The sequence below is a fragment of the Tauraco erythrolophus genome, chromosome 7, assembly GCF_009769465.1.
Source record: "Tauraco erythrolophus isolate bTauEry1 chromosome 7, bTauEry1.pri, whole genome shotgun sequence".
NCBI lineage: Eukaryota > Metazoa > Chordata > Aves > Musophagiformes > Musophagidae > Tauraco > Tauraco erythrolophus.
Window position 1 is genome coordinate 64,080,926 of NC_141471.1, and position 126,102 is coordinate 64,207,027.

General features: G+C 45.6%; 2 protein-coding genes across 2 annotated transcripts; one reads left to right on the forward strand and one right to left on the reverse strand.

Moving 5' to 3' along the window:
- Nucleotides 1-17,767: 17,767 nt before the first annotated feature.
- SLC66A2 (solute carrier family 66 member 2) lies at nt 17,768-44,755 on the forward strand. Its single transcript, XM_086615181.1, has 4 exons — nt 17,768-17,836; nt 21,499-21,550; nt 25,676-25,892; nt 44,396-44,755. Exons 1-4 carry the CDS (start codon nt 17,768-17,770, stop codon nt 44,601-44,603), a joined length of 546 nt encoding a protein of 181 aa, XP_086471307.1. The 3' UTR covers nt 44,604-44,755.
- Nucleotides 44,756-52,017: 7,262 nt separating this feature from the next.
- Nucleotides 52,018-71,494, reverse strand: KCNG2 (potassium voltage-gated channel modifier subfamily G member 2). Its single transcript, XM_009992618.2, has 2 exons — nt 70,739-71,494; nt 52,018-52,830 (listed from the first exon to the last, which is right to left on the reverse strand). The coding sequence occupies exons 1-2, from the start codon at nt 71,492-71,494 to the stop codon at nt 52,018-52,020; spliced, it is 1,569 nt and encodes a 522-aa protein (XP_009990920.1).
- Between the last annotated feature and the right edge of the window lie 54,608 nt (nt 71,495-126,102).

Genomic DNA, 126,102 nt, shown 5'->3' on the forward strand with positions numbered 1-126,102 from the left:
ATAACCTGTCGCAAAAATATTTTAAACTACTTTTTTTTTTTTCTAGGGAGAAAAAAATGTTAAATGTCTGTGTGGTTAACTTCACAGAGTTAGTATCTGCGTAGTAATGAAGAGAAAATAGTAAATGTGAATTAAGCAGGAGCAGTCACCTGCTGCATGCTTTCCCCTGGCAGTGTGACAACCTGGTAAATAACTCACTCTTGCACCTCTTTCATCTGTACTCTTTACTTAACTGAGGGCTAGGAGTTGGCTTGTGATAAATTGAAGTGTTGGCATACTCCAGAACAGCACTAATACATCCCACGTGCCATGAAGGATGTCAGCTTTAGTTAGTTGGCTCTCTGGCTCACTCTGCTCCGAGCGTTGGAACTGTTTGGGCTCAGCAGAGGTGTCCACGCTGTGATTTCCTACGGGTGCTCAGGAAATAAAGTGCACGATGTGCTTCTCTGTCCAGTCCTCGACGTCCCGAGCGGAGCTGAAGACGGAGCAGAGACTCAGTTTCCCTTGGCTGGTTGCGGGCAGCACTTTGGTGTCGTTGGAAGTGTGTGACTTTTACACCGTGCTCTCTAGCAGTTGGATTCCCCGTGCAGCTGCTTCAGTTAAATACATAGGAAAGGCACAGTTGTTGCTGGGATGCAGCTGCCACCACCTCTGTCTGTGCAAAACTGCACACGGATGCAAAGGGATTTAAATCCTCCTTCTCTCCAGGGTTATATATATCCTCGTTAGATTCATTTCAAAGTGTTTTTGTTGATCTTTTGGGGAGAGTATCCAGGAGAGAGGGGCTTTAATGGTGTCTCCGTATGAAACCAGGATTCCAAAAAGATTTTTTTTGTTGGTGTTGTTTATTAGTGAAATTCTCATTATCATAGAATCATAGAATCATAGAATGGTTAGGGCTGGAAGGGACCTTCAAAGGTCATCTAGTCCAACCCCCCTGCAAGGAACAGGGATATCTCCAACTAGATCAGGTTGCTCAGGGCCTCGTCCAACCTGGCCTTGAACGTCTCCAGGGATGGAGCATCCACCACCTCTCTGGGCAACCTGTTCCAGTGTTCTACCACTGTCATGGTAAAAAATTTTTTCCTAATATCCAACTTGAATCTACCTCCCTCTATTTTAAAACCATTACCCCTTGTCCTATCACAACAGGCCCTCCTGAACAGCCTCTCCCCATCTTTCTTGTGGGCCCCCTTGAGGTACTGGAAGACCGCTATAAGGTCACCCCGGAGCCTCCTCTTCTCCAGGCTGAACAGCCCCAACTCTTTCAGCCTGTCCTCATAGGAAAGGTGCTCCAGCCCTCTTATCATCTTCGTGGCCCTCCTCTGGACCCTCTCCAACTGGTCCATGTCCTTCTTATGTTGGGGGCTCCAGAACTGGACGCAGTACTCCAGGTGAGGTCTCGAGGGCAGAGTAGAGGGGGAGAATCACCTCCCTCGACCTGCTGGCCATGCTCCTCTTGATGCAGCCCAGGACGCGGTTGGCCTTCTGGGCCGCAAGAGCACATTGCCGGCTCATATTGAGCTTCTCATCCACCAGCACTCCCAAGTCCTTCTCCTCAGGGCTGCTCTCGATCCATTCTCTGCCCAGTCTGTATTTGTGCCTGGTACATTACATTATATATATATATTACATTATAATGGTGCCTCCGTATGAAACCAGGATGCCAAAAGGATTTTTTTGTTGGTGTTGCTTATTAATGAAATTCTCGTTGTTGAGGAATTCGGGTCTACGTTGCCTGAGGAAATGGCACCTGGCTGCATCGGCACTGTGGTTGTAGTTCTGTGTTTGGAGGGAACAGTTATTTCTCCGTGTCTTTCTCTGCATCAGTGTTTAGACCTTTTCAGGAGACAAAAGAAAAATAAGAAATGGAGGTTCTAAGAATGAAGTGGCAATTTTCAACTTGTTATTGGTAAATACTTAAGTTGAAAACTGTGGAATCTTTGTTTTTTTTTTTTTATGTACACGTAGTTTTGGTTTCTTCTTAGTTGATGTTGCAGGTGAAACAAACAGAAGTCTGGAAAATAATTTGTCTATCCAGGTATGGTCTGTGCTGGAGCTCTGAGTTACTGTTCAGGCATTTCAGAATAATTTAGTCCCAAATAAAAGACTATTAATTCCTTTAAAGGAACTCGCAAATTCTTTTGCGTACTGAATGGATAACTTTTTTTAATTACAGATGCAAACAGAGAAGAGGGAATAGGTTTTCTTGGGGAACTGATGTTTCTTGAACCATTGCAAAACCAATACTAAAATAGTTTTCTTTCAGAAAACTGGAGAAAAAATGGATTTGAGTCACTCTGTTTTCTGGGCCAATGGTATGTTCCTTTAACGTGAGAAGACCCCGAACACAGACACGCACCTCCCACAGTGAGGTGGGGGGATGAGCCCAGTATTTTGCCTGAACGTGTTCCTGACCACAGGGTAATACTGGCTTTGGTTTATTCCACCCAATTTCCCATCCGCAGGCGAATGTTCAGCCAGCTCCAGGAAAGCAGCGCTCCATCATAACATTACTTTGGAAGAGAAACTCTGTCACTCCAGACATCCCCCCTTCTTCCTTCCACGCGTGCTGCTTACACTTTCTGAGATCACTTGAGGAACATCTCAATGGCATAAAGGCATTTGTCCAGACTGATTAAATACCAATGAGCAGTCATTTTTAGACATCCAGGAATTCTTACCTCAAATGGTTTGTCTTGAGTTTCCTCTTGGAGAAAGGTGAGGTGATGGAATTTGGTTTATATCCAAAAAAAGGCTGGTTCTTTCCAAGACCAAGAGATGCCAAGGACTCCTGTCTTAATCCTGCTTTCTGGTTTATTGGTACGTGTGTTCTATGCAGAGCCTGTTACTTCAATGCTAGCACGGGGGGTCCTGCTTTTCAAGTTGCAGCCTTAAATCGTTAGTAGCACAGTTCATGCTGACTTCTTACTGGTTCTGACTGGCATCCGAAAGTGGAGTGACATGTATCTGCCAGGTAAATAGCTCTTCTGACTGCTGACCTGCTGTTCTCTTTGCGTAGGTAACGTAATTCAGGGAGGAGAGAGGTCTTGTTTGGGGTGATAGCAATTAATCCAGATTTTGATTAGCACGATAATGGTTGAGAAGGCTCCTGCTGGTTTCAGGCTTTGGATTGGAATGTGCATATTTTATCCTCTTCTAAATGAGACTAAGGTTGGTAGGCAGAGAGGTAATGGTCCTTTAAACAGACCACTTGAGGGGGGCAAAGATGTTTTCAGCTGTGCAAGCTCTTGTGCAGGTCTGAAACAGAAAAAGTTCAGCTCCTTTCAGTTTGGAAGCTACTTTTCCTCCAAGTTTAAACCGGTTATTTTTAATCAATTAGACCAGTGAAGTGAGGAGAATAGCTGCCACCTCTCAGGTCGTTGTCCCCTCTGGGATAGAGAATGGGAATAAACACCCTCCATGGAATGTGGATTTCATGCATTTCAGGGAAAGATTTTTAGCATTCAATAAAGCCAACAGTTACAGAGGGTCTATAATTTTTGATAATCATGGATGAATTCTAGTTTCTAGGCTTGTCGTTTGGCAACCTGAGGCGTTTATCTTCCTTGAGGTTCCCTCTCAGAGATCAGAGATGGCATCTTTGAACAATGAAAACATTATCTGGCTGGTAATATTTCTCTCCTTTGAGTTTATATGTTGGAGTTGGTGTACAGTGATTGTTTTGTATTAGCCACAATGTTTTCCACCAGACATTCAATACACTGAATAAAATATTTTACATTCAGTGGATAAGTGTAAGTAGCATCCCTGGACTTTGAGGGCTGTATTGGAAGGTCACTGTAAAAGTTTTTTTTGTTTGTTTTTTTTTTGTTTGTTTGTTTTTTCAAAAGGCTTGAGAAAACCATTTCCTGCCACCCACAACTCTTTTGGTTCTTTAAGCTGAAACCTCCAAAGTCTTAAGGGCTGAAGGGATTATCCTTATCTCATGCATAATGTGGGCAATAACACTTTGCTTATGCGTTATTGTGGTGCACACAGTAACTTGTAGTCAAACTGGTTTATCATGAGAGCTTAAATATCTACCCGTTCTTGATCTGAAAGGTCCAAAGTACCACTTGGTAAAGTGAAATGCCCTCTGTTTTTAAATTTTAACAGGTTAGCTTTGAACAGGAGGCTGAAGTAGATGTCCTGCAGAGGGCTCTTCCAATCCAAGCTACTGTGGGATTGTAAATAAAAAATTCTGCCCATGGTTTACTATGGGAACCACCGCATAAAATTTGAAAATAAAGTCCTTTTGTTCCTTTACTCACTTCTCCATTTCAGAGTAGGAGATACGTTATATTAGCTAATGAGGAATACTTTTACAGTAATCAGAAATACACTATGTTCTCAATTTTGTCAGCTCTGTTAGCTTTGTAATGTTTTGCATCACACGTGTTAATTCATCTGGTTCTTATCACTGATGGGGATCAAACTATATCTATCTTCTCTATCCCTAAAACAGGGAGTTGAGACGAGGGTGTTACATGTGTTTGCTAGTGATCAGAGCAGGGAACTTGGAGGATGGTGTTAGTTTTTGGGGCTACCACCTTTTAAAATTATTGTTTAGCTCCCTTTTAAGTTTTCAGTTTACAGGCAGCAGGGAAAACTGCCAGCCAGAGACTTGTAAAATCTCTGCTGAGTCAGCACGGTTTCAGTAAGACGTTATTTGGTTCAGACCTGAGTTGGGGGCCTTTAACCTCTTTTTGCACCAGCCAGCCTTGCTTCTGCTTTTGAATGGCTTCAACATGAACATGGAAGCAGGCTGCTCTTTTTATTTACTTCCAATGCACTTTACAGCACCTGTATTTATGGTTTAAAATGCTCTGCCAGGTTGATTGTAGCACGTGAAGGGCGCATGACTATTCTGAAAGCCTACCTGCTGCAAGGAGGAGGAGCTGGAGAAAGGTGGTTTGATGGGGATGGACAGGCAAGGTGTGGATGTGGGTAAGGTGACCTCATTAATGGAGGACCTCATTAATGTTTATAAATATGGAAAGGGTGACTGTCATGGGGATGGAGCCAGGCTCTTCTCAGTGGCATCCAATGACAGGACAAGGGGAAATGGATGTAAGCTGGAACACAGGAGGTTCCGCTTAAACATGAGGAAGAACTTCTTCCCAGTAAGGGGAACAGAACACTGGAACAGGCTGCCCAGAGAGGGTGTGGAGTCTCCTTCTCTGGAGATGTTCCAAACCCGCCTGGACGCGTTCCTGTGTGATCTGATCTAGGTGGTCCTGCTCCGGCAGGGGGATTGAACTGGATGATCCTTTGAGGTCCCTTCCAATCCCTAACATTCTCTGAAGGTGGAGTGAGCAAGGGTTGTAGCGTGGGGAGACCTTTCCTTCGCCATGAAGCATGAAACGCACACGGCAGTGGTTGGGAGAGCTGGGAAGGAGGCGCGCAGCCATTCTCTCAACCTCTCTTTATTTAAAATTAAAAAAAAAAAGATGGGCAGGGAACAACAAAAAGAATCCTTATCTGCTACCGTGGCAGTCGCTGTGAGCCCTGGCACCCAGCTGCAGTCGTGTGGAAAGAAGACAAGTTCAGCAGGTTCTGTTGCAAGAACCGTGTGGCGGCAGAAATATTACTTCTGGCACAAGTGCTGCTTCTAGTCGGGTGGTGTGGTGGGGAGATAAACCTGTGAATAAAATGGGAATTTGCTTGTGCTGCATTGTGTTTTACCTGGAGGAAGGAGAGCTCATAGCAACATCTAACCACTTGAGGGTGCTCCAGGGTTTCCAGATCTTGCCTCCTGAGCCACTCGATTGGAACCTGGGAGGGGGGTCTGATCTGGCTTTTGAGGTTGTGCTAGTAATTGTAGAATAGAGATCTTGAAAAAAATCTTTTTCTTCATGGTGGGAGCCAGAATAATTAGTTGCTTTATAACATAAGTGGCAAAACATCTAAATGTTCAATACAGTTGATTTGTCTGCCCATCCCGCAAATCAGGGAACACTGTGGCAGCAAAGCTGCTGCTTTCAGTTTGGCAGAGGTGAGAAGCTCTTTCAGTTGCCCACTTCTGAGCGTGCCATGTGCTGTTGTGTACTTGGTCACCTCTAGATCCAGATGGTGAGATTTGTTCTTGAACGAGGTCGCAGAATAATTTGGCTCGGAAGGGGCCTCTGAGGTTATTTGGTCCATTTCCCTGCTTGAACCAGGTTCCACTTAGATGAGGTGCTCAGGATCATGTCCAAGTGAGTTGTGAGTGTCTCCAAAGATGGAGATTCCACAACCTTTCTGGCACCTGTGTCAGTGTCCCCACCACTTCATGGTGATAAAGATGTTCTTCTATCTAATTGGAAATTTCCCTTGTTGTAACTTATGTCTGTTTCCCCCTGTTCTGTTACCATGTGTGTCCAAGAAGACCTTGGGTCCATCTTCTCTATGCTCTCCCCTTAGATAGCTGTAGGCAACAAGAAGCCTTCACTTCTTAAAGCCCAACAAACTTGGTTCTCTTGGCGTCCTCATGTACACCATATACCTCAGCCCTTTAATCATCTCGGTGACCCCACCACTGGCTCATTCCAGTAGGTCAATGTCTGTCTTGTACTTTGGAGCCCAAAACTGAACACACAACTCCAGGTGCAGTCTTGTGGGTGTTGAACAGAGAGGAATAAACACTTCCCTCAATCTGCTGGCCACATGCTTGCTCAACTGTATAGCCTGGTAAGTGATTGGCAGTCTTTGCCATGAGGACACACTGCTGACTTGTGCTCAGATTGTCTGCTGGGCTGCTCTCCACTAGTCTACACAGCTGCTCTCGAGGGAGTCAGCCCCCTGCACCCCTCCTGCGGTGTGGGGTTACTCCTTCCCAGCTCTGTGATAACCCTGAACTTCATGGTATTCCTGCCAGCCCCTATATCCAGACCAAGATCCCTTTGAATAGCAGTGCTGTCCCTCAGTTTATCACACACTCACCCTAATTTGGTATCAGTCATGAACCTGGCCATCATCCAGGCTGTTAATAAAATATATTAAAGTGTTTGCCCTAGTATTGATCATCGTGGTTGCTTTGGAACTGGTCATAAATTGTGTGCTTTTCCTTTTGAGAGGAAAAATTCTTTGAGCCTGATGATCCAGCCAGCTACCCTTTTTATTATCCACTTACCAGTTGATATTTTGCTAATAAACATACTGTCAGAGACTGGCAACAGCCTTGCTAAAGGCACCCTAAACAGTTTCTGTAAGCAAAACAGGTGAGAAAAGAAACTGTGGTTTTCTAGACGATGGCCAAAGTGCCAGCTCAGTGCAAAAGGGATAAGTAATGAAACATTTAAAGGATATTCAACTCTCCATAGACTTCAGAATAAACTTTCAAGCTGAGGTGGTTTGAATTGTTAGTACAGATGCATTGATAGCTCACTTTTTTTTTCCTAAGTGGCTGGTAACACTGGATGACATGGTCTGTGCTTAGAGAAGTGCTGTTGCCCTGCTCAGCCATAACAGATTGCCTAGACAGCTTGCTAGGGAGAAAAATGATGGATGCAGCATGTTTTTAGGATCTCGTTATAGATCCTGGCGCATCCATGTTTTTTAGATTTCATGTATTTTTAAAGAACCTTTGCATTTAGGTAAGTGGTGTAGAATCAGCAGTTCAACTCATGAACACGTCAACGGAGTCGACGTATCCAGAGACGTGTCCTGCCCAGGAGGTGGGGGCACAGCTGGCATCATTTACTCGGGACTTGTGCTGTTCCCAGTTTGTCTTGGTCTGTTGGAAACGAGCCTGTGGAGAGAACCGTCCCCTCTGCAGGGTACGCAGGGGGAGGAATGGACAGTGAGGCCACCCAAAGTCTGACACTTTGAGTGGCAGCTCTCACTTGGTCCCAATTAAACTGGTGCTACCAGGGGCTGGTGTGACAGCGGGATGTCTGAGCAGACATCATATGCTCTGGGAACTATACGTGGAGGTGGTGCTCAAGGTACAGCCTCATTGTTGCACTCAGCCTGATTTATTTTCTCACTGTGTTTTGTGTTCTATATGTTTTATTAGCCTTCTTCTATTTAAAGTGCACTGGGAAATGAAGTTACTGCTTTCTACTAAGCTAGAAATAGGGAATATATTTAATAAGTATGTTTCTGAAGCTGTTATTTATAAATAATGACATGTTAACAAGACATTTCCCTGGGCTGGATAAAGGCATTTACGAAGCATCAGTGCTTTGCCATTTTCATTGCTATATCAAGGGAAAAACAAAATAAAACCTTTTCTATTTAGACACAAATGTCATGTTTTTAACCTGTAATGTACTACACCGACCATCCTGGACTGAAAACAATTCGAGATAGCTTTATTTTAATGAAAGATTCTTACCTTCTCCCCGTTCCCCACTCCCACTTTGCAAGCAGTGATGCAGCAAAGATACATTTATTTTATTTGAACTTGGGAGTGTATCGGGCTGGGCAAAGCGGCTCCGCTGGCCCCCCGGGATGCCAGGCAGTGGGCAGGAGCGAGCACAAGCACGCCAGCCCTGAGGCTGTTTAGGTACTCAGGTTCCCTGTCTTTGAACGTGCGTGTCTGAAAGTGTGATTTCCTCCTGACTTGGAGTGGAGAAACATCTGAAATCTCCGTGTTTCCCATAAAATGACCTCCTGTCTGGTTCTGCCCTCTGCTCCCCGAGGCATCCGCAGAAGCCGAAGGCAAGCGAAGGTGAAATGAATGCTGTCCCCTGAGATCAGCACTGCGTTGTGGAAAACTTCCATCTGCCTTACGAAGTTTTGCTTCCTAATTTTCTTTTGTGACAGTGACTTCACAGTTGCCTTTATTTCTGTTGATTGTTTTCGAGTCATTTTTACGCCCGAGGCACACCGAAGAACAAAAGCCAAACCGAACACCCCTCTGGTGTGAATGCCCGTCTGGTCTGATGTTTGGCACTTAACAGGTGCCCACAGAACGCCTTACAAGTGCCGAAGGGAAGAAATTTGTTTATGAATTATTCGCGGTTCTGTTCCTCTGTGCTGGGAAGATGGGCGTTGTGATGGAACACGGCGTGGGGTGCGAAGGCTGTGTGATGGGAATGCTGCAGTAGCACAGGCTTGGCCTGTGAGTAGAGGTTATCAGCTAAACACTCCTGCTGTTGTTCTTCTGACAGCCTAAGAAATTTGTTTCTTCTGAATTTCGTCTTTTAAGTATCTTTTTCCTGTGCCCATACTCTTATCTTCACCGAGACACGATAGTCAACGTTGGAAGACAGGCACCTTCTCCCTCCCCTCCCTGGCTGGGTACTTTTTGCTGTTGTCTGTAAAAACAACAGATTATTTCAGCAGAGGTGATCACATTAGGTACTGGGACAAATGGTTTAGCTGCTTAGTGGTGTGATGGCGCAGAGCGTTCCGCCGCGCTGGCTTACCGCCACGGCCCGAGGGAGACACAGGGTTAAGGTGGAAAGAGTTTATTTTTTTTGCAAGCCAGATGGGTTCCCAAATTCACTTCAGAGTCTTGTCCCTCAAACAGTTTTTCCTGCTTTAAGTCCCGAGCCATCTCCCTTGGACTTCCGAAGACTGGTTCATTGAAGCTGTGATGAGGAGGTCTTACTTCGTCAAAGTTTTTTTTTTTCCTTTTTCTTTGTGGGGGTGGTTGGGTTTGGAGCTGCCTTTGGAAATCATGATTTAAATTACGAAGAAAGAAATGTGAGAATAAAATAATTTTTTGTCTTTCGTTTACTGAAGAAAGCTTGATTCACACGGTGATGTGTATGGCAATATAGTTATTGTGCTGAAGTAATTTTTTTTGCTGAGGAAGGAAACGTAATACCTATACATTTTAGTATTGATACAGCATAATATGTGATCCCTTCAAATTTAATTTTTTTTATCATGTTAAAAATGCATTAAATGGTTACGTATTAGATTACTTTTACTTGTAACTTAAGCTGGTTTTGGTTGAAAATTGATTTCAAATAAAAATACGGAATAACTTAAATTTTAAAAAAGTAAATAAACTGCAGTGTTTATACTGCACTCCCGTTTTGCAAAAACAGGTTTTTTAAGTAAACCAAATAAAGCAGGTAATATTTTCAGATAGCTTTTTAGTAAAATTCATTTTCTCATTTTCTTTTTTCCTGGTCATCCCATCCTTTGATACTCTCAGTCATTCAAAGGCGTAGAACAAAGCAGGTGTTACTGAGCTCCCAGTCCGTTTCTTATTGTTTGAATAAATGAGATACTATTTCAGTTGAGCTTAATAAAAATAAAAAAATAAAAAGCATTCTAAGCTCTGGTTCCAGTGCATCAGCCAGTAATTCTTTAGATGTGATATTTGACTTGTTAAAGCTGTGCAGTAGATGCTCAGTGATTGAAATGATATTAATAGATTGGCAAACACAGACCTCACTGGAAACGTGCCTCCTCGCGTTTTAAAATTTTAACTTGTTTTTTCCGAGTAAATGTTTTTGACTTCAAAATTTTATTTTCTCTTGTTACTGAAATAATTATATGCAGTCTCTTGTCTACATGAGGAGAAGAGCTAATACTGAGCGAGGCTGGGGAAGAGAGGATGTCACTCAGCTGTTCAGGAGAAGGTGCTTTCTGTGTCCTCGTGAATCAACAGCAGAAAAGGTGTGATTTTTTTTTTTTTTTTTTGGGTGAATCATGAATTTGTGGTGAGGGTCAGGGTATTCGCAGTCTCCCTCTGGACACTCAGATTGCTGGTACAGAGCATTTCTCTCCTCGTAAAGGGAGCTGTACCACCAGTATTCCCGAAGTTAGGAACGTCTCTTTCCGTGTGCATTTATGATGTGCCCTACTTTCTCTTTGCTCTGTGATCAGTGTGCATTACATCTACTGCATCGGGATCCTGCCTTCCCTCTCATGGGGAGGGGAAAAAAATCCAAACCCCAGAATTCAGTTCTGGCTGATTTATTTTTACTGCATTGTACATTTAAAAAAACACGTCGTGTTCATCCTGGGTGGTTCCATGGAGACCTAGAAACTAGTAAAACGAAGACAGATCCTAAGTATTTCAGGGCAACATTTTTTATTTTTAATAGCTGCTTAAAGCTGTCTTTTTTACCGTTGCTCATTGCAACTCAAAAGCCCAATGAGAACTTGGGAGATGCAACATTTTAAATATTCAGAACATCGCTGTTTCTTTACTTAAGATATATTAATTTCCAGCGGTTTTTTCCTTACTAAAATCAGAACTAATACTGCTGTTTCTAAAATCCATAGACTGCTTTGGTTTTTATACACACTTCAGTAGCCTTTGAAGCTTGCTGCATTCTTTGTGTGTGCGTGTGTGCACAGTTAGTCTTTAAAATTTGAAGTCTATATTCGTGATAATAAAATTTTGCCATCTCTGCCTTACTTAATTGACTTTTTAGTAGGTTGCTTTGTAAATGTCACAGCTGTTGCTAGGTAATTTTTTTTTCCTCCCCTCCTTCTGTCCAGTTTGTCTAGCCTTTGAAAAGAAGTGGATGCTGGTCTTGAAATTCTCCGCTTCATCTCACTCCTGTTTTTCTGTCCATTTCTACAAACCACCAAAAACTTGGAATGACTCCTTGCTTACGTTAAGGTCTTTGCACCCCTTGATGTGAAAATCAGCAGCTATTTCAGAAAATGTCTTTTGCCTTTATAAATTTTTATTTACTCACTGTTTACTCCCTTGTGCCTTTTTCACCTTCTGTTGGGAGTAAGTTGGAGTAGAAGAACAAGTAACTGTGCACTCAGGGAATAGAGCAAACGTAATATCGAAATGGCTCGAGATAGTCTTACCCACAAGTTCCTCTTTAATGTTCTGTGTGCAGTAGATGTCAAAGAACTGCTCAGTCTTTGAAGAAATTTGCTATTTCTTCACAGGAGAACACAGAAATTTAATGAGGAATTTGTGGATATTGTTCAGGAGCTCGTTGATTATGGTCTGCCTGTACTCATTCTCCACATGCCCTGCACTCCTGAGTATGGGATGTGTAAGGAACAAGGGGAAAAAAGGACTGTAACCTGTGATGGCAAAGTCATCTCCCTGGTGAACACCGCCGGTGCACTGTCTTCTGCCTGTTTTGTTTAAAACTGGTTCTATTTATAAAGGGGTGTAACAGCCAAAGTCTTTTGCCTCCAGTGGCAGCTGGGTGCCAGGGTGTTTGGCAGCAATGCCAGCCTCAAATATTCCTGATCCTTTTTCTTTTTTTCCCTCTTTTCCCCTCACTTATTCTTGCCCCCTCAGTTTTACTGACAGAATGGCTTGTGGGTTTATGTTTTGAACCAAAGAAGGGAACAGATCTGGCTTAAAATGCAGGCTTGTTTTTTTTTATGCAAAATCATAAAAAAAAAAAAGATAACGCCACGTTTTGTGACTTCGATCTCTGCAGATTTGTAAATAGAATGAGTTTTGGTTTAAAGGTTGGGAGAGAACACTGCAGGCGTGTAGGTTCTGGAAAGCCTTCTGCTATCAGAAGTCTTTTTTTTTAATCCCTTTCCCTAGAAAGTCATATAGAGATTGAAATTATTCCCAGCTTCATCTGCCTACATTTTTTTTTTTTAAAAGTGGATGAATTTCCATAGTCAACTTTACAAATGTCCATATACTTAACTGATGTTTATGGTAGCAAATGAGAAATCAGAAGTTAATATTTTTATGCCACTGCTGGCCAGAAATTTGAGAGTTGACTGTGGGGGTTAAGTGTTGTCACTGGTGAGCGGTGACATCTTCACTGCCCCACACATAAGCTATTTCTATGAATTGGTTTGATCAAAATTGTTTGTCTGGAAAGGGCAGAATTTCTGCTGAGAGGAGGCACTTCCTGACCCGGGTGGGCAATAGCCCCGTGACTGGGTGCCCCCTTACGACGTGGAAGAACCCAGGTGGAAGGTCCTTATTTCAAATCAGAGACATTACAAGTTTGAACCTGTTTCCCAGACCCCATCTGTATGTTTGCCTCTCTCTTCATCCTCCCCCAGGTTTTCCAAAGTCTTGCTTTTGTTCCAGCACAGAACAAAAATCCAGAAATACCAATTTCTTTTTTTTTCAAAACTGGATTCTTGTTCACCAGCCTACCCTGTTATTATTAACTATGATAGATATTTGAAAGGAAGCCCTATGAAACGGAGTAAATTGTGCAGTTATTTTGAGATATTAGCATCTTTGTAATGCAGTTTGGGTAATTAAAGAAAATATGTTTGACATTCTCGTGTGTGTAGCAGGGACTGGGCAGAGGAGAGAGGCAAGTGGAAAAAAGAGCAGACTTCCTACAATTTCCTATATGTTCGGTATGATTTTGAAGCGTTAAACAATCGATACTAAAATGAATCATTCTCAGGTTAAATGAGGCAATTGCCCAGAGGTGTTGATCAGGCCACAAGACATTATTTTAGCAAAGGAGGCAGCTGCACAAGGCATTATTCTGTTTGGATGATAAATTAGTAGGGCCAGTTTAGGGGCTAGAATTTGACTGGTGGTGGTGGGGGGTTACCTAGGAAAAAAGGATTAAACTTTCCCCCCAAAAATCCTAAATGAGGAGAGGAGATTATATTTTTAGGAAAACTGTTTAGCTTTGTCTGTGTACATACTTACACATGCATATATGTGCCTGACTTCAGTATGTGAAAAAAAAAAAAAAAAAATCACATAAATACTTTCTTTTTGTGGTGTCCTCACAGTAGAGGAGATAGAGTCTCCAGTACATGAAGCTCAGAGAAGGCTGAAAAAGAAAGAGATTGTTTGTCTTTAGGCACATTACTGACTATTCAGTGTTTTCCCCAGAGATCTTCAGTTCAAAAGTGAAGTACTACTTGACAGTTACTTCCAGAGTTTTTGGGAGTAGCTTTCTGTGTTGTACGTGCAAGCTGGCGTTGCAGTCCCTGGCACGGTGGTATCCGAGGCAGCCTGCATCTGGGCTAAGGCACAGCTTGGTTTTGTGATGCTTAGAAGAACTTTAATTGCAGTCCTTGAACGAGGAGGAGTGGGATGGGTGCGTATTGTTTCTAATACTATAGTAGTCTTGGTGTCTTCTGAGACTTAAACTTCAAAGAATAAGTTTCAGTACTATTCAAAATAAATTAAACTGTTTTCATGGAGAGTTTCTAACTCCAGCTACATGAATCTGGAGCCAAGGCTGCCTGCCCTGCAGTGTTGAACTTCCTCCAGTGTCGTCCTTTGTCTGGAGACCTTTGTGTACTGCCTGGCAGGGCTGCGGGTGATGACAAACCATGCTGAGGATAGTGTAAAATATTGTTAAAACGGTTGTAAAAATAGTAACTTGGTACTACACGTTCCTCTCGCTGCGACATTCTCATCATCCCTGCTTTGCTTGCTTTCAGAAGAAGAAGGCTTTTTCTATGGTTAGCGTAGGAAGGCGTCTCTAGCCCAAAGAAGAGTGAGCTTGTCTCTAGCCTGCTGCCTCCATCGTTAGCACAGTTGGGAGCAAAGGCCTTCCTTCGGAGCTGTGCTTGCCGGTGAGACCTTGGGGATTGATTTCTTTAGTTCGACGTGCTTTGGGATTTTTGCCACTCTTGGCGTAGGAGGTGAGCAGAATCAGGAGTGTTTGTAGTGAACGCATTGGCTGCCAGAGTCACCAGAGCATTGCTGTGGTGATCCCTGGGCTTCCCGTTCCGCTCCCGTGCTGCGCCGCAGCAGGAGGACTTCTTCCTGCAGTCCGTGCTCTCCCTGTCTCCTGTGGGTTTGAAAGCTCTTTGTGCTGCTTTCACTCCACCTTTCAAATCCGTAGCTCGTTTTCTGTAGCACTAATTCCTTTGGGCCACAGCTCCCTCTTTCCAGTGGCTCTCCTAGCCCCATCATCTGCCTAGTCGTTAGGCTGTTCTCCATCAGTCATCCTGTAAGCCAGCTCATAGCTGCTTTTGCCAGCTGTTGGGACAACCTCATGGAGACAGTGACTAAGAAGAACGGCCAATACGTTGGAACAGAAAGAGAAGAGACTTCTGTAGTGAACAGGCAAAAAATTATCTACATTACAGTCGATAATTTCCGTAGCGATGTTACTGAGGAGGCCAGCCTGCACCGAGGAAATACGGTCCTGTGACTACATGGATTTAGATACATCTACATTGAAGTTAGGTTCCTCGCCCTAGTAGCAGCATTGGTCATACCATACTTGCTGAAACACACACACAAATTAAAATTTTAACGGGGCTGGTAACAAGTTAAAAGTTACTTTGACTTGTAAGTTAAGTAAGTGATGTAAACAATTCTGCATCCTTTCGTAAGACAATGGAAAATGTCAACGATGAGTTAAAGGTCAGCCTAATTTTGTGGGTTTATATGACTGCATTTTTCTCTAAAATGTTTTTTTTTTGTTGTTTTTTTTTTTCTCTTTACTGTGAGACTCCCATAGACTGAAGCTGTGTACAAAGCAAATGACACGTCAGATAACACAGCAAAGGCTGGAGGTGCCCAGGGTACGAATATTTTGGTTTAGGTTTTCATTTTCACTCGTTCTGTGTGTTGGTAGCAGCAGGGGTAAAACTTTCAGACTGAGTGACTTTTTAATTGCTGTTCTTTAAGGTTCACAAAATGGTCAATAGAGCTGTTATTGCTCATTCTCTCTGATCAAGACCACTGTGCTACGCGGTATTCAAAGGTTTCCATGAAACCAAAGGCCCTAAAATGAGGAAAGTAGCAAATTAATGGGAAAGGCAGGGTGTTACGAAATACTGTGGATTATTTGACTTCCTTACATATACTGGTGCATTTGTGTGTGATCTTTTATTTTTTATTTTTTTTTTAAGTAGTTGTAACTAACATGTGTCTCTTAACCTTGCAATTACTAATTGCCTTTGGTGAGGAGGTAGAGTGGACCTCATAGGACCTGCAGGGGAAGGGCAGAGCAGTTGCTTGGGGGTGCGTTGTGCTGGGGGACAGTATGGAAGATGAGTGAGAAGCCCTGAGGGCGGGACAGTGCTGGAAAAAGTTTTGCTTACTTACGTATAACTTTTTTGAGAAGGAGGAAGAAGTGTGGGTGATAACCGTGATGGTGGGGAAAAACCATGAACTTGATGTGACAAAACAGAGACCCAGCATGAGAGATTTTAGAAGCTGGTGACCACCTAAAATGAGGCAAAGAAAACCAAGGCAAGTAGTTGCCTTCAAACTAGAGGAGATGACTGAGAGAGACAGGGATAATGTTGATGTAGAGGAGGTTTCATCAGACTTGAGCTCCTAATCTCAGGTGTTCAGCGGTCCTCTACTGAGTACCAAAACCTCCAGTGAGCTTTTAGAAACAAAGCTGCTTTGTATGACTCTTCGAGCTTTATTTGGGTCAGGCTTTCAGCCTTTTTCTCTGCAATTAAGTTTTGATATTTTTCCCTTCTCACATGAAAATCTGCTGATTACGTTTCATTAACTCAAGGACTTTGTGCTAGGGCTTTAAGAAGAGTCAAATACTAAGAGGACTGGCTCTACTGAAACTGTGACATCAGTCTGGATGTGGCCAAGGAAAGGCACTGTATGGGCCAAAGGATGTCAAAACCAGATTTCATGAAATAACAGTAACTTGTTTGGTGTAGGCTGGGGTGGTATTTTTGAGACGGTTCAAGACCCTCTGGAATATTTTTCTCCCATTTAGATGTGCTAGAGAGGAAGAAGTGACAGTGTCTGGGCCAGCTGACAATAGCTGTAGACAGAAACTTTGTAAAGGTGCGTGGAGGGATGCTCAGGTACCAGTGACAGGGTGGTGCAGATACTTAGAAGTACACAGAGATGCAGAAATTCCAAGGTCACAGGCCCGAAGGAATGGAGATGGAGAACGGTGATATTAGCATCTTTATAGAGACTGTGCAAGATGGTGGATTCCTTAATTTTTTTTTTTTTTTTTCTCAAAAGGAGAGCGGTTTGGATCAGAGCCAGAAGCTTTTGGTGCTAAGCTCTCATTCCTTCTCTTTTGTACCATGAGAGAAACGGAACAAGTCTCTTTTCAGTCCCAGTGAGTGTAAAAGAAATGCTGGCTTCAGACAGCCTTTTGCAGGTTTCTATCACTTCTTAAAAAAGGAAGAAAGAAAAATCTAAAAGTATCAGTTCTCGCTGTCTGTCTCTAATGCTGCTTCCTTCCTTCTTTCTGTAAGGAAAGAAGAAAGTGCCTAGCTGGATATGTAGTTGATGAGAGTGATAGGAGAAGTTCTGGATCGCCTGGTAACAGTCACGCAGAGCCTTCCTGCTCCTGTCACCCCAGTTATTTCCTGGGTGCCCTGGGGGGTACGCAGGAATTTTGGAACAGAGGGTCAGAGAAACCTGCCTGCTGGCTGGGAGCTGCTCTGAATAAGGAAGGGGGCGAGTGGTACCCGCGGGCTTCTCTGTAATCCTGCTGCTGGCTTGAGGTGAGGCATCGGAAATCAGGATTGCCAGGGAGACAGCTAACGCCCGAGGCAGATGCCGGAGGATTTTCGGCAGCTGGAGGACTGCAAGTGCAAAAGTCTCCTTTTCAGAATCTGCTGCCCGGGCCCCACCTGCAGCAGGTGCCACCTGAGTCCTTCTGGGAGAACGTGGCAAAATTGATTAATTTTCAGATGACACTGCTGAGCGTGGTGCCTGTGTGTAGCTTCGAGCACTCACTCGAGGTGGGAGAGGTTCGAGTTCGTTGCTCTTGTTGGCCTGGGGACACAAGTCTGCGTCTTCCAGCTGCCCAAAGCGATGCCCGTGTTGCCAGGCTGGGATGAGGATGCGTCTTCCAGCTTCCCAAAGAGGTGCCCGTGTTGCCAGGCTGGAATGAGGATGCGTCTTCCAGCTTCCCAAAGAGATGCCGTGTTGCCAGGCTGGGATGAGGATGCGTCTTCCAGCTTCCCAAAGAGGTGCCCGTGTTGCCAGGCTGGGATGAGGATGGGCATCGTGTTTGCCCACTGCTGGGAGCTGGATCCCTTTTCCAGCAGAGACAACGAGCTGCTTGAGGCAAGTGAAAGAGCTGGTGACGGGGAGCCTGCTGCACCGTCACCTGGTGGGTGAGACCCACAGGCAGGGCAGGGAGTTGGGGGTTCCAGCTCCAGCATCCTCGAACCACCTGTACGTTTGACAGTAAACAGACCATGGATAATAACCTGAAATAATTCCCAGCTGTGCCTGCATTTTGTAACTCTTCCAAGTTGGCTGAATTGCCGTTATCAGGCTCTTTCACAGCATCTAAGCCCTCGGTTTTGGATTCCAGTGTTGAGGGAGGCGTTGGACATCCAACTGCGCGGGCTGGATTCCTTTGGTGGTGTGCAGGAGTAGGCTGTGACGGGAACGGTCAGGTCGGGTGGGCTGGCACCATGGTCCAGAGTTAGATGGTGGAAATTGGACCTTCTTTGAACAGCAGTCTCCCAAAGCACAAGACTTAGCTGTAACCTGGGGGGAGGAGGATTAACTACCCAGACATCTGTTTAGAAAGGTGCTCAGGAGTAGAGACTGCCCAGTGTGCTCTTCCAATGTTTTTCCTAGAGGAGATCAAGAGTTTGATTATGGAAGGCAGTTTGGGTGAATGACTGTGAATTGATGATGTTTATTCTGCCCCTCTACTCAGCTCTCGTGAGACCCCACCTGGAATACTGTGTTCAGCTCTGGAGTCCCCAAAACAAGAAGGACATGGAGCTGCTGGAGTGAGTCCAGAGGAGGGTCACAAAGATGCTCCGAGGGCTGGAGCACCTCTGCTGTGAAGACAGGCTGAGAGAGTTGGGGCTGTTCAGCCTGGAGAAGAGAAGGCTCCGGGGTGATTTTATAGCAGCTTTCCAGTACCTAAAGGGGGCCTACAGGAAAGCTGGAGAGGGACTTTTTACAAGGGTGTGTAGTGATAGGACAAGGGGCAATGGATTTAAACTGAAAGAGGGCAGATTTAGGTTAGATATAAGGAAGAAATTTTTCACTCAGAGGGTGGTGAGGCACTGGAACAGGCTGCCCAGAGAAGCTGTAGATGCCCCATCCCTGGCAGTGTTCAAGGCCAGGTTGGATGAGGCTTTGGGCAACCTGGTGTAGTGGAGGGTGTCCCTGCTCATGGCACGGGGGTTGGAACTGGATGATCTTTGAGGTCCCTTCCAACCCAAACCATTCTATGATTCTATGATTTAAGGAGCGGGAGGGAACACAGTAAAATAAAACCACCAGCCTTCATAAGAAGGAAGGAGTTCATTTCCTTGGGGAAGCTCTACAAAGGGCTCACACAAACTCTCCCACCTCACAAAGATGAGAAATGTAAATTGCAAGCTCTTCCTTGACTTCAAACGCAAGAAGGAACCAAACAAAAGTGGGAACTGGGTCAAATGACTAAAGAGAAGTATAAGCGAATGTAGCGCAAGGGCGTAGGTACAGAATTAGAAAGGTCAAGGTGCAAAATGAGATGCAACCAGCAAGGGAAACTGAGAGCTGCAGTAAATAATTTTTAGGATGTCAAAGTCTTTGCTTCACTTTCCAGAAAGGAACTCACGTGGTGGCTGGCGAGGTATAGAATGCTCTTGACTAAAAATAATGTAACTGTTTGGACCTCTGTGTCATCCTTAAGTGAAAGTTGATACTGTGGACTCTTCTTCGTGTCACTTGGTATCTATCCCACAGCAGAATCCTGAATTTTCTACTTGTGTTTTGGCTCGGCTGATGCTGACCATGGTTATTTGCAACGCTGTCTCTGCCTGCTTTACATTTTTGCTCTCTGACGTGCGATGTGCTTCCCAGAGGAGGTCTTTTAATCTCATCTTTCTTCACCCTCAAGCTGTGTAGACTCTTCTCCAGTCAGTGCACAAAGAACCTACTGAGCCACTCCTTCCCCCAGTATCCATAGGATTTTCCTACGCAAATCTGTCATCTATCGATGGATTAACATGTTTAAAATGCGACTCGCCGAGTGGATTAAAGAGCTCAGGGGTGGGCAATAAGATATTGTACCTTTCACTGCCACGATGCCCGTTCACATCAAGCCAGGGACTTGTTAGTCCCAGTTAGCGACTGGGAGTTAGCCATGCTCAGCTGGTGCAGTTCAAACGGTAACACACTCGACATGGATTTCTCTCTGGGCAGGACGGGGAGCTGGTGAATGGAGTCGGTGTGCAAGCAGTGCCTCCCCATTTCAGGGCACGGAAAGATCCGGATTTCACGTGAACAGATTTTGAGATGTTTGATAGAAATAAGTTGTGGTGCAGTGGGATTTCTTGCTTCGTCTTTTTAAAGAAAAGGGGGATGCTTGCTGGAGAAAAGGGGGAAAAAATCATAGAATCATAGAATGGTTAGGGCTGGAAGGGACCTTCAAAGGTCATCTAGTCCAACCCCCCTGCAAGGAACAGGGATATCTCCAACTAGATCAGGTTGCTCAGGGCCTTGTCCAACCTGGCCTTGAACGTCTCCAGGGATGGAGCATCCACCACCTCTCTGGGCAACCTGTTCCAGTGTTCTACAACTCTCATGGTAAAAAATTTTTTCCTAATATCCCATCTGAATCTACCTCCCTCTATTTTAAAACCATTACCCCTTGTCCTATCACAACAGGCCCTCCTGAACAGCCTGTCCCCATCTTTCTTGTAGGCCCCCTTGAGGTACTGGAAGACCGCTATAAGGTCACCCCGGAGCCTCCTCTTCTCCAGGCTGAACAGCCCCAACTCTTTCAGCCTGTCCTCATAGGAAAGGTGCTCCAGCCCTCTTATCATCTTCGTGGCCCTCCTCTGGACCCTCTCCAACTGGTCCATGTCCTTCTTATGTTGGGGACTCCAGAACTGGATGCAATATCCAGTTGCAAATTGCAAATCCCAATATTGTCTTTATTAGTCATCATTTTCTTCACATTTCAATAACGTTTGCAGTAATATTTATAACTTTGTGCAGTTCTGCACCTCAGGTAACGTGGCCCAGGGCACGGATCGGTGTCCTCTGGCTGGCTGCTTGGGACAGTCATGGCTCCACCTGCCTCTGCCCTCTGCTGCGGATTGCTCTGTGTGGAGGGGGGCACGACTGGTCTGAACATGTGTGGATTTTGTTCTGGTTTTAAAACTTTTTTTTTTTTAAGGGACAGTTCCCTCTTGTTTTTAAGCATTTAAAAGCCTATTTTTTGCATATCCCTGTCACAGTACTCAGCACAACCAACACTAATCGTTCCTATTAGAGAACTAATTGTGTTTGAACCCCCTTGAGAAGGGATCCACTTGGAAAAATGAGTCACAGTTTATTTCCAAACCTTGAAGTGATAGAGATGTGATTTTTTTTTCCTCTTCTTTTTTTTCCTCTTCTTTTTTTTCCTCTTCTTTTTTTCTCTTCTTTTTTTCTCTTCTTTTTTTCTCTTCTTTTTTTCTCTTCTTTTTTTCTCTTCTTTTTTTCTCTTCTTTTTTTCTCTTCTTTTCTCTTTTTCCCTCTTCTTTTTTCTCTTCTTTTCTCTCTTTTTTTCTCTTCTTTTCTCTTCTTTTTTTTTTCTCCTCTTTGTTTTTTCTCCTCTTTGTTTTTTTCTCTTCTTTGTTTTTTTCTCTTCTTTGTTTTTTTCTCGTCTTTGTTTTTTTCTCTTCTTTCCGCCCCCCCCCCTCTGAATTTTTGAAACCATTTGTCAGAGAAGATAAGTTTCAGCCTTGGGTAAAAAAAAAAAAAAAAGCAATCATGTGGCAAAACAGTTTAGCAGTTGGAGTAAGAGCCAGAGAAACTACAACCTATATGAAGGGTCAGGTATGCCATTCTCTACCTTTTTTTTTTTTTTAAATTCAGTCACTCTTTTCCTTCTTCCAGGAAGTCGTTGGTAATGCAGAGTCTGGTGATATGTAATGTCCTAAAATAGAATTCTGCATTTTGAAACTACATCTCTTAAGTAGAGCAAATAGTGATTATGTATTGGGTTGGTTTTAAGATAACTCAGATGGTTTTGTGTAAGGCTACTACTAAGGATATTCATAGATTTCATAGATTTCTAGGTTGGAAAAGACCTTAGAGATCATCGAGTCCAACCATCCCTAATCCCCATTAAACCATATCCCCAAGTAGATCATCCACCCTATTCTTAAACACATCCAGGGATGGGGACTCAACCACCTCCCTGGGCAGCCTATTCCAGTGGCTGACAACCCTTTCAGAGAAGAAATACTTCCTAACATCCAACCTGAATCTCCCCTGACTAAGCTTATACCCATTTCCTCTTGTTCTATCACCCATCACTAATGTAAAGAGCCCTTCCCCCACCTCCCCACCATCCCTTCTCAAGTATTTGTAGGCTGTAATCAGGTCTCCCCTCAGCCTCCTCTTCTCCAGGCTAAACAGCCCCAACTCCCTCAGCCGCTCCCCATAAGTTTTATTTTCCAGCCCCTTGACCAGTTTAGTCGCCCTTCTTTGGACTCGCTCCAGGAGCTCAATATCTCTCTGAAAGCGAGGGGCCCAAAACTGGGCACAATATTCCAGGTGCGGCCTCACCAGTGCCGAGTACAGGGGCAGGATCACTTCCCTGTTCCTGCTGGTCACACTATTCTTTATACACGCCAGTATCCCATTGGCCTTTTTGGCCACCTGGGCACGCTGCTGGCTCATATCAAGCCGGTAGTCAACCAAGACCCCCAGGTGCTTCTCCGCCAGGCAGCTCTCCAGCCACTCTTCCCCGAGCCTGTAGCGATGCTTGGGGTTTTTATACCCCAAGTGAAGGACTCTGCCCTTGGCCTTATTAAAGCTCATGCCATTGGCCTCGGCCCAACGATCCAGTCTGTTCAAATCCCTCTGAAGGGCCTCCCTACCCTCGAGCAGATCGACACAGCCTCCCAGCTTGGTGTCGTCCGCAAACTTACTGAGGGTACATTCAATCCCCTCATCCAGGTCATCGATAAAGATGTTAAACAGAACTGGACCCAGCACTGAGCCCTGGGGAACCCCACTGGTGACCGGCCTCCAGCCGGATTTAGCCCCATTGACCACCACTCTTTGGGCCCGGCCATCCAGCCAGTTTTTAACCCAAAGGAGGGTGTGCCTATCCAGGCCAGCAGTTACCAGTTTCTCCACCAGAACACTATGAGAAACTGTACCAAAGGCTTTACTGAGGTCAAGGAAAACTACATCCACAGCCCTTCCCTCGTCAACCAGGCGGCTCACCCTGTCATAGAAGGTGATCAGGTTTGATTGGCAAGACCTGCCTTTCATAAACCCATGTTGACTGGGCCTGATCACCCGGTTAACCTGTATGTGCTCATTAATAGCACTCAAGATAACCTGTTCCATGACTTTGCCCGTCACCGAGGTCAGACTGACAGGCCTGTAGTTCCCCGGATCCTCCTTCCGCCCTTTTTTGTAAATGGGGGCAACGTCCGCCAGCCTCCAGTCCAGCGGAACTTCCCCAGTGAGCCAAGACTGCCCAAAGATAATGGACAGGGGTTTGGCAATGACATCCGCCAGCTCTCTCAGGACTCTCGGGTGGATACCATCAGGCCCCATAGACTTGTGGGCATCCAGCCGAAGGAGCAGATCCTTGACCCGTTCCTCTTGGATCACAGGAGCTTCGATCTGCTCTCCCTCCCTGCTCTCAGACACCATAGGCCAGCTCACCTGGGAACTACTGACCTTATTATTAAAGACTGAGGCAAAGAAGGCATTAAGGACCTCAGCCTTGTCCTCATCCCTAGTGACTAACGTACCCCCTGAGTCCAGTAGGGGCTGGAGGTGATCTTTAGCCCTCCTTTTGTTATTAATATAGTTATAGAAAGACTTTTTGTTGTCCCTTACAGAGCTGGCTAGTCTAAGTTCCAATTGGGCTTTTGCCCCCCTGATTATCTCCCTACATGCCCTAACTTCCTCCCTGTATTGATTCCTGGATGCCTGCCCATTCTTCCAAGACTTATAGACATCCCTTTTTCTTTTGAGATGTTCCCAAATCTCCTTTGTCATCCAAGCTGGTTTTCTACCCCGGCGGCTCGACTTCCGGCACACAGGGACAGCTCGCTCCTGTGCCTCCAGAATTTCCTTATATAATTGTTCTTATCTCATTTTGTCTGTCTGTCTTTCAGGAGGGCATTACCAAGCAAAGTTTATGGCAGCAACTAGAACTTACTCATAATCTAGAACAGGGAAATGGAGACTGTATAGTGTCACGATAGTTTGGAGCAAAAGAGAATCTCAGTGTCTTTCCTGTGCTGCTAATTAACTCTCCTGCTTCAGCTGAAGTCTTGTTTCACACGATAGTTTTCTCATCTGTGTATGTTATTATAATAAATATAATACTTAAGATCTTCAGACAAAGGATGATGAGTAAATTATCATCATTACCAGATTTCTTGGCTGCCTAACACTAGGTTCAGGGACTTACGTGAATGGAAATGGACTTCAGTGCAGCAGTACTCAAAAACCATCAGTCGCTCTCCTTTCCCAGAATGGAGGTTGTTTTTTTAACTGGCCTGTAACCCCACCAACTTTATCTTTCTTTTCATCCTCTTTTCTTCTGCTGTTCATTATTCTGTCCCACTTGTAAGCCCAAATGCCTCTGTCCCAGAGAGCATCTATTGCTCATGTAACCGTTACGTAGTGTCAGATTTGTTGTGTTGGGTCAGGTCACTTGCTTGCTGTTGCTCATGCAACTGCCACAATTAGTGTGAATTTACTCTGTTACACCTCTTGCTATTTTATGTTTCGCAGATGTGGGTCAGGCAAAGTAAAAGGAATGGGAGTTTTGGGTGTCTCTGATTCCTTCTGCCATGTCAGAGGTTCTCGTTGACTCTGCTCCTCTCCAGAAAACGCAGTAGAGAGAAATTAAAATGGATAATGTTTTTCCTGCAGTTGTGGTTGTCTTGTGCCTTCTTTTTTCTGCTCCGTTCTATTTTGTTCTTCCTTCATCTCCACAAAGGAAAGCCTTCACAAAGCTCCAGAAACGTGTGATGCTCACATGCTGTGTGGGCTGTGCCAGCACTGGGCCTACCTTTTGTCTTGTGTCTCTGAATTCTGAGGCTGAGGAGCCACTGCCATAAAATACTGAAGGTCAACATCGACAGTGGCTGTGCCACAGATGATTCAGTTCAGTTCTAGGTGATGGCTGACAATGCTACAGGTTGGACGTGACTCCTGGCCAGTTTCTCCTTCCTCTTTGTGTGGCAAAGTAAAATGATTCAACTGGATGCAGCCTGTGGTTGTCTTGAGGCATGAGTTTGCCAAGGATTAAAAAGGGGAGAGTAGTTAATAAAGAGTGAGGGCCAGACTGATAATGATGTGAAAGTGTGAAAAGATAAAGAAAATGAAAGTATTATTTGGAAGACATGAACAGCACCTGCTAAGGAACGGTTATTTCAGAGTTAATAATTATTAATTAATAATTATTCGAAATGACGTTGTTATTGCTGTCCAGTCATGGGTGATGGGGTTGTGTGTTTTATTATTCATCAGTAAGGCAGCTGCGTGTCTTCCAGCGGTGTGCTGCTGACGTGTCACTCAAACTGGTTTGTTCTTTCTCTCATCCTAAGAGGATGCTGGGTTTTGCCGTGAGGGATGTAGGAACGGGCATGCGCCCCGCGCTCAGCGGGGCCGGCAAAAGCCACAGCCAAGTTTTATGGTTTCCTTATTGAACACCCCCACCAAAAAAATGTTTTCCAAATCAAGACTCCTATTTTTTTGGGGGGGTTGTTTTGAGTTTGCTGGGGTTTTTTGTGTGGTTTTTTTTTTTCCAGTTTGTTGTTTGTTTTTTTTTTTCCTAATTGTTTCCCTTGTTTTTTACCTTCCCCTACCCCCAAAGACTGACAGCGACTCCCTCACGCTTCCCAGTTGTCAATCCCACCCTGCTTGAGTCCCGGTTGGGAAAACATATTTTATTCTTCTTCCATTCCTCTTCTGTTGCAGATTTCGACTTGAACTATTTTTGGCATTGGAGCAAGTTTACAGACTACGTGCAATGCGTCCTGACCTTCACTGGTGTAACTGGTTACATCACTTACCTCTGGCTTGACTCATCTCTCTTCGTGGAGACGCTGGGCTTCCTCGCGGTGTTCACCGAGGCCATGCTGGGCGTTCCCCAACTCTACCGTAACTACCAGAACAGGTCTACAGAAGGAATGAGGTATGGTGTTTGTCTTACATAAAGCAAGGAAGCGCGTGCGTCTGCGTGTAGGTAAATCTTTGTGTAGCGTGGGAATACTTTTTCAGGCAGGGAGATGTCATCTTTCTAAATTCTACTTGAAAACACAACAGCTGTCGGAGTAGATTCTCTGTCAGTAGGAGCTGTTGCAGTGCTGCTGAAGGCAGTGGGAGCTCAGTCGCTCCTCTGAGGTGTGACCCGTTGTCCAAGTCCAGCTGGCCAGTTCCAAGGTGAAAGACGTTTTAGTAAGAGAAACATGGAAAACTACAGCTGTTGCCATTAGCAACGTATTGTCGCTCAGCTCCAGCTGTGCTACACTGATAATTGGAAATGGGCTAAAGAGATCTTGCATATCAAAAGCAGAGGAAGAAAATATTTTGAGCCTGCAGCAAATAACTCTCTCAATCTAACTCACGTATTAGCTCATCACTTTGTCTCGCATAACTACTCATCACTTTTTCATAATACATTATTATGTATGTAGCACATGACATCACTATGTATTTATGTGTAAAAGCTCGTAACTGACATCTAAAAAATCTCAAACGACGTTTACAGTCATGATGTTCTGTGAACAAGCGTGGGACAGAAAACTTTAATCTCGTGCCCGCTGTTGGGGCATTAAACTGGATTATCTTTTCATACTGTTTACTGGGGATCTCGGTCATAACACGAAGATTTCCAAATTGCAAAGGCAACTTGTGAAACTTGTTAAGAAGGAAAATGTTCATCGTGGTGCATCAGCGCACGGGTCTGTAGAAACAGTACAGCAGCAAATTCAGTTCATGGAGTGCTGTGATCATTTGTGACGTCAACTTTAAGTTCTTTTCTAGCTTGAAATGTTGTGGAGGGGATCTTCAGAAATTTGCTTTGATACTTAAGGCGTTTTTTAACTGAGGTCCCCTTTGGTACAGAGTGAGTCAGGATTTACTTCCAAAACAATGGGGTATTTTTCATGCACTGCCTTGGAAAATTCTGTACCTGTGATATCCAGAAGGCAATTTACCTACTAGACCTTCTTCATGCTCTGATTTGACTTTTCCCTTTATGTTTTTTATCTGTAAATCATAACGCTGCATTATGATAGCTGCTGCCAGATTGTGTTTTGCTTTCCCTTAGCTCCTCTCTGGGGACCTGAGTTGCAGTTTTCCAATTTCCTGTATATGCTATTTAGCAAATGGAGAAAAATAAAACCCCTTTGTGCTTCACAACACTGCTTTCTTTGTAAAGCATTAAGCACAGAATTGCGGAATTCTCTTCTAAAGCTGCTTGGCAAGAGCTGCTGTGTTTAGTCAAGAGACAATAGCATAAAAGCTCTTGTTCCCTTGCCATCAAACAGAACCAGGTCCAGCAATAGCCACCCTCCTCATCAGCTGTGCCCATGGGTTCTCCTGAATGCATTCCCCTCTCTGGTTCAGCAGTACTTTGCATCGGGCGTTGGTGGGTCTAGGGACTGGTGGGACAACGTACAGCTGATGCTGCTTTACTGCAGTTGGAGCATGTTCATGCAAACGCACGTTCGTGCTCTTTCTTTTTTTCAGGCAAAGTAAAATCGATGAGTTTCAAGTGTCTTTGTGGCTTTCTCTTAACGGGGGAGAGCAACGAGAATTAAGCTGTTTGCTTAGTGACCTTCTGGACAATTATCACATCCTGGTGGGAGGTGGTAACTTCTTAAGCTTCAGTAGTTCTGGCACCTGTGGTGCATGGTTGGAGCCCATCGTGTCCCTGGTAAACATCACCACCGTTCCGACTGCCAGAGGAGGGGTTGTTTGGAAGTCCTCATGGCTTGGCCGAGGAAAGCAGCAACACGCATTTCTCTCTTGGGGCAGAATGGGATGCAGCAGCTGATACGTTAAGTCTGTTTCTGCTTTAGCAAACAATTCCTTTCCTAAATGTAAAAAACTAAACTGAGAAAATAGAAATGGAGAATAAGGTTACGGTATGTGGCTGCATCTGATCAGGGTATCCTGCCAGACTGCTCAAACGTTGTATTTTTTCTGATAAAAGGCAGCAAACAAATAACCTTACAGGCCACCCGCCGCCCGTCACCCTGTTCTTTTTGCACGAGAAGTCGAGGGTATGATTTTTATTGTAACAGGGCATGGCTGAAGTGAAAGAATCAGTTATGTGCCTTGTAGTACTCTTGAGAACGCATCTTCCAGTTCTTCGATACCTCTGTTCTGCTGGATAGAGCTCCTCATTGCTTCTTATTTTTATCTGTGTCTCCATGTCTCCCTACTTCTCTCATTTTCCTTCTTTTTGTAGCAATATCATTACTAGGTCCTGTAGTTTTCTCTGTTCTCTGAGAGAGCAGAGACCAAAGGAAAAGTTGGAAAGCAATGGAAATAAAAGCAGAAAGGAGATGCATGCTGAGTAATAGCTTTTGTGGAGGGCAGATTGTGTAGTATGCCCTGATGGGCTGGAAATCTTCCCGTGGTTAAGTAAACAGAACTAAGCTAGTCAAAGGAACAGAAATTTTCGTGTTGTTCTCTTTAACAATTCATCTCATTACTTTTGGAATTAGCACTTTATAGAAACTGAGAGCTTTGTTCAAGCATGTAAGTACTTTTGAATAGTTGCAAACCCAAATAGTGCAGTCATAATTCTATTCATTATGGTAATAACTTTGACAGAAGTGCTTTTGTGATGAACTGTGGTACGAGTTAATACTTATCAAGGAAATAATCACGTAATTTAATCTCTATTCGGTTGAAGAACTAAACTGGTTCTGGCCTGTCACCTAGTAAAAGAGTAGTTTAATGGCATTAATTGTTACCAGGATGGATTAGAGTCATAAGTATGGTTATGTTTGCATCGGGAACGTAAGGAGGAAGGCAACCTCAAAACTCAAGAGCTTCTGAATATAGGAGGCATCCTATGGAAAAAAAAACATTATGAGGTTTAAAGGTTGCTCGTCACTTGTAAATATTTTTTATATTATATGGTAAAATATTTCAAGATCTTGATATCAGAAACACCCCTCCCTCTCATGTTCCAGGAGGCAATGATGCTGCCTCTGCTACGTTTGGGATCTGATGCTCCTCGTACTACCAACTGCTTTTGCTTTGTGACAAAAGTCATACAGACAAGAACTTCCTCTATCATTTGCCTTTGTGTTCTCACTCCTTCGAAGATGCTTGCCTCCCAGTTGCTTTCCCCTTCTAATAAACTGCAGGTCATGAGAAGAGGTAGGGTTCCACGAGAGGCAGTGGAGATGGAGGGGAGGTGGGCTCTGGACCTGGCAGCAGCATTGCTGCACACAGAGGTGGGGACCTGCTGGTCAGCTGAATGGAGGAACCACATCCTGGTGGGGACAACAGCCTTTGTGGAGCTCCTGCAAGGGGGAAAGCGTGTGCTTTTGCACAGGGGTGGGGAGAACCTCGTCTCTGTGGGAGGCACGGGCTCATGCAGGCACTGGTGTTACTGGGCACCCTTCCTAACCCTATCCGACCTGCCTCCCCCAAAGGAGGAGGGTGGAGGGTGTTCCTCTGTATGTCTGTGACAAAGCTGTACGTGTGCTGTCCTACATGGGTCTGTGTCAACCCTGGGACTGCACAAGGGTGGGTTTGTTCCAGGGCAGTCTGTTTATTGCATTCCTGTCTGCTGCCCTGCTCTGGAAAAAATAACTACCCTTTGTTCAAAGTTTTTCACAAAAGCTCATCAAAATCACCTGGCAGCGACCCTTTTTGACTGTCAGCTGCTGCTCCAACTCCATGGAGCAGCAGTTTCTTTTCAGTCTGCTTGGAGTTCAGAGCTGCTGGATGGCAGAACCTCCCCGGGTGCAAGAAGGAGGTCTGGCAGTGGGACTGAACTGGGCTGTGTACCTTGAAGTCTCAGGAGCCACGCTCCAGGTGGTACTCAGATGTGGCCATCAGTGGTTAGCTTGGACACATGCGAGTCCAAAAAACAAGGTCCTCTTACAGCAGTCGGTGTGCTCCTGGTGTGCTCCTGGTGTGCTCCTGGTGTGCCTGGCTTAGGGCCACGTGCACAGCTGGAAGATCTGAGGAACAGAACCAGGGAAGGGCTGTGTCATCCCTCTGCGAGCTGTTTCCCAGGTCTCTTTGCTAGCCCGTGGCCAGTTTCCCGTCTGCTTGGAAGGAACCTTCATCCTGCAGCCTCTGTGGAGTTTGGCTGACTTTGGGTCAAAGGCTCAGGACTTTGCCACCCAGAGCCAGCTGGGACAAGCAGTTCCCCTGCTTTTGTCTTGGTGTGAGCCTGTCTGGAGAAATCTGGCCCGAAAAGGCTGAATGAGGAAAAATCTCAGTATTGCATTCAATGTGCGATGAAATAAGGAAAATATTAATTCCGTCCCTCCTGTGGCTGTGCCGGGTCGGTCACTGTCGTTATCCTGTTTTAAAAACCACAAGTCACTGGAGGGGGAGCAGTCAGCAGTTAGTCTCAGAAGCCAAGAGTTGCAAATTTTAAGAATGCTTTTCCATCCAGAAGTGTTTTACGAGGCGCGCGGCAGCTGCGAGCGCGTTACGAGCCCACCTTTATCCGAAGGGCATCCAGTGAAATGAGTGCAGTGGAAAGAGGTACGAAAGGAAGAAATGATTTTAAATGTGTATCCTGAGATGTTATTTCCTCTTTGTCCTATGGATAATATTAAAAACACTAGAAGACAGTATTTCTTAGGGAGATAAAATTTTGTTGTGGGATGCTTTTCTCTAGTACTGCTCTGCAGCCTTTTCCTTTATGACATTCAGCTCTTGATATAATTTTTTAAGAGAAGCTTTTGACTTCCGAGGACAGCGTTTGTCCTGGCTTTATTGCAAACTCCAGGAAGATTAATGCAAGCTGCTAGATTCTTCTGCCTGTATTGGATTATTCAGGTGCTGGGATGAACAGATCATAGAATCACAGAATGGTTTGGGTTGGAAGGGACCTCAAAGACCATCCAGTTCCAACCCCCCTGCCATGGGCAGGGACACCCTCCACTACACCAGGTTGCCCCAAGCCTCATCCAGCCTGGTCTTGAACACTTCCAGGGATGGGGCATCTACAACAGCAGTAGGCTTTACTCAGGACCAGCTAACCTGTGTCTGGCCACCAGTTCTCACCTCCACTAGTGAGAATTTAGATTTAAGAAGATTGGGCAAGTGCTCTAAAAATGCCACTGCTGTGGTTTCTTGGGATTTTTCTAGCCTGAGGAAGTTTTTGAACAAGTAGCAAGAGTTGTGGATGTTTCTGCTCAGGAACTAACTATGCATTAGCTTCTTGACTAAAGAATAAATTTAGTTCCATTAAAAAGAGATATTGGATGCAATTGACATTTGTTGGAGCAACTTTGTTACATAGCTCTGCTTCTTTGGGAGGTTCAGTAAAGGAGAAAGAGAAATTAATTGGAAAAGGACTTTAAAAATGCTAAAAAGAAGGAAAGTTAAAAGAGGATGATGCAGGCAGTGGCAGTGTTGATTTATTATCGTTTTTTTTTTTCCCAGCTCCTGTTTCTGACTTGCAGAAATTGCATGATGAGAAAGCAAAACCAAAGAAATAGGAGCAAGGATAAAGGATGCCTACATGAGAGATTTCCTTTTCTGAATATGCCATGTACTTAAAGCAGACATTGGCCAGTACAGTGGTGGTGTCAGTGGTGCCTGGTCTGGGACTAACACCAAGGAAGCTGTGGAATAGAGAGAACTGTTTCTCTTCAGAAATTCTTCTTTTGGAATTCTAGCCCCTAGATGCTGGTAGGACAGTGTCTACTCTTATTCTTAAAATAGTAGCTACTTTATGTATTAAACAGTGGAAATAGAGAAGGTGGAAAAGGGGTACGGGAAACAGGGGCCATTTAGTTAAAAAAGAAAATTTTAAAAAAAGGCAGAATGGCTTTGTGGGTTCAAATTATCTGACCCAACTGTGAAGCAGTTTTTCATTTCAGAAAGCATTGTATAGATGAGCATAAGGGACTAAATTATAAGAGAAAGTGGTTTTCAAGAGAATAATTGGGAACTAAAAGGTAAATCTGAGGCCCTGGCAAGTGGAGAAGTCAAGGGCTTAAATGTAAGCCAGAAATACATCAGGCAAATGCAGAATTATTAGCACTACTTAAGTGGTTTGTACTTAATTAATGTTGTATAGGCCATTCCTTAGTTTTCCTGCCTTTCCTATTGCACTAAGTTAATCAAAACTAGCTGTCAGTGTGCTTACAAATTGCCTATTTTAAACTATTCTTATCATTTACTGTGGTTCTGTGATGGTATTCGTCTTCCTAAATGCTCTTTCTTTATACTTGGGTCTTTATTTTTCTCTGTGTGTCTGCAGAAATCTTTGTCATTGCTTCTGAGGCTCCAGCCAGCATTCACACCATTTTCTGGAGAAGTTGGACTCGTTGCATTGTTTTGCTGTGGTGATGTTTCTTCTTCCACTGCTGTGGCACCGATCAGCTGGTTACTGTTGTCCTTCGTGGTGGTCTTTGTATAAAACAGTCTGGGGTTTCTCGTTTTTGGATTTTGCATGCACGTCCAGGTTTGCAGGAGTTTGGGGAGTAGTCAGTGAACAATTTTCATGACTGGATGGAGGAGATTTTGGTGCAACTGTAAAGCTTAACCAGTTACAGCTTCTCTTCTCTCTTCCCCTTTTCATTTGCCGTTCTAATAGATACCAGGAACATCTTGAATCTGGCTGGTTTCATGTTAAGAGGTTGAAGAAAGTGGTCTCTAGTCCTCAGAAGATTTCTGGTTTCTTCTCCCTTTGAAGAGTTACCACATCAGGAAAGTCAACAGGCTCGGTCTCTCTTCAGTGCACTCAGAATGAGGGCAGTGTCCCGTCAGCATGTGAACAGAGGGACTGAAATAATTTCGTTCTCATCCCAGGAGGCAAACAGATTCTGTCCTCCACACCCTCTTTTCAGTCACAGCAGCCCTGTGATCCCTCTGCCTTTAATCCCGTGTTCTTTCCCTTCCCTTTTCGGTGCTCCAGGTTCAAGGACCTGCACTCTGCCCAACTCCGTAGACACGTGGCCGGCGGGTCGTTCACCTCCGTCCTTGCCTGCTGTGTCTCCCTGGAGCTGTCCTCTCAAGGTCTGCAGCAGCACAGCACGAGGCTCCAAAGACAGTTCTTTGTGCCCCGTGCACTCAGCACATCTGAGAATTTCAGGAACTGAAGGAAGAGGCAAGTGGAAAAACCCAGGAGGGAGTGGGGCACCTTCCTTCCGAAGTGATACCCACTTCCCTGAAGCATCGTTCAGACTGGAGCCCAGTGTGGACTGCTAAAGCTCTTGCACACATCGAACCTCTTTCTCATTTCTCTTCCCTTGGCACCTCATCCCATCAGTTCAAAAAGTAAATTCAAAGCAGATGACTTCAAACCAAAAACATTCATCTTTTACAAATAGTTCAAGGCTTCTTTACAATAATAGGAGTAAAACACTGCTGGCATGTCTCTTCGGTTGGTGCTTTCCTCTGTGCCCTCAAAATTTGAAATACAAGAGAAAAGTCATTGTGCTTCTGCTACAAAAACATTCCGTGAAGTTTGAGCCCTCTTTTCTGCTGGCAAGGAAGTGTCGTGCAAGGTGCTTTGCATAGTTAAGGTCAGGTCTTGCTAAGTCATAAAAGGTCAGAGTTGAGCTTACCATGAAGGCACCTGAGAGATGGAAGTTTTCTAAAAACGTCTTTTTCCTCTGTTACCTAACAAATTTGGGAACAAAAGTGCCTCGATTCTTGAAATTCCAGCACCTGTGTTGTTTTGTCGGAGTTCACCGCAGCCAGTTGTGCAAGTGGGATAAGTTGCCTACGTACGTGGTTGCAGAACTGTCTCCCTCAGTGCAGTAGGGCTGAGCACTGAGTGGAATTAGAAGTAGGGGATGGAAATAAAATGAGATTTGGGTTTGGAGACGTGTAGACTGAGATGCAAGGATACAAATATCCATAATGGTAATACTGACTGTGATGAAGATGAGGGTGATGAGGCACTGGCACAGGTTGCCCAGAGAAGTTGTGGCTGCCCCATCCCTGGAAGTGTTCAAGGCCAGGTTGGATGGGGCTTCGAGCAACCTGGTGTAGTGGAGGGTGTCCCTGCCCATGGCAGGGGGGTTGGAACTAGATGATCTTGGAGGTTCCTTCCAACCCAAACCATTCCATGATTCTATGGCAGCAGGTCTCAAAGCTTCCAAATCCACCAGCAGCAGAAGCAGAGCCCATCTCACATACATGTTCGTACCACGTGTCTGAGCAGACCTGAGTTTCACAGTCTGGCCAGTATCCATTTGTGTCTCTGGGCAGGAAGGGCACTGGTGTGACCTGTGGTTGAAGTCTTTGCTCTGATCCACACCAGATGTATGTTCACACCTGCCGCCCAGACTTCGGGTGTTTGAGGTGGGTAAGACCTGCTGCCCTTCTTCCTGCAGCACAACTTGTAGGAATATTAGGAATATTTTGTAGCCGTTAAGGGTCACCAGTTTCTGGACCTTCACAGACTAAACTTTAGGCAGAGCTGCTTGAAATAGCCAGAGGCCATTCCCATACCAGTGATCCTGGACTGTCCACCACCCCCAGCCCCACGTTGTGTGTCTTGTAGTTTCCCCTCGACTCTCCTTTGGCAGACACGTTCTAACAAGGACTGGCTTTTGAGTGGGTGTTCTAAAGCGGAATCAAAGTGCCCGACACCTGCCAAAAATAATTGACAAACACCTGTTTCCCCTATTTTTCCATACAACTTTGTTATTTGTGAGCCTGCAGAGAATGTGCATTTCTTAGGGTACGCAGGTGGAGTTTCCAGGCTTTCAAACTTCAGGCACTTTGAATAGCTGATTAAATGTTTTCTTTTATTTTTTTTTTTTTTTCCTTTTAATAATTCTTGGCAGGCCAAACAATTTGGTTAGCATCAGGAAAACTCCTTATTTTGTTAAACCATCTGGCTTTTTGTTAGGAACAAATGCTCTATTTATTAAAAATTTTTCTTTGTTCTGTACAACGTTAAAAACACCACGGCCTTCGGGTTTCGTGTTTTCTGGTCTGCGTTTCAGCGTTGAAGGCAGGCCAGCCTCGGATTGAAGCACAGCATTCCAGAGGCTTGCTGCCTTCTCTAAGTAGACTATTTTGGAGCTGCAAATGGGAGCTGAAAGTTTTCCAGAGTCAGGATGTTATAACTGAATCTGCTTTCTCTTCCAGACATTCCCTTGCAAATGGCTTGTGGGAGGTAACAGCTGAAAAGGTTGCAGGAGAGATATCTTCTGCACCCTCTTCCTCGCTTCCCGAAACCAAAGGCGGTGTTGGAAATACTCATTGACAGGCAGCATCCCCGTGGATCTTAGTCCTGCAGGAAACAGTAGCTAGTCAGCTCTTAAATGATTCTGCTTTTATATTCCCAGTCATTTAAGGAACTGTCACCGTTTTTTTAACACATAGGAAAGTCTAGTGCTGATATTTGAATAAACACCTGAAACTGTGGCAATCTAAAAAGTCAGATTTGTGAATCTGGTGTCACCTGTGTCTTGGTCTAGCACTTGGCCCTGATTTGGGGAAGTTGTGGTCAGCTTCCACTGATTCTTGCACAAAAAGAGTCAGACCAATTCTCCTCTTTTTAGTTCCAGTTGCCTGGGGTAGAAAGGGGGAAAAAAAAGCAACTTTCCAAGTAGATAAAGGTCAATAAATTATACTCATTTTTCTGTTACTGAAAATAACTGTGGATTTTTGAGTTCATTGACTGTCCGAGCAGAGTTAGCACCAAGTTTGTGCCTGTAGCAGGATGTAATTCCATCAGGGCAACACGTACCTCCTGTTGCTATTTGTGCTGAAACGTCTGGTCAAACCACTACGGAATTTCTCAACGGAAGTCACCGTGTGGTGTCTGACTCTCTTTGTGTCTTCCAGCTCGCGGGGTATTTTTGGGTTTGTGTGTTAAGCTACAAACATGCAGAGTCATAACATTGATGTGAGAAAAATCTACAGTGCAAACGGGAAGCGAGTCCTGCCGTGTCTGTCGTCTTGGGTAGGTTTTGTGCCAAGTGCCGGCGCGCGTTCCGCAGGCGGCTGCTCCGCAGCCCTACTCACGTCCTACTCTTTGTCAGTTATTTTCATGGATGGTTGCAACTAGTCTTAAGACAGACTAGTTTACCAGGGAGGAGAAAGAAGGGGCTTCACGTCTCATGTTTTTTTTTACAAGATCCTTTTTTTGGTAGTTTTTCAGATGAAGGAGGAAGAAAGGTGCAGTGGCCAAGAAGTGACTAACGTTGAGCAGAGCATGGAAAGACTCCAGGGGGAAATCAGAGGCTTGGGACTATCACAGCCAGGTTTTGAGCAGAAGGAATGAAGAGGCTGGAAAGCTTTGATTTGAGTAGCACTAGTCCTGGGTAAGGGGAGTTGAGCCTAAATATCTGGCTAATCTCATTGATCTGTAAATTACCCAGCCTCTAGTACAGTTCCTCAAAGAGAAGAAACAAAGTTTTGGGGTGGTGTGTTGTTTTTCTTCTTTTGAATACACTTTACAAGCTCTTTCTGCATCTGAATAGTTTCAGGAGTATTCTGTAAAAATGATAGTTTGTTGGCTGACCGCAGGTACGGTGTACTAATAGATGTTGTTTACCTCTAATTGCTGTCACTTCAGAATTAATGCACAATATACAAGGAACCCGAATGAAGCGAGTTGTTCCTGGAGAAAAGGGAATGCTGTTTTCCAGCATGCTATTTATTTATTTAGCAAATGAAGGTTGGTACAGTGTCTTTAGGAAGTCTACTATCAGTGGTGGGGAACAGCAGCGCCGTAGGGCGTTTTTATATTACCATATTAAAACCCAGCATTTACCAGCCCACCCCTAGTCTAGTGTCTGATGGGAAGCGATGCTGTCTTTCTGAGAATTAATTCCAACAGCAGCGTAAATAAGTGCTCTTTCAGATTGAAAACCACCAGCTTTCCCTCTTTGTGGTCAACTGCAATTTACACAGCCTTGACACCGCCTGCTGCTACATTAGCAACTCCTTGTAACGAGCTCAACTGGAAGGAAAGCACTTGCTGGAAGTTTGTTGTCATTGGATACTGCAGTACTGATTTACATTACTGGGAAGTGCTATTTTTACTGCAAGTCTGCTTCAGCCTCTGGCAATACCAGCTATTCCAGCGCAGTTCCTGCCTCCTGCCCCTCCAGTTGGCATCTCTGTTGTCACACAACCAAATACTGCCGTTTATTTCTGCCTCCCCACATGGCTCTGTGGCACTGCTCACTCGTTTGTGCTGAGAAAAGTTGTGTTGTCCTACTAGACCATACCCTCCATATCAATAAGGTGAGCGTTTCACTGAATCCCAGCAGGTCAGGGATTGGAAGGGACCTCAAAGGATCTTCTAGTCCAGTCCCCCTGCCGGAGCAGAACCACCTAGATCAGATCACACAAGAACTCCTGCCTTCCACATCTGCCCAGCTTAGCTTTGGGCTGTTTCAGGAAAGTTTCCAGTTTATTGCTCCTGAATCCTGCTTTTCCAGTGCTGCGCAGAATGGCTTCGCTCACGTGGCTTTGTTAAAAACGAGCCGCACGCGTCTTACTGGAAGGGACTGGAGCTTCACTCAGCAAGTAGAGGTTCCAGCAGAGCAGGGGAAGAAGGGCTTGGGTGTGCTCTCCCCTTTTTCCTCTTCCTTCTCCACAACCAACTGAGCACTCTGTTTCTTTTGGGCAATAAACCCCTCCCTTTCTGCACAGACACTGCTCTGTCATCCTCTGGAGCAGGTAAGAGGCAGCTAGCTGCCCAAGATCGGTTGGTTTCTGTCTTTTCTACTCCAAAAATAAGAATAAATACAAGAATTGAAGAGTTCCTACAAGAAAGCTGGAGAGGGACTTTTGACAAGGGTGTGTAGTGACAGGTCACGGGGCAATGGCTTTAAACTGAAAGAGGGGAGATTTCCATTAGATCTAAGGAAGAAATGTTTTACACTGAGGGTGGTGAGGCACTGGCACAGGTTGCCCAGAGAAGCTGTGGCTGCCCCATCCCTGGAAGTGTTCAAGGCCAGGTTGGATGAGGCTTTGGGCAACCTGGTGTAGTGGAGAGTGTCCCTGCCCATGGCAGGAGTGTTGGAACTGGATGATCTTTGAGGTCCCTTCCAGCCCAGCCCATTCCGTGATTCTATGGTCAAGTGCACAGCCCAAATAAGGAGGGAGGACCATTACTATTGTACCCGAGCGTCTGGCAATTAGGACGTGGCAGAAGCCGTGGTGGTGGTGGTGGTGTAAACTTCATTCAGCCCTTTTCCAGCCTCCTGAAGCGTGGGCCTGGGATGTGGTAGTGGGGCAGGGGCAGCTCTATTCTCCTCTGAGATGCTACACCGATACTTAATGGGTTTCTCAGCAAGCTGAAACTTTCAGGCTCTGTGTGCCAGATGGGTGCTGGTTGGGATGGAGGAGAGCTGACAGCAGTTGTAGCTTTTCCCCTCCCTGGGGTGGGCACTGGAGGATTGAGACACCTCCTTAATTGGAGAGGGCATTGGGGGCAGGGAGGGATGCTTGCAGACATTGCGATGATGAGGTGGGGGTCCTGGGCCAGCACACACCTCTTCTGCTTGTTCCTTAGCTCTATCCTTGTGGTGGGTTGACCTTGGCTAGATGCCAGGTGTCCACTCAAGCCATTCTATCATTTCCCCTCCTCAACGGGACGGGGGGAGAGAAAAATATAACAAAAGGCTCATGGGTTGAGATAAGGAGAGGGAGATCACTGATCAGTTAGTGTGATGGGCAAAACAGACTCGACTCAGGGAAATTAATTTAATTTAGTGCCAATTAAAATCAGAGTAGGATAATGAGAAATAAAACCAAATCTTAAAACACCTTCCCCCTACCCCTCCCTTCATCCCAGGCTCAACTTCACTCCCAGTTTCTCTACCTCTTCCCCCCGAGCAGCACAGAGGGACAGGGAATGGGGATTGCAGTCAGTTCATCACACGTTGTCTCTGTTGCTCTTTCCTCCTCACACTCTTCCCCTGCTCCAGCATGGGCTCCCTCCCACAGGAGACAGTCCTTCATTAACTTCTCCAACGTGTGTCCTTCCCACGGGCTGCAGTTCTTCACAGACTGCTCCAGTGTGGGTCCTTTCCACAGAGTGCAGTCCTTCAGAAACGGAATGCTCCAGCGTGGGTCCCCCAGGCGGTCACAAGCCCTACCAGCAAACCTGCTCCAGCCTGGGCTCCTCACTCTCCAGGAGTTCACAGGTCCTGGCAGGAGCCTGCTCCAGTGCGGGGTCACAGCCTCCTTTGGGCACATCTGCTCTGGTGCGGGGTCCTCCACGGGCTGCAGGTGGATCTCTGCTCTACTGTGGCCCTCCATGGGCTGCTGGAGGACAACCTGCCTCACCATGGTCTTCACCAGGGGCTGCAGGGGAATCTCTGTGCCGGTGCCTGGAGCACCTTCTCCCCCTCCTTCTTCATGACCTTGGTGGCTGCAGGGTTGTCTCTCACATATTCTCACTCCTGTCTTCTCGCTGCTGTTGTGCAGCAGGTTTGTTCCCTTCTTAAATAAGTTGTCACAGAGGTGTCACCGCTGTTGCTGGCTGGCTCAGCTTTGGCCAGCGGTGGGGCTGTCTTGGAGCTGGATGGCATCGACTCCGTCAGACACGGGAAGCTTCTGTGAGCTTCTGGCAGAAGCCAGTCCTGTAGCCTCCCCTGCTACCATAACCTTCACAAACCCAGTGCAACCCTGAACACCCTTGTCCTAGGCTGTGCTCCTCTGTCTGTCCACCCCAAATTCAGGTCATTTCCAGGGAACTGGAAATGTGTCCTGAGTTCTCGGTCCTCTTCTGTTCCTGTCATTCCCTGGCCTGCTCCAGCAGCTTTTTCCTACCCTCTTCTCATCCAGCTGACCTCTCTGCTCCTCTGATGTCTCCTTGGCTTTCCTCTAGGGCTCTTGATTGCCTCTTCTCACTTCTTGCACGACACTGTCCCCGTGTATATTTTTGTAAATTTTTATTTTGCATTTTTCTAGTACCTTGGTGATTAGCAGGTTTTCTCTGCTGTTTCGTCCATGCTACTGGTCAGAGGAGGATGTACATTTTTTGATTCAGTGGCAGACTGGTGGTGTTCTTGAAACTGCCCATTGCATTTTGTTGTGGTTTAACCCCAGCTGGCAACTCCCCACACAGCCTCTCGCTCGCTCCCCGCAGTGGGAAGGGGAAGAGAATCAGAAGAGTAAAAGAGAAAACTCGTGACTTGAGATAAAGATGGTTTAATAAGTAAAGCAAAACCAGGACCCCACCCACCCCTTCCCATGGGCAGGCTGGTGTTCAGCCATCTCCAGGAGAGCAGGGCTCCGTCACACATAACGGTGACTTGGGAAGGCAAATGCCATCGCTCCGAACATCCTCCCCTTCCTCCTTCCTTCAGCTTTGCGTGCTGAGCGTGACGTCACACGGTGTGGAACAGCCCTGTGGCGAGTTGGGGTCAGCTGTCCCAGCTGTGCCCCCTCCCAGCTCCTCATGCCCCCCCAGCCTCCTGGCCGGTGGAGTGGGCTGAGAGGCAGAAAAGGCCCCGACTCTGTGTCAGCGCTGCTCAGCAGTCACGGAACCATCCCTGTGCTCCGACCCTGTTGGCAGCACAGATCCCAACCACAGCCCCACACCAGCTGCTGGGGAGAGAATGAACTCCATCCCAGCCAGAACCAGCACATTCTCCATCCCTTATTCTGTACCATTTACATCATGCTCAGGTCCCACACCATTCAATACATCATCATTAACCACCCCGCCTTCCCATCCTTTGATAGAATACAGAGATCATTCCCCGAGTCTATGGACCACCCCTGTGAAATGTTCACAAAACGTCCATTGGGTTTACTTAGTCCGTGACTTTGGGCTCTATCTCATGGTGGTCACTCAGGACAGGAGAGGTGGTGTGTGGTGTGGAGTTATTGGGCACCTAAACCCACTCAGGTTGGGGCACTGCTGCACTTGCACTGCTTCTTGTAAGCCTTGTCCTCCGTTGGTCCAGGTGGTTCCTGTAATATAAACTCAAATCATGGGTTACAACCATTTCAAGGTATTTCCATTACAATTTGCACCCCTGGTCCCTTTGGACAGGACCATCGGGTTTAACATTGCAATGAACTCATCCTCTTGCCCCTGCTCCAGCTTAGACTTACCCACAGACTGCAGTCCCTTAGGGGTGTACCTGCTCCAAGTGGAGCCTTCTCTACGAGCCACAGTCTCTTCAGGGGTGTACCTGCTCCAGCATAGACTTATCTACAGCCACAGTTGCCTTGAGGTGCACCTGTTCCAGCGTGGCCTTATCCATGGGCCACAGTGCCTTCAGAGATGTACTCCCTCCAGCGTGGCCTTATGCAGAGCCACAGTCCCTTCAGAAGTAAACCTGTTCCAACGTGGTCTTACCCATGGCTGCAATCTCCCCAGGGCTGTACCTGCTCTGTCGTGGACTTATCCTTGGCCTCATGCTTTGAGGCGCTCGCTCCAGCATGACCTCCTGCACAGGCACAGATGCTTCAAGGTGTACCTTCTCCAGCATGGACTTCTTCTCAGGCCACCATCCCTTCAGAGGTACACTTGCTGCAGCGCAGACGTCACCACGACCAGAGACACTTTGAGATGTACCTGCTCTGGCATGGCCTTACCCACATCCACAGACGCTTCAGGGTGTTCTGCTCCCACGTAGACTCATCCACAGGTCACAGTCCCTTCGACTGGAGATCACACCGGAGTTCCAGCCTGTCCAGTCTGGCAGCACAGAAGCAGCAGCGATGCCCTGGCCACCTGCCAGCCTGGGCACACAGCCACGGCTGGTATCAAAACGTTCCCAGGCACAGCACAGCACGCAGCAAAAGCAAAAAGCAGCCATGAACGAGCCCTGGACTCTAATATACAGTCAGGCCAGCGAGCCCGTGGCAGGAGCAGGAGCCTGACAGTTGGCTCAACGGCTATCAGTTCCATCTAGCACATTCCAATCAAATCTGTCTTTATCTCGAAGCCTTCAAGCTCCACGTTGGGTGCCAAAAAGGTCTGTTATGCTTTAACCCCAGCTGGCAACTAATCCCCACACAGCCTCTCGCTCCATCCCTCCGCGGTGGGATGGGGGAGAGAATCAGAAGAGTAAAAGTGGGAAAACTCATGGGTTGAGATAAAGACGGTTTAATAAGTAAAGCAAAAGCCGCACACGGGAGCAAAGCAAAACCAGGAACCCACCTACCCCTTCCCATGGGCAGGCTGGTGTTCAGCCATCTCCAGCAGAGCAGCACAGAACCAGCACACGTTTTTTAAAATAATTTTTGCAAGGATAAGTTAAGATTTTCCTGTGTGTAGAGCATTGCCATGTCCAAGTGAGACCCCCAGGCATGATGCCGCTGACAAGGGGGGCTCTGGAACACGCAGAGGCTGTTGGAGCTGCCTGGAGTTGCCCAGTCGGTGTTGCAGGCTGTTGAGTTCACATGTGGCTTCCCAGAAAAACCCAGAATTGCTTTGGCAAACTCAGCCCAGTGTGTGACATGGCTGGAGGTGGGCTTCCAGCGCTTGGCTTGCTGAACTCCATGTGTCCGTAAGGCTTCCCCCGGGGATTATTCTTTCTTTGGGGGAGTAACCTCTTTTGTAGGCTGTACATCTTCTGACTCCACGTCTTCACTGCACTGTGGGGTCGCTTTTAAAACCCAGCTAGCTTTCTCCATGGGGTATATATGACAAATATCATAGAATCATGGAATGGCATAGGCTGGAAGGGACCTCAGAGATCATCTAATCCAGCCTCCCTGTCATGGGCAGGGACGCCTCTCAACTAGACCAGGCTACTCAAGGCTCCATCCAACTTGGCCTTGAACACCTCCAGGGAGGGGGCATCCACAACTTCTCTGGGCAATTTATTCCAAAGTCTCACCACCCTTGTACTGAAGAATTTCTTCCTACGATCTAATCTAAATCTGTTCTCCTTCAACTCAAACTTTGCATCCTTTGCATGTGAAATTCCTCTTCAGGTATTTTGTGGCATCTCTGCATTGCCTTTCTGTCGACAGCGAGCAGGTGGTTTGACCTGCCAGGTTTAGCATCTGCTATTAGTGAGGGTCCCCCACCACGCCAGGACAGATTCACAATCAAATTGTGATCGGCTGCCCAGCAAACACTGATAAGCTTAAAACCAGAGGAGGAGGAATGTTGACTGCCTGCAAGCCAGATGCCAGTTTTATTACCCTCAAGAGTTTATCACCCTTCCTAATTAAAATCCCAAACAATCCCCACCACCGCCTGCGCCTGTAAGCCTCCAGTAGGTCTGATGTGAGTTGACTGGGTGCCGGGGAACGCGTAGGAGGCAGGTGGTGAGCACAGACAGCATCGTGGGCTCACCAGTTGTTTTCCTTCTCTGATTATTTATTTACATTTCTGGAATGACCTTGGGTGGGGAGTGACTGCTCACTCAACCTCATGGCCTTGCTTGCACCTCCACACTTTGGAAGGTCCATGGGATTGTAGATGTGTTTTATGCTCTCGGTGGCGTGACATGAGTTACAAAAAGGCTGGTGGTTCCGTAACGCGGTGGGGTGGTACAGACTGATCCTCTTGGCCGCCTTTCCCATACGGGGAGGGAGTGGACTACGGCATTTGGCGTGCGATAGCGTTGTGTGCTTGTGTCCAAAACACAGTTCCTGCCAGCTCCCTGCCCGAGTGCCTGGGAAATGAGCACCGAGTCCTCCCCCGCTGCACGGGTGATGAATTGGAGTCAGTGCTGGCCAAACATAACCGCTCGTAACGGTGACAAATCATGTGCACTGCTGCGAACTACAAAGCTGTTGTCCACTCCTGCTTATCCAGCTGCTGCAAAAAGCTTTCCTGTTAAAGTGCAGGAAGCTCGGAAGCAGCCTCCGAGATGCGGTTATTCACATTTTGTCGAGGGCACTGAAAAAAAAAAAAATCGGTCTGTTTGAAGAACTTGCTTCTCTTCTTCAGAGCTTCTCCTGCTGGGGGGGAGCAGGAGCTGGACTGCAGGACGGGGGCTGGCTCAGCAGAGCAGCAAGATGAAAGCAGGGATGGCTGTCAAAAGGAAGCCTGAGCCTTGCTCTTGATCCGTGCCCTTGGTAAAAATCCCTAGTGATGTTCATCCTTGCAGTAACAGCTGCGGGCGTGTCGTTTCCCCTCTTTCCATATCACTGGAAATCTGTCTTGAGTTTTTGGGTTTGTGTTTTCTGCAATAGGAAATGGTTTCTTGTGTCTGTCGGAAGCGTTTGCGATGCCAAAAAAGCGTTCACGCACGGGAGCAGCCTGCGCCTCACATCACCTCGCGTGAGCACAAAATCGCCCGTGCAAGAAGTAACCACTGGGATGACTGGGATGAAAATGGTGATGTTCTGGTTTATGGTCAGTGCTGTCAGCACGTGGCAGTCCTGCTTACAGAGCACCACTGAGTCAAATATCCTAGCTGGATATTTTAAGATGTTGGATATGTTCATAGCCACAGGCAGTGGGAGCCGTGATTGTTAAGAGTGCTGCAGTTTGTGGGGTGGAGAATTTGATCCTTCCTCCCTTCCTTCCTTCCCAAGCCAAGTTCTCCTCAAGAAATACTTCCCATCTTTTCTGTCTTTCAGTGTCAAGATGGTGCTGATGTGGACCAGCGGGGACACGTTCAAGACCGTTTACTTCATCGTGAATCAGGCCCCGTTCCAGTTCTCCATCTGCGGGCTCCTGCAGGTCTTTGTGGACATGGCTATCCTGTTGCAGGTTTACCTGTACAGCTACTACCCTCAGAAGCCCGCGTCCCACCCCGCGCACCCGGCCAGCGCCAAGGCCCTCTGAGGCACTCCGCCGGACTCAGCCATGGCAGCACCTCTGCTGCTTGTACATACTCCGGCGTCACCGAGTCGGAAGCAGGAATGAGAACAAGGATTGAAAACCTGGCTGCGTTTCCAGCTCGGGAGGTTTTCTTTTCAATAACTTGCTCTTGGCTGTACAGAACTGTTTCGGGGGGGGGGTGGGTGGGAAGGGGCACTTTATTTTTGCATATGTACCTACGAGCCTTATCAATTCACAAATGTTTGTACATTTAATCACAAGGGCTGGATGGTTTGTGGTTTTAATGCTATTTAAAAAAACGTTACACCACAGAGGTTAGAGGATATTTTGGCTGAAACTTTCACCTATTTATACAATATGCAGTCTGTATATTGGGAGGAAGTTTGTGGTATATGTTAGCATCCAGGATCTCCACAACGTAGGAAGAATTATTGAAGAGCAAACACAGGAGCTTTCTCTTTTGTGTCTGATGAGCAGAGAAGGTGATGGCAGGAGGCCCTGCGATGAGGTGAGCAGCCAGAAATGAAGGGCAGGTGCTCACCCCTGCGGGATCGGCGTGGCAGGCAGACACGTCGAGGCGATGATGAAGCGGGTCTGAGCGTGGATGATGCTGGAGCCACGTTTGGAGCGGGCACAGCCAGTCAAGGGGTTGGCCAAAAGCAGAGGCTAACAAGGCTGCAGGTCACTTGGGTGGTCGTGCTTTGAAACGAGGAGGTTTGGGAGCAGCTTGCCCTGCGCTTGGGGTGCCATGCTGCTCCCGCAGCGGTGCGCAGGACAGAGCTGGGCTGGAGGGTGTCTTTCACAACCAAGGCGCCAGCAGAGGTGTGTTGCCAGCATTGCCAGGCGAGTATTTCTGGATGGTGATTGAGCCGCAAAAGGAGGGGCAGCTCCATTTCCATTGCTTCAGAAGGGAAGTGAAAAAGTTTGAGGCAGAGAAAAAGCTGTGTCCTACAGGGTAGGACTAGTATGACAGCTTGACTCGTTGAGGCTGAGATTCACGTTTAATGCCAAACAAGAACCAGTTTATGTTTTGGGGTGTTCCTTGCATTGACACAACAAGGAAGCAGTCCACATTTTCCTTCTTCTGTTGCTTAAGACCTTCTAGGCTCTTGGAAAAATCAGCAGCCTGTGGTTAGAGGTGCTGAGAAAGCTGAAAGAGCGGAGAGTTGCTTTAGAAACGTGGCTGCTGTCTGTAGGGGCTGTTGGCCAGCACAGGTCTCCGTGCCCTTCGGGAGAGCCACGCGTGTCCAGCAGCTGCTGGCGGTGCGGACCCGCCGCGGGCGGCGAGCGAGCGGTACCCGCCCCAGTTGGTACAAGGTGGTGGTAGCACGATGCTCGGACCCAGGAACAGCTCTGCCTGCGCTGCCTTCTCCTCCATGAGACTCCCTGCTCCTGGGTGAGTCCCATCCGACCACAGGGGTTCGAGCTGGGACAGAGATTTGAGAAGCATTTTTTCTCCAAGATTAGCCCTTGTGTTTTCTTACGGATGACTGGAAGCCTGAGGTTGAACCTCATTGTTTGAGTCTGGACTGTCTCCGTCGGTGGCAAACTGTCCCCTGGAGGGGACACGCCAGCAGAGGCTGCGTGACGCTCGGTTGGGCATGTCTGCCAGAGGACAGGGAAGAGCTGTCCCTGTGCTGCTGCACAGACTCGTGCCCCTCTCGCTCCCCAGGCCGACATCGGGGCTCCGGCTGCACGTGCCGTTTGGTTTGGGAGCTGCCGTGCCGGTGGCGGAGGGCAGAATCCTGCCCTGGGACCGGGCTGCGCGGCCCTTTGGAGGGGGCATCCTTGGGACATCCCTCCTGCCCCAGCAGATCCAGTGGGATCTGCGCTGCGTAAAGCTGTTCCGCGCTCTCCGTTGGATCCCGCACTCTTCGAGGCCTGAAGTGACCTTACACAGAGGATGTCCCTGGCACGGCAGACTGTGAATGTTCCGTTCCTCTCCTTTCTCCAGAGTTCTGGTTGCGTTAGAGGAACATCTGGGCTCTTGTCTTTTTTAATTGAAAACTTAACAACTGGCTTCTCTGGTACGCTGCTTTAATGAGGATTGTATTTCTACTGTATGCAAACAAACACTTAATTGTGTGTTTTAATGGTCTGAAGTGGTTTTTTTTTTTAATAACTTGCAATGATAAGATTTTTGTATATGGTGGTCTTTTTCTAATATTCTATGAAACGGGGATCTAAGGAATAAATGGCTCTTAAGATATATACTTCTGTATGCTATAGCTTAACCGGGGAGTACACACTTTTGGCCGCCTCTTTGGCTTTGAACTGCAGGTATTACTGAGGGTAAAACTTGTTTTTTCCTTTTGGGACTCTTCTCTGGGCAGTTTCTCCACTCTGTCAGCAGTACGCACACCAGCGAGCTCTGCAGACCAGGCTCAGTCACACCAGAGCTGCAAACGCTGGGAGAGAAGCCAGTGACACCGTGTCTAAAGTCATCTTCTGTATGTGGCATTCTGCAAGGTAGGACTCTTGGCCAGGAACTCCTGAACTTCATCTTGCAAGATACTTTTAGGGACAAAATGTTGCAGAACTTTGGTTTTGTTCTTTAATTGTCAGGAAGTATCTGTATCAATGATCACCTCAGCGAATAAGAAATCAATTACTTCAAATACATCTCTGAATGTACGGCACGTTTCATGGAGTTTATTTTCTCTGTCAGTTGCAATGTTTTTTTAAATAAAAATTACCTATTATATAAAAATTGTGGTGTTGCTTTGGTTTATTCAGATATGAGGCGTGCTTCTTAACTCTTACTATAGCTTATCTTGTCTAGAGGATTGTCTAGAGGAATAATTCCTGCGCTTTGTCCTCCCGATGGGCGAGTAAGCACAAGGCATCAATTGTCCCGAGGTCACGACGCGTGCCAGGGAGTCTGGATTTCTGTCCTCTGCTCTCCCACCCACCCTGGGGTAAACTTACCCTCATGAGCATACCTGCAATTAAAAACATTTTAAGACAAAAAGGCAAAGCTCAATTTTGGCACTGGGTAGTAAAGCAGAAGTTGGCCCACAGGTGCCATCTGTCAAATTTGGTCGTGATCCTTTGTGCAGCATTGAGTGCCAGGACAGCTTTGAGGACATGACCGACAGCTTTGTCGGTGGCTTTCCGTAACGGAAAGAAGACGGGAATGTCTGAGTTGACCATAAGCCAGTAAATAAACACACTGGCTGGATACCTGTGCCAAGAGCAGTAAATACAGAGCCACGGACTAGAACAAACTGTGAGGTTCCCCTGGAGCAAGGGCAGCCCTTCCTGTAAATACCTCGTAAAGCAGCCAGGGCGGGAGCGGACATCAGCATCTGGAAATGCCCCGACAGCAAACACAGACTTAGGCCTTCCAGACCCCTGTCCTGCCCCTCCTGCGTTCCACTTTACGTGGATTTGGCTCTTCTAGGTGCTGGGTGACTGAGGGGCTTTGCTCAGCCTCAGATGGGCCAGCAGAACCATGATGGACTTCTCTGTCCACTAGCCCCTCCATCTGCCTCTTTCCTCTTCTGCCGCCCACGACTTCCTATGCTATCCACTGATATTTGCTCCCGTGAAGCACCTGCTGTGAGGCTGCCATAGACCATGCCTATTCTGGTCCCATCAGGGTGAGACACCGACCTCTGTCCATCTCACTGCCAAGGGACGATACCAGTGTCATGATTTTCTTACCATTAGCGCTTTTTCTTAAGTGAGGTTGCTATCAGGTGGGAGATGGTTGTGCCCACGTGCCACAGGAGCAGAAGGAGTTGTGTTTGTGCCATTCCCTCTAACTCTCTCCCTTTACCAGTTACCGCATTCCTCAGCTCTCAAACATAGTTATGGTTTTTTGGATAATTATTGTTGCCAGCTGCCAGAATTTGTAGGTCCAGGCCCACGGTGCTGCCACCGAGATGGCTGTGTAGAAGAGGTGGCTTTGACTCACACGCGTCGTGAGTCACTGTCCCATACCAGAGAGGAATTTCTTCTTCCTTGGCCCAAAACCAACGTGCTACAACCATGAAGCGCTAGATTATGGTTCAAAGAAACACAAATAACTACCTGCTGGCATCAGCATGCATGCCAGCGGTGTAGCATTTATTATTGTCAGAGAGAAATGGCCTTAAATCATGTGTGTACTGTGTCAAAGAAAAAAAAAACCACCATACCCAACAAACCCAACGCTTCTCCAGCAGCTGATCAAAAGAAATAAGCATCACTTGTAACAATGTTGGGTGAAACTCACTCTCCTCTGGGTGTCTCTTCCGTCTGGCAATGCGTGCAGCGCAGCTTTATACAGCTTCCAAAAATAATTTGTTGAAAAGGTTCCTGGTTTATATTTGTTTCCTCATCTGTCATCTCAATAGATAAAATGAAACTTTATTAAAAGCCAGGCCTTGACTAACAGGCATGATGAGTGGGTTTTGTCACTTTATTAAAACTCTGTGCCTGCTGGAATTAATTATGTGCCTTTTGAAAACACAAAGCCCTCGCTGTTGTAGGACAATAGAAACTTGATGGAGGACGGCAATAATTCGGTGTGTGTCATCAGCCCGTTTTTCCTGCACAGCTGCTGAGCCACAGTTGGGTGTCTTGGTGATGATGTTTTCATGCTGTGGGGCCAAAAGCGGCGTTTGTTCATGGTGACTTGCTAGCTCCATAGAATCACAGAATCATAGAATGGTTAGAGCTGGAAGGGACCTTCAAAGGTCATCTAGTCCAACCCCCCTGCAAGGAACAGGGATATCTCCAACTAGATCAGGTTGCTCAGGGCCTCGTCCAACCTGGCCTTGAACGTCTCCAGGGATGGAGCATCCACCACCCCTCTGGGCAACCTGTTCCAGTGTTCTACAACTCTCATGGTAAAAAATTTTTTCCTAATATCCAACCTGAATCTACCTCCCTCTATTTTAAAACCATTACCCCTTGTCCTATCACAACAGGCCCTCCTGAACAGCCTCTCCCCATCTTTCCTGTAGGCCCCCTTGAGGTACTGGAAGACCGCTATAATGTCACCCCGGAGCCTCCTCTTCTCCAGGCTGAACAGCCCCAACTCTTTCAGCCTGTCCTCATAGGAAAGGTGCTCCAGCCCTCTTACCATGAGCATGAAGCTCTTCATGCTGCAAGGATGGCTAGTCCAGCGTGGCTCTGCTAAGAATGAGCCAACGCTGATGCTCGGTTGTGGGCCTTACAGCCGGAGGTGATGTGTTCTGCACCCTCTGTGCCCACCAGCCACAACCACTGCGTTCACACCAGCTCTGAACAGCGTGAACCAAAGCACAGTGAAAGGTGGTGAATCTGGTGGGTCCCGAGAGAAGACTGAGAACTCCACCACCACCATAAAACGCACCGCAGCCCCGTGCCACGCTTTGCTGGTTTGCATTTAGCCGGCTGCAAAGCTGTTCCCTCTGATGCCAAACCTTAATAAACCTTAATGCAGGAAATGCTTGCCATCGGGATTAGAAAAAAAATAAATTAAAAATCCCTCATGAGTCACAGCAGCCCAGTACTGGAATTGCTTTGCCAGGAGCCTGAGTCAGCCCAGGCACCCTCTGCCTGGCACAGGGCACGGACGTGAAGGATGGTCCGTGGGGCTGCGTTCCTTTTGCTCGTCGTTCCATACAGCTGTGGGTCTGGACCATACAGCTGTGGGTCTGGACCATACAGCTGTGGGTCTGGAGCCCCAGTTCTGCTGCCCCCCTCGCTCGCAGCACTGTGTGTAACGCACGGGTTGCTCCGAGCTGAGCAACAAAACGTAGTACCCAGCCCCAGGACCCTGCTCGGGGCCAGCTGTCCTGGGCACGGCTGCGCAGGAGCAGCACCGGGGATGCTCCCGGCCAGGGAGGAGCGGTGGGATGGTACCCCTGGCTGCAGCATCAGCACACATGGCTTCACAGCCCGGCCAGACACTGCCTCCCCCCTTGCCCCCAAATCATCAGAGGCGAGCGTTCAGCAACAAAGCTTCTAATTTTTATTAAAATAAAGCGTAACTTTTATTTTCCCTTGCTGCGTTCCTATAAGGAATGGCGCGTTTGCTAATGTAGGGTTGGTGTTACGACGTGTGCTGAGGCGAAAAAAAACCCCAAACCCGACAAATCCCACCGTCAGTACATCAGCTTTCGTTCCCTTTGTGGCAGGAGGAGAACGTGCATGGCATTAGTAGCAAGGGGGTGTAGGTACAAGAGGCAGTTGCGCTCCGTTTCCCTCCACCCCGGGATCACATCCCACCCGCGGGAGCGGCACCAAAAGACCCCACACTTGGAGCAGCTACACGGCTGCTGCGGGGAGGGGGCTGTAATTGGGAAACAAACATGCCCACACCGCCACAGGGTTCATTTTCCCTTTAAATTGACTTAAATCTGAGCTGCCAGAGCCCACTGAAGGCACCTCATCGACCCCACGGGGTTCCCACCACTCCTGTCCGCACGCGACCGCAGCCACCGCCGCCGAGGAGGAGTACGCAGGGCTGGTTGAACATCACCCTCCTCTTCTTGAGCCGCGCGTAGTTCAGGTTTAGCCACCTGTTAAACACATTTTTTTGACGCGCGGGAGATGGAAAGAGTTAACGGAAAAACAGAGCAATGGCGTGAGCTGTAAAGGTACTCGTCGTATTCAACTGTTAGTAAAGGAGAAAAAAAAAACATGTTAACATTCAGTACCACAGTCAGGAAGATTGTCTACGTGTATTTCTGCCATGGGGCTAAGACACGAAGCTCAGGGTGGTCAATATAGAATCACAGAATCATGGAATGGTTTGGGTTGGAAGGGACCTCAAAGATCATCTCATTCCAACCCCCCTGCCACGGGCAGGGACACCCTCCACTGCACCAGGTTGCCCAAAGCCTCATCCAACCTGGCCTTGAACACCTAATATGTGTATTTACTACGTAATGCACACCGCGTGGGCACCCGCGCCAGAGTGGGCAGCTGGGGCTGGAAACCAGACACAACCCGGCCCCGGGGAAAGCTGAAAGGATGTTCCTGCCCTTTTCTTGTCCTCACCCCTTGGCTTGTCTCAGGTTTGTGTTCCTTGGTGGAGCTGCCAAAACAACCCCACTGTGCGTGGCGCAGCCCCCTCCTTCAGCCCCTGGCACATGGGGCGGCACCGAGCAGGGAGCTGGCACCCCAGCACTGGCCTTTGCGTTCTCCTGCCTGGCTACGTTCAACCACTGCTCCTTGCAGGTTGCCAAAAATACTCGTTCCATAGAAAAGAAAAGCCCTACAAAAAGCGATGGAGCAGAGCTGCGCTCGGTAGAGTTTCTAGGGGCACTTTTCAGAAGGCCCATAAGATCAAAAGTTGGTCATTAGGGACAACCTTGTGTGTGTGTCTGCCCCTCGTTTATGCGGTTCAGGAGGTTCTTCTTGCAGAACTGACCTCCTCTTGTCCACTTCTTGCGGGCTCCCCCTTCTTGGGCTGCCAACATATATCTTCAGCTGTTGAGTGTCAACAACTTCTCTTGGCTCCCCAGTCCACCGCAGGCTGACCCTCCTGCCCAGCAGCATCCAGTGGGAACATGACGCCAAGCCCCTGTGTGCTGTCACCACCTGGGGCTTTGGTGCTCTCTTCCAGCTGGCGCATCTGCCTGCTTGCCGCTCGTTGCTGCTGCTCCTTCAGCTCACTGTAGGAACGGGAAAAGGTATGGAAGATGGACGTGACTGGGAAAGCCATCAGCAAAATCCCACTCAAGATACTGCTCAGGGCTACCACCTGTCCGGGGATGCTACGAGGAACCATGTCCCCATAGCCAACAGTTGTCATGGAGATGACAGCCCACCAGTAACTGGTGGGGACGCTTGTGAATTCTTGCTTGGCTCCCAGCTCGCTCTCAGCCAAGTAGACCAGCGGCGAGAAGAGGGCCATGGCGACGCAAAGGAAGAGCAGGAGGAGCCCGAACTCCCGGGTGCACCGGCGCACGGTGAGCCCCAGCGTCTGCAGCCCCAACGAGTGCCGTGCCAACCTCATCACGTAGAGGATGCGCAGAGCCCGCAGGAAGCGCAGCACCAGGCCCACTCGTTCTAAGTACTTGTTCCCAGCTCCCCCTCCGGGCTTGCTGCTGTTTTTCGTGGAGACCACGTCCACGATGAGAGAGATGTAGAAAGGCAAGATGGCCAGGATGTCAATGATGTTGAGCGGGGTCTTCAGGAAAGCGCACTTGTTCTCCGCCTGGATGGACCGCAGCAGGAACTCAAAGGAAAACCAGGCCACGCACACAGTCTCCAGCACAAAGATGTCGTAGCACTTCCGTGAGCATTCTCCCTGCGGAGAAGAGGAGCGAGAAACACAGAAAAGGGGGAAGGAAAGGATTTAGCCAGGGGGCGAATGAAAGAAACAGTGGCAGTTCCTAAAACAAAGCACCCCGTGAAATCGTTACGGATTGTGAGGGACCAAAGCAAAATCATCGCTGCTAAGACCGGCTGGAACAGGTCACTAAACCCAGAGCTACCAGCTTGGCTGCAGGACAGGTCAACGATGCTCAAGAGTATGCTGAGGCTGCCAAGAATTTGATGTGATGGTACCAGCTGTTGACCAGGCAGCCCACTGCTCATTTCTAACCCAGCCTTTAGCACACTTTAGGGAGGATTAGTACAGGATTCATGGATTTTAATAAATGGGTGATCCCTCCCTCCCTTCTTGATCCATAATAAATTGCTTATAAATGGCCCATAAACACCTACAGCATTTTATGTTACCTGCTTGGAGTCATCTATGGTCTGGTATTCACAGAATACAGAATATTTCTGGTGTTCCAACTCATGACCACGATGCCCTCCCCAAGCTTCCTGAGGCCCTGGAAGAGGAGCTCTTCCCCGCAGGCTCGCTCAGCGGAAAATAAAGAGGACTTCTGGTTCACACCCCTGTGAATAACTCCAGCTGGATAATAATCAGCTTGCCTAAATAAACAGATTTTGATGTGGACAATTATAGGGCTAGTGCTGTTTCCTCTGTGAATGCCCACGTAAAAGCGCCGATGCTCCGGGGACTTCGAGCGGAATGCAAGTGCATATTTATTTACGGGAAGCATATATTTATTTGGTGAGCCAGTTTGACTCTGGACAGTGCAGGAAAACTCTTGTAAGCGTGTAGGAACCCACCCGTGGCAGTGGGGTGTGGATGCAACAGGTATTAGGGACCGACGTGACACCTCGTTGGGCTCGCCGACGCTAAATTACGGCAATAAAGCACCCCTGGAGGGTGGCGAGGCTGCGTTGAGCTGGTCCCCGCTCCATCCCTGCAGAAGCTGAGAACTTGGCACATCTCCAAACAGCTGTGCCCACCGCTCACAACAGCTGCCTTTTGCTGGCCGCGTCGTCACACCGAGCGTACAGCCTTGTGTCACCTCGATACGACAACCCAAAAGCTGAGGAACCCTCCCCATTTCGTGCTTACGAAGAGATTGAGACAATGACTACAGAGATGTCAACAGGAAAAAAAAAAAAAAAACATGAAAAGGAATCCTCAGAGCTGGCGTTTATGGCCCTTGGATTAAACACGATGAAAAGTTGTAGCGCCTGGTATGTCGAGATTTTTTTTTGCATTCCACTTCCAGTTGGTGTATGATGTACCTCCCACTGCTTCCCGGAGGGTCATGCTGTTATAGACAGAAAAATTACTCGTCCCACTGAAATTGCCGTCAAGATTTTAAACATATTGCAGAGAGGAAGGACAAATCTTGTTTTCCTCGTGCAGTAGCTCAGATAGTCTGTCTTTAACTACCTAATTTTGATAGGTGTGAAGACTAGAAGGACCTTAATTTATATCTGCCTCACCAAACTAATTTGGTCATAAATCAGTATTTTTGTCCCAACCATAGCACAAAGCATTTTATTTTTAGGGGCTTCGCTCCGCTCACAGCACAATTAAGCCGTCGGTCTCTCCCGTCAGAGGCAGAACCAAGAAGATACTTTCACACCACCACACAAATCTGGCTCTGTGAGCCAGAGCCAAAGCTCACAAAGTCCATGGAAGGACCCTGCCTGTGCCACTGCAACTTCTCCCCTTACCACCGAGAAACCAGCCATCGGGTCGATACTGCCCAGCATTCCCAGAGCCCTGCTGCCTGGGAATCTCTCATCAGGACCTGCTTGATCCCACCCCATGGGCAATGGTCATGGGTGATCCTCAGCTCCTGAGCCTGTCCGTGCACGTGCCCAGACGGCCCCGGCTCAGATGGGAGGAAGCCAACCCACCCAAGAACAGCTGTGGCTGGAGCAACACGGCGGCAACGGCAAGAAGTTTCCCCAACATGCAAATTTGCTTTCCCTGAAAGGTGCACGACTACTTGGAGCACCAGGTACGGAAGCTAAGCTGCAGCTCGCCTTAGGAGACCTCTCCGGCAGGAAGCGTTCCGGATTCTCATGTGCACGTATATAATTTTGTGCCTTTAAATGTTTAAGGAAAGTCAGTGAAGCCTATGGAGAACTGAGCCTTGGAATAGACCTACAAAGACATGACGGCGTTTAATAGCCAATTTGGCACCTGATTCCCCAGTGCTCTAGGAAAGGAAACTCTCCAAAGTCCTTCTGCGTATGAGTTTTGGTGCGGGAGCAAACAGGAGTGAAAATTGTCCCCCCTTAATGGACGACCCAGCGGAGATGACTTTTGGAAGACTCTATCTGCCCTCCCACGCTCTGACATATTTATCCTGTGTAGGTTCACAAACCTCCAGCTTTGCTATTTGTGTCTCCGATCCTCCTGCAGAAGCACATCATGAACATGAGCGCGGGAGCAGCCGGGAGACCTCAGCTCAGCCGAGCACAAGAGGCTTGGTGGGATCTGAAGGTATCTCCAGGCCATCCAACACAGCAGAACCACACTGCCACCCTTCCCATCGCTAACGGAACGCTGGACCGCGCTCCATCCAGAGCTGACCTTGGGCTCTGGCTTTTCTCCACTCTGCCCCCTGGCCACAGCTGACAGCTCATGTTTCCTTTCAGTAGAGGGAATGAAATTTTCCTTTCAGAGCTCATTTTAACGGGATGAAACGAGCCCCTCGTACAGCTAATGCATGATTATCTTCAGCAAAGCGCTGGTCTTTCTCCGGATCATCGTTAACCTATGGCAACCTGAACGAGCCAGGCTCTGTCCAAAGGCTGTCCTGAGAATCAGAGGGTATGAACGAGCTTTTAGGAAACAGACCTGTGCTTCAATTAACCTGCCAGAGGCCTTTTTTTTCAGTAATTAAATGTCTTCCTGTCCCCTGGACCATGGTTCAGTATCATCTAGGTATGACCTATTATCATCTTCGTGTGAAATTAGCAGCCTTCCAGTACCTAAAGGGGGCCTACAGGAAAGCTGGAGAGGGACTTTTTACAAGGGTGTGTAGTGATAGAACAAGGGGCAATGGCTTTAAACTGAAAGAGGGCAGATTTAGGTTAGATATAAGAAAGAAATTCTTTACATTGAGGGTGGTGAGGCACTGGAACAGGTTGCCCAGAGAAGCTGTGGATGCCCCATCCCTGGAAGTGTTCCACGCCAGGTTGGATGAGGCTTTGGGCAACCTGGTGTAGTGGAGGGTGTCCCTGCCCATGGCAGGGGGGTTGGAACGAGATGATCTTTGAGGTCCCTTCCAACCCAAACCATTCTATGATTCTATGAAATCAAAAACATGAACAGCAAAAATGTGTTTCATGCTCTTTGTGCTTTGCTTCTTTCCACTGCAGCTGCTTTTCCCTGCACTTTTTTTTCCCCTTGATTACAGCATTGTAAAAAAAAAAACCACAAACAAAACCAAACTAATTTCTCTCTTTCTAAAACTTTTAACTACAAATTCGAGTCCAACTGGATGCCGCAACTCTGTTTAGTGTTTTGAGGGTTTTTTCCATTTGGGAAAACAAACCAAAAACGTGCAGAAAGACACACAGGCAGATGGCAAAAAGCAATCAAGAACTAATCAGCCACTGGAATAAGAGAAAAACAAGTCCTAAGAGACCTGGAGAGCATCCTGCCCAAAACAGGTCTGTACCAGACCTGTATGTTCTCAAAAAAGATCGCACTATTCCCACTCATGGCCATGACCAGGAACATTAACGACTGCATACTGCTTTTTTACTTTTTGTAAGGAAAACCAGCTCGGTCTCACACTAACTAATCGGATTTCATCATCTTGTAATGAAAAACTTTTTTTTTTTTTTTTTTTTAGTTTTCACAACAATTTGATTTCTTTTTGGCTTTTAGAGGTCTAAACAAAAAAATAGCATGAATGGCAACCACCCCCATGGCACTCTTCTAGTATTAAAAGACTAACATTCTTTTTTTTTTTTTTTAATGTGCATATAACCGTGCCATTAAACAAACAATATCTTTGGCTTTTGATTACAAAAAACAGCGGTATAATAAAAATATGCGGAAACAGTTGTGCTTTACAAGATGTATATGTTTATTTACGTGTGTATATGTGTTCCTTTCAAACAGCAAGTAGATTTTTTTTTCCCCCCATGTAGAAATTACTTGAGTGGGGGAAAATACCTGCAGCAGCACAGGATTTTGGGGCCATATCCTACTGTCAACTCAGTGCACAAGGAAAGAAATGAAGGAAGGTCTCAGTGCATAATTCAATGCAGTCAAATTAAAGTGAGTCTCCTTCACTAGGATTTATAGGAATTTGCTGTCAAAAAGCCAACCGCAGTATCTTTCTTCTGGAGAAACGTTTCCTTTGCCAAAGGTTCTTCTGGCAAAAGGAAAATTACAAAAAGAAAAGCTGGTGCCACTGCAGTTCAGATCCAGCTGCACTCGTTGCTCGGTATGATCCGTCTAAAAATTGCGGGCATCTTTCAGAAAGGTTTTGCTCTGGCTCGTGGGGTCCCTTTCACTGCCACTTCCCTGTCCTGTGCCTCCACAAAATTCTCCGCTGTGTGACGAGTGACTTCATGACCCTGCCTTTGTCCTCCGGGCTGCCGAGAAGAAATTCCGACTCTCCGCTCGATTCTCGCAGGCTTTGACGCCGTCTCCCCCCTCCGGCATCAGATGATGTCAAAAGCCACATCACCTCTAACCGTCTCAGTTTTTGGATGTTTTTGTGTGGTCAGCAGCTCCATGGTACTCGCAAGGAAGATGTTTCAATGCTGCCCGGTACCCCCTATAGAGAAGATGTCCCTGTCAAACGTATATGTCAAGGAAAAAACCTGACCCAAAGACGGGAGGCATTGCGTACAAAACCGCTTACATAAACTTTAAAGCCGTGGCATTTCTGAAATGATAATTTTGCTCTTTTCCACTTGGCCCTCTTCACTCGAGCCCTTCGGGTCCTGCGTTTCAAGGGTTCCTCTGCGTGCGTCCGCTCAAACCCTTTGTTAACAACAACGCGGAACTCGAAATCCCGACGTAACCGAGGTCTTGGCACCGGAGACCAGCCTTAAGGCACCTGCAGGCAAAGTCCCTGAGGCTGCTGCACAAGGTCCGCCCGCAGCCCGGATGCGGTGCCGCAGGGATGGTCCCCAGCTGATGGTCCATGGCTCCCACGCAGCCGGCTGTACTGGGATCAGGCACGATCCGACCTCAGGGAACAGCTCATGGCAGAGGATTTGTTTGCCAGAGCCACAGAAAAACCAACGATGAGTTCACCAAGCAATGGTGTCCTCCAAAGAATAGCTTCACTTTAGAAGCACCGATGTTCCTAGTGCTTCTGAGTCAAAAACACCTTGGAATTTTCTATTTCCAGATTTGCAGAATGTTCTTCTTGGTTTTGGCTCACTTTTTCACTGAAATTGAAAGTAAAACAACCCCAAGAGAATACTTAAGCGCCAGAAGCCTCCTTGCTGACAAGTGTCCCCCTCTCCCCTGATTTCACATGAACTAGAAATCTTCGTCCCCAACCCACTCTCTTTTCCAGCTCTGATAGAGGCATCATATCCCCCGAGGCTTGGAAACTACAACGCTTTTTAAAAAAAACCATTCTCTGTAAATCTAAGCAAACGCTTGATCCTGAGCTTTCACGTGACGAAGCCCAGCTACCTTGCAAATCCACAAATCTCCTGCTTTCTGGAGAATCATGGAAGAATGGTTCGGGTTGGAAGGGACCTCAAAGATCATCCAGTTCCAACCCCCCCTGCCATGGGCAGGGACACACTCCACTACACCAGGTTGCCCAAAGCCTCATCCAACCTGGCCTTGAACACTTCCAGGGATGGGGCAGCCACAACTGAATGCCGACACCCAGACCCCAAAAATTCCTCTGAAAGGATCAGCCCAAGAGAGACAGGGCCATTACAAAGCAATGGCACTCCCACCACCTTCACACCTACCCAACACCCAGGACAAGCTGATGCTGTGGTGGCATCTGGGTGTGCTCACAGCTACGTGCAGATATACAGTGTCCATAACTGTGGTCCTCCTAAACCCAGCGCCCTCCTTTCTTCTTCTTCTTCTCTTCAAGCTTGACTCACACTAAAAAAAGAATCTCAGTCTTGTTCTCTCTCTCTCTCACTAACAGTATTAAAAAGAACAACTCAGCCTTAACAGCATTTTGAAGCGTATTTTCCCTCTTATTCCCCCCAGTTTTCCCCTCCTGCCAAGCCCTGTTTTAGAAGCTCTTCTCCTCCTCCTGCCTCCCACTCATCGCTGGTTCTACTTTACTGACCCACATTAGTTTTACTGGTTCCTGCAACCCTGCTATAAAAGTTAGGGGTATCTGGTTTTTCTGCTGGAGGAAAGGTGGACCTCTTGTCCTCTTAATTTTTTTTCCCAGTATTTTCCCTGGCTACGGAGGTGACTGGCTGCAGACTGGGAGAAATCATCCGCGTTTCTGCCCACGGACGCCCAGCTCGTGGACCTTTCTGGAGGGTGCTGCGATTTCCGTTCCGTCGTCGTCTCTACCCTGTGTGCCAAGTTTCCGACGTGGCTCAGGACATATGGGATGGCTGGGACCTTCACACTATTCTCTCTATTTCCTGTTTGTATCCGGGCTCAGAAAACGAGCTGGAGCAGAGGGAAATGGATTGTGTGTGTGTGAACAGCAGCTAATCCTGGGACTAAACCTCACCGGTACCGTGTCCCAGCCCCTGAGCACCCCCTGCACACACAGGCAGCCCTGGATAAGACACCTTGGTCAAAGTGATGCCTTCACGGGGCCATGTCACTCCAGTTCAGAAAGCTTCCAGGCTTCTGAGGCTTTCCAGCTGCCCTAGCATTTAATCACCGTTACGAACTGCTCATCTCATCTTACGGATGACTTTGCATCTGAACACACAGGAGGGCCAAGGAAGCCCCAGCCGTACGGCATCCTTGCTGGCACCTCCTGCATGAGCGAGTCGAGTCAGGGATGGGATGGGATGGGATGGGATGGGATGGGATGGGATGGGATGGGATGGGATGGGATGGGATGGGAATTTCTCACCGAGCTGCAAGGCCAGACAAGGCTCTTGAGTTGATCCTGCGCAGAGCCGAAGGATCTCACCGAGTGGCTCATGAATCACACGCACGGTTTCAACTGAGCTGAGACGCAGTGTTTAGAAGGACGGAGAGAGCAGATTTAAAAACGACACGAGACGTACTCAGGCATCTCTAGATGAACCGTTTCCATTGTTAATCACCCATGCTGTAATACGCTTTATTTAGAGCATGAGTTTGTCTAGCTGCAGGTTCCAGTTACATTCACATCCACAGACGTTCTCTTATTCTGCTGTTCACTGCATTAAAAGCTCTTCTAGTGTCTCACTATAAAGCAAAATTTTCAGATTTAAAAGAATTCTTTTAACTTTTTTCCCAACTCACCTGCTTAATGGATACCAATCTGGACACAGCATCTCAAGCCTCATGCTTTGCCTCTTAACTAGCACGTCAGATGGGAAATCGCGTACAGCCCGTAGCTCACCAGCACCTCTAAATCCCAAGACCCCACTTTCCAAAAGAACCTTTTGTCCTGGGCTCCCTACGCTCCCAGGTTGCACTCTCTGCTGATAAACACGCAGTTACGTCTCCGTGTTCAAATCAGCTCAGCTAACTGTGCCAGACCATTCCAGTCCCCAACCAGCACGTCGTTTCTGTGCTACCCGTAAATTTCATTTACAATTGTTTTATATTTTCTCCCAAATCACTGGTGAAAGACCTACGGAGCTCTGGGCATGCCTTTCTGCATACACTGTCACTGGATGATGATGTCTCATGTTAGTTTTTCTGCTACTTCGAGATTTAATCTAAATTTCTATTTTTTAAACATTTAATAAGGGAGGTAAGTTTTTTGAAGAATGTCGTTTTTATTATTTTTATTTTATTTGTGTGGCACTAATTCATATATCTTACAGAAGTATCTACATCACAAGTTACTTTTTACAGAAAACTTTATAACCTCACAAAAATTATACTAAGCATGACTAATGAGTACTGTTCTACATAGACTAGAATTAATTATGCTGTTGTCCTCAAAAACGTTGCTGATTTTACTCAGCACCGTCTTTTTCATGGTTTTACTTGGAACTAACACCATGCTTACCTTTAGAAAATCCAACAACCTGGTAGTTTTCTTCCGGTCCTTTAAGTCTTTGTTAAAAAACCTATTGCAAAAAATATTTTAATCTTTTTTTTTTTTTTAAATTCTATACCACTCTTCTAACTTGTCTCGAATCTAAATGTCTCCATAGACACTGCAAGAAGTCCCCAATTTCAAAAACGTCTACATTTCATCTATATTGCCGCATTTTAAGCAATGAAAACGTAGGCATTTATAATGTTAAATGATTTAATGCAATTTTTCTAAGTGCTGTACACATTAATCAGCTCATTACCTCAGCCTAGCTAGATGAGGTCTAGCCAAATGTAAATTTGGTTGCTTTCTTTCATTCCAAGCCTCCAGAATTGATAGTGACATATCCCGGAGCTCTGAGATGAAATTTCCAGATGATATTTCTATTACTAATAAATGAAAGATTTCTCTCTTTCAGAACACTGGGACAGTTACTCAATCAGCCCACAGAGTACAAGCTCTCTTGCAAAAGGCAGTGGAGCAATTTATGGAGCAAAGAAGCTACGCTGTACCCTCAGGATATTACAGAGCAGGCTACACCGAGTAGCTGTAGTAATTTTACAAAGAGGACTGGAAGCCAAGCAACTATGATCATGACGTTGCTTCAGAGACTCCCTGTCTGATTTACCTGGAAGTCAGGAGAATAAACCTACTGGTAGGTGTAGATAGTTATGGTGGTGGAACCAGAGAAATATTAAAAGAGAATATGGATTGAATATATATGGAAGAATGGATTGAGAGCAGCCCTGAAGAGAAGGACTTGGGAGTACTGGTGGACAAGAAGCTCAATATGAGCCGGCAATGTGCTCTTGCGGCCCAGAAGGCCAACCGCGTCCTGGGCTGCATCAAGAGGAGCGTGGCCAGCAGGTCGAGGGAGGTGATTCTCCCCCTCTACTCTGCCCTCATGAGACCTCACCTGGAGTACTGCGTCCAGTTCTGGAGCCCCCAACATAAGAAGGACATGGACCAGTTGGAGAGGGTCCAGAGGAGGGCCACAAAGATGATAAGAGGGCTGGAGCACCTTTCCTGTGAGAACAGGCTGAAAGAGTTGGGGCTGTTCAGCCTGGAGAAGAGGAGGCTCTGGGGTGACCTTATAGCGGTCTTCCAGTACCTCAAGGGGGCCTACAAGAAAGATGGGGAGAGGCTGTTCAGGAGGGCCTGTTGTGACAGGACAAGGGGTAATGGTTTTAAAATAGAGGGAGGTAGATTCAGACTGGATATTAGGAAAAAATTTTTTACCATGAGAGTTGTAGAACACTGGAACAGGTTGCCCAGAGAGGTGGTGGATGCTCCATCCCTGGAGACGTTCAAGGCCAGGTTGGACGAGGCCCTGAGCAACCTGATCTAGTTGGAGATATCCCTGTTCCTTGCAGGGGGGTTGGACTAGATGACCTTTGAAGGTCCCTTCCAGCCCTAACCATTCTATGATTCTATGAAAAGAAATTAAACACGGAGCCTGTTTTACTGGGTGAGCCACAATGCACCAAACATAAATCAGTTAACAGCGTGACAAAGTTACCAATGCTTTTACGGAAGAGTCTTGGCTGTTTAATTATTTATCCCTAATGTTATACTCCAGCATATTTATACAATATTTAAAAGAAGACCCGAGCCTGCTATTTATTCATGAGACAATCTCCTGTAGACTGAAAGAGTTCATTAGCACAGCATAAAGCCATTAACAAACCAACAGGAATTTTATCTTACTCAGCTCTAGCCTCATCCCCAAGCTATCAGTGCAGAGAAATACCCTCCAGTTTTTGACTTTTCAGCCTAGAACACTGTGGAGACTCTCAGGTGGTTCCCAAAGCCTATATTGTAACCTACCCTTCTCATAATCTTCCAGGGCAGCTCCTTGTCCCACACGGATTTCTCCCTTTACTTGGGAAAAGCAACTCAAGAAAAGACACCGTGGTGAGACCCAAAGTAGGTAAGAGACAGATACCGAGACCAAGACACACTCTAATGTTAACAGCTGGATCTGGACAACCAGCAAAGGAAAGATTTTGATTCAGCTCCACAAATTCATAGATTTCTAGGTTGGAAAAGACCTTAGAGATCATCGAGTCCAACCGTCCCTAATCCCCATTAAACCATATCCCTAAGTAGATCATCCACCCTATTCTTAAACACATCCAGGGATGGGGACTCAACCACCTCCCTGGGCAGCCTATTCCAGTGGCTGACAACCCTTTCAGAGAAGAAATACTTCCTAACATCCAACCTGAATCTCCCCTGACTAAGCTTATACCCATTTCCTCTTGTTCTATCACCCAACACTAATGTAAAGAGCCCTTCCCCTACCTCCCCACCATCCCTTCTCAAGTATTTGTAGGCTGTAATCAGGTCTCCCCTCAGCCTCCTCTTCTCCAGGCTAAAGGAAAGATTAATACGTGTGTTTCTCTTACATCAAGGACTGTTGTCATTCACATAGTTCACAGATAAGCAAGGTTCCCAGTAAAATGATCAAAGGACATGATGACCACACTTCTTGATATCTGCAAAGAACATTTTGCCATTAGTCTTGTATTTTCAAATTCCACAGGAGTCAGATGAAAGATGTGCATCATTTAAAAACACCACAACTCAACATTTAAGGTTTAGATGGAGCAGTGCAGAGGTTCTCGACTCCATGATTTTAAAGCTCTCTATGTGACTCACAGAAGCAACATCACTTTTATCTTTCAAACCTCATTACTTTCAACTGCTTTCAGACAAACCTGAGCTGTCTGAAAGGCAACACCCACAAGAAATCTCTCTGACCATCAGATAGGAGCTGGGAGACCACACTATGATAACACAGACTCGCACCACAGAACTTTGCAGCTACTCCTCAGTTCTGGACTCTACGGATATCATACAGTAATCTCATCTTCCATGAACTAAGTTGGTCTCAATTATGAAAAGAACAAAATGTCCTAGCTTAGAAACCTAGCTCCCGGCCTGAGGCATGAGGAACGTGCCCATGTACCTGAGGAGCAGCGTAGATGTAATTTTTATTTTTGTTATGATGATCACAGAATCATGGAATGATTTGGGTTGGAAGGGACCTCAAAGACCATCTAGTTCCAACCCCCCTGCCATGGGCAGGGACACCCTCCACTACACCAGGTTGCCCAAAGCCTCATCCAATCTGGCCTTGAACACTTCCAGGGATGGGGCAGCCACAGCTTCTCTGGGCAACCTGTGTCAATGCCTCACCATCAAAAAAATTTCTTCCTTATATCTAATGGAAATCTCCTCTCTTTCAGTGTCCTATCACTACATACCCTTGTCAAAAGCCCCTCTCCAGCTTTCTTGTAGCCCCTTCAGGCACTGGAAGGCTGCAGTAAGATCACCCCAGAGCCTTCTCTTCTCCAGGCTGAACAGCCCCAACTCTCTCAGTCTGCCGCCATAGCAGAGGTGCTCCAGCCCTCAGATCATCTTTGTGGCCTCCTCTGGACTCATTTCAACATTCCCATTCCCATTCTTCTTGTGTTGGGAACTCCAGAACTGAACGCAGCACTGCAGGGCGGGTCTGAGGAGAGCAGAGCAGAGGGGCAGAATCCCCTCCCTCAACCTGCTGCCCACGCTGCTGTGGATGTGGTGATGATCACCGACGTTGTGTTTCAGACATTCTGTCCCAAAGCATTCACAATCTACATGCAGGACTACACAGAACGGGTGATGAGACTACACGAGGTCGATCAAGCACATAAACAACACCAACTTTGGCTCATTACTGATGACTACAGCTGTGGGTAAGGGATGCTGCCAAAGCTCATGATTTGGGCTGTGCGTTATCATTTTGATGTAAGCACCATCGGAGCAGAAAATCTCCTTCAAGCTCATGAAAGAAAAAAAACAAGAAACACCTCACTTTTAGTTAAAACACAGCTCTGCAGGGCTTTGAGTCCTACATCCCGTAAGCAAGGGCACGCGAATGTGAGAGTGAACGCGAATCTCACGTGTCTACAGGAACGTCCTTGTGCCTGGCGTGGCAGAAAAGGCAGGTGCCAACTGTCACCGAGCCCTTGGTCTTTCCCCAGCCTCCAGCCAGCTGTGGCCCGAGGTGCCTGGAGCAAACACAAACTGCAAACCAGCAGCGTAGGGGACGAGGACATGGGCAGATAGGTTCAGATGCCATCGCTGGTGGTACTGTTAAAAGGTCATGGCTTTTGCGTTTAAACAGCAGAGCTGAGAGAACGGTGTAAAAGATTCTCAGCAGATCCCCAGGGAAATTAGTTAGTCCAATTCCCATGATTCTTTTTATAAAAAGTCACCCTTGGCGCCTATATACTATAAATAGTTATCTGTAATATCAGCAGGGAGGTTTTTTTTTTTAAATACACATTTTATGTTGACTGTGTTGTAATTTCTAGAAGAGTTCATTCCACAAAGAAAGGAAAAACAGAAGCTGCAATTCTACGAAGACTTTCATTCACGAAAACAAACCACCCATGCATCACAAACGTGGGGCTCTCAGTTAAAACCAAGAAGGTCTCTGCAGCACACGCAGAAAAACAGCTGAACAGTCACGAAAGAAAAGTGCTAAAAACGAGCTCTCCCGTAGTGGAAAGCTTAATTCCAGAGTCTCAAGCAGAGTGCCATCTCAGGATAGAAAGCACCAACAATAACTACCATTTTACTCCTTTACGTTACTTTTCACTGAAATAAGTACATGATTCAATGTAAAAATGACAGTTTTCCCTACCCAGAAGTACCTCGAACTGCAAGAGCTCTGAGACAAGATGATATCCTCCGTTCAACAAAACGTTTGGCATTTCTGAGACACTGAGGCCCTGAATGCCCGTATTTCCTCCCATTTAGCCACCTGTTTAGGTTACAAACCTCAACACATCCATAGTTACAACCACAGAATCACGGAATGGTTCAGGTTGGATGGGACCTCAGCAGGTGATCTAGTCCAGCCTCCTCCACCTGCTCAAACAGGGGCACCTAGTTGCCCAAGACTGTGTCCAGACAGCTTCTGAACATCTCCAAGGATGCAGACAGAACGACCACCCTGGGCAACCTGTGCTAGCGCTCAGTCACCCTCACAGCCAGAAAGTGTTTCCTGATGTCCAGAGGGAACCTCCTGTGTCCTGTCACTGGGCACCACTGGAATGAGCCTGGCTCTGTCCTCTTTCCACCCTCCCTTCAGACATTTATACACAATCTTTAGTCACGAGGATTGTTGAAAACGCACTTTCACAATTTATCTATTCCCCATCCTCACCAGTAGGACAGTTGAAGCGCAGTGTGTAAATTAGGCTTAGAAGGTTAAATAGTTTCAGGCTTCTTTATGAGCTATTATTAACTTCATTACTTATGAGTCTCTCTCTTTGCTGTAACGTTCTTCAGCTGAAGGTTATTGAACTGTAACTTCCTATCACAGCATCTTTAATTAGCCCAGCTTTTCCCAATACTTCAGAAAGCAGGGCGAAGAAGGAAGTACTCTCTGATATTCTTCTCCCATCTTACACTGTGGAACTACAAATGATTGAGCTCAGTGAGACTCAGGCCTATAAATGCTTTTGTGAATCAGGACAAAATGCTTGATGTTCATCTCTGAGTTCACCGCCTTTTTTCTGCGACGCAGAAGACTGTCTAACAAAAGAAAGAAGCTTTCTTCTTCAGATAGAAGTGGTCGACATTTCTGCTTTCACCAAGAAAAAAATGAAGAGTCTGGTACGATGACCATCTGGCTTTGAGTTGAATCTCTCCGTGTCTTTTGGTTGTTCAGCTCTGTGTCGTTAAAGCTTCTGCCGTAACGTATCCCCAACTGGTTTAAGACTCTTGTGATGTATTGGCTGCTTTCCTTGGGTCACTTGATGCCTCCCATTTGTTTAGAGAGTTGAGAAGCTCACCTAAAGGTATCATATGCCTCAAATACCTTAAGGATACTCTAAGCCTCTGGCTATTTTTATGTCTTGGAGATCATTTCTGAGGTCATCTTGAAAGAACTCAGTGCCTGAGGGCTCCTGCTCTGATTTTGTCTCAGCAGTATTTTTCCTTAAGAGGGGACTTTTCACCATTAAACCTAGATCTTGCATAGAAATCTCCCATTCTGAAAATTTTGAAATTAGAAATTAATTATTGCTTTGTAACTTTACATGAAAGAACCTGACTCTCTTCACAGTTTTTTTTTTTTTTCTTCGTACATTTGAAGTGTTCCTTTCCTGAAATTTCTGGAAGCAGCTATGATACACATTTCCAGACTGGTGGTTTTTATTTAATTCAATCAGTAAATAAAAGCCAAGTGAGAAAAAAAAAATAGACAAGACAAATACATGTCCTAGATTGGTAAGTAAGAAGCAGTTAAGGACCTGATTTTGTTAGCTTTATTGATAATTGTGCAGCATCTGAAATACAGATACCACTTCCAAAAAAGAGTAATGCTCGAGGTGAATCCGGGTGACCATTAGTAAGAACAAGACAGCTATGGGACACGGGAACGCCATCCTTCCCGCTCTTGCTGCACTGCTGGGGATTGACACCGTCATCTAGAACATCTGGAGCAGTTAATAAAGCCAACAAAATGTATGACACATATGACTGACTCATCTTCTGTATTTTAAAAGAGACAGGCAGGCACCTAAAGTCATTTCCTCACCCACTTGGTAACTACTTCCAACTTTTAAGGTCCCACGCTTACATCTGTGTGAGGTCACTAGCACTTCTGCAGGACATCACTGGGTGTAACAGCTGGTCCATTCAGATGACATTAAAGGACTGGGGTACGAAAAATGGCTCTCCAGCATCTATTTTTTCCTGACTGGCTCCTCTCTCTTCCCCTGAAGCAGTAATAGGAATGGCACAAAGCTTCTGTTTGCTGGAAAAGGCCAGCTCAAGGAAAAGACCACTGCTTGTTAGCCAAAGTAGCTCCGACAGCTCCGACACGGAACCCCAACAACAGCAACGCCGGCCAGAGAGCCTGGAAAATGTACGCACTGAGCACGGCGCGTCCTTGAATTAATATTTCTGTTTGCTTCTTCCTTAGCCAGGAGGGATGCACGTACGTTTTCTGCTTGTGAGGAGACTGCAGACCCAGACCAACGAGCTGTCCCTTGGCAGGAATTTCAAATGAGGTTCTAGGGCTACGGCTCGGGATGATTAACACGGCGTCGGATTCACGTGAGCTCTCTCCTCTCCACACCTGTTATTCGATATTTTCACCCATTTGGGCAGGAGCAAAATCACTCGCTGTGTATGACTCCTGGCACGACTAATTCCAACTCGAATACTGAGTGTTGACCTGCATGGATGCAGTAGCAGGCGAGGAACGGTGGGGATGAGCTAAGCTATGGAAGAAGTGATCCTCCACCTGTGCCCTTGTGCTAGAGAACCACCTTCGTCCCAAAAATCACCATTCCCGCCCCGTCCACAGACCTTCCCCGTGCACAGGGCAGAACGAAGCCTCTTTGCAGGAGCTCTGAGCCTTCAGAATTTAAGGGCACGGAAAAACATCGGATCATTTATTCTGATCTCCTCTGCACTGCGAGCATTTCACCTCTGTAACTCGAACTGAAATCAGCAATTTACTTCTGATTGAAGCGGAGCGTGTTTAGCTGAAGGCTGCCTTCCAGAAGGGCACTGAGCTTTGAACTGAAAACATCAAAAAATACAAACCCCACTCATTCTCTTCCTAGTCTGCCTCAGTAATTAGTCACTGTGGTATTAAATATTGGCACCTGGTTTCCCATATGAATTTATCACGATTCAGCTTTTAACCATGCATCCTCTCCCTGCTTAATTTCAAGGTCTTTTAGATGACACGGTTCTCCTCCCCCCATAAAACCCACTTATTTGCTTAATCCACCCACCCTCCTTTCGATAACCTACATAAACTGAAATGTTCCGAGTTTCGTATTGTATGGCATTTTCTCCAGGTGTCTAATATTTACAGGCTTTTTCACCCTCTCCAATTTTTCAAAACCCCATTTGAAAATATCGATGTGAGAACCAACTGCGGTATTCCAGTGCCAGTCTCACCAATGCCACACACAGGCACAAAATCATCTTCCAGCTTCCACCTGCTGCTCCCCAGCTTAGATATCCAAGGATCACATTAACCCTTCTGACTTTATGCTGCAATAGGACAAACCTACATTCAGTTGCTTGTGCCCTAAATCCTATTTAGAGTCTCGTTTCATGAATCGGACTCTCTGCTTTTGCAAGAGGAAGTCTGCATTCATCTTTATTGTACTATTTTCTGTTTGACTACGAAAACGTGCTCTTTTTAATGCCCCCACCTTAGCAAGAAATCCAGGCTTCTCCCATATGCTTGCTCTATCCTCATTATTACCCTGCTCCGCTCAACGAATATTATTAGCTTATTGTTATGAGTCCCTGTTTATGTTCAGATCATTAGTAAAAATATAAAGGGACTAAACTCTGGCAGCTCTGAGAGCAACCCAGGAACATCTAAACACTAAATACGTCTCGGTTTTCAACAGTAAAACATCCCTTGTGCTTAAAATTCCAGCATACTGGAGCACTGCTGGTTAATTAGAGTACGTGTTTTGGAAATGATCTTTCAAAAAAATTACTAGGACAACGTAGTTTTAAGTAGCAGCCAGTACTGCTACCCTCAAATTTTAGATCATGAAAAGCCTTTAAAAGAATGATCTTAAAATAAATCAGATATCTAACGACATACCAAAGGTTTATGTCTTTTTTGCTGGCTGCTGCTGGGTGAGTCTGGTCCCAAATCAAACCACTCAGCTGGTATCTAACCTGAGCACAGCCTCGCAAGGAAGGGTGAGTTTAGCCACACGTGAGGCACTCAGCCAAACCCTGGGGCCTCTCAGGAGCTGCTGGACCCATTTTCCATCAGGATGCTTTTTACTTCCAACGCTACAAAACACTAAATGCCTCCTGCCAGGGAACGACCGCTCTCTTCTTCCGCCAGCGGCAGCGAGCGACGAGCCGTTCGGCGCCCAGGTGATGGCACACACAAAGGGTTCTGCTTTCAGAAGACCTTCGCCTTCAGCTGAGAGGCAGAACTTGGCGGGGTGAAGGACCGTCTTAGTAGCTGAAGTTCACAATCCCATCCAGTGACCATGGGGCTCGAGAGTAAGCCCAAACGTTTAGTGTCAAGCTTGGATTTGAGCAAAACTAAAGAGGCCATGAACTCTTTGAAAAGCGTGTCGTCCCCCAACCTCTTAGATTGCATTTCAGCACATATTTAATGAAAACGTGACTGTCCTCCTCTATCGATCTTCTGATGAGTTCTCATTGCCCTACATACAGCTAATCCTAGGAAACTGAACTGCTTGCACAAAGGAGTAAACCCTTAGGAAATCTGTTGAACTACAGAATAAACAAAATATCCATACGACTCGATTTTCAAGGGCATGGAGCATCCACAGCTTACACTTGAGAATACTGAGCACGTCTGAAAATTGGGACATTTCCTTTGTTTCTGCTGTTGAATTGCTGCCTCAGCCTCCCTGCCCTTTACCTCAGCTATAGCATCCAAATATTTGAGATGTGTTTTTTTACAGCGGGGTACAGTGAGAGTTCATTCAAAGGGGTATTTCAAAGTACCTTTAAGGAGAACTGATCTGTTAGCTCTTAACTTGAATTCAAAACATTAAGCCGGCCCTTGGCGTCACAAATACCGAACGCAACACCTGCACGACTGCTGGAGTGACTTTGCCCATCACCTTCCCCGAGGAGACAACAACGCAAACCACGCTTTACTCTGAGGAAAGTCGCACTCACCCGGTCTTCTTCTTCTCTGACATCTGGCATGGTGCTGACGCAGAGGCTGACCGCAGTGATGGCAACAAAAGAGACCGAAATACAAGCAAAGATCTTCCCTGGGATCCCTGAGTGGGGGTTCTCCACCATATCCCTGAGCTTTCGCATGCACAAACTCAACCGGCTATTGTCCTGGAAGGCACACGGCGTAGTTTCGCTAAACACCATCTCCCCTTCATACAGCCTGGCCTCAGCTGCCTCCTCCTCTTTCTGCCGCAATCTCTTTTTACAGCACCACTCCAGGTGGTCCTCTTCTATCCCCCAGTACACGAGCTCCTCCTGAAAAGAAAGAGCGCACATCTCCCTGAGGAGCCTCAGCTTCCCAGCTGTCAGGAAAGTCATGATCGTCCTGAAGGCACTAGGATTACGGTCAAAAAAAAATTCATTGCAGCTAACGTCATAATCATCGCAGACGTTCATGATCTCATCGTAATTGTTGCAAGATTTTAGCTTCCCAAGCCTGGTCAAGGGGCAGTTCTCCAAGGTGGTCCACGGAACTTTGTATTTAATACCGCCTACGTTGATGATCACAAACCTGGTCCGGTCATCCAGGCGGGCTAAGCAGCACAAGTCTTCCCCAGGGTGCAGAAGTTTGGCCTTTTTGTAGAAGAATCCTTTCTTGGTTTGCACTTCACACAGGTTTTCCAAGTTATTGAAGGAGTAGGAGCTGAACTCAGGATCTGCGTTCCCAGTGAGCAATGCCATTTTGTGATACATTTGTTGAGTCCATGGGGAGGTCACGGCTATTCCAGCAAACGCATCTGGAGCTTGACTGGAGAGTCAATCTATAAAACAGAATTTTAAAATTACAATGAAATGATGGAATTGCTAGATGAAAAACAATCCTATTCTTTCAATCTCAAGAAACTTTTCTCCATGGCATTATTTTTCCCCTATTATTTTAGGACTATCTTTGCTCGATAGACACTTGGGGAAAGAACTTGAACTGCAGTAAGGTCAGAAGCCTCGATACTTCTAGAGAGTTTAGTCGGCGAATGAATGAATGAAAAAAAACCCAGTGTCTTCTCATTTTCAGAGATTTCTTTTCTAGAGGTTTGAGCTGTATCCTGGACATCAGTGGATACTGGAAGGGAAAATGGGTATTTTGGATAAATGGCAATTTACATTTTAGCAACTTTATTGATAAACTTAGTTGCAAATGTGTTTTTTTTTTTTTGTTCTTTTTGCCCGTTTACATAATGTTTCTATCACAAAACACCTACAGTGTGAGGACAAAATGGATATCGACAGTAGAGTCAGAAATCTGACTGCAGAAATGCTAGTAACATTTTGGTATTTAAAATTTAAAATTGGTAAAAAGAAATTACCAATTTAAATTCACCAAGCTTCGTCCTCAGTAGCAACAAAGATGTGGGATCTGACAATCCAGCCTGCAGCCAGCATCCAGGCACGTCTGGGTGCTCAAGCACAAAGCCTGTGCTGCCGAGATCCACGTGCCACTGGTATCCCAACGAACTGGATCAAAGCCACATTGGGCATATCTACCCAAACAGCCCCACTTCTGAAAGACAGAAAAGCTGGGGTGCCCGCCGTCCGGGCTAGGGACATCTCCTGCAGGGAGGTGCGTGTCCCAGGTCTGAGCAAGAACCAGAGCTCGCCCAGGATCCCGGAGCTGCTGGAGGCTCCGCTGTGGTTTTGATGGTGGGAGGTGGACAGGGTGCCCGGCAGCAGCTCTGAAACAGGAGACTTGAACCTTAAGAACAAAGCAGAGCTTGAAGTGACCCATTCACTGCTCCTACTTCTGGATAACGCAGGACCCAACTGGTCACATTTAGCAGGAATTATGCACATTAGGCATAATTCCAGGATTTAATTTATGCCTTCTGCTTACCCCTCCTCTACCACACCACAATCCACAGGTCTCCTGAACACATTTTTTCACCTGCCACGTTGCTTCCTCACTTTCTTTGTAGCTCTCACCCAGGTTCTCCAAAGCTGTCTCTCCAAAGCAGTACCAGGATGTCTTGAAATGCTATGATTTAATCACATTAATGATAATCATCCAAAATTTCAAGAATTGCTGAAATATGAAGTAGAAAACAAGAAATGGGCATAGGACTGTTGGGACTCCACACAAAAGACCCGGACTGAGAATGGATGCATTGATGGGGAACAATCTTAAGCAGGAGATGTAGAAACTTTACAAGTTGACAAAAAAAGACGAGAGAAAAAAGTGAGTTGTGAAGGACAGTCTGAAGTTATTGATGACAGGATGGTAACCATGAGGCAGTAACTCTAATTTATAAGCACCACTCTGCAGTTCCCTTGAATCTCAGGCCTCACCCTGGAGAGAACACCGAACAAGTGGGTGCTAGGAAAAAACGGAGAGCACGCACATTCAGATTCCCAAAGCAGCATCTTCCTTTACCCATAATCAACTCTCTAACTCTTAACTCATTAGACTTAGTCAAAACAATCTCCAACAAAAAGCGGTGAACACTTGCTACTCACTCTTGAAATATTCCTACCAACCAATCAGAGAAAGGCTGGTTTACATGCGAAGAACCCAAAGTCACCTAAAGATAATTTTGAGTGCTGTGAAAATTTCAGAAGAACTAATGATGCCAGAATCTTTCCAATTTCACTTTGGGCCAGGATTTGCTTTTCTCCTCTCCCCTGTGTAGCAGGTTGTTTGTTGCACAAAGGGGTCAGATCCATTTCGCACAATTATGTTGAATCTAGTCTCACATGTGCTTCTTCCTTCTTCCAAGAAGGAAGCAGCTAACTCAACGTGAAAATCTGTAGGCATGTTGTTATTACAAAAACTCTGAATAAAAGAGGGTTACTCTTTTATTTTGTGGATATAAAATGATGTTGGTTAAACGTAAGGCAGCTATTATAGAACTATATATAGCTATAAGGAAGCAGCCATTTTTTTTTTTTTTTTTTTTTGGTATCATCAGTGGATAACTAGAAAGTGATAGCAGAAGTAGTTACAGATAGTATTGCCTGTGGTAGTATTGCCAGGTTGATCCTGGACACAACTGGTAGCATCAGATGCTGGAGTTTACTTTCTAAAGTGAATTTTCTGACCTTGCACTTCAAGATCCCAGAATCCATAATAGAGGTGTTCAAGGCCAGGTTGGATGAGGCTTTGGGCAACCTGGTGTAGTGGAGGGTGTCCCTGCCCATGGCAGGGGGGTTGGAACTGGATGATCTTTGAGGTCCCTTCCAACCCAAACCATTCTGTGATTCTATGATTAGTTGGCAGCATTTGTTTTGCAAATCTCAGCTAAAAAGATAAGGATGTGAAAAGAGTTGTATGTATTATCCTCTCCGTGGCACCTCTGTGAGGTGGTCGCCCTCGACCAGAGCTCGGATGTCAGTGGAACAGCATGGAGAAGCTTGTTGTGCCAATTAAACTGTCTTGCAGAAAAACCAGAATACATCACTGCTAGCTCTCAATTTGGCATCTATCCTGAGAAGCAAACTAAGCCTGGAAGGTCTGTTTCTGATCTTCTGTGCATGGAATGTATCGTGACCTTCACAGAATATTAAAGGGTGTTTCAAAATTATGTGGGTCTTAAAATAATCTCCGCATGCCAAGGTTATCTAATGTATGCACATGCCTACAGTAAAGCATCCCACTGAAGATTAGCTTTAAAAGCCAATACTTCCAGAAATGATCCTGCATTATCACCCAGTAGGCATTTCTACCATTTCATCTGACACGTGGGTGCAAGAATGACTATTAAAACTCAGGCTGTAATAAGCCACCCATTGCAGGGACATGGGACAGAATTTGACTCTATATTTGTTGTTCATCATTTTAAAACGCTGTATAAATGCTTCAGTTTGATGATCACACACAGGGTGGGTCACACATATGGTGGATTCTTTTCTTTTTTAAGTAGGGCCAAGCAATTTTTATTCACTAAGAAGTACCTTCTCTGGCTATCTATGTATGCATATGTGATAGCCAAATTCTGCCAACAGCAGACAGTTGGGCTCTTTAAAATACAAGTATTTCTCATCAAAGATTTTAAAGATGAAATAAATGTCAGAAGCATACAGCTGCTTCATATTCTCCTTGTTGTTGAACTGTTTTCTCAATGGAGAGGGGACTATTGCCCTACTTACTGCCTTCTCACCCTGCCTGCTCCCATCGCTGTTCTTCACACAAACACTCTTCGTCACCCTGTTTTATTGATATTGTTGCATCCAAGGCCAGGCTGGATGAGGCTTTGGGCAACCTGGTGTAGTGGAGGGTGTCCCTGCCCATGGCAGGGGGGTTGGAATTAGATGACCTTTGAGGTCTCTTCCAACCCTAACCGTTCTATGATTCTATGAGCCATATATGGCTTTGCATGTGGATCCACTGGTCTCAAGTCGCCTTGAATAGGAATGATAAATGGGGCAAAAGCATCTTGGCCAGCCTGGGGAGGATGGCTTTAAAATAGTGAAGTGGTGGAGCAAAGGGTGCAGGGTGACACGGTCAGGAGAGACCTCACGATCAGTAGAGGGCTGAAGGGCATCCACATCGAGAGTGTGCACCTAAGTGAGGGTACGTCTACAAGAAAGTGTCATGGGCAGAACAGTCGTACCTTTTCTGGGAAATCATTATGACTAGGTGCCTCTGAAGTGCCTGTACAATCCTGCACACAGCCGGGGGAGCAAACAGGAAGAACTCAGAGGTCCACGCGCAGTTGCACAGAAGACTGTGGTACTCTAAGGGTGGTCAAATACCGGAACAGGATGCCAAGAGAAGTCATGGAGTCTTCATCCTTGGGGATGTTCAAAATCCATCTGGACACAGTCCTGAGGAACTTGCTCTAGCTGATGCGGCTTTGAGTAGCGGGGATTGAACTAGATGAACTTCAGAGGTCCCTTCCTACCTCAACTACTCTGTGATTTTGTGAACGGTCTCTTTTTAACTGCTGCTGTAAGCTACAAAGTCCAAAAGGATTACACCTGTACTACGGTAGCAAGAGGAAGTCACGAGGCTTTTTAGTAATTCACGTTTTCAGCTCTTCCTTGTGACATGAAACACACTTTTGACAGAGAACAGGTTATTGTGTCATAACTTAAAGCCACAGACACGAAACATAGATTAGGGAGACCACAAGATGTTTTCTCTCAAGTCCAAGGAGAGTTGAGTCAGTGAACCCATTCTGCATTGCTCAGCTATCTCCAGTCAAGAGACATGCTGGAACCTGACATTGCTGCCTAGGACCAAAGCAATTCCCACTTCTTACTGTGACATGATTCATCATTTACAACACACACAATTATTTTAATAGTAAAGCTTACACATGCGATTGACCATACGTTTGGTAGTATTACAGCTAACCCTTTGGATGAAGAGGTTCAGGAGATACAGGTTACTCTTGTACTTGCTACATTTTGGTAGAACCTGGACTCTCAGTTGTAAGTCCCTTCCAGGCACTGTGGAAACATGAAGAGAGGAGAGCACCTGCCCATGAGGCCTACAAAACACAGGATAGATGGGGTACAGCCAATGCACAGATCTTAAAAAACAAAAGCAAAACAAGACTGGGAGGATATGGAAATGATAAAACAGACACAGCTTGGCAAGAAGGCAGACTCTTCATCTGATTAGGAGGACTTAGCTTCTGACTTTGTCCACACTGAACATGAATATGGCTCCCTACATACTCATTATCACTGAATCGTAGAATCGTTTAGGTTGGAAAAGACCTGTAAGATCATCAAGTCCAACCGTCAGCCTAACACTGCTAAGTTCACCATTAAACCATGTCCCCAGGCACCACATCTACACGTCTTTTCAATACCTCCAGGGATGGTGACTCAACCGCTTCCCTGGGCAGCCTGTTCCAGTGCTTGACAACCCTCTCAGTGAAGTCATTTTTCTTAATATCCAATCTAAACCTCCCCTGACACAACTTGAGGCCTTTTCCTCTTGTCCTATCACTTGTTACTTGGGAGAAGCACACACCAAGACATACGCAGTGAGGTTGACAGGGGACTACAACTTGGACACAAAATTGAGGAGGTCAACCACAGCTCTACAGATCCAAGACTTTTTACCTTGGTGCTCCAATCTACATTAAACCATCATTATACAAAGATATGGACATATTTCTCTCATGCTTTGCTTCAAATTTTTGTTTCAAGATTTCTATGCATATTTGTACCTCACCAAGCACAACAGGGGTCTGAACTCTGCCAGGTGCTCTGCTAGTTTTATGATCCGAAAGTGTTGTTTCGTCGGGAATAAAAGTGAGACGACGTAACATTGCTTATACCAGAAGCATCAAAGCATTCTTCTGCAAGCTTTCTGAAGTAATCAGTGCTGAAAGCAATTTTGAAAAGTCTAGATTTTAAAAATCGTGAAGACATGTAAGTACAACTTGTTTGCTGTACTTGTTACCAACTTCGCTCTCCAAGAAAAAAAAGAAAAAGTCATAAAATAAATGAAAATGAGAACAGAGTAAACCTGTTGTAATCCATAAAAGCATATGCTGAGAAGAACAAAGGGAAATCAGGTCGACTTCACACAGAGTATCTTCTATGTAACCCCAATAATTCAAATTTTATATATTTCTGTACTTATTATCAGCAAACTTTAATATCCTTAACCTCTTAAGCCACCATCATTCCCACTTAGACAAGGCAATAGTCCAAGAAGTTTAAAAGGTACTAGAACTTTGAGCAGTCCTTCACCTTGCCCGTTTCTTCATCAGAGTCACAGGAGGCAGAGATGCAACCTTACTCCCCTAGCTGAGCTGTTGCCATCTAACAGAGAAGGGCACGCTCCTCCTGTAGTAGTGACGCAGTAGTGGAGCAGAATAGCTTCTCCAGAGAGTAGTCAGGGACTACGAGGAGGATGCTGCACCAGTCAGTCCAACAAGAAGACCAGGAAGAGTCACACCGTAACGGAGGTTGCAAAATTCAGCATGCGAAGCTGGACACCCTTTGCATGCTCTGACTGTACATTTTCCTTAATAGTCTCATTAATTTAGTGGAGGAAAAAAGGAATAGTTTCCTTCTCTGAACATCCCTCACCGCGTTTATGCCATGCTATGTAATTAGCTGAAACAATTCAATTTGTTAAATGAATAAATCAAATTAACTTGACTCAACGCTAATTATTCTGACAGGCGTCCATAGCTATTTGTCTGCATTAGACAGATTATGAGTTATCCGTGTTACTGCACTTGCCAGAGCTGTATAGCCAAAGTATTAACACTATGACATCTGTAAGGAATCAGAGATTTGGTCCAACTAACTACCTGAAGGTATGGGATCCTTATCTGTATCTTCAGAGCACAAAACAACCTTTTTCGGTTAGATAAAAGGAAGAAATTTTTCACTCTGAGGGTGGTGAGGCACTGGGACAGGTTGCCCAGAGAAGTTGTGGTTGCCCCATCCCTGGAAGTGTTCAAGGTCAGGCTAGATGAGGCTTTGGGCAACCTGGTGTAGTGGAGGGTGTCCCTGCCCATGGCAGTGGGGTTGGAACTAGATGATCTTTGAGGTCCCTTCCAACCCAACCCATTCCATGATTTTTTTCTGCACTTCCACAAGCTTTCAATGCCCATTTATCTTTGTACCGTAAAAGGAATTTAATTGTTTCTATGAAGCTATTTGCACACTTCAGTGGCACAGCAGACGAAGGCAGCCGTGCTAGATGAAGGACAGGCAGAGGAACCACCACTTGCTTTTGCATTCTCCCAAGAATTACAAAATTCTTTCAGGCTAGTGAACTTCAAGATTTCACTAACATCCTAAAATACCGAATGCTTTCATGGTGTATTTCACTAAATGGAACTATCCGTATCCTGAGCAACAAAAAACTAGCAGAGCCTGCAAGGTTTAGGGAGATCCTACAAGCGTTGGGCAGAAAAGTTTTTCCCCACAGAATTATTAACACTTACAATAAAAACAGAGCACTGTGTTCAAACCATGCTTTATTTGTTTAGGTGCATTAACCACCATTTGGTTACAAAAACCCCACGTGTTTCTAAAACATGCTTTCATCCTCAGGTTTTTACAAGGGCATGTAGTGATAGGACAAGGGGCAATGGATTTAAACTGAAAGAGGGGAGATTTAGATTGGATATAAGGAAGAAATTTTTCACTCAGAGGGTGGTGAGGCACCGGAACAGGTTGCCCAGAGAAGCTGTGGCTGCTCCATCCCTGGAAGTGTTCAAGGCCAGGTTGGATGAGGCTTTGAGCAACCTGGTATAGTGGAGGGTGTCCCTGCCCATGGCAGGGGGGTTGGAATGAGCTGTCTGGCGGAGAAGGACCTGGGGGTGTTGGTTGACTACCGGCTTGATATGAGCCAGCAGTGTGCCCAGGTGGCCAAAAAGGCCAATGGGATACTGGCGTGTATCAAGAACAGTGTGACCAGCAGGAATAGGGAAGTGATCCTGCCCCTGTACTCGGCACTGGTGAGGCCGCACCTGGAATATTGTGCCCAGTTTTGGGCCCCTCGCTTTAAGAGAGATATTGAGCTCCTGGAGCGGGTCCAGAGAAGGGCGACTAAACTGGTCAAGGGGCTGGAAAATAAAACTTATGGGGAGCGGCTGAGGGAGTTGGGGCTGTTTAGCCTGGAGAAGAGGAGGCTGAGGGGAGACCTGATTACAGCCTACAAATACTTGAGAAGGGATGGTGGGGAGGTGGGGGAAGGGCTCTTTACATTAGTGATGGGTGATAGAACAAGAGGAAATGGGTATAAGCTTAGTCAGGGGAGATTCAGGTTGGATGTTAGGAAGTATTTCTTCTCTGAAAGGGTTGTCAGCCACTGGAATAGGCTGCCCAGGGAGGTGGTTGAGTCCCCATCCCTGGATGTGCTTAAGAATGGGGTGGATGATCTACTTAGCGATATGGTTTAATGGGGATTAGGGACGGTTGGACTCATAGATCCCTAAGGTCTTTTCCAACCTAGAAATCTATGAATCTATGAATCTATGATCTTTGAGGTCCCTTCCAACCCAAACCATTCTATGATTTTATGATTCTATTAGATACCAGTTATGCACAAAGCAAGCGATGGGCTAAATTGAACAGACTTCAGATGAGGAGCTACACTTCCCAGAGCTTGAGGAGATTGGATTGCACACAGGTTGGTTTGATCCTGTTCCTGTTAACTGCAACCACGGATTAAGTATACATGAGCCTAAAATTAAAACGTGTTCTGTCTGTACTTGCTCGGTCAGTGATTGAACCCTGCTAACAAGGGGACCTTTGACCCTGACTGGCACCTACTAGATGGTGAAGTTTCTATCCTTCCATCGATCATACACAAGTTTATTTCAGGAGTCGTAGCAATTAATCCTTTTAGTATCTTATTTATCAACCAGTCTAAGAGATGCGGATAAGGTACTAAACTTCGCTACTTATGATGGTGTTAGTTGCCCATCTGAAATATTTCTCTCCCTGTCCTTCGTCTGCTGTGTTTCAGAATATTCAATCATCAAAACCCATTTTTTAAAACATCTGCTCCAGTCATGATTACGTGCCCACAGCTGGCCTGAGCTACAAAAGGAATGGCACTACCAGATGCAAAAGCGACAGACTGTGTAGTATGTTCAAACAGCATTGTTTATTCCTTTCACCCAGGAAATCCAACAGATTGTCTCATTTCTGTTGCCAAAATTCCCGAAGCGAGAAAAACCCAATGAGTTATGGTGTCTTTGCAATTCATGGAACTATCATTCAGGTGTTCTGGTGGATCTGCAGATCGCTGCAGGGGAGAAAAGCAGTTTTTAGCTAGCACTGCTACCAGTTATCTTTCATTTCTAATCTATCCCACTGATTTTTGCAATTCTATACTTAGCAGCTTCCCACCCAGATGATTAATATGCTTGATTTAGCGCAAAACACAGCAACAAGATTTCTGACTGGAAATAAGGTTTGACTGTATGATCATAGAATCATAGAATGGTTTGAGTTGGAAGGGACCTCAAAGATCATCTAGTTCCAACCCCCCTGCCATGGGCAGGGACACCCTCCACTACACCAGGTTGCCCAAAGCCTCATCCAACCTGGCCTTGAACACTTCCAGGGATGGGGCAGCCACAGCTTCTCTGGGCAACCTGTTCCAGTGCCTCACCACCATGTGATGCCACTCACAGTTTCATGACAATTTGCTGGGGCACTTTTCCTAATAAATGGGTGGGTGCATCTCTCCTTATGTCTCTTTTGGGGCCACTCACAGGTTTGTATGAATGGTTGTTGGATATACACATTCGAATACGCTAGAACAAGTGGAAATGGTCTCAAGTTGTGCCAGGGAAGGTTTAGACCGGATATCAGGAAAAATTTCTTCACTGAAAGGGTTATCAAGCATTGGAACAGGCTGCCCAGGGAAGTGGTTGAGTCATCATCCCTGGATGTCTTGTAGATGTGGCGCTCAGGGATATGGTTTAGCGGTGGACTTGGCAGTGGTAACGGTTGGACTCAATGATCTTAAAGATCTTTTCCAGCCTAAATGATTCTATGAATTCATTTATCTATGAATAAAGAAACAAAAAAAACCCCAAAGCTTTTATCAAGTGCTCATAGGTTTTAGATGTAGATGTAGGCTTTTCAACTTCTACATGAAATCCTGTGCAGAGGAGATAAATTGTGTACAGATGCATCTTGCTCCTTTTGTTAGCTTTAATTAGTTAAGACTGGATTTTATGCATTTTAATGTTTTCTTGCAGATGATGTTCTTGCTCTTGCGTGTGTTTCATAAGTCAATTGTGCACTGACTCTCTGTTTAAAAACAAGTCTACCTTTGAATTCAACATGGCTGTAGTTAATTATTAACATCACTGCACAGAACACCTTATAATTTTAGACACTTCAGATTCATAAGTAATCCATGGTTGCAGTTAACAGGAACTGGATCAAACAAAACTCCACATGCAATCTGATCTCCTTAGACTCTGGTTAAAGTACAGCTCCTGGTCTAAATTCTGTCCACTTTAACCCATCACTCACTTTGTGCACATCTAGGGTCTCTGCTCAGATATTCAGGAAACATGAACTGATGAGGAAAGCACATTTTACAAGCATATGAGGGTTAATAAAGCTAAAGAAAACATGATTTGAACATAGTGCTCTGTTTTTTATTGTAAGTAGTAATATTCTGTGGGGAAAACTTTTCTGCCTGATTATTGCAGGTTCCACTAGTTTTTTCTTGCTTAGGCTACTGTCAGTTCACTGAAACACACTATAAAAGCACTCCAAATTTTAAGACATTGTGAACTCTCCCAATTCAGCCGTTTGAGCACGGTGCCAAATGGACACGGAGACAAAACGGGCAAGAAGGGATGACACACAGCTGTGTCAAACTGAACCCAGCCGATGACAAACCATCTCACAGGCTACTCTCTCTTTTGCATCGACCCTCCCTCCCGCGACGAGAAGAGGGAAGAGAAGTGGAGATCCAGGAGGCAAAGGGACCGCAATCCTACTGCTCTCATTTCTCTGACCACTATCGATGCAGAGGAGCACAGACACGACAGAGCACAGGCTAGAGAAAAGACAGTGAGAAGAGTGGGATGGAAGAGGAGAAATAGAATCATAGAATGGTTAGGGCTGGAAGGGACCTTCAAAGGTCATCTAGTCCAACCCCCCTGCAAGGAACAGGGATATCTCCAACTAGATCAGGTTGCTCAGGGCCTCGTCCAACCTGGCCTTGAAATACCACATAAGATTCAAGCATCAGCAAGATGGAAAAGAAACAGAGAAGGTAAAACAAAACCAAAGGTGATTACGATAAGACTTCATTTTGATGTCAAAACGTTACAATATACAACTGGCTTCTACTGTCACATGGAGGTGTACACACCTTCTGATTTCAGACACCTAATTATTCAGACACCTGTTATTTCAGCAGCCTAATATTAGAGTGATCAGTTTGTACGTAGTCAATGAGAAAGAAACTCTCAGCTTACGTGTGCAGAAACTTGATTTTGGGAAGTCACTGTCTGACCATTGCCTCTATGGCTTGGCCTGCATTCTTAGTTCTGACTCCTAAATTGCATGCCCACAGCTATATATAGAATAAGGATCCTACTGAGAAGTTGTCCTATTAGCCTCAGCTTTTCATCCAAGCCTGGATACAACCCTTTTTACAAGGGTATGATAAGTGACAGGACAAGGGGCAATGACTTTAAACTGAAAGAGGGAAGATTTAGATTAGAACTAAGGAAGAAATTTTTTACATTGAGGGTGGTGAGGCACTGGACCAGGTTGCCCAGAGAAGCTGTGGCTGCCCCATCCCTGGAAGTGTTCAAGGTCAGGTTGGATGAGGCTTTGAGCAACCTGGTGTAGTGGAAGGTGTCCCTGCCCATGGAAGGGGGGTTGGAACTGGATGATCTTTGAGGTCCCTTCCAACCCAAACCATTCTGTGATTCTATGAACTTATATTATGGACACCACAAAAGGCTCATGGTAAAACCAGAGATCTAGTCTTGCAGCAGAAATCACTCAACCTCAAAGGACCAAAAGCTACCACTAGAATAGTTTCCATTCTTCCAGCTATAGTTTGTAGGTTCAAGAGAAGAGGTAGGCTCTGTCAGAAGGGAAGAGAGAGCAGAAAAGGGGGAGAAGAAGAGATAATCCGACGCCTTAGGAAGACACCTGACATTTGATATATCTGCCAGTGGGGTCCTACTGAAGCAGCCCATTCACCTCCGTGCTCGGTTTGGCTGAATGACAACTCTCTAGGGGGATGATCACACCTGTCTGGCAGACACAGACCCCAGGGACTTTCCATCCACTCTTCTGTGCCAGCACTCCAGCGCCTCTGGTGCAGACATGGCGCACGCTTGGTCTCAGCACTTGCTCCAGTCTCTGCACCGTGCGCTGGGATGCACGCTTCCCAAACGCTGGGTCTGGGTTCCCTACCCAGAGGTGCTAGGTTTGGGAAAAAGTCTGGACTGGAAGAGGGATCCCAGACCCAAATGTGCTTAGTTAGAAGGATAAAATGCCGTGAAAGGGTAAGCCCTTTCTCTCCTCCAAATCCTGGCTGGAAGAGCAGGGAACCTTAGAACACATTTTTTAAAAAGGCAAGAAGGAAGAAAGGTGCAGATGAACTCTCCAGAAAGTATATATACTTGAAATCCTATGCTGTTTCAGGAGCTGGAAGGGAATTCAAACAGCTTCAGGTGGACAGGACCTGCCAGATCCCAGCCCACAAGAAAAAGGAGAAGGTGGAGCTGACGGGTGAGCTCTGCCACTTGCCCTAACTCATCCACATGTTGACTCTGTCTTATGTCCTTGATCTGAACGAAGCTTTCCCAATTTTTCTACTCTGTCTTCCCTTTCATCTCATCTGTATAGCTTCTTCACTGTACCAATCCCTTTCCCTCCCTCTCACATTTCTTTCCCATCAGTCATTCTCAAGTGACTTGTGAGAATATGAGTATTTTCTACATTTTCTGCAACGCGCAGATTACACCTCCAAGAAAAAGCAGCAACATACGAAAACCGGTGTTAGATGCCGTCCAACCACTCAACATCTGACAAAGTCAAAACCAACATCCAACAAAGTCAAAACCAACATCCATGGAACTCATGACAGGTACAAGTCCTACCAGACACCACTTTAAGGAAGCCAGCTCAGAAGAAGACAGGCTTGGTGGAAGCCGTTGCAGCTTGGCAGGCTGTACACACACCAGTTAAGCCACTATGCTTGTGACAGGACCCCATGTACGAGGCGAGTGAAATTCCAAGCAGTTGAAGCCATCAGTACACTACAAAAATCATTATTTTAGCCTTGAGACCCGCACGCCCATACGCCGCACGTGCGCGCTCGCCGAGTCTTGCCAACGCCGGAAAAATCCGGGATTAGACTCCTCTGTCTCCAGAGCTCGTTGCTGGTTCTGCCTTGTTCGTCCCAATGACCCTACCCCTGCTTGCAGGGACACACACATATTTTTAGCACGAGATAAATAAGGCTGCAGTTTCGGAGCCCTTGGATGAGATGACTTTTAAACAGAGGAAGGGGTCTTAACTCTGGCATGATGCCACACCCCGAGCGCTGGAAATAAGGACAAATGGATAATAACTGCTGCTGGATGCAGCCAGCGTTGCCTGCCCTACCCTCCATGGGCAGAATTCCAGAACCCTGTCTGTCCTCCAGATATGTTTTCAAAGGAGAAGGCACTCCACATCTCACCCTGCACACCAGTTGCGTCTCCTGCCCTGCTGGGAGCGGGAAGCTCCCAGAGCCCTTCAATTCCATTCTGCACAGTCTTTACCCAGGAACACGTACGTTTTGCAGCTTTGGGGAACTGGAAATACTGCAGCAGCTTGAAAGAAATTAAAAATTGAATCTGTTTTCTGAATTAAATACGAAAATTAATAATATAACTAGCAAAGTATTCCTCATGTATGTGTATTAACACAAAATTCTGTTTTGAAATGTCAATTTCATGATGTCTTCTGTTCCGAATTCCTCCTAGAGAGATGGATGTGGTGGCAACATCAGCCATCCCAACAAAAGCTGAGAGGACAAAGCCAGAGCTTCTGGGTGGGAGTACTGATGCTTTTGGCTCCTGGAAAGGCAGCAGCTGGTTTGGACTTTTTCCCCTCAAACAGGTGACAGCAGAGGCCTTTTGCAGTTTGGGGTTACAGATGCCTCTCCCCATTCTTGCCTTGTTATCAAAGGGGATGAAAAGGACTTAAAATAGTCTAAGGCATCTCTAATTTCTCTCACCAGCAACCCACTTCCCCCTACACTGAATTGCCACTGCTGTACTCAGTAGAGAAACGCTTAAACCCACTAACCACGCTTGCTCACTTAGAGGATCATCTGATAATGTTATCAGAATTCAGTGTTAATGTTTAATAATGAATCGAAAGGATTAGAAAACTTGGCGCTTCCCTAATGCAATTATTTCAGCCAGCTCACAGAGCAAGGGTGTGAGCATTTTTAAGACCTTGTCCTCTATAAATTTGTACTTTCAATGGACTTAATCTACGCAATGCAGTGGGGATGAACGCATTCCACTGTGAAGATGATGGCTTTAAAGTCAAGTAAAATATGACTGGTCCAGTGATATGCAATATCTTCAACAATCACGCCGAAACCTTCAAAAAAAAAATCACACTCCCTTCCGAAAACAATAGAACAGGTACACGAGGTAGGCTGAGAGGCTAATTAATCATGTGTGCAACAGTCGAAAACATTTCACTGATGTCTTGCTGGAGAACTTTGGTAGACCAGAGGTCATGAACACGCACTCTGATAGAACATTTCCAGAGAACTGCTTCAGCGACAGAACTGGGAGAAGCTCAATTCTAACAACAGTCCCTCCTGTCCAGAGATGTTTGACCCAATGGGTTTGTATGAACCACCAAACGAGGTGAGCTCTTGAGGCCATGAAAGTGGGTAAGAAGATAACATCAACATTAAGAAAACAATCCAGGCCTTTGAGTGATGCTCAGGGTGGTTATTTATCTACAAATTACTTTTGCAATTGGGCTAGCAAATGAACAGTTCGTGCTCTCCATGAGAAAGTTCTCTTCTGTTCAGAGCTCCTTCAGCTTCTGCCAGATTGCTCACCATCCTTCTACTTGCAGTACCAGCAGATACGCAGAAACATTGGGATAAAATACAGCTATGGAGTTAATTTTACAGCATCACCACTACCCACAGGGCTTTGTTTCTGAGCAGTTATTTTCCTGCTGCAAAAGGACACGTTGCTACTCATAAAGCACACATTATTCTGCAAGTGCTACAGACAATAAATCACTCTGCCAGATCCCAGTATCTCTGGCACACTCTGGTCCTGTGGTTTCTTCCCCTGTGTTGTCATTCTTTAAATCTTATTGCCATCAGAAAGATGACCAGGAATTTCAGTTCATTTCCACCCAGCTTTCCCTTTCCATGAAGAAGACTCCGGGAGCTGTACTGTCTGTGGTGCTCATTAGTTAAAAACGGAAAATCAGGAGGTGATTAACCCAAAGGCTTTGTTCAAGAGGTGTGTAAGCCTTCACTACAGCATCCAGGGCTCCTTCGGTGTTGCCAGTGGAGCAGCTTTTTCACTTGGTTCTAACGTCCCACTGCAACGTTCACACCACATCGTTCTGTAGGGAGAGGCTAATGATGCAGCGCTACGTACACACACAGACAGGCTTTGCATCCGTAAAAGTGTAGTATAACCACACAAACCAACTTCCCCCGCACCTGAATTACGCCAGGTATCTGTCCCTCCGAGTGCCTGCCCCGATGGCTCTGCCCACAAGTACACCTACGAAGGGCAACAGGCCCATGGCAACTCCATCGCCACTGGAAAAGCAGGAGGTGACTGAGATGGTACTGTGTTCAGCTCTGGGGTGCCCAACACAAGAAGGACATGGAGCTGTTGGAGCGGGTCCAGAGGAGGCCACAAAGATGATCTGAAGGCTGGAGCACCTGTGCTATGGAGACAGGCTGAGAGAGTTGGGGCTGTTCAGCCTGGAGAAGAGAAAGCTCCAGGGTGATCTTCCAGCAGTCTTCCAGTACTTAAAGGGGCTACAAGAAAGCTGGAGAGGGGCTTTGGACAAGGGCATGTAGTGACAGGACAAGGGGTGATGGCTTTAAACTGAAAGAGGGGATATTTCCATTAGATCTAAGGAAGAAATTTTTCACTCTGAGGGTGGTGAGGCACTGGCCCAGGTTGCCCAGAGAAGCTGTGGCTGCCCCATCCCTGGAAGTGTTCAAGGCCAGGTTGGATGAGGCTTTGAGCAACCTGGTGTAGTGGAGGGTGTCCCTGCGCATGGCAGGGGGGTTGGAACTAGATGATCTTTGAGGTCTCTTCCAACCCAAACCATTCTATGATTCTATGGTGATCTGGGCCAGTAGATTTGAGGAAGATGCTTCTTTAAGTTTCCTCTTCCTACTCTACAACTCCAGGATGCTTGCTCCTTCTTCATTCCACCTGTACCTGACAGGCCAGCAGAGTAGCTAGCCAGTTCATTATGCGGCTGAGAGGACATGCATGACTATTTCCCTTTCCGCAACGGAAAACTGCTCTAATTTTCTTGTGCTACCAGAAGCTCCAACAGGCTCTCAAAGAAGCTGGAGACTGCCAAGAGCAGGAATGATTTTGCATGTCTTTTGCTTTCAGACTATGCTGCCTGACTGCCAAAGGAGGCTCCCTAGAAGGTGCTGGTCTGACTCATCAGGTCACGGTGGCTGAAGAACCGCATTACCAGCATAGTCAGGGAAGAAAAGTCGGGTGTTTGGCTAAATGGGTAGAGTTTCATAGGTTCTAACAAAAAACAAGGCTGCAGCTCAGTTTCAAGTCTGGACTTCGGTAAGTATTTGGTATGTCTTGTCCACTAAAGAATCTAGAGCCTGGTGTCTACAAAGACCCTTTCTTCTCCCTCCATAGTGACAGTGCACGAGGCTTCTGTGCTCAACAGCTCTGTGATATTTGCATCCTGTGATACAACAGAACACCCCAGATTTAGCTACCTCAATTTATTTATCCTAGGGCATACTTCCAAACAAAACTTCTTTTTTTCACTACTGTTTTCTTGCTAACAACCAACCTCTACCATTAACACGAAAGAGTCATTGAAGAAACAGGCACAAAAATAACTTTCATTCTTTTTCCTCCTGAAAATTTTCAATAAATAACATCTCATAAAATATGAATTCATATCCCATTTGCTTGCTCATCAAGTAAACATGGATATCAGCATCTAAAGATCTGAACGAAGATCAGTAAATAAGTAGCTAACAGTTACTTAATGAGGATGCTTGAAAGGAAAGCATGTAATCTGATTTGTACTGCATAATTCTTTTTGTATTATTTATTTTACACTTCAAATGACCTCATTTTATTTAATGCATTCATCAGTCGCAGTAGCTCATGCTGACACAGAATCATTTAGCTTAAGCTCTGATCAAGCAGCTTGCTCTCCAGTTCATTCGGTCCCCTTCCCAACAAGAAAATTTGCTCTCCGAACTCAATCCCATACAACTACATGAAATAAGTATTTGGTTGCTGAATACTTCTACATTCTTACAGGAACTTGCAGGCCCACTTGGTCTCAGAAAGCCTGTGCTGAAGAGTATCATCATACTTCACAATCCCTAGCTTCAACTGAATCAACAGGAATTGAAGGTGTTATGGAAGTTGGCTCCTAGAGAGGTCAATCCTCGGGCTTTCGAGGGGCTGGAGCTGAGGGGACCCCTGGGAAGACCTGCCAGACAGAACTGGTGGGCAGGAAAGATCCCACCAATGCTATACAGTGAGTCCAGCTCATAACATACGTTTTTGTGTCTCTGTAGTCATTATAGGGATGTTTTTGTGGCTGTAAAGGATAGCTTCGTGGTCTAGGAGGGAAACAAAGTGTGAAATAAATGAGAGACATGAGCAAACACAGATGGGTTTATAGAAAGGGAGTGGGAGAGAGACAGCACATATCTAAACCTCTTGTGGTCAACTACGAAATGTAAATTGTGCTGTTTTCCAATGAAATATGATAATGACCTAAGATCACTTGGTGGTTTTATGCTTACAACGACTAATAAATCAAAAAGAAATACGTAATTTCCTGAAACACTGTGAAGGAAGCAGAGGAGTGAAGGATAAAAGGCTTTGAACAGAGACCAATATAGTATAAAGCAGATACTTGATTATTTTAGAGCCTAATCCAAGCATATGCTGAATCCCTGCACTTTTCCTGCAAGTTAGCAAGTGCCAAGCAGCTTGTAAGAAGCTCTCTGCCTCTCAGAATCAGGATCTCAGTCTGTTATGCCACCTAAGAAAACCAAATAATGCATAACTTGTACTAAGCCCATGCTTAAGTATATATAAATACATGTAAACACTCCCCTATAAAATTTTGCATTTTCCCCTATAAATATCCCATACTTATATATATATGTGTATGTATATACATGCATATCCATATTCCCCTGAACAGGCAAGGGAAATGGTAGACATGGCATATGAGCCATGAAATACTCGTGGGTCTCTACCCAAGCACAGCCCTCGGGAGCGCAGGGCCAGGAAGCACCAAGGGTCAAATCAGCCATCAGCTCTCACCAGCTTCCAGTAGAAACGAGGAGCTTGAACTAGAAGGCACCTCCTGAAATTCGAGACACCCTAGAATAGCTGAGGATGGCAGATGTGACACAACGGCAACAGCTGGATGCCAAGCAAGATGGTCTAATACATCTAAAAGTGCACTGGATGCCCACCCTTGGGCAACCAAAACTGTCCTAGGTAAGCAGAGCCCTTTAGATCCTTTGGAAATCTCTGCACACAGAACCTTTGGGGATTTATTTTTAATTTCCTGGCAGCAACAAAAGATCCTCCATATTCATAACTTTTTAAAGTATGGCATTCTTACATTAAAAGCTGGCACTGTGTATCAGCTGATCTCTCTGTGGAGATAAGATATTCACTGAAACATCAGAAGCGCTATTAAAAAAAAAAAAAATCAATGGATTTCTACTGTGTTGTGGTGTATGTAAACCTGAAACGTTCTGTAATTAAAGTTAAGCACTATTCTGGAAGAAGCTTTCCATAAGATTCACATTAGGCAGCTATATTTATTACTAAATGCTTCCTGTTTTACCCAAGCTGAACATGTTCAATGATTTGTATTAGGAAGCATTGCTCCTTAATTCCCAGTTTAAGTGTGATCACTACAGATACTGGTTTTGTATGTACCAGTCTGTGCATCCAGATTTCCCACGTCCCTTGCCTGATCAGGTGCCTGCTCATACCTGTCATGGGAACCAGCTGGAAGTGCATATTTATAACTATGAATGTGCATCTAAGTTGAAAAACTGAGCATATTATTTCTTATTTTTCTAGGGGAGATACCTCGGTCACAGAATGGCATCATGGAAAACCTGATGGTCTGCGCGTAACGAAAGGGCTGTGATTTTCCTTGCTCCCACGTCCCTTCTAAGGCATGGAGGCACACACAGGAGAGCCAAGTGGCCAACGAGAAGCCAGTGGAAGGGTCGAACAAGGTCAGTTGGTGTGCTCTCTTCTGCTGCTGGATGACCATTGTTGGCTAAAAACAACAAATAGCCTTCCTGATCCCGGACTGGGAAAGCGAGACAGAAGGATTTTAAACAAAACCACATTCTCCAGGAATCGTAATGCAAAAGTACCAGCTTCCTCCAAACCCTAGAAATCCTACTGTTCACCATATTCATACAAAATCAAAGCCCAGCTATGAAAAAAACAAGTAAAGCTGATCACCTGGATACCCCTTTCTGTAATACATCCGCCAGGATCTCATGCTTTTGGCCTCTTCCCTCTGTTTTATGTATACTCTGCATTCCCACTGATGTAAGACAACTGGGAATTCGTTACAGTGAAAGGAGAATCAGGGTCATCGAATTCACCAGTCGATGACAGTAAAGCAAGCTACTTCTCATAATGTATGCACAGGCATCGTATCAGCATTAATTGGAAGCTATTTCAGAACGCCTGGATAGCGTGTGTTCGTCACGCTGTCCTAAAATGTTATCAACAGGCAGCTAATAAAGATGCCCAAAGTGTAGATGCAGCCTCACAATATGGACAACCTACTTTCATCCAAACGAAGAAGGCTCGTTTTAATTCTGGATGCAGAACGGTGTAGAACATCCTCACTCTTTTTTGCACGTGAACCTGGTAAGATTTTCTTCAGACTGATGGTTATTTTGCACACAGAGAACCAGCTCCAGGAGACCTACTGGATCCTCTGGGGTTCCACCGAATGAGAGGAAGAAGAGAAAGCCAAACCACTACAAAGGAGCCTTCCTGAACACCACGTCTAAAACCGCAGGGACAAGATGGGGACAAGGTGAGGGAACAGATGACATGTATCCTCATTTCCACCTCATCTCACACTACTAAATGCCTTTATTTCCACACAAGAAAGACAGGAGCAGTGGAAGCTCCATTACCCCCAGTCACACCGTCCCAGACAGGCAGCAGGGAGGAATTTCGTAGATGTTATGGACATTCCAAATTCTCCTGGACGTGTCGTAGCTGTTGCTGAGCATCTCCCTTATGGACACCCACTCTTACACCCCTGCCAGTGTTTCACGCTCACTCCCCTTGACCAAATCTTGAGCTCCACTTTTACTAAAGCAGGAATAAAACACCTCCATCTCTCAGCCTCCTTTCTGCCATTTTCCTCATAAAGACAAGGCAAAGGAGCTGCATGTGGCATCTTTTCTTACTTCTGGCAAACCTCTTCTCCTTTTAAGTCATTTCTTTACTCCCTCTCCAAGTCATTCTCCTCTGGAGCAACATACTTTTCCTCTTTTTATGGACCCTTTCACCCCAAATAAATGTCTCATGGGATCAACTCACCGTGCCTCCGTTCCAGCTCCTCATTGCCAGGTCCATTTTCTCTTCCACGGAGACATGCATAATTACATTTATGCGGTATGGCGTATATAAATCATCCATCACGTGGTCATATGTTTTAAAAAATTGACCTGCAATGGTTATTCACCGCAGAACCCCATCCCAATTATTTCTAGTCACCAAATCTAAGCCTCAAAGTCAAAAGCTGACTGGATAAGGCTTACGGAAGCTGGGTTTTGGAAATGGCAATTCATCATTTATTTACCTAAGTCCTACTTTCAAAGCTATTGTGATCTCATCCCCCCAGGCCCTGAAATTGATTTTTGAAACAATGCTTAAATCGCCTTTTCCTCTGGCAAACTGTGCTTTGGCACTTGGTTCAGAACTCACCCTGCCTTTTTGCATCCTGCTCCGTGCACCGATGTCCTCTGCATCCCACCCTCGCTCGGACGCGATGGGGCTGGTGAGCTCCTACAGCCACACACGGAACACGTGGGCAACAAATGACATTTTCCTGACGCTTTCCATAAGCAAGGACTAACAGCTTTTTGTAATTATCAAAACAGTGACCAAAAAAAAAATAAAATTAACTATATTAAAGGTTACATTTTCACCGCCTCCTTATTTGTATGTAGGAAATATGCCCACACAACTCTATCAGCTAATTAGCTATGCAGCTATTCAAATGCCTTTCCAAGTGCAGCTGTCTATGCTCAAATGTAGATTTTTCACACCTGAATGACTGTAAACACACAAACCAGAAGCCCAATGAAGATTTGGCTATTTAATCTAGAGGATATTGCATCTTAAGTAACACATCCTAAGTTTTAATATTGTAAATTATTGTTGTGGTATCCCTTCATACATTTGCAGTTGCTGCTTGAAAAGAAGCAGACCTGATTCACTGAAAATAAATCTGGTCGCAGACTATTACAAAATTGAGAACGTGCAAAAGCTCCCACAAACGGATCAAGCAAACCTCTACCATCAGTGCATGCACCATTTATTTCAGAGTCATTCTACTTACTTATGTTCCTATTGTTCTGAAAACCTTGTCCTATGAATTATTTTATGCTCTAATAAATGTTACTTTAAATCCTCCCATCTCTTTTTGTTTAATTCTACAAATTTTATTGCTTGAAACTTCCAGTAAGTATCTGCAACAGTTACATTTAACCTTCCATATGCTCCTCTTTCTGATATGACTGTGTAACCTCCCAGGACAAAGACTGGTATTAAATTTCCTTATTTTTTTTTATTAGGCTTCTTTCTACTGCTAGATGGCCCATGTATCCCTTAGGCTTACAGTTTACTAAGCTAACTGTCAGGACTTTTCATCTTCCCCCAGCTTCTTTTCCCTCCACAGATTTATCTCAACTGATTACCTTTGGCAGTTCTAAAAACTTTCAGAATTTGGTCTGCTGAAATTCAATACCGGTGCGAGATGACATAAGGACAGACTATAACCTCGACAAGAGATAATGACAAATTTTGAGCACACATCTCTAGTTAGCCTTGACCAGTCTTATTTCATCTGCCATTCAATGCCTAAAAGTATAACGGGGACATACTATACAAACCATAAAACCAAAAGTGCATTCTTTTCCTAGAAAAATATATATTTCCTTCCCTTTCCCAGTCAATGAATAAACAAATATTTGTAAGCTTTCCTTGTTGTCATCATTTTTACAATACTCCAACTACACCATCTGACTGCTTTCCCTAATGTAGATGGATACAGATTATTTTAACACCTCTTTATTTTCCTTTTTCTTCAGGAAGGTGAGGTCAGAAAATTTTATACTAGACTACCAACATGCTGTAAAATTTAAACAAATACTCTGGACGTCTCCTGCTCTATTTTTTGTTCTGAAAATGAGTATTATGCTAATCTGAAACATGAGAAATAATAATGTGTGGTCATAAAAGGGACACATTTCTCTTCCTACTAAGCCCCAGTCTCCTCCAATCTGTGCTTCCCCCTCCAGCCTGCAGATCTCTCAGAGCAGGAGGTTAATTGATGCATCAGCCTACAGATGTTTCCAAGATGTGTCCACAGTTAAGCAAAGATTTTCATAGAATCATAGAAAGGTTTGGGTTGGGAGGGACCTCAAAGATCATTCAGTTCCACCCCCCCTGCCATGGGCAGGGACACCCTCCACTACACCAGGTTGCCCAAAGCCTCATCCAATCTGGCCGTGAACACTTCCAGGGATGGGGCATTTACAACTTCTCCGGGCAACCTGGTCCAGTGTCTCACCACCCTCTGAGTGAAAAATTTCTTTCTTAGATCTAATGGAAATCTCCCCTCTTTCGGTTTAAAGCCATCACCCCTTGTCCTGTCACTACACGCCCTTGTCTAAAGCCCCTCTCCAGCTTTCTTGTAGGAACCCTTTAGGTACTGGAAGTTTCCTCTGACTTTGTCCAGCTCAGGAGTGGATGAAAGTAAATGGACATTGGTGTTTTGTTTTGTTTTAAAGATTCTTTCTTTCACGTTTAGCTACTTCTGAAATGCTTTCCAAATGTTTTCTCAGGGTTTGGCCTAAAATCTTGGTATGCTGCCTCCTAAAATTCTCCTCCAACATATGTTATTTGCCTTGAAGTTGATAGTGTCTTTTCACTTTGGAAAAAACTTCAGTCAGAGGAACCACGAGATTCTCTATTTCCAGACCAAATCCATTCAGCTATCAAGGAAAGAATTAGGTGTCCTACAAAATCCAGTCAGGGCAGCTGGAGAGGAAGCCGATCAGCTAAATAAGGAGGTGCCATCTTGCACAGTGCTTTTTCCGAGCCCAACTTGCCGTATGCTGCTGTCTACCCCTCCTTCACTCACATCCTCTCTGAGGAAACCCGCTCCGTGCACTTCCATCCACCAGCTCAGTCTTCCCCAAAATTGTGTGCACTTTATGACTGGTATCTAGTCGCAGGCTGACGTCTTCTCCACCCCACCCCACGGTGCCTAAACACGTTCTCAGGGCTTTCGGCATCCTTGCAAGGAGCAGATGTGCCTTTTCCATGTGTTAAAACAAAACAACAGCTTCGCTGCGTGTCATTAAGGCTGAGTAATACCTTCTGAGCAAAGATGGACTCTTCAAAGGGCTCTACAACACCAAAGCCCATGAGCAGTCAGGACAGTCTAGTGCAATAATACTCCAAGCTCTGGCAGCCTGGTCCCTCTCTTCTCTAGCCATGAGTGCTCCCAATCACCAGCTTCCCACCCCTTCCCGCGTGCTATAAACCTATTGCCCTTGAAAAGCTTTGAAATGGAAGCTCCAGCCAAGACCTCCCTCTTGCAACCTCACCTAAGCCTTCTCTCCTGCCACGTCCTGCACTCCCAACACCACCTCCCTGGCCACCTGCCTCATCCTCCCCTCCAAAGGGGCTTGGGCATCACTTCACGCACACCTTGCCTCCCCAAAGTATCAAGGGACCTGCCTCTCTCTCTCTCACACCCATGCCTTCCACTCCACTCAAGAAAATTGGAAAAAGCATGGAAGTCAAGGCTGGGGTCTCTTACTTCTTCCCCAGGAAGGAAAGCAGCTGTCCCTCCAGGGAAAGACAAGCACTGGAAGCAGCCAGAACCATATCAGAGTCAGTACGTGCAGCTGCAAGGAAGGAAGCACCCAGTCCAACACACCAACACACATTTCATTAACGAGCTTTGTCTCGTTTTCTGTTAAAAATGTTCAGTTTCCCTTAGGGCTATGGATTTAACAACCCTACTGCTACCACGTCGTTTGTTTCAGAGACACTTCAAGGCATCCCAGAACACACAGTGAAAAATGCGTGTGGGAAATAAAAACTGATAAATGAAACTGCTTTTACATAATTACAAAAACCCGACCAGAAGTGTACGAACATTGTATTTATTGCTGTGCTGTTCAGAACCCTCTGGTGTAGCAGAAACGCAACATGGGTGAGTAAGCAACATAAAAACGTTTTTAAATCCATCCGTGGATCCTGGGAAACCCACATGTTTTTTCCTGGCACTCCAACACTTACCAGTTGGCTTGGATATCATTATGGAAGTGGCAGAGGGATACTCATTTCATCATCACATTCATTCATTACCTTTCATCCTCACTCTCACTGTTTGAGGAGCAAGCTACATACCACCACCACTACAGGGCACAGTATCATGATCTCTCCATCCAGCTCCAAGAGTTTCTGGCACAGCTTCGTCACAGGAGTTGCAGGGAAAGCCTAGCCAAGAAGTCGGAGCACTGGCCCAGATGTTCAAAATCAGAGGTTTTCACTCCAGAGGGCAACTTAGTTCCCAGTCTCATGGCTCCGGCTCAAGGGCACCGTTGTCCCACCTCACTGCTCTTCCAAAGAAAACAGCAGACTCAGCTCTGTCCTTTCGAAGGACTGAAGGTGACTACCCCTGAAGACCACCCCATTTTAGTGGGACTCAGGGACTGCTCACAGCTTTGACTCAGCCTCGGCTACGCGGCAGGGGTTCGGAAACACTCCTGCGGGCAGAAAACCCCAACAATAATGACAACATCTAGTCTGGAATACGTTCTACCTTCTGCAAACGGGTACAAATCCTGGCTGTAGCCTGAATCTATGCTAAAGATATCTAGATGCCTATTTTCCTGCTTGTTCCCACACTTTCTAGCGCTGTGATTTCTGGAGATGGGAAACTCGGCTGTGGGGGCTGCAGAAAAGCCCTGTGTCGTGCTACCACAACCCTTCGGTTGAGTAACAGAGGAGTGGGATGGGAGGGCGTTACAGGGCGTTGTATCTTTTTTCGGAGACAGCCCTATGAACACGCAGCTGATGGGTGTGAAGCCACTTGAGTTGGGTCTTTGAGACATCTCCGTGAACGGGGAAGCGAATGCGCCAAATGAATGGAGACAAAACTCACGCTCATGACGACAGGGGGCAGAAAAACAGGGCACGGAGAAGTGGCCTGAACGCTGCCATTCTACTTTGACCTGGTACCATTTTAAGTCAAAATACCCATCTGTGCAATTTTACACTCATTTTAACTGAAAGTGGATCATTATGCTGATATTACGACTATTTGAATACACTTAATAGCCAGCTGAAATTCCAGTAACGGATGGCTCAAAGTCAGTCCACCTCTACCAGCTTCATAAATGGAAACAGGATGGAAAGTCAGTGGCTAACTGGAAGGTTCAAGGATTGCTCGTAACGCGCAATCACGACATAGCCTGCTCTTAGGAGCAGTTTGCTCCTAAACCCAAACACTGCATTTTCACTTACATTCTGAAAATAAAGGGTCTGATTTATTTTATACCTTTCAATGCTATTTAATATAACTGCAGCTGTGTCTCTTGCTTCATTATTTTGCACTGAAATCTCCAGTGATGCATAGAATAACTTAAAAATTGTAAAGTAGGATCCTTCTGTGGTACAATTACTTCTTTTTTCTGTTTAATAATGGTCCACTTCCGAGAACATCAAGAGTGGTATAAACTGACATACTCCAGTGGATTCTCAAGATTCATGGAAAAAGATAATGAAGAAAATACTGCTCTCTGTCAGGATTGCAAATTATTTCTGTGAATTCCTCTGAGATGTGTAGTCTGTCTCCTCAACAGGTCTGCCTGCAATTGAGGTTGGTTGAGCTAAGGAAGGTACACAGGCAATAACTAGGTTATTGAGAAGGAAAGCACTATCAAAATCCTCTTAAGTAGGTCATTATGGGCCTCATATGGCTCTTGTGACAAAGTTCAAGGCAAGGACTGCAGCATACGATGCCAGGACCCTGCAGAGATCTCTGAAGTGATGGTGGCAAAGAGTACTGGAAAGATGACATCTATCCTGTCTAAGCTACTGCTAACACCATGAAGGTCAGGACGGTGGTAACTGGCTTCATTCTTGCTTCCAGTGAGAAGCAATCAGAGTTTAAACAGGTATTAATCTGCACAGCTCACCAACCACACATGCCACCATCGAGCCTTGTTTATCTCCTTGCGCCCATTAGCCTTCTACAATAAACACTCCCCTTAGCGTATAGTTGGTTGACTTACCCATACTTCCAGGGGTAAAAGAAGAACGAATAGACACCATCCTTTTTGCAAAGCTATTCAAGCCTGAATAATCAGAACGAAGGATGCCAAGGAAGCAAAAAACAGGAGAAAGAAAATCGCGTTGCTAACTCTCCTTGATCTTCAGATCATGCTTGGAAAACCTTCTCAACCAAGAAGGAGGCAAGAAAAGCCCACGGAAAAGCTGACTCCAGAAGCTTCAGAAAAGAATCAGGCTGCTGGCATTACACATGACAAAACCTCATCTGGCTTTGGTTTTTCACACTGATAGCAATGTGCCCCCCTCAATACCTTTTTATAAGCACCTGAATTAATCTCGTGCATTAAAATATATTGAAGTATGAGTCTTGGGTCACACATTGGTCTTCCCTCGCTTGAGCTAAAGGTGGGTCCCTTCCTCTGGGGAATAAATTAATTCTAGACAGTCTTAAAAAAAAAAAAAAAAAAGGCAAAAAAAAAATAATCCAGCATTGAGAACTGTAGTAGGTTGTTGCATAAGGGGCCATGTTTGATATGAAACAAAAAAGGGGATTTCTGAGAAGCCACTTGAACGTGTTTTTGTCACAGTCTACCTCAGATGCTATTAGAGCTTACGGAGAAACACGACGGCTATGAAAAATGATTCACCACACTTATTAACATGACAAAGCACACGAACCGTGAACTAGTAATTAGAACGTATGAGATTTGATAAATAAAAGGTCTCTAAATGTTCTGCAAGGGCCCACTCTTGAAACTCACGTGAGTCCACCCGCTTCGGCACACTGACATAATTCAGTAGGAGTGTTTGTGTGAATAAGAATTACGCATGAAAGGTAAAGTCTGGCAGGATTAGGCACTGAATGTAAGCTCTTCCCACAAACTTTAATTTTAAAGTTAGAAAAGAAATAAAATCAGAAGTTTTACTCATACTTAGCCCAAGGGCAATATATTATTAATCCGTAACTCTGAGGGTTTTTACTCCAGACTACAGTACAAGTACAAAGAAATAGAAGAACAAACATCTAGGACTGAGATGTGCCCTCATTTATACCAAGGTAGATCTGAACAGGCTCCTTTGATTTAGCCCAGCATAGCCAAGAAGAACGTTTCCCTGCCTTCTAGCCAGGAACTGCTCCCGTTGCAGAGCCCTTAACAGCAGTCTCCAAAACAAATTCAAGTCCTTCTGCAGCCAGAGGAAGCCTTCAGAGCATGAAGCCTCATGAAACCACCAGGAGAGGCTGAACTCGGAATAAAGGTTTATAGAGAAACACTAAATTTAATACCAAAGTGAGAAATATTTTTGTGACATTTACACTGAAGAATATACACACAAAAGGGGAGATTCGCAATCTACAATTATCAAGTGCTGGGACTCTCCAAAGTATGGAGATCTCGGTGGATAATGAAAAGGTTGTGCATACTGTACAGTTCCAAGCCTCAAAGGACCCAACCTTTTGTTTCTCAACCAGTAGGTATAAAATGTAGCCTTATACCTGCTTCAAGACTACTTCAACTTGTCATGAAAATACTTTTTCAATTTCTTATTTCTCTCTTTCATACATAACCCTGATCAGCTTCCCTAATCCATACATATTTTCAAAGGTTTTCACAGGTTTTAGAGTCATACTCAAAAAATCCTTCCTGAAACACCTCTGAGGACTTTACAGATATCTAGTAACATTAAAAATTACATCTCAAAGGCAAACCTGAATAAATGACCTTGAAAAATATGACAGACAGGAACGCAGCAAGAATCACAGAATGGTTTGGGTTGGAAGGGACCTCAAAGATCATCCGGTTCCAACCCCCCTGCCATGGACAGGGACATCTTCCACTAGATCTTGATTCTCAAAGACTCATCCAACCTGGCCTTGAACACTTCCAGGAATGGGGCTGCCACAGCTTCTCTGGACAACCTGTTCCAGTGCCTCACCACCCTCTGAGAGAAGAATTTCTTCCTTATATCTAATGGAAATCTCCCCTCTTTCAGTTCAAAGCCATTGCCCGTTGTCCTGTCACTCCACACCCTTGTCCAAAGTCCCTCTCCAGCTTTCTTGTAGTCCCTTCAGGTACTGGAAGGTTGCTATAAGATCACCTTGGCACCTTCTCTTCTCCAGGCTGAACAACTCCAACTCTGTCAGTCTGTCTCCATAGCAGAGGTGCTCCAGCCCTTGGATCATCTTTGTGGCCCTCCTCTGGACCCACTCCAGCAGCTCCATGTCCTTCTTGTGTTGGGCACCCCAGAGCTGAACGCAGAACTGCAGGGGGGGGTCTCAGGAGAGCAGAGCAGAGGGGCAGAATCCCCTCCCTCGACCTGCTGCCCACGCTGCTTTGGATGCAGCCCAGGACACGGTTGGCTTTCTGGGCTGCCAGCACACATTGCCAGCTCATGTTGAGCTTCTTCATGTATCTCCTACTATGGCCTCCCAGGACTCCCCAGAATCTCCACAGAGCTATAAATCTTGACATTTCTTGTCTGAATGGGTCATATTTTTAAACCAGAAGACATGTCTGGCTTTTGAAGAAATAGTCAATGTTGTATGTTGTAAACGTCGTAACGACTTGAATTATTATCTCGAAGTTAATGAAATAAGCAAACTACGCCTCTACAATATTACTTGTTATCTGTGATTTAGTTCTATGAGCAAAATTGTCCCTAAGGCACTGAATGTGGCACCACGACTTTCTCTTAATCACTGAACACAAGTTCAACTGAATGATCAGTTGGAAAAGATACATAAAACTTAGCTGGGAACTACGACCGAATATATTAACGTAAGTACTGCCACAGGAACTGTCTCCATGATTAAACACAACAGGGTCAACATTTTACTGCGTGGATATTGAAAGACATCATATAAATGATGTCATTCAAAGTAAGCATATACCCAGACACATCAATAGAAACCACAAACAAGTCTCTTGTGGCTTCACTGATGGCTTAGGTCTGGCAGGTAAGGCTGGTCATTATTCCGAGCACGGGGTAAGCTCAGAACTAGGTCAGCGTGTGTTATTGTAAACAAATTTAACAGCTCAGCTGAACAGCATCTTGCAGCCTGAAAAGATGGCAAAAGGTCCAGTAACGGTAAGGAAGCACAACCAGCCTGTCCGTGCAGACACATAGCAAGTCTCTGCCATCAAAACAGAACTGCAAATTCACTACAAGGAAAAAAATAAAAGAGGAAAGGAAGCATGAAATAAGGAAAGATGGTATCAATGCTGATGGTCTATCATAACCTTCATTATCTAGAAGTATGTTATAACGACCTCCAAAAGAAATCACTTCTGATGTCAGAATTACAAACTAAATTTTCTGAGGATGCGCTCTACATCCTGGGAAATATCTGCTTTTTAAAGTATCTCCTCCTTAACTCAATAACATCATCAAAGGCAGTTTGTGAGGAAAGAGAATTCATTCTTGAGAACTAAGGAAAAATTTCATCCTGGCAGGTCAGAATAAAGCAGAATCCTAACCCATACAGACTTTAGCCCTGGAACAATATTTGAAAAGCCCTAAACTAAAGAGACTTGGGTTCCATTCAGAGTTTTGTTGAATGAATTCATACTGTGATTGTCTCCACGGAGGCTCCTGCTTCCTGGCTTTACCAGTTGAAAAAACTGCTCTGATAATCTGAAGGAAAACAATCGTTTCTCCTGCTGTCCATCACAATCTGTTCAGCACAGAGTATCCAGGATTCTCCCACTTCAACCCGAGAAGCTTGAAAACCCCTCATCTTCCTTCAAGCTCACTTTACCCCATTATTTTGACCATTCAATGACTTAGAGTGTTGACAACGCTCTTTCTCTAGCAATTGTTTCCATTTCATTTCCAAAGCAGGATATTCCTCTTTTTAAAAATATATTAAAAAAAACCAACCCAGAACATTTTTCTACACACTGAAAAATCCATCCATCAGTGTGATAACCAATTTCAGACAACGGGCCGGGCTCCTGGCTGACACAGCTTCTCACCACCCATGGCAGCAACATGACCTCAACTCATTAATGGTGATCACGTTCCCTTTCCTTCACTAATCTACATCACTTGTGTCACTGAACCAGCACATTCCTGCTGTTGTTGATGCTGCATGAAGCATGAAATAAGGCAAGATGGTATCAATGTTGATGGTCTATCATAACCTTCATTATCTAGAATGTTGGTGTTCTTATATTGTTGCTCACCCAATTCAATGTTGTCGCTCGCTCAATTCAATGTTGCTTCAGCTGTAACCAAATTTTGAGTTTAGCTGTGAATGAAACCATTCCATCTCGGGCCAGTAACAGCCCAGTAATCCCAAAGCCACTTGAACCAGCAGCGAAGGCTCACGATCCATGCTGAGCCCCACGGCAAGGGAGGGACCGAGAGGAAGAGGTGAAAGGGATAGACTGTGAGATGATGCAAATTTTCACACCTTCAAAATCACCCCAGTAAGAGATACCTGCTTTCAGTCGAATGAGCAACCAAGCAGTATTTTCCTTGAGGCAAAGCTGGTTTGATGTGACAAAGAAAGAAATAGCTTAGGTCCAGTTCTAACTGGAGAAATTAAAAAGTGGGTGGAAATGAGTTTCCCATTCAGGATGCAGTTCTGTTCAACACCCTGGGTAGATAAAAATCCCAAAGTCTCAGAAATGAGCTAGATTTGAAGAAGTTAGGTATATTTTTCAGAGGTACAAGGCTTGGCACAAAAAGTTGTTCTCACAGCTGTGCCAAATCCCTGGAGGACAGTTTATCCTAAATCTGACTGGTTTGCTTCTCCTTTTTCCTTCCTCTGTCCAGTCTCTCCTTAAACATTTTAAAATTACAGATGTCTTGTAATTCAGACAGTGGGGTAAATATGCAGAAAATAATGACACGTGTGAGGAGCTTGCTTCACAGCCAACACATATGCCTGCTTTACAGTACATCTGAGAACCCTCATTTTCAGCTCATTCCAATAATGTCTCTGACTAGAAACATTTTAAAAATAAAAAGTAAAAAGAAAAAAAAAAAAATCACAGGATGGCAGGAGATATACACATTCAGAATGGCTCTTCTCAGAAAATAAACACATTTATCATTCCTCCCTGGAGTTCCATGGGGACCACGCTCAAATCCCAGGTGTACCAAGCAAAGCCAACACGGTGGTGGACTTGGTAGTGTTGGGTTAATAGTTGGACTCAATGACCTTAAGGGTCTTTTCCCAACCAAAATGATGCTATGATGTCATTATGTGTCAGCACCCCTTCCTACCTGGGGAGTGATGGAGTTCAGACACCGAAGGGTACCACCGGAGCGCCAGCAGCTCTTCCCGCGGAGCTCCTGCTCAATGAGGGGTGAGCAGCGGGCATCCTGGCACAAGACAACCCCGCACACGGACAATGCTGGATCTCACCCGTTATTCCCTGCCCAGTCGGCATCAGCCTATTTATTCTGCTAATGGAGCCATTTATAGAACCATGTGTCTCAGTCTTTCAGCTCAACTGTCAAAAAACCCCACACCATCAATATTTACAAAGTGCTTCTTGCGGGTACCATCTCAGTCTAAACACTATTTGTTTCCTCAAGAAATAACAAAACTCAGAAAAGAAGATGAGAATAATCTTCCAAGAATAATCTCCATAATCACCAGCACCCGTAATTCTTCACCTTTTGAAACAACACCGAAAGGATACATCTGTAACACTTTATTTTTGTTTCCTCTGGGCTGCTTTAATATTCCTAGAATCTGGAGTACAACATTTTTCCTTTTCAACGCCCGTGTTCTTTCCCAGTTGCCGAATATTGATTTACCTCCCGCCAGTTGTGCAGAACTCAGTAATTTAACACGCTTTAGTTGGATCCTTGTTTTCAACAAACTCCACGCACGCTACCAAGAGAGCTCAGAAAATGAAAGACACGAGTTAACCAAGTAGCACAGAGAAGCATTATTTGTGTAGGTATCCTGTAAAAACAGCAGGTTTGTGTTTATTTTTACTAAGAGCTGGCATCACAGTTAATAGTTTTAATTACCCTTATTTTTAACGCAGTTATTTAGAATCCTGAAAGACAAAGAGATCATTTGGGACCTTCTCTACTCAGGAATGGGAACACATTAAAGTGACTCAATTCAATTACAGTTATTCTAACTCGTCCTTTAGTTTTCTGTCATTTGAAAAAAAAAAAAAAAAACACAAACCTCTGATTTGCTTTAAAGTTTTAGATTTTATCCCCAACTGGTTGTGAAATGGCAAATTTGTTGGTATAACCTGAATGACTATCAGAGATGCCAGTTCACGTTAAGAAGCTGGGAGACCGTATACTTCTCATCTTTTCCAGAGTGAAAAGACATAAAAGAGATTTTAAATATTTAAGAAGAAGAATAACGCTCCAGAAATTGCTCTTTGGTGGAATACATGCACCTAAGGTTAGTGGAAGCACTGCAAGTTTTGAAATGTAAAGCACTCATCCTAAAGCACATCAGCCTTTAGCAAGACATCACAGATGATTTTTGAGTTGGTGAGGGCAGAAGGACAATATTAAGAAAGCAGAGGCACTCTGGCCCCATCTCTCATCTTGAGTAACATGGGCAGCGTCCACCTATTCTGCTGGGAAGCCAGGGGAAAGCCACTCATCTGGCATCAGCCAATATGACCAGTACCAGGGTTGTCAAAAATGTTATTTTTTTAAATTCTGCTTGCCATTTAATGACACTGCACAGAATCGTCGTTTGCCTGGCTACCTTAGTCCCACCAAAAAAGATAAAAGTGAGGGGCAAGAAAAAGGTCTTCCACAGGGAAGACACTAGGCAAGAGGAACAGAAGCAACAGAGTCTGGGTTTCCGTACGGCTGACCTGCCTCCTGAAACAGGATGGAGGTTCAGTTGTGGTGCAGAATAAGAACCCACCGAGAAAGCAGTACAAGGTAACTTGAAATGATCAGGTTTAATTCATAGGTACTTAAAAACGCCTGACTGGTGCAAACAAAGCATCGAGGTCCACCGATTACAAAAGGTGTCATAATCCATCTGACAAAGACACTAATCTGAGTAGGGAAACAAGCAACTCCCATAATTCAAAACTGGTGTCTTAATTAAGCAAATAAGCCACTTGATGCAATGCAGGGCAAATTGTGTATTTAAAGAGGTACCTGGCCAGAGCTTATATAGCTTTTTCATTGTTTCTTTTCATTTTTTTTCTAGCTCTACTGAAAAAAATCTCAATCCTTATCACTTATATAGTGACAAAGTTTTCGAACCCCCTACTGAGACCCATCTGTATCACAAATTTAACACTCTGGTCCGTGACTGCCTATGTCGTTTTTAAAAGAGGAGAAAGGCTCCTCAATCACTTAGACCTTCAGAAAACGTTTAAGAGTTTTCACTACCTGCAGTTTTCTGCTCCTTCCCTTAATGCCATTCAAATTGAACATTTATTTTTATCATCTGCTCAGTCTTAAAATGCTGCCCCTCTCTCTGCCTTGCAAACAACCTGAGGACACAGCGATCACATCCAGTTCAGTCTTTCCCCCGACTGCTCAAAACAAGCCATCAAAGAGCTGTCTACATGCCAGTCCACAAGCTAAAAGCTGTGCTGAGCATTGGGAAGACAATACTCTGGAATAATTCACTGTCTGGGTACTCTTACCCTGTACCAAGTCACCGTGCACGATGTTAGCACAGGTTGGCTACAGCGTTGTCAGTTCCCACCAGCTTTTCTGGCTCTTCCTTCTCCAATTAGACAGGTCTTGTGCTACAGAAGTAGAGGAGTTTCCACCACAGAGGATAAAAATCTTATCAGATACTGGGCTTGATTACTGATCCTGTCTGACTGCCAACAGTACCGGGTTCAGTGCAAGGCACAATCTGATCGCCTGGGAGCAATTTCTTAGACTGTCCTGAAACCGTAGTCAGGCATTTAAAAGGATTTCTCCCAGAATCGAACACAACAACGACAGAGAAAAGAGAAAGACGAGAAGCATCCAGAGACCATCACAATCCTGCCTAAGCATCCCGTTCAGCAAAGAAACACAACTCTTCCCTCCTCTGTTTTACCAACACAAAGCTGCTACAGGGAAATTAAAAAAAAATAAAATGAACTCATACATTTTAGGGCTTGAAAACCAAAGCCCCATAAACAAATCAGGGCTTTATTAACGAGGACACTGCCGGTAGATCCAGGCACCACGAGAGTTATTCATACACAGGGCTGTATCCCATTTAAAAGCAGAGATGAAACTTTCCTGTGCGTGCTGTTGTAAAACCAGCCCATAATTAAGCCCAGGGAGATGACAGGCATTTATTGACAGTTAATGCAGTGCTCCCGTGATGTATTATTAGGCACACGACCAGGGGCACAAGGCCAAGTGCTGTCAGTCTCCTATGAGTGCAGTAGTGTCTCGGATACGTACTGCCTGAAAATATCCCGTGATACTGCTAATATTTTTTCAAAGCAGAAGTCTTCAGTTTTCACCGAAGCTGACACACTGGTTAACCCACCCAAATAAGCGTAATGGGAAAAAAAAAAATAAAAAAAAAGGAGACAACTCACCCAGTTTTTAACCCTATTTTCCCCCATAAGGAGTGATGTATGAAAAAGGACTCCTCTCCTTTGCTTCACCTCACTTTTTACTTTATCAGTGTCAAACCTGATCTTTTGTGCTTGGCTAGAAACCTTTCCAAAACAAGCGGGAACATCTATCAGCTTTTATCCAAGGGAAAGGAAGTGCTGAATATTCAATCATAGGTTTTCTTCCAAATGCTCTGCGTGTTTGTTTTACAGAAGCCTTAAGAAGAGCAAATAAAAGAGGTTTGAAATCCTCTGAGCAAAGCTGACTTCCTCCTCTGAAGGTCATCCTCAAGTCATTTCAGAGCCATGGAAATAGCCAGGGAGGGATAAGCAGCCTCAAAAGACATCCTTCCTTCCGCAATAACTTTAGTGCTGCAGGCTAAACTAAAAACATGCCCTCAAGTGGAGGTTTGCCACTTTTTATGGACCCGGCCAATCTTTCCCCAGGGAGAAAGATGGGATAAGAAGTTCTTCTTGCAAAAGTAACTCCAGCACAAGCACTGCACAGAAAGGAGAGCTCTCGCCTCTGCAGAAAGACTCCAAGACAGGAATCTTCTTCCTCGGAGCAAGCCTTAACCCCCGTTTTCAGGGCCAGTGCTGGAGCCAGTATATTAAAATCACATTGTGTGGTTCTGAATCAAGACAGATCCTTGATATTCCTTCACAATTTACGGTCTGATCTTACTGAGACTATGCACTCGAATTTTTAGCAACGCATTTAGCAAACATTAACTATGACTGACGTGCATATTGAGAGCAAATTTTCGCTTAGGATCCAAACTAATAATTCATAATCACGTTAGCTATACATATTATTTAGCAGATGTTGCAACTCGGCTAAAGACACAGTTTTGTGTAAACCTTGAGAAAGACCCGGGAAGCCAGTGGCAGCTCTGCCTAAGCAAAAACCACCGGATTTGGGGGCTCCTGCGCAGTTCCACGCCAGGACACACCACTGTCACTCCAGGGACAGCTCAACACACCCCGTTTCTGGAAGGAAAACGAAACGCCGCCCCAAAAACCCAAGCGAGCAGAGTATCCTCAGGCAGTTCGGGTACCAGCAGACGCTGCCGCCCCCTCTAACAGCTCCGAGCGCCACCGACCCCCCCGCTCCCAGCGCCGGACCCGGTACCTTCGGGTGCGGCAGGACGGGGCGGCCACCGCGCCGCAGGGGCTGCAGCGGGGTCCCGGCGGGAGGGACGGGGAGCGACGGGGCGGCCGCGGCTCCCGCCCGGCTCAGGGCGCCGAGGGGACCCAGTAAGTTGCCGCCACGCAGAGCCGGGCGGGCGGCACAGCCCCTCGCCCCCCCAGCCCCTCTCGAACCCACCGGGTGACCCCGACCCGCCCGCCCGCCCCGCAGCCCCCTCTCACCGCCTCGGCCGCGCCGGGACCGGAGCCGCCGGCTCCCCGCTCCATCGCGGCGCTGCGCTCCGCTCCCGGCTCCTCCGCTCCACCCGCCGCCGCCGCGACGCCCAGCGCCGGCCGCGGAGCGCCGCCTGCCGCCGGGGGCACGGCGGCCGTGCCGGAGCCGCAGCCGGGACCGGAGCCGCCCCCGGGGCAGCGCTGCCCCCGGCCCGCCCCGTGGGGCGGGTATCGCGGCGGGGAGGTAACGACGTTAATAGCGTCGTTAATATTAATATTTTTAACCCCCCCCCACTTCCGTCCTCGGGGTAACGCGCACCCAGGAGTCCCGGGACTAGTAGCTGCCGTGAGTTGCCCAAAAAACTTAAGCCTGAGCCTTAATTTAAGGCACTTCCAAAAAGTCGGTGCGTTCTCCCGACCCGTGTCCTGCTCGCTTTACCTGTTGGCCTCCGGTGAGTTTACCGGTTCAGAATCCTCTCGGAGGCTCGGTGCCACAGGCACAGCCTGACTCCGTCACCGAGCCCACGGTGCGTGTGAAATGCTTCCCGCCGCTGCCGACAGCTCTTTTCCCGAGTTTCTGCCTAATTCCGGTGCAGCTGCTGCCTGATTATCCCAGGAGCCCAGCTGCAAAGCATATTTTCAAGTACTGCCCAACAACCCCAGCCACGCGTGGGATGTCACCTTGGTGAGGGGGGCATCTGGCAGGGACCTCGTCGCAGGTGCCAGTGGGGTTCGCCAGGACCCCTCGGTGGGCAAAGCGGGGATCGATGTTCCCAGCTGTTGAGGCACAGCCCTTTCCCTACCCGATGTCGCCGATGCTCCAGCAGGCCCTTGGGAAAACGTAAAGCCTGTTGATGGTAGCGTGCGGCCAGGGTCATCCCGTCCGCTGCGGGATGCTGCTCCGCTGTGCAAACAAAACATTACACTTGTAACTTTTCTGGTTTTAATAACCATTTGTGGGATTCCCACCGTCTTCGTCAAGTCGCAACTTATTTGCAAGGATCAAAATACGTTTCCGGAGGTGCCTCCTTTATCTCCTGCCAGTTTCTTCCAAATGTCTCTGTGATTTGTATCTGATTCCAGGTTTTTGTCGGTCTTTTAATTTATTTACTGTGCACTCTGGCATTCATCCCAATTTTTTTGTTAATATTTCCTTTCCCCTCACCTTGGGGAAACTTCTGCCTAGTTCTGGTGTCTGTCGTGATTTTTGTCTCTTAAGACTGAAGCAAAGATTATGCTTGTGTTAACTAGTGCCTTTTCTCAGTTGGTGCATCAGCAGCAAGAACACGTCAGGTCAAACTTGATGAAAACTGCCCATCCCAGGCAGCCCCTTGTCTCTGCAAGGAGCTCTGCGTGTCTCGGAGAGAGCAGCAGGTAGTTTTGCTGATACTATCTGTAGATATTGGGGGGTTTCATGCTTTTAGTCATTATTGTTTATATGCCCTGTAAAATCTATCAAGTTTCATTTGATTTTCAAGGCAACATTGAAGAAGTAATTGTCAATTTGAATACATTGCCTTCTAATTTCATTTCATATTTTGTTCTTGAATTACGAAAAGGCAAACAGATTTTGATTAGATGTAAGGAAGAAATTTTTTACAATGAGGGTGGTGAGGCACTGGAACAGATTTCCCAGAGAAATTGTAAATGCCTCATCCCTGGAAGTGTTCACGGCCAGGTTGAATGGGGCTTTGGGCAACGTGGTATAGTGGAGGGTGTCCCTGCCCATGGCAGGGGGGTTGGAACTGGATGATCTTTGAGGTCCCTTCCAACCCAAACCATTCCATGATTCTGTGATTCAACCTTGCTTACGTCCCTCTGAGCTCCCCCTTGGCACTGCTTCTTGCTCACTCTCCATGAATCCCTCCCCTCCGCCCTCCCACTGAAGTTCGTGGAAGAGAGACAGGCATCGCAATACCTGACCTTGTTTTTACCAATACTAAAGAACTATTTGAAACCACTTGCCTTTCTCATACAGCAAGATCTTCTTATTTTAATTTATTTACTGCTTGACAGCGCTCATAGCCTCGGACATACTTCCACTGGCATGACATTTACATGCATTTAATTTTCTGTGCCTGTTCTTCTTATTTATCCATTGAGCTTCACCTGTGTACAGCTTGCATTTCCTCAAAATGTTCTGTGTTCAAATACACCAAGGTAAACCTTTATTATTTCTTTTTTTTTTTTTTCACCCTCTAATTCCTAATTTACCCTCTAATTTGACAAATCTATGGACATTAGGAGCCCGATTCTGTGTGCTATTACTTTCAGAGGCTGCCTTTTGGCTCGCACTACATCATGTCCTGCTCTGTGTGGTTGGCTGCATGTCTCCAGAAGTGAATAGTGAGCAATAGGAGTAATTCCACTTTTGAATATGTCCAAATTATTAAACAATATTCCCTTCCCACAATGTAAATGCAATGGAGTTTGGTTTGCAATCAGCCTTCCCACTGCAATTAAAAAGACATTTCTATGGTTTTCTGTGAAGAGCTCTCTTTACACGGGAGTGTGGGTGCAGCCTCATCGATCTCCTAGTTTAAAAATGATGCTTTCTAGTTGGACCTGGTCCTACTCCAAATGAAATCACCATCTGAAGTCCCAATTATGTCAAAGGGAGGACGATTAAATGCTTTGCAGGTCTATTTACCCCTTTCTTCCTGATCCATCCCACTAGTGTTGCCGTTGCTTCTGTTCCACGGATGGCAGCTACCATGGCAGAGAGGGCAGACACAGAAGGCAGGGCACACCTCAGTTTGACTCATTCCATCAGCTTAAAATTTCTTAAATATGTTTAAATTTTTTCAAAAAGTAATAAAAGCACTCACGCTTTCTATGCTTGCAGTGCTCACTGAGAGGTACTTTCATAAAGCAGAAAAGGCAGCTTTAAGTGCAAAACTTAAAGGTTTTTCATCTGAAAGCTGAGAAAAGCTGGACTGTTATCCCAGACCTGTGAAAAAGAAAAAGTAGACTTACAATAGGATGTCTCCTAGTCTTGCTTTCTCGTTGATTCCTTTGGATTATTTTATTGTCTCGGTTGATGAATTTGATTCAGGATTTGTATTATCTAATCCAGAAAGGATTTCACAGGTCAATAAGGTGTTTCAGCTGAGCGTCGAAATAACTCTTCAAACGTTCTTCAGCTTCTCCAGACTCTTTGGGGATAGGCAGTGTTAGTTGTTTAGCTGCAAACTGGGTTATAAAAAATGATGTCCATCTGTCTGGATGGGACCGAGTGGTGAACTGGAAGCCTTTGCAGAGGACGTGCCTAGAAACAGTGGCAGAAGCTGAAGTTTATGTGTTATTCCCACGTAAAAAGAGGAAACAAAAAAAGGGAAGGGAAGTGATGGTGACCAAGGATTTTGGGCACTTGGGGTGCGTGTAAACTGTGGAGATGGGTATAGAAAGTCGCTCCTTGGAATTGGTGGCAGGGATAAAAGGAAGCCCCTGGAAGCCTGACTCCTGCTCCTCAGCTCTCGTAGCAGACACAAATCCCAGAGATGGGTAAGCGAACGTGTCAGTGAAGACGCTGTTGAAAACTATTATTGTAATATTTTTGATCGATTGTCAGGAAGTATTGCTGAGTGTGCTTTTGAAGGGAGAGAGAGAGGCAGACAGCAAAATTTTGGTACCTGTCAGAGAGAAAATTATTTTTGTAGCTGTAGGGGGGGGGTGAAGGAGAGGGGAAAAACAAGAAAGGGAAATGAAGCATCGCTTGCTTCAGGTAAGAGTGATTTTTCAAACAGGAAAATAATTAAGCTGCATTTCTATTTATGTGGCTGCAACTGATTCCATTCGGGGCAGCTGAGGCGAACAAAGTTCTCAGAGCTAAGAAATTATACTGCAGACAGCAATGCAGTGGGGAAGGAGAATATGACTGTATCAATGACAGCAGTGGAGAAAATACCGTAGTTTTCCCCCCAAGTTATTTGTGGGTAAAGTGGCCCTGTGCACGTGTGAAATTTTAACAATCTATTACAACAGTGGCCATGTGTATATATATTTTCTGTGTATTTTTTTCTTTTGTATAAGAAGAAAGAAAGGTTAGAGTTTTCTGCAAACTATATATATAGAAATTACATAACCTGCCGCAAGCAGGATGGAGTTTTTGTATTAAAGACAATTTTCCAAATTATTTCAGGGAAAATTACCCAGGCTGGAAAATCACAAGAGTTAAATAAACAAAGGAAATTAAGAAAGTCACAGAAGACGTTGTAGAGCTACCGTGGTGATGGCGTATAAACACTCCATATCCTTTTTTGTGTGGAAATAATATTGCTGTGAGTTACAGCCCTAGTATTTCCTCTTTTATTAGACGTCGGGTTATGTTACTGCAGCTTTGCTGGGAGTCACAGCGATGAATTTGGGTCTCTATAATCTCTTGTATCCGGTTGCAAGAGCACGGTCGTAACAAACAGCTCACAAGCCACCTTCTAATTAAAGCTCAACTCAATTTTAAGGTATTATATGCAAATCTGCCCTGAAATAGAAACCTCATTCAGCTCGTTGTGTACAAAGGTGTTTATTTTCTTCTCGTTGTGTTTATCCCCAGAGTCTTGGGGGTGTTGGAGGGGAGAGTAACTCTGCCAAGCGAGAAACTGTGAGCTACTTGGCTCTTCCATTCGAAAACGAGACCCAGGTATACATATTAACAGCATTTATCAAAACAGGAACCTTATGAGAACAACAGGTGTAGTTAGATTTTGACTATAGTTGAAATTATAGTTAGATTTAGGCTGAAAAAATATTTTTTCTGGTGTTGGGATTTGCCTGCTCAAAATACCACGTTTTCTATACATGGGTAGAAACGCAGAGTGTAAACTGCAAGCAATTTGGAAGTCAGATGTCGTCTCTCAAACCAAGCATAAGCACCCAAGACTCTGAGATGAAATGAAACCATGCTTACTGAACAAAGACATGCACAGGCAGCCAAACAAATGGGAAAAGAATCCAACTTGATCCTGTCCTGCTTTGGGCAAAATTTCAACCTCAAGGGTTAATGCTTCTTGAATACAATTGATTGTGTAAATTCCACATCGCACCTAAAAGTATTTTACATTTGCTGCAATACAGGCTGTGCGGTCTGAAGGGTTCTCCAGAGCCATTTGGCTGAAAATCAAGGACCACGAGCGAAGAATCATATCAGGATGATCTCTGCGGGGTTTATCTACACTGTGGTTCTCAGAAAAAAAAAATTAATCCAAATTGACTAGCTTTTGGATTTGTAAGATGGATCATTAAAGCAAGCTAAGCTCCTGTGTTGACTCTCTTATTCAGAACTAAGGTTTTCTCAGTAAATTGTAGCTCATTTTGGGAAAACAAATGGAGTACATCCCCTTTAATTCTGAATGTCAATACACCGAAATTTAAAGCAGTTTAACAAAACCACTCTGAAAGTTGATCCAGATTAATATTTAATCATCCAGCATTCCTGTTTTCCAGAGGCTTACGAGCATGAGAAACTTAATGTGCTGGGAAGTAGAGTTTAAATTCTCATTGAAGGAGAATATGCCATTTTCAGGGAAGACTAAAGTACCACTAGGAGTGGTCTACGGAAAGAGTTAGCATTTGGTAAATTTATAGTCCTGCTCACTAACGTCACAGGAACATCCTCCATAGACGTGCATCCTGATAGGCAGGATTTCTGTATTCTTCAGCTGGCTTTGCACACACTGGGTACAAAGTGGATCAAACAGGGAATGATGGCCATGTCTACGTCAGGAACAAAATGGTGCTGAGGGCTCTGTGTGCTCCCAAGGACTCCACGGCCATCAGTGGTGGAAGCACATCTTTCAGTTTAGCTCCTGGAGAAAGACCTTGGGTTGGGCAGCGTGAACCCAAGCACGGTGAATGGGGAGGATCAAGGGGCTCTTTCCAAAACCACAGTTCTCATCTGAACTGCAGTGCTAGTGTAGATGTGCCCAAGCAGAGCACGGCTTCCACAGAAGGGCTAGTCTGATGCCAGCCTGGGTCCGCTGCGAGCCTGGGGCAACCAGCCTCCTACAAACCTGCCAGAGGATGGCTGGGGGACTCCCAGACTTAGCAGAGAAGTTGATATTTTCCATTTGATGGAAAAAAGGATGCAGAAAATCGCTTTTCATCCTGATGCCTGTGGCACCATTCAGACTGTCGCAGCACTTGATGCAGAAGTAAGAGAGACTTTGTTCAGAACATGCACAGCACTCCGTTATGAAAACCACATTATAAAGCCTGCACTGGGAACTGACCCTGGAGCTTTTCTTCCCCCAGCCTGTTTGCCATGAGAAACAATAAATTAAATAGCACGGGAAACACCGGAGTGCTGTATGTAACGAGCATGCAGCCCATGGCATTCACCGAGCAAGAGGTCAGTGGGCTTAATGAATTTGACTGGGTCAAAAGACTTTTAAAGCCAAAAGACTACGAAGCCTTTTAAAAAAGACTTTATATTATTAATAGCAATTTCAGCTTGTTTGTGTGAGCTGAAGTTACTGCAGAGCTTTGGAAACGAAACGTTTAAAAACCAACTAGGATGCTGCCAGGACTTGTAAGGGAAGGTCTGATGTATGTCACACCAGTTGTTAAGCTGAATGACGTTTAAATTATTTTTTTTTGCAAACGTCAGTGGCTGAGCTATAGCACGAAGCAGAACAAAGCCACCGCCGTGAAGAACATGAGTAATTCCAGCGATGGTACCTGCAGAATTATTTAGGCAGATTTGTGTGATAACTGGGGCCTTCCTCGCAGTGTTTAGTCATGACATGGACAAGACTGATGTCATACCTGCACTGCTTATCACATTTACTGCTTAATAGCAACGCAGCTGCTGGAAACAAACAGAAAAATCAACAAGCAAGTTGAGTGCTTGCATTAGCATGTAACGAACGCCCAGAGTTGCCAGTGGTGTTTTTGGCAAAAAAAAAAAAAAAGAGGAGTTTCAGAATTCACAGGACTGAGGTGATGGCTGAGAAGCACCAGTGGGGTCGTTTGCCTTTTCCCAGCCAGTTTCTGAGGAAGGCAGCTCGGGGAAAAGTTGGAGCTGGGCTGCTTGGAGGCTGGCAGGCTGCCCCTCTTCCACCACTAATTGACCTGAGCTAGAAGATGAGGCTGCTGCTTTGTGACATGCTGATTGTCACAGAAGGGTCGTGATGGAGATGAAACTCCTGGGGATGCAGAACTGACTCACTGGTACAAGTTATGACCCGACCAGCAGCGTTCCCAGCAGCCCCATCACGCTGTGCTTCGTGCTGGGGCATTCTTGCACTGAATCACTGCAGGCAAAAGATTTCCCTCGTTTTCCCATTGCCCTCTTTCAGATACTTTGGAGATGTGGTTCTATTAATTTAAACACAATCCCACAATCCTTTTCATATTGTTTTTTGAGCCCTTTTCTTAAAAAATGCATCTCTGATAAGCCTTTTTGTTTGACAGCGCACGTTGAGAAGGCATCGTTGCTAAACTGTTCACAAAGATCTTGCTGGGTTATTTTTTATTTTATTTTATTTTTAAATGGGGAAGTGGCAGCTCATTTAGAGCCCAAGAACCTGCCTGAAACATCCAAATGAGTTCCAGCTGAGACAGCTCTGGGTACAGTGTGAAAACAGGGATTTTGCTTGGCTGAAGAAGATCGTCCCATAGCAGGACACCTCTCTTTCTCCTAGCTAGCTGTCTTCAGTAAAACCAAGATGACAGATTAAATGTCATCAACAACCTTTGCACTTTTCCTTTTAATTAATAGCTTTTGAAGTGAATCAGCAGACACAAAAGACTCATCTTTATTATGAGTAATTTGCTATTAAATCCTATTTCACTATTTTAGTTCAGCAGTGCTATTGCTTCCTTACAGCACACATTGCAAAACACCCTTTCAAAGCCCAAACAGAAATGAAAATTGGTTAAACACCCAGTACGTTGCCAAAAGCTACATGAAAACTGAGCGTGAGTAGCTTCAGAAGCCAGAAATGTTATTCTAATTTTTTTTTTTTCTAATGACAAGTTCTCTCCCTCCCCCTAGGAGAGTCCAGAGAAGGATGTCGTTGTTCACAAAGATGCTGACTACGAGGTCTAAGCAGGCTTCACGCCTACATCACACATGAAACTGGATGGCTTGCATCTCCCAGGTCAAAGCCCTGGAGAAAATCATTGCCCCCGGTGGGCTGCGGGCTCCGTTGGGGTGGCAGTCCTGTCCCTGGTGATTTTGAGAGAGTGTTAGTTTTGTCCCAGTGCAGAATAGAAAGCCATCTAAAGTACCGGAAACTTTTTCTGTGTTGCTAGGGAATTCAGCAGAGCAGGACAAGGACAGTGTTTTTCTTTCTTCATCCATCCTCCTAAGATTTATAATTTCTGTGACCACTCCCTGGGTGCATTCCTCATTAGCATTTTTGCAAGAAGTGTTAATCTGACACTTTCTGGATAACAGCAACATTTCAAAAAAACTGTAACGATGCTTCTGTTATTTTCTCGAGGCAGCACTAGTCAGGCACACTTTTCTTATTCTCCACGGGGCTCCTAAGCTGTAAGCAAAGCCAGTTGTAGATTGATTAGATCCATCTTCTTTTTCCTCCTTAGTTTCCTTTTTTGCAGGCTTTTTTTTTTTTTTTTTTTAATAGCAAACAGTTGCGTTTTTAACCTCTTGGTACCCACTGACTTTGAAGCTGAAATACTGAGAAAACAAGACGTTTAAGTTTTCCTGTGAGAAAGAGCTACCCTGCTGCAGCACAGAAGAAAAGACACTTTCTGCTCATCACAGGCCCCCACGGAGTCCTCAAGCTGTGGGGCAGGTGGAGGTGCTCAGGGAGTTACTACAAAAGCCTGAGGTTCAGACCTTGTTGCTTGAAAGGGCTGGAAGTAGCTCCAGTACCTGGCCTTCAGCTGGCCATCAGTGACAACCTCAACGTGGTTGCCTTCCAGGGCTGCAGTTTTTCCTTCTTCCTGTGTTCCCTAGGCTTATTTGAAGAATAAGTTGATTATAATTTCTATTTACGAGAATCATAGAATCATAGAATGGTTAGGGCTGGAAGGGACCTTCAAAGGTCATCTAGTCCAACCCCCCTGCAAGGAACAGGGATATCTCCAACTAGATCAGGTTGCTCAGGGCCTTGTCCAGCCTGGCCTTGAACGTCTCCAGGGATGGAGCATCCACCACCTCTCTGGGCAACCTGTTCCAGTGTTCTACCACTCTCATAGTAAAAAATTTTTTCCTAATATCCAACCTGAACCTACCTCCCTCTATTTTAAAACCATTACCCCTTGTCCTATCATAACTGGCCCTCCTGAACAGCCTCTCCCCATCTTTCCTGTAGGCCCCCTTGAGGTACTGGAAGACCGCTATAAGGTCACCCCAGAGCCTCCTCTTCTCCAGGCTGAACAGCCCCAACTCTTTCAGCCTGTCCTCATAGGAAAGGTACTCCAGCCCTCTTATCATCTTCGTGGCCCTCCTCTGAACCCTCTCCAACTGGTCCATGTCCTTCTTATGTTGGGGGCTCCAGAACTGGACGCAGTACTCCAAGTGAGGTCTCACAAGGGCAGAGTAGAGGGGGAGAATCACCTCCCTCGACCTGCTGGCCACACTCCTCTTGATGCAGCCCAGGACGCGGTTGGCCTTCTGGGCCGCAAGAGCACATTGCCGGCTCATATTGAGCTTCTCGTCCACCAGTACTCCTAAGTCCTTCTCCTCAGAAGAAGGAGAAATAAGTTTACTTTTTTAAAAAAATTATTTATGATAGTACCAAAGAGGCGATTTCTTGTTTAATTTTCTATTTTTGAGAAAAATGCTTGCGCTCTGTTATGATCTCATTGAAGTAAACAGTTTTTTCAGAGCTTACACCAAGGAATTATACACATTATTATACGTGTTATTATACAATTATACAGAATTCTGTGTGTTTCTCATTGTGCAGCTCCCCTTGCTGCTAAAACCTTCCTATTTCTCTGCACTCTGCATAACTTTCAAACACCAAATTAATCAATTCCACATGACCAGCTCCCCCCCACACTTAATTTACAGGTCATTTCACCTGGGATGCTATCGTGGGGGATAAGAAGTCCTCCCACAGCTGGGGCTGAGGGTCCCAGTTGTCCAGGAATCGTGCTACTGTCAGCCTGCCAGCTGTTAATCTGCTCCCTGACCCTAAGTTCTAGAGAGAAACCACCTCAATCAAAGGAACATCACGTACCAGAGCCCCATCACTAGACAGGCTTTACTCTTGCGCTACTACAGCGTCTAGCAACCGGCTTGTCAGTGGGAAAAAGAAAGCGTTCAGCTTGGGTATCAATTAAGAAAAGATGCAGCAGAGCAAAGCTGAAGATCATTACATGTTCTGCACCTATAAGCAACACCCATCCAAATGCTTTTTTTTTCATCCTACTACTTACTTAATTCAATTTATAATAATATAGTAATTGCCCAGGAGCGTGAACACATACAGAAGAAGCAAATTAACTCAGTGAATTACTGACAAAACCAAACCAACCGAATGTTTTTCGCCCAGAAGAGCATCCTCTCAACCCTTACCCAAACAAAAGATACCCGTGTGAAAAGCTTATACTTAAGGCTACTGCACTACTCGTGATACAAACCCCCGCGGTTTATTACAGCATACAAGAAAATTATTTTTATCTGCAAATCCTTTGTAGCAGCTCTTTTTTTTTTGCGTATGAATTACGGGTCATTAGCTACCAAATAAGAAATATCTGCTCACGTACATGGCGTGTGGCCACCTCAAAAGGGACAGTGGAAGCACGTACCTAATGAGGTCACCCTGGGAAATTCACACAGAATCAGGCAAGTCTGATTAACAAGTTTACAGAAACAGGGACTGCAAGAAGATACTTCTCCAGCTAGGCTGTACAGATGGCACTTACTCCAAACTGTTCCACTTCACGTTAGGAAGTGTTTAAAATGCAAGTTCAACCTATTCTATTCCAAGCTGAACATATTCAAGAACCTGGATCAAACGAGTCTCAGGGAAAGTGTTAGAACAACATTTGCAGCTTAATTTTTCACCACAGACCCTGGAAGTTATCTTCAGACCTGCTCCTTGCGGGAAGAGTTTCAGTGAGAGTTAAGGATGAAAGCTGATGGATTTCATGCTGGGATTTAGACACCTCAGCATATAGGTGTCTTATTTTCTTCATCACAAGTGATCTGCTTGTGGTGACACAAGGTGCTTATGCTCTAATAGGCACCGAGTCAAGCTCCAGCACGACCTAAACTGTATTCAATCCATTGGATTAATAAGATGGTAGCAAGTCACCAACACATGGATATGAAAGGAATCAGTGCTCTATGTCCAGAGGCTAAAGGCAGGTATGAGAATAATAAAGATCTTCAAAACAAATGCCATTAAGTGACTATTTGGCTTGACCCCTTGGCACAAGGTACCAGGAAGCTGGAGAGAGGTAGGGGCAGCAGTGGCTGGGAGAGTGTAAGAGAAAGGAGCTTCACCCTGAGGAAAAATAGTGTTGGCACATTCAAAAGTGCAGAATGGAAGAAGGGAGTTAAGTGAGTGCCAAGCTTTCAGTGGAGTACGAGAGAATGGGTTATTTCATCTCCGAAAATTGCAAACTTGACCATAAAATAGCATTCTTCTGCAGAAGACTGAATACCAAGATATTAGTTGAACAGGAAACGATAGTTACAGACAGAAAAATGTATGGTCTGAAAGAGTTAATCAAAAGAAAGATCAAAATGTCTGAAAAGCTGGATATTACAGAAAATCTTGGACTGCCAGTGAAAAATTGGGAAAATATTTTATTTCTGAAAAGGAAGGCACCATCTGCCAAATGGAATCTAAATCACTTGCACTTTCATTATGCATCACACTTTACTCCCGTTACTGATCCAGGGTGGGGAGGACATTAAGGTAAAGTCTGAAGAAGAGCCATCACAGACCTTTAAACAGTGCTGAACTGAAAAAACAACAAAAAAAAAGCTAAAACACGTCTGCAATTAAATTGTAGCCCAGCTATAACCAAGTATGCACAAAGTGAAGTGAATTCTGGCTCAGTTTCTCAGAGAAAACTAGATAGTTCTGCTTAAAAAAAAAAAACAAGTGGGAGAAAAAAAGTATCCTTTTTGCAAATGCATTTTTTTTAAATTATGCTTTTAAGTGTCTGAAGAGGTCAGGGGAGACACATTAGCACCTCTCTTTGAGCGTGGTTGGCCTGGGGAGAGGGGAAAGAGAGATTTCCAGCCTGGGCACAGGCAGAGCCGGAGGGCTGTTGGCAGAAGCACAAAGCCAGAGCAGCGATTCAAGAGAACGGAAGGAAAATGACTTTAAAGCAGAATTCACCAAAAAGGCACCGAACAGCAAACAGGGTCTTTCACGTTTGAAAGAGAAAAGCTGAGGTTGCTGCGTGCTACCGGAGCGCTACCGCCGCAGAGGTAAGCGGAGAAACGCCACCCGCCGACGTACAAGATGAAGCACGCTGGTCCCTGGAGTTTTCCCTGGATGCGTTTCCATTTCTTTTCTTTCTTCTAGCTTAAATATTTCATTATTTTCAAAAAGGAGAACACGCAAGCAATAAAAAAAAAAAATCAACTGAGTGCGAGGGAGAGTGCTTGTGTCCTCACAGCAGCCTCTCGATGGGTGAGATGATGGCACCTCAGAGGCAGGTGGATCCAGATTTCCAACCAAATCAGTCGTGTGGAGCTGGGAGTGAAGCTCAGCACAGGTTTAGGTGGGTCCGTGCGCAGCGAGGCTGGTTTTCCAGCTGGTGCTTCAACTTCCAGCGTTGTTTTGTTTCCCGAGCAATGAGGAATAGCAACATAAGGCTGAGCATGGCGTGCAGGACTGCCCCGTGCCTGCCGCTCTCGGGCTCCGAAGAGGCTCCCGCCACCAGAGCAGGGAGTGGAGACAAGACTGGGGTGAGGATTTCGGGAGCCGTGGTGGGCTTGCAGGGAGGCAAGTGGGAGCTGAGGGCAAGGGTCATCTGTCAACGGCAGCAGGAGAAGGCTTGGCCAAGAGTCAGAGCAGCACTAGCACAGGAGGAGAAACACGTTGAGCAAAGCATTGACACATCAGGACAAGACTGGATTTGCAGCCAGAAGTTCAGGTAGTCCTTAAACAAGAGTTGGGCCAGCCAGAGTAGAGGCATGGCATGGTTGTGGTCAGCTTTGGGTACCCCGAACGGTGCACCAGCCTCCTCAGGGGCATCGCCGTAGGGCTTGCGATGGACTCCAAGTTCCAAGGCTGGGAAGACGCAGAGCATAGACCAAACTATTTGCAATTCCGTCTGTACTGCACGTGCTTTGGTCAAAGTGACACACAGGGAGTGGTTTTTTCAGTCTAGTGGGAACAACGCTGTTCTCGGATGTTCCCTCTTTAGGGCAATTAAAATTTGGCTTCTGTTTTATGCTCAGGGAAACAGAACAAAGTGTCAACAAACCTCAGAAACTCTTCTTCCGAAAACGCGTTACAGGTATTTGCGATTTTATAGTACGTATTTTTTTCAAGCTACAATGTGAAAACAATGTTAAGGGTTTTGTGTTAAAAAAATACAACTTTCATCATTTAAAACTAGCTTTCAAGGCTAAGATGAACCTTTTACATTTTACATTTTTGCACTAGTGCTATATAATCATTAGATTTAATTGTAGATTTAATCGACGGAGTAGTTTTCGGTTTTCATTGTTTAGTCTTACCTTCCTGTGTAAGGTCTGCTTTAAACCATCTGAAATAGTGGACGTGGTGCTTATGGAACAACAAAAGTCAGTAAACTGTCACTGGTCTCTGTATGATTAATAGAGATTAAGAAAGTGCTGGCATCTGTACTGCCATATGACATCATTGTTGCTAAAAGGAATTGTTACTCATCGGCTCAACATTTGGCATTAATTGGCTTTGCTTATTACCGGGGGAAATGGGCAAAAAGTTCAAGTTCCACTAGCAAAATTATGGAGACTATCACTTAGTAACCTCACTTCAGCAGGAAATACTCTCAGAATTGAGCGAGAACAGGTTTTTTGCCGTTTTTTTTTTTCTCAGACTTTTTTTTTTCTTTAGCCTACATAATTACAGGCTAAAATGAACGTACGTACGCTGACAGCCGCTCACTGCCTCTGGACCACTTCAGCTGTACACCGCCAGTCATGTGCCACTCTAACATTTTTTTTGGCATCATTGCTCATTTTAGGTCAATTCAAGGCACTTCTGACACGGTGTTTTTGCAGTGAGTTTGATTTTGCAGAAACAAGTCAGGTCTGCTTCGGAAATACTTGATGGTGTTTTAGGGCCCACAAAGGTCCTGTTGATAAAACTATTTTGCAGAAGTCTGGAGGTAGGGAGGGTCTCAGAGGTCTGATAATGTCCTCCTTCTCCCACTAAACAGTGAAAGTTGATGAAACCCAACTGGGCTCTAGTAGTATTGGCCAATAAACTCTCTGTATCACTGATGTAAACCTTACAAATTTGGCAGAGCTCAAGGCTTTCTAGGCTAAAGATCAGTAAAGGATTTTTAGAAGAAGTCTCATTTTCTGCTCTCGCCAGGTTATGGTATGAGCACCAAGAGAGGAACAGCCACTCTCCGTGCAAGTGTGCAGGTCTTGAGAGCCTTGGAGAGCATTGCTGAGAGCGTGAAGGCTGGGATGTCATAAGCAGGGAGTGCTGCAAAAACACAGGGAGAGGAATTAGAGAGATGCAAGAGTAACTGCTCACCCACCAGCTAGGAAAATACAAAAGTAAATGGGGAAACAGGCGTAATTTGTTCCTCCTGAAGCACTTGGATTTAATGACACCTTTTTGCAGTTCTGGGACAGCATGCTCACAGTGCATTGCGGTTTTGTTTTTATTCTCGTACATAAGATTTGACACAGGGAAAAATATAGAGGGAACCAATCATTTCCCAAGAAGTTACTGGAAGAACTGAATTATGCTTTGAGAGAGTTGGGGCTGTTCAGTCTGGAGAAAAGAAGGCTCCGGGGTGATCTTCCAGCAGCCTTCTAGTACCTAAAGGGGCTACAAGAAAGCTGGAGAGGGCCTTTTTACAAGGGCATGTAGTAGCAGGACACGAGGTGATGGCTTTAAACTGAAAGAGGGGAGATTTAGATTAGATCTAAGGAAGAAATTCTTCCCTCTGAGGGTGGTGAGGCACTGGAACAGGTTGCCCAGAGAAGTTGCGAATGCCCCATCCCTGGAAGTGTTCAAGGCCAGGTTGGATGAGGCTTTGGGCAACCTGACGTAGTGGAGGGTGTCCCTGCCCATGGCAGGGGGGTTGGAACGAGATGATCTTTAAGGTCCCTTCCAACCCTAACCGTTCTATGATTCTATGGTGATTCTATAACAGCAAAATTACAAAACAAACAGCTCTGGGAAAACAACATATGTAATACAGACTCTGCAGACAAAAGAAACCGCAATGGTCATCTCATCTGACCTCCTCTTATTGTTATATTTGGAGTTATTTGTAGAATATTTTGTCAGAGTGTCCACTGAATCTTCCTCTCAGCAACGTTTACTAGGTTGAGACGATCACATCTTTTAAAAATAAAATTAACCTTTATAAACAAATTATCGAAGTAATGACTTCTAAGTCAGCAGGGATACTGGCAGAGACATTTGTTAAATATCTCGCATCTGTTCTTTTATGCTTTTACTAATTACCTAAAGTGCAGGACAAAGAACATCGTAATGAAAGTCACAGATCTATTAAATTGAAGGAAATTACTAATATGAAGAAGACATGAAAAAAAGAAGAGAACTCAACCAGATGAAAAACACAGGGAGAAGGTGAGAAAATGAGATACTGTTTATGGAATAAAACCCAATCGAAATGAAAAGCTATTCTAATTCACAAGGGGAAAGAACAATCTAAGACATGCACAACCAGATAAACCAGCAAAGTAATGACAGGGGAAGAATCTTAGGGGACTGAATTTGCAATGCAGGATGGGAAGGCAAAATAGCCAGAGCAACATATAATGAGGCTGGAATATATAGATATAATCTTTTCACAGTCACGCCTGGAATAGCCTGTTCATTTCTGTATCAGATGAAGATCATCTGATAAATGGGAGAGAATTCAGATCAGCCACCAAGGTCCAAAGTCGGATTTATGAGGAAGAATGGAAAGACATCAAAACGTATTAGATCAGTTAGATTAAGAGACAAGGACAGCCTGGGAACAAAGGAACGGGCTCGAAATGCATCAGCCCTATAAATAATGCAGATAAAGGGCCTTAACTAGCAAATTCCAAGCAAACACAAATAAATAGGTGAAACTAAGAAAGGAGGAGCTCAGACTGGACGCCAACAGTCCCATCCTAACAGCACGTCCTGCCAGCTTGCGCAGCGATATTGCAGGACGCATAATCGAAGAAACTCCGCTTGGCCCACTCGAAACCTGAGAAAAAACGTGCAAGAGAAGACAGAAGGCTGCCCAGCTGGAAGTGATGGTCTTCCCCTGCCCTCCCTTAGCAGTACCACATTGGGTGGCAGCGGGGACCTTGGTGAGTGCCACCCCTATGCCCCTGCCCTGACGTGTCTCGCTCTCTGCGAGACTCTTCCTGCCATGGATCATCCCACCAGAAGACAGTCTACGCCTTCTTTGGTTCAAGTCTTTCTTGGTCATGCAATGAGCCTGTGCTGGAAGAGTTTGTTTTGGAAATCCAGCTGTGCTGAAGGCAGACTGTCCCGCAGATGCTAATGGGATTTCTTAACGTGGCGAGTACAAGGGCATTAGTGGGAAAGGGTGCCCTAACTGGGCAGCTGCAAGGCTGGCCCTCTCTTTGGGGAGCAGCGCGGTGTCGCGGCCTCCTTCGCAAAGCAGAGGAGGGCAGCAGGTGAGATTCCAATGGCAAATTTCGGGAGCAATGAGTGATGCTGTGGCTCAGCATCCCGGCAGTGCTGAAACTGGAAAAAACGCTTGTTAAATTTCTTGGCATTTATGTCCTGCTGAGGGGTTGAGCCGTATAGCATGGAAAGAGAGTTGCTGGGAGGTAATGACTGCTCTGTCCACCTTGCTGATCCAAGGAGATGTTACCCTGAAACTCAGTTTTCTCTCCAGGACCAGCCCTGCCATAAAGGAGTATTTGCTTATTAGTGCAGACAACCCTCCTTCACGCCCAATGTGCCCCAACACACGGTTCCCATTTCCCTATGTCGTGAGTTAGGCCCCTCCGGCAACCAAACCCTACACAGTCGCTCACTCCCCCACCCCCAGGGATGAGGGAGACAATCAAAGAAGGGAAAGAAAAGAGACCCGTGGGTTGAGATAAGAACAATTTACTGCTACTGCTACCAATATATATATGTACTGATATGTACAAAGAACTTTTCTGTGGCTATTGGTAAGGGTATCATGTTATTCATTAAATCTTTTATTGGCACGCTGCTGGCTTTTGTTTCCTAACAGCACCCTCTGCGTTAATGATCCTGGAGCGTAACGTTGCATATGTACGGTGGGAAATAATGCACCTAGAACAGGCAGGAGGGCGATCGATCGGGCAGTTTAATCTGCTGGTTTATTCCCCCGCTGCCGTTAGGAAGTCAATATCGTTGAGTGCAAATGCCAGGACATCACCTTGTGACAAAGCTTGCCTTCGGTGGGATGTAAAGAAGCGACGAGGAGTGAAGAGAACATTAAAAGTAAACCAATACTTACATAAAACATTCAGACCCGAATTAGTCACAGCGTTTGCAGGCAGGTGCTGGTTTCAGGCAGTACGTTCGTGCAGGAGCACTGAATGTCATAGAATCACAGAATGGTTAGGGCTGGAAGGGAACTTCAAAGGTCATCTAGTCCAACCCCCCTGCAAGGAACAGGGATATCTCCAACTAGATCAGGTTGCTCAGGGCCTCGTCCAACCTGGCCTGATGTCTTTCAGCTTCGTTTGCTGGATGAAGCAAAATGCAGTGACCTGTCAATGTTTCCTCTAGATAAGCCCGAATCAGAATCCCAAACTCAAACACCTCCAAACGTTGGGGCCATTTGGATCTGATAGATGGATTAGCTAGGTAGTTAGGAATAAGTTTGTGGAGGAGGGAAAAGAAATCTTCTGGTGCATTATAGCCCGTGTAATCGTAATATCTGCATGGAAAGAGTATGACTAACCAAGACGGAGAAGAATGAAGAGGAATACAGGGATAAACTTTTCCAGGCACCAAGAAGGGCACTGTGGTGGGCACAAGCCACCTGTCCGACTGTTAGGTGCCAGCGCCCAGCTGAGGCCATGCTGCAGGAGGAAACCACCAAGCGAGAT

Excerpts from the sequence above, each read along its gene's own strand:
- KCNG2 (XM_009992618.2), bottom strand. The coding sequence starts at position 71,494 with ATGTATCACAAAATGGCATTGCTCACTGGGAACGCAGATCCTGAGTTC. Across the intron at positions 52,831-70,738 it reads TCAGAGAAGAAGAAGACCGG|GGAGAATGCTCACGGAAGTG; the intron begins GTGAGTGCGACT and ends TCTTCTCCGCAG.
- SLC66A2 (XM_086615181.1), top strand. The coding sequence starts at position 17,768 with ATGGGCATCGTGTTTGCCCACTGCTGGGAGCTGGATCCCTTTTCCAGC. Across the intron at positions 17,837-21,498 it reads GAGACAACGAGCTGCTTGAG|TTTAGCAGTTGGAGTAAGAG; the intron begins GCAAGTGAAAGA and ends GTGGCAAAACAG. Across the intron at positions 21,551-25,675 it reads CAACCTATATGAAGGGTCAG|ATTTCGACTTGAACTATTTT; the intron begins GTATGCCATTCT and ends CTTCTGTTGCAG.